The 144,179-nt window shown below is 40.9% G+C and overlaps 1 protein-coding gene and 1 long non-coding RNA gene across 3 annotated transcripts; one reads left to right on the forward strand and one right to left on the reverse strand.

The window, feature by feature from the left end:
- Positions 1-1,908: 1,908 nt before the first annotated feature.
- Positions 1,909-98,832, reverse strand: MINDY3 (MINDY lysine 48 deubiquitinase 3). 2 transcript variants are annotated; one of them, XM_048838035.2, is made up of 15 exons: positions 98,498-98,832; positions 89,140-89,219; positions 86,452-86,509; positions 85,845-86,018; positions 81,521-81,572; positions 79,154-79,268; positions 74,149-74,222; positions 73,536-73,615; positions 62,570-62,640; positions 60,081-60,161; positions 17,669-17,741; positions 16,494-16,566; positions 9,658-9,745; positions 6,042-6,113; positions 1,909-2,979 (listed from the first exon to the last, which is right to left on the reverse strand). In XM_048838035.2, exons 1-15 carry the CDS (start codon positions 98,592-98,594, stop codon positions 2,830-2,832), a joined length of 1,338 nt encoding a protein of 445 aa, XP_048693992.1. In that variant the 5' UTR covers positions 98,595-98,832; the 3' UTR covers positions 1,909-2,829. The 2 variants fall into 2 exon arrangements, with proteins under 2 accessions (XP_048693992.1, XP_048693993.1); XM_048838036.2 differs by lacking the exon at positions 98,498-98,832 and having other exon boundaries at positions 85,845-86,034; positions 89,140-89,179.
- Positions 54,165-70,645, forward strand: LOC142071204 (uncharacterized). The gene is made up of 3 exons (XR_012667250.1): positions 54,165-54,244; positions 54,826-54,925; positions 70,234-70,645. It is a non-coding gene; the product is annotated as an uncharacterized LOC142071204 (long non-coding RNA).
- Positions 98,833-144,179: the final 45,347 nt, after the last annotated feature.

The raw sequence follows: 144,179 nt of genomic DNA on the forward strand, positions 1-144,179 counted from the left end.
CATGGCAGTGCAGGACGCATTTTATGGCACCCTTCCAGAGGAGGGTGTCTGCTTCCTCTCCAAGACTGCATCGGGAAGGATCCCCAGGGTCCTCATGGGGTGGGCGACAAGGAGAGGAACTCAACTGGTGAACAATATCCAGCACCCAGTGGTGATCTTGCTCCAAATGTGGGCAAACAGGGCAAGACAGCCCCCCAAAACAATCTGAGGTGCTGCAGAAGGGGTGGAGTGAGTTTCTTGGATCTTGGGGGAAGAAACAAAAGGATTACTTGGATGGACATTGAGGTGATTCAGGTGGTAGTGGCAGAGTAGTGCATGGGCATTGGCGAGATGGATCTTGCCGTGTTGAGGGTAGGGCTGGTAGGCAGTGCAAGGGCATGGTCAGGAGGACAAGCACTGCTGCCTGCAAGTTGGGGCAAGGGTGTAGATTCAGAGTGACCAGAGGGTGGCACAGGAGTCCTTAAGAGAGTGGAGAACTTGTCCATTTAATCACTGAAGTTTGTGGCTGTCAAAGGGGAGGCCCTCTAGGGCAGTCTGGATCTCCTTGGGAAAGCTGAAGGGTTGAAGCCAGGAATCCCGGCAGAGCACCATCCTGTGCGCCAGAGAGCATGACGCAGTGTCAACCGTGGCTTGGAGGGCCACTTTGGCAACTAGCTTGCCCTCATCCAGCAGGGCCTGAAAAGCCTGCTGTTGCTCTGGTGGGAGAAAGGCCTGGAACTCCACCAACTTGGAGTAAGAGAGGAAGTCGTACTTCACCAGGATGGTCTGGTAGTTGCCAATGAATAACTGAAGGCCTGAAAAAGAGCAGACCTTGTACCCCAGAAGGTCAAATTTCTTCATCACCTGATCAGGAGGGGTGGCCTTGGGATGTTGCTGGCAGGCTTGGTCAGTCACCATGTGAACCACGAGCGAATTGGGGGGTGGGTGGGTAAACAAGGAGTCCATACCCTTAGATGGCATGAAGTAGTGGCACTCTGCCCGGTTCAGGGTAGGGGCACAGAAAGCTGGGATGTGCCAGACCACTTAAGCTGGTTACAAGACAGTTCCATCGATAGAGAGGGTATGCACTACAGCTATTCCCATTTATGTGATCAGGTTCACATGTGAAAAATATTGATGTTCCAATTTGAATCAGATAAATGGACATTTTAAACTTGGTTCCAGATACATGAAAGGCTATTTTTTAAAAAGTTCTCAAATTGTTACTGACCATGAGAAGATAATTTTTCAGGAAAATATAATTCTGCATTATTTTCTTGGTTTTTGAAACTGAGATATTCTCAGTGCTGTCAATATTGCACTCGGGAGCAGTGTTAATTACAGAGTTAAGTATTTGGAATGAATATGTGGATGTAGCCAGGAGTAGCACTTCACTGCTGACATTTTCCAGATGTAAATCTAGTAGCTGGTTCTATGCTTATACAGAGGATATAACTGAAAATGCCATGCAGGCAAGCTTGTTATTTCTCTCTGCCATTACTACATAACTTACACTGAAAATACTCCAATATACAGGTGTTTTGTTAGATTCTTTGGTTTGACAATTCAAACAGCACAAATCTGCTTAATGGGGAAACAAGCTAACTCATGCTGTTATTTATACATAAAAAGAAAGTATCCCCACCTAAACATTGTGGAGAAAATAAATTTCTAAACATGAATTCTCAGCCCTCTTGATATTAATATACGCTATGCATTTATGGTCTGTGAACAGAAAGTTTAAGTGGGTCAACTGCACTAAAGTGATCCTTTAGTTTCTTTAACTTGTGTTTATATCCACAAGAGATCACTCTACTTCAAAAGTTGTCCATTTTTAGCTCCTCTACTCTCCAGTTATTTTTTCAATACAAAGAAATTGAAGAGGAAGTAAACAGGTCAGATTGAAAAAATAAACTTGAAAGTGCTAGGTCATAGTTCAGGGAAAAGTTTTTATTTAGGGCTAACAACTAGATAATAAATAAAGGCATATACTCATGTAATAACAGATGTTCTCATGCACTTAACACATACAATAAAGCTGGCTTACATTGTTTGGACAAACTGAGAAGAGGTATTTGGCAATACTATATATCTGAACAATTTAAAGATTATAGAACAAATTCTTCCTGCTGTTGATTTTTTACATTTCCTTTATACAACTTTGAATAAATATTAACACACTTATTTTTCCTCATACTGTCTTCACTTTTAACATGCCAGATAGCTAAGCCATAGCAATATACAACTGCCTAGAAACGGCTTTTATGATTTATATTTAGTAGGAGCCTAGAAATTATTCCCAATTTTACCATTTTTGTAAAAGTTGTTTAGTTAGAGCCAAATTTAAAAAAAAACTGCAGAGAGTTTAAGCTCATTTAAACATTCAGTGCAAGGCCAGTCCAGACCACAAATTGATACTGTAACATAAGCCAGTATAATTTAAATAATAAAACGTGCCCAAAAGATTCAAGAGGAAGCAAACAGAGAATGACTTTACTGTTGAAAGATTAATTTGATACCTAACTTGCAGATACTGCAGTTTTAGACATTTTTCAAATCTTTGAGATGGCAAATTCAGATGGTATAAGTAGGCCTTTTTTAAAAGAACAGAACTCACAATACTACCACAATGGCCAAAAAAATGACAAACTATTGTAAAGAGAAATCAATCTGATTAAAAAAAGTAAATATTTCAATTAACACTGAAAAGTGTTTGTAATCATTATTTACAATTTATCAATGATAGCAGTGTACAGTTTCATACAGTCAAGTATACTGCTTTCAGCAAATGCCAATTCTTAATCCCCCAGTAAAGCATTAGACAGTAATATAGTATTTCTTCTAAACACATCAATTTAATGAAGGAGATCGATCCGTGGTCCAGAGTAATTCTATATATGGCCATTTGGTTTGCAAACAGCGCTTTACTGGAGTATCATCAGTCTGTAGCATTGGATCTTCAAAGCCCATAATAACTGCTGTGCCTTCTACATACATGACCTGTCAAAATAAAACGATCTACTTCAGTATATTTCCTGAGATACCTTTAAAGATAGACATAGAATGTTGTTTTCACAGTGTAGGAAGCCACTTGTCACAAAGCATGCTTTTCATAACAAAAGGAAAAACTCAAATCAAATTAAAGTTTTACACAAGTGGTTCACATTTATTGAAATATGAGATCCAGAGTATCTAACTAGTAGGTGTTGATGCCTGAAACTTCTATTCAGGTCACAGATTAGTCATGCTGTTCATATACTGACAAAGGCCAAAGCAGAAAAAAAATAAAATTGAAAACTTAAATGATGCAAAAAGTCTGAGGCAATAGGCCATTCATTGAACAAACTCAATTTGCTTTAGATAAGATGAAAAAGCACAACAGGCAAAACATGTACAAATCTTTCCTCATAGTAGAGCACGAGTCTTACAAGGAAGTCAGAAATCATGTTTTGACCAAATTTTCAGGTGAGTAATAGCATAGTTTTGAAGCACCAAAGTCTGCGTCTCTATATATGGAAACACTATGAAGTTATGCAAAAAGAAAAGGAGTACTACTGGTACCTTAGAGACTAACCAATCTCCTCACTGTACTTTCCATTGAATGCATCCGATGAAGTGAGCTGTAGCTCACGAAAGCTTATGCTCAAAGAAATTGGTTAGTCTAAGGTGCCACTAGTACTCCTTTTCTTTCTGCGAATACAGACTAACACGGCTGCTACTCTGAAACTATGAAGTTAGAGCACTGAAATTTGCTCATATTGGTACATGTTACTATAAACAATCTGATATTTTTCATTCAAATGCAACAGAAAAGAGGGAGGAGTGAATTAACATAACACGTGTCAGTAGACAGAACAAATGAAAAGAAATTGACAACCAATACAAATGTGCACAAGAAAATAAGGGTTAACAATGAGGATGAACAAAATCTTATATTTCGTATTTCATGCTTTCATGAATAAGCACACACAGAATAAAATTTAACCATCCAACTAAGTGGCCTGATTTTCAGAGGTGACCAGCACCCACACCTTGCACTGAATTTGAGCTGCAGGTGCTCAGCACCTCTGAAAGACAGGTCACTTCTTTAGATGCCCAACTTTAGCAAAACATGTTTGAATATTTTGGTCTTAAAGTAAGTAGACAAAAGGTATAGGAAAATAACTTCTACTGCTACAGCCTTACCTGTCCCAAAGTTAAATGTACTCTTATTTTCAAAATATCAGCTAGTCCCCTATTCCCTGGGTTCAAGGCAACTAGAGTTAATTAGATTCATACTATGAAGCCCTTGTTGTAGTCAGTTTAATTCAGCAATATTGTTTAAAGATAATAGCCAGAATTCTCTAGAAGATCATTGTTACAAATATATGGTGGGTAAGGTTAAACTTTAAAAAACATGTATATGTATACAAAATAACCAGGCAACAGAGTGGATAAAAATAGATTAAAAAATCAAATACTTTTCATTTCAATAAAAATATCAGTTTGTTAAAAATTTACAATTAAATTTGAAATTGTCATCCTATGTTAAGGCTCAAACTTATTATAATCCATTAAAATTAAATACTGTAATATAATACTAAGCAGTACACGATTGCTGACAATTTTTAAAGAAAGTCAAACCATTAGCCAGTGACTGCCACCAGTTCAAACACCTGACACCAGAGTCCGCTGGAAATGCAAAATCAGCTTTTGACAGCACTAGTCTCTTTTGCAAGGTGCAGAAAGAATGTTTTCTTCACTTCAGTTTATTCAATTCAGTTCATTCAATAAATTCAGTTCAATGACCTAATTCAAACTTAAGAAGCCAATTATGTATTGAAAAAGCAGGAAAGATAGTTATTATTCATAGATTGGAAAGGAAAACAAAATGTGAAAGAATGAGATCTACTAGTTCTAAAATTTTGAAGGACATGGTAACCAGAAATAATCAGTCAATTCACTAACTACAGAAAATGCTTCCTTTGTTTAATAAATTAGTTTTAATAAAGGTTGGTAACTTCTCTTGTATGTAAGCAGCACATTTAAAATAATTTAATAAAAAAATTAAAATACTATATTTGTGCATTTTAAATTGAATTTCCATTTGAAATTGAAACTTGAAAAAAAGCAAAAGCTTGTCAATTAGTAAATTAGAACTGCCTCGTTCACCATTTTGAAGCATAATAAAAATGTTACAATTAACAATCTGAACAAATGTAACAACCTATAATAATCAACCTATGATTAAAATCAGATTTAAATCAATCCAACCTGCTAGGCAATCATAATAATCTGAGTACCTTTGCCTACATTTGGAATATGAGACTGTTGGAAGTTCCATAGCAATTAATTCTAAAGACTTTATAATCCCAAATTATTCTGATTTCAACCAGCATTAAATGGTGATTGAATCAAAATGCATTTTCTGGAAGGACCTCCTCACTGGTAGTTGTCTCTGTTTATTCATTCCTTGTGATCTCTACTCAGACTGGTAGCAAAAGGTGCTAATTAGAACTGGTTGAAAAATGTTTTTTCCTTTGAAGAATAATCTTTGATTTGACAGAAATTTGAATATCAATTTTTTTGGGCCAAGACCAGAAATTTTGATTTTGAATGCTGCTGTGGTCCCTTATGGGAGTTTAAGTTCATCTGTCTCATAACCCCATTCTCCTCTCTGGGTCCAACTACATCTCCCATGATGCATTGTCTCCTCTCTGCAAAAGAGTGACTGGTGTATCACAGTAAATATGGTTTGACCAGAGAGCATGGTATATAGAAGAGAACTGGAGTATGAGGTAGCATTTCCAAATTGAAATACTTCTGGTTTTGGGAAGGGGGGGGGAGGGGGGAGAGAATCAATTTTCTGTGGAAAGCAGAAAATTTGTGCAAAACAAGTTTCTATCAAATTTTTTACTTGGCTAGCTGTTTAGTGTCAAATGTGGTGGCAGTTCTGCAATATGGACACAAGGAATGGCACTGACAAACTCATTTCACATAAGACAGTGAACTGCTATCACATGGTCATGATTACTGGTTTCTCCTAAGCAGGTCTCAATTCATTTTCTCTCAGATCACCATACCTTTTCATTATAATTGGACTGCTTCAATCCATTGTAGTGATATACAGTGAATGACTCTGGAACCCTGGAGTCCTAGTATAAACAAGACAGTTCATTTTATATCATAAAACCAGTTTAACATGCACCCTTTTTCTCTTTACAATTACTTTGCTTGATGAAAAAGGGGTAAGCAGGTTGGGGAGGAAGTGAGTTAAGATACAAGATACTGAAGATTTTCCAGGCTCCTCATAGGAGAAAAATACAACACCCAGTCAATCAGTTCCACTACCTGTTAATAGATTAGGCAACCCAAAATGTTCAAGAGACTAATGATTCAGTGCCCAACTGGATATCTGGAAGTGGAATTATTAATTATTATTATTTTTTAAAGAGTTGAGCATATACACTCTGAGAATTGGGCCTCCGAAGTGTCTCATGTTCAACACCCAAACATACTAGCCACTTAAAACTGTTAAGTCTGATACAGTTAGAATGCTTAAGTACTCAATAAAAGATTTAATAAATACTTTCCAAAAAAGAATTCCTTCTTCACTTACCAAAAAGTGCAGAAGAATCATGTCTGGAGTTAAAAAGAGTGGTATTTAAATGTAATAAAATAACTAATTCCAATTTGTCAGTGGTGTATTGCTTCCAGACTTGTCAATAATTGCAACATATCAGTTTTCGTATGATATAAAATTTAATTCAGAAGACTGACTAGTGGTTCCACAGCTGTGGAAACTTTCAATCTTAAGAAAATGAACGCTGCAGCCTACATTTTAGAATCACCGTAGTGTTAGCCCTGGTCTACACTATGAGTTTAGGTCGAATTTAGCAGCATTAGATTGATTTAACCCTGCACCCATCCACACGAAGAAGCCATTTTTGTCGATTTAAAGGGCTCTTAAAATTGATTTCTGTACTCCTCCCCAATGAGGGGATTAGTGCTGAAATGGACATCGCTGGGTCGAATTTGGGGTAGTGTGGACGTAATCTGACGGTATTGGCTTCTGGGAGCTATCCCGGAGTGCTCCATTGTGACTGCTCCGGACAGCACTCTGAACTCAGATGCACTAGCCAGGTACACAGGAAAAGCCCCGGGAACTTTTGAATTTCATTTCCTGTTTGGCCAGTGTGGCGAACTCAGCAGCATAGGTGACCATGCAGTCCCCCCAGAATGTTTCTACGCTCTCCCTATCATCTCCATCCCTAAGGTTATCACAGATTAGAAGGCAAAAAACCCGCACTCGCGATTACATGTTTTCCGAGCTCATGCAGTCCTCCCACACTGATAGGGCACAGCTTAATGCATGGAGGCATTCAGTGGCAAAGGACAGGAAAGAATTGCTGTGTTCGCTTAACAGCAAAGTATCATGCCTTGCTAGAGTTCCTGCTCGAGCCAGGTTGCTGTGTCACATGCACATGTGTCAGCCTTGGGCGGGGGCATGACTGCTTTGTGAGCAGGAAGGCCATAGATATAGACATTGTATCAGGTAGCTTCTGTAACTAGAGAAAACATTCCTGTGCATTTGGCAAAGTTTGTGGCAAAAAAAGAGAAGCCCCCTGACATACCAAACTAATAATACACAACCACACGTTACATAAAGTATAATAGGGCCCACGCGAGGGATACGTTCAAGTTGGGTTTCCGTAATGTAGTGGTTATCATGTTTACCTAACGTACGAAAAGTCCCTGGTTCGAACCTGGGCCGAAACAGGTCCCTGTTCCTTTTTCTGACTCCCCTCCTGCATTTTTAGTCTTAGAACAGACCGCGCTGTGAAATGTTACTTTGAATTATATCAATTATAAGTTAAATAATATGGAAGCTCTCTCTAAGTTATAGTCCCGGGTTCCTTACCCTTTCAGCTGCTCTGATAAATTAACATTTTTGTTAGGGGCAGGGGAAAATTTTCATGAAGCCTTCTGTAAGGACTAAATGCTATCTAGGACTCTGAAATAATCGTAACGTGGCCCATAGAGTACAATCCTCGTTCTGGATTTGTCATTCCACAAGTTGAACTGCTCCTTACTACTGTCCAGGCTCCATGAGCCATGGGAGCAAGGGGCAGGCTGGGGTAGATGCGACCATGCAGTGCTGCCCGCTGGGAGAGCAGCCTGAGGCAGAAGCCTCCAGCTCACATGATATTCCAGGCAGGACTGAATCTCCATGAGACAAAACTTAAAGAAGAGAATGACCTGGAGTCACTCTCATTCGGTGCTCTAAGAGGAGGATAGCCATGTCTGTCCAGGCGCCCCAATCGACCTCACCGAGGACTACCAGGAGCACCCAGGAGATGTATGACGGCTATCAATCCTACTGTACCATCTGCTGCGAAGGCAAGGGCTGCTGCTGTTTAGCAATGCAGTACCGCGTCTGCCAGCAGCACCCAGGAGATGTACGGTAATGGTGAGCTGAGCGGGCTCCATGCTTGCCGTGGTATGGCAAGCCTGGCAGCGGGCTGAGCAGGGCCAGCGGCCAGGACTCCGGCTGGCAGGAGCCAGCGGCTGGAGACCCAGACTGGCAGCACTGCCGGTCTGGGGCTCCGTCCCCCAACCCCGCTCAGCCCATGGCCTGCCTGGGGTTCCGATCACCCAGACAGGCAGCGGGCTGAGTGGGGCCGGTGGACAGGACCCTGGAAAAAAGGCACGAAACGATTGTCTGCCGTTGCTTTCACGGAGGGAGGTGGGCCCGACGATATGTACCCAAAACCACCCGCGACAAAGTTTCTGCCCCATCAGGCATTGGGAGCTTAACTCAATATTCCAATGGGCAGCGGAGACTGCGGGAACTGTGGGATAGCAACCCACAGTGCACCGCTCTGTAAGTCTATGCTAGCCACAGTAGTGAGGACGCAGTCCGCCATCTGAATGCGCTTAGTGTTGACATACGCAATTTACTGTATAAAACCGAATTCTATAAAATCAACCTAATTTCGTAGTGTAGACATACCTTAGTGTTACACTTTGCAGTATCGTTTTACTACAGTACATTTTTCTCATCAATATTACATCTTTAAAAGGTGTATTGCCAAGTATACTTTTAAAATAGTTGTGGCTGTTTCACTTTTCCTTAGTAACACTCAGAATCTTTAAAATAAAGTTTCATAACTTTGACAAATGCTGATTTTCCTGTATTTCAAACATGGCTGAAATTAATAAGGCTATTTTGTTTACTAACTATAGCTTCAAGTTATATAGTGAGAGAGAATATGTCTTGGAGTCTCAGCCTGGTCCCCAGTGTAGAGCCCTGCAAATCCACGGATAACTGCGGATATCCACAGATAATTTTTGTGGATATAGATTGGATGCATCCGTACAGGGCTCTACTTATCTGACACTTGGCAGCTTCAGTGGAGATTGCTTTTTGGTGCGAAGGCTACAAATTAGAATAGCTTTTCATTTAAACATTTTGGAATGCTAAATCACATAGGACAGTTATACTTAACTGAACAGTGCTAAGAGTTACCAGCTGACCCGAAGTAATCAAAGAAATGTAACATTTATTAGACTAAATAATTTTGCAAAAATGCACATTCGAGGTATGAATGTTTAATGCATCACTGAAGAATCCTATTTAGTGAAATACAAAATGTTCTATGGCATAAGAAGGAGAAAAAAAAAAAACATCTACGTTACCTGCTCAGGGAAGAATTCTTGCAGAAAGGGACCCAGTAATATGATTCCTAGTCCTTCTGGGTCTAATTTGGTCTTCATGAGATTTACACTAAAACAAGAACATTGGATACAAAAATATGAGTTGCACGTTTTTATTCTTGCATGACTATGTTATGGGGTACTACAACACTTCTGACTGCCAAATATATTGAGGTTTTTTTTATTTAGACTCTTAAAATGACAAATGCACCAGAACGGCACCAGATTTGAGAAAATGCAGTTATTTTTAAACCAAAGTAATCTGTTATTTAAAATGGAAGTAGTTATAATTTTGAAAGATTGCCTTATTAGGTAAAGTCAGTTGAAAGTCATGCAAACTAAAACCTACACTTTAACTCAGAAGACATTTTGCTGTATGCTGCAAGCATTCTTCATCTTAAGCACACAAGCCAGTCATTCTTTGAAGAGTTCTGACCAAACAACCTGCTTTTAAGTGGAGATTTGAAAAGCCACCAATGAATACATTTCAGAGGTTTTTAAAATTAAGTTTGATAAGAATAAATTTCATTGAAATAAGGTCCCATGTTTATCATTGTATATTTACAAAATGCCTTTCATATTAAAGTAGCCCAAACCACTTAACATTTATTTTGATAGTGTATACTCTCATTCTTTCTGTTTTTGTATGTATACTGAGTAGTATAAAAGCTTTATTGGCAGCAGTGTGGGATTTTTGCCAGCTGTTGTAAATGAGTGTCAATAAAACATTTACATTTCTATTTATGCAATATATTTTACAGACTGTTTAGCAGAGCTTTAAAAAGTATTCATATTTTTCCTAGCTCTCAGTCTAGTTCTAAAAGCTTATCAGGATAGGCTTCTGAATGAGAAATTTTAGAATTCACACCGTATCTAAACTAGCTCTCCTGTAAATCAAGCAGAATTTTAACATTAATTTTAAACCTGTCACTGGTCCATGACAGAATATTTACCATTCTGCTAGTAAGCCACATCTTTGGTGTGTTAGACATTTTAATTTTTTTAAAGCAGTCTGAAAACTGCTCAGTTTTGGAACATTAGAACAGGTTCTAGGCATGACGGATTAGTGGACAGAATGCACATAAGGCATATTTAGGGCTTGTTTACAGGGAGCAGCAATGTGCAGTGTGAGGGTGCGATTTCTAACGTGCACTAACATATTGTGCATTAAATTGGCCCATGTAGAGCCTGCTGGTGCACACTACAGTTTCCACAGATCACTTTAACATAGTACTGTTTCAGACAGAGCTATGTTAAAGTGCAGCAGGTTACATGGACTTGTCAACATGCAACACATTAGTGCGCATTAGAAATCACACCCCTGTAAGATGCATTATTCCACTTTGTAGATAAGCCCACAAGTGTATACCACTTTTCAAATGCTCTGCAATTAACTTAATGAATATAGAGAAACCCCTTTACTCAATGAAATACATCTCTAGAAAATAATACAGCAACTGTTTAAAAACCTCTCAGCCACACTAAGTTTGAAGCCTGGTTTTAAGCAGTCATGAGATAAAAGATAGTCCTTTAATGGATCATTAACTGGTTAAAAGATAGGAAACAAAGTATAGGAATAAATGATCCGTTTTCAGAACAGAGAGAGGTAAATAGCATCTCCAAAGGATCAGTACTGGGAGCTGTGCTGTTCAACATATTCATAAATGATCTGCAAAAAGAGGTAAACAGTGAGGTGGCAAAGTTTGCAAATAATACAAAATTACTCAAGATAATTAAGTCCAAAGCTGACTGTAAAGAGTTAGAGGGATCCCACAAAACTGGGTGACTGGGCAAGAAAAAAATGGCAGATGAAATTCAGTGTTGATAAATGCAAATAATACACATTGGAAAACATAATCCCAACTGTACAAACAAAATATTGAGATCTAAATTAGCTGTTATCACTCAAGAAAGATCTTGGAGTCATTGTGGATAGTTCTCTGAAAACATCCACTCAATATGCGAAGAAGTCAAATAAGCTATTAGAATGTTAGGAACGGGATATACAGTAAAATATAAGTATCATAATACCACTATATAAATCCATGGTGTGCCCACACGTCAAATACTGAGGGCAGGTCTGGTCACCCCATTTCAAAAGAGATTTTAGAAATGAAAAAAGGTATAGAGAAGGGCAACAAAAATATTTAGGGGTATGGAACAGCTTCCATATGAGGAGAGATTAAAAAGACTGGGACTATTCAGCTTGGAAAAGAGACTACTACAGGGGGATATTATTGAGGTCTATAAAATCATGAATGATATGGACAATGTGAATGTGTTATTTACCCCTTCACCTAACAAGATCTAGGAGTCACCCAATGAAATCAATAGGCAGCAAGTTTGCAACAAACAAAAGAAAAGTACTTCTTCACATAATGCAGTCAACCCGCGGAACTCATTACTAGGGGACGTTGTGAAGAACAAAACTAACTGGATTAAAAAAAGAATTAGCTAAAATGGTAAGGGATGTGACCCCATGCGCTGGGTGTCCCTAAGCCTCTGACTGCTAGATGCTAGGACTCGATGATAGGGAATGGATCACTTGATAATTGCCCTGTTCTGTTAATTCCTTTTGAAGCATCTGGCATTGGCCACTGTCAGAAGACAGGATACTGGGCTACATGGACCACTGGTCTGACTCCAGTATGGCTGTTCTTATGTAGAAAGTAAACGTTAACTAACTGAAAATATAGATGGAAGTTAGGTAAAATGTAACCATCAAATTCTAAACAGGGCTAAACAACACTGATCTTCTAAAGAGTATCATAGGATCTTTAGTAATCACAAATTAGCAAATTAGGGGAATTAGTTAAATTTGAAAAGATGGGGATCAATATGAAAATTGAAAGGTGCATAAGGAATTGGTTAAAAGGGAGACTACAGCTGGTCATACTGAAAGGTGCACTGTCAGACTGGAGAGAGGTTACCAGTGGAGTTCCTCAGGGATCGGTTTTGGGACCAATCTTATTTAATCTTTTTATTGCTGACCTCAGCACAAAAAGTGGGTGTGCGCCAATAAAGTTTACGGATGATACAAAGCTGGGAGATACTGCCAATTTAGAGAAGGACTGGGATATCATACAGGAGGATCTGGATGACCTTGTAAACTGGAGTAATAGTAATAGGATGGAATTTAATAGTGAGAAGTGTAACGTCATGCATTTAGGGATTAACAACAAGAATTTTAGTTATAAGATGGGGATGCATCAATTAGAAATAACGGAGGAGGGGAAGGACCTTGGAGTATTGGTTGACCACAGGATGACTATGAGCCGCTAATGTGATATGGCTGTGAAAAAAGCTAATGCGATCTTGGGATGCATCAGGCGAGGCATTTCCAGTAGAGATAAGGAAGTGTTATTACCGTTATACAAGGCACTGGTGAGACCTCACCGGGAATACTGTGTGCAGTTCTGGTCTTCCATGTTTAAGAAGGATGAATTCAAACTGGAACAGGTACGGAAAAGGGCTACTAGGATGATCCGAGGAATGGAAAACCAGTCTTATGAAAGGAGACTCAAGGAGCTTGGCTTGTTTAGCCTAACCAAAAGAAGGCTGAGGAGAGATATGATTGTTCTCGATAAATATATCAGAGGGATAAATACCGGAGAGGGAGAGGAATTATTTAAGCTCAGTACCAATGTGGACACAAGAACAAATGGATATAAACTGGCCATCGGGAAGTTTAGACTTGAAATTAGACGAAGGTTTCTAACCATCAGAGGAGTGAAGTTCTGGAACAGCCTTCCAAGGGAAGCAGTGGGGACAAAAGACCTATCTGGCTTCAAGATTAAACTCTAAGTTTATGGAGGAGATGGTTTGATGGGATAACATGATTTTGGCAATTAACCGATCTTTAACTATTCATGGTAAATAGGCCCAATGGCCTGTGATGGGATGTTAGATGGGGTGGGATCTGAGTTACTACAGAAAATTCTTTCCCGGGTATCTGGCTGGTGAGTCTTGCCTACATGCTCAGGGTTCAGCTGATCGCCATATTTGGGGTCAGGAAGGAATATTCCTCCAGGGCCGATTGCAAGAGGCCCTGGGGGTTTTTCGCCTTCCTCTGCAGCGTGGGGCACGGGTCACTTGCTGGAGGATTCTCTGCATCTTGAGGTCTTTAAACCATGATTTGAGGACTTCAATAGCTCAGACATAGGTGAGCGGTATATTGCAGGAGTGGGTGGGCGAGATTCTGCGGCCTGCATTGTGCAGGAGGTCAGACTAGATGATCATAATGGTCCCTTCTGACCTTAATATCTATGAGTTTGAGAATCTCATTTCATCTCTAATTAAAAATGACACCTTCAGCAATAGTGCCCTCAATGCCATGTTGCAGGAATTAGTTCAGAATTGAAATACAATAATTCCATCTACTGAGTCACCAGCATAACTATCTGACCACAAATGGTTTTCCTTGCACACCTCCCAAATACTGAGCAGGTCTGAGGGTGGTTAGGTTTTGAGATCTGAAGAGATCACAGCCTGAGGTAGCAGCTTATAGGAAACTACATGTATACTATACATAATTTAGATGTTATTTGCTTCGAAAAACACCACATTTGCAACCGACATATAAGGAATTAAGAATCCAAATACTCTTTACGTTCTTTAAGTTTGTTCCATATTTCATGGACTGGAAACCCGAAATACAGAGACTTAGATGTCAGCTGAAAAATGTGGTGAACCTACATAAGTCAGAACCTACTCTATTATACTACTTCTTCAACAGAGAGAAAATATTGCAGACTATGGATATGGAGAAATTCCACAGCATTATCCGCAGAAAAGAGTCTTTTCAATATGGTATGCCTTTCTTGTGAATGATTCTTGACCATACAACACCTGATGTTCCATATGCAATAAGAGGTCATGATTATGCCACAAATATCTTAAAACCCAAGCAGCCAATTCTGAAAGAAAGCTGGATTTGGAAGGAAGATTTTTCCCTTTTCTTTGGGAAAGCAAATTTGTTAGAGGCAGTAGAACAAAAGAAGCCTTTCCAAGCTTCCCAAATCAGGCTCTTTCCCTAGAACTTGCAAAATTCTGTTCCCCTCTGGAGGGAGAAAATATGTTTCACACAGAGCTAACATCCCTAATTTGTTTTGGAAGAGTTCACAACTCTTTTGATTAGGATAAAATGGAATTTGGCCTTATAAATGAGCAAAGTTAAAGCCTGGAAGGTGGAAAAACAAGTTCAGACACTGAGATTTGCTCTCTGGATTGGGTATTCAGGAAGCAAAATATGACTACATAAGCAGACCTTGGTGCAGAAGTTATTTGGTACCACCAAGCATTTGGGAAACACTACCGGCAATGCCAGTCCAAATGAGAATTAAATTACCGAGTGAAGAGAGTTTTATCTGAATAGCTACTATTAAAACCTGTACAGTAACTCCTCACTTAATGTTGTAGTTATGTTCCTGAAAAATGCGACTTCAAGCGAAACGACGTTAAGAGAATCCAATTTCCCCATAAGAATTAATGTAGGGGGAGGAGGGGCTGTTAGGTTCCAGGGAATTTTTTTTTGCCAGACAAAAAAGATGTGTATTTTTTTTATATAATATAAACACACAGAGTATAAGTTTTAAACAAACAATTTAATACCGTGAAGCTTGGTTGAGATGGTGAAGTCAGAGGGTGGGATATTTCCCAGGGAATGCCTTACCGCTAAATGATGAACTAGCAAGTGGATGAGGCCTCAAGAGATTAACTCGTTGTTAATCTAGCCTCACACTCTACAAAGCAGCAGGAATGGAGGGAGGGGAGACAGCATGGCAGAGTGTGTGTGTGTGTGTGGGGGGAAGAGATGTGCATTTCCCCTTTAAGTATGCTGACCCACTCTTTAGTATACTGCCTTGTTAAGTTAATCAGCAAGCTGAGACCACAGTTGCTGCCAGGAAGCTTCCTCCATCCTGAGCCCTGTCATGTCCCCCATCTTCTCTATGGAGATGGAGTAAGCGGGGTGCAGTAGCTAGGGGGAGGGGGACACCCTGATATTAGCCCCCCTCCCCACCCAACACACACACCACACACACACACAAGGGAGGAGGCTCGGGGAGCAACTCCAAGGCAGACGGCAGGAGCAGCACATGGCATTGAGGGGAGGGACAGTGAACTGCAGGCAACTGATAGCCTGCTGGGTGGCTGCTTCGCAGGGAACTGATAGGGAGGCTGCTGGTCCATCCTGGTTCCAAGCCCCCACCAGCTAGCTGCAACGGGCTGCTCTTCCTGAAAGCAGTGGACAAAGCAGGCAGCTGCCAAACGACATTATAAGGGAACATTGCACAACTTTAAACAAGCATGTTCCCTAACTGATCAGCAACGAAACAATGTTAACCGGGATGACTAAGTGAGGAGTTACTGTACATATCTGGTATTGATGGAAACAAAGTACAACTATATAAAATGCAACCATACAGAAACACAAAATCTGAAAAGCAGTTTGAACTTTGAGCTCTAGGATGGTATTAAATCTTCTTGTAACATGGTGGTCAGCTGTTGAGAGACCTTGTTTTTTCCAGCACACAGATTCGCCTTGCAGTATTGGGTTGTCATAGGCAAATACATGCACTTACAGAAACGCGAGTCACAAAGCTAGTAACTGGGAGCTAGGAAAGACGCTCTTCTTTCTAAATCAAAAATGATTTTGAATCTTATCTTTAGGCCTTTTTTCTTTCTTTTACAACTGACTCAATATTTTGAGACACTATCCTTAGGACACTACACAGAATTAGATATACTAACAATTCAAGATAAAACCAACCCATAACTAATCTGTTAAATGAAAATTTAGCTACACAAATTATACTTACTATTCAGGATCTGATACAAGGTCCAACGCCTTCATTACATCTTCTAGAAGGGTATCAGGTATAAATCCATTATCTGCAAAAGGAACAAATTTTCTCAGTAGGGGAAAATAAACTGAAAACATTTCAAGTTTATGGATTGTACCCAAAAATACTGGTAATCAAAGCCACATCTTAGAATCTGAGAGTGCACTGTAAAGTTACAAGATGAGGTCTTAGAACACATGATTTCCATACATATTTCCCCCAATTAAAAAATTTCAGGCTTACACATCTTAAAAATGCCATTTTTCTAAAACGTTTGTAAATGCGAACCTTTTAAACTTAAAACGATTTTTTACTAATAGACATATAAATGCCACCTTAAAATGGTGAGAGAATGTTTCTAAACTTGTTTCTAATTAAAATAAAATGTGAATATCAGCCAGCTTTGAGTTCTAAAATGAAACTAAGGAATTTTTCAGTACTTATCAGATCACGATGGATCAGGTATGAAAGTTTTACATTTCTGAAAATGTAAGATTAGGGAAAGTGGTGGGTCACATACAAAGAAAGTCCCCAGCGTTGAAAAGCTTACAATGAGAACCCTACTTCCTACTATCACTATATTTGACTTCCTCATGCTCTGTAGTTTTCAAGGGGCGTGTCCATTTTATTATTAGGTTGATTAACCAACAAATCATGAAGTGTTGCTGTTTTATCAGTAGGTAGCACATTTCCCTATGGATATGTCTGTCTACACAAGAGCTGGAAGATGTGAATTCCAGCCTGAGGAGACATACCTGTAACTAGCTCTGATTGTGCTAGCTCATTAAAAATAGCAGCATAGTCATGGCAGTGCAAGCAATGGGAGGGGCTAGCTGTGCCAAATACATACCTGTGGTCTTGAATGAGATCATACACAGGGCAGCCATGTATGATTTATAGCACACTACCTCACTAAATCAGAGCTAGTGCTGATGTATGTCTCCCCAAGTTGGAATTTGCACCCTCCAGCAGTAGTGTACACATACCCTGTGATCAGTATTAAGCCTCATCATGAGCAATGTGCCTTATAATGCAGGGGACTGTACTATTGGAGGTGCAGTGTTTTGCATATATTTTTCAAGAGAGATTCTTCACACTCAAAACCAGTCAATATAAAGATTTCAACCCAAAGCTAAACAATGCAGCCTTACCTTCTGGGTCATAGGTTTGAAAAACTCTTCTGGCTTGTTCCGAAGGAGCTTCAGGAGCAACAAGGGCCAAATCCTAAACAAGAAAGTTCCACAAGATTCATTATTTCAGACCACTACATATTGTTTCACGATGGAAATATATGACCATACTGAAACATTTCAAACCTTAAATTAATGAAGAATAATGGCAGAGGTGAGCATTAGCTTCAAGTTAATTCCACACATTGGTGGTATTCTTCAAGGTTGCGTTAACAACGTGTTACGGTTTATTTACATGGCTTTCCACACAACTATCCTGGTATGGATATAGCTTGTCATGCAGATGTCCTAGCATAGAAATAGCAGATTCCAAGAGCGAAGAGTGCTATAATTGGGATGCTTATATTGGCAACTAAATCTTTTTGAACCTAAAAAGGTATACACCTTTAAATCAAAGTTAAATACTCTTCAAAATAAATTTTAAAGACAAGAATAACTAAAGACATGGGAAAAAAAACAGAAAAGTTGGTAAAATGCAGATGGGTATATCAGAGATAGATCATGCCAGACTAACCCAATAACTTTCTTTGAAAAAATAACTGAGCTTTTTAGACAAGGGAAATGCAATGGGTCTAATCTGGACTTTAGTAAAGAATTTGATACAGAGATTAGTTAAAATGGAAAAAAAAGGAATAATTCCTAGAGCAGATCTTTTAGAAAAACATCCAATCTTGATTTAAAAGTTGCCAATGATGGAGAATCATCATGACCCTTGGTAAATTATTCTAATGATTAATTACCTTCATTTAAAAATGTATACCTTATTTCCTGTCTGAATTTGTCTAGCTTCACCTTCCAGCCATTAGATTGTTATACGTTTCTCTGCTAGACTGAAGAGCCCATTATCAAACACTTGTTCCCCATGTAGGTACTTAGACTAATCAAGTCTTTGTTAAACTAAACTGAGTATCATGTTTTATAATCCTTCCATCGTTTTCATGGCTGTCCTCTGAACTCTCTCCAGTTAATGGACTTCTTGAACTGTGGAAGCAAGTACTGGACACAGTATTCCAGTAGCAGTCACATCAGTGCCAAACACAGATAAAAATATCTCTACTCTTACTCAAGATTACTGTTTATACACCCAAGGATCATATCAGCCCTTTTGGCCAAAGCATGCTGGAAGCTCATGTTCAGGGGATTATCCACCCCCAAATCTTTTTCAGAATCACTAATTACCAGAATAGAGTCCTCCACCTTGAAAGTATGGACTATATTCCTTATTCCTAGACATATAAGAATTTCTGCCACGAAAGCTTATGCTCAAATAAATCTGTTAGTCTTTAAGGTGCCACCGGATTCCTAGTTGTTTTTGTGGATAGAGACTAACACAGCTACCCCCTGATACCTGCGATAAGCTGGAGTTTATCAGTTGGAAATGACAGAGGAGAAAGACAGACCTAGGTGCATTTGCTGATTACAGGATGACTGAGCCACCAATGTGATGTGGCTGTAAAAAGGCAAATATAATCCTAGGATGTATCTGGTGAGGTATTTCCAGTAGAGCTAGAGAAGTATTAATATCATCGCACAAGGCACTGATAAGACCTCATCTGGAATACTGTGTATAATTCTGGTTACCCATGTAACCAGAAAGATGAATTCAAACTGAAACAGATGCAGAGAAGGGATATTAGGACAACCAGAGGACTGAAGAGCCTATCCTACTAGAGAAAAGATCTTGGCTTATTTAGCCTAGCAAAATGAAGGATGCGGGGGGATAAGATTGCTCTCTATAAATGCACTGGGGGGCAAGGGGGTAAAACATTAGGGAGGGAGAAGACCTATTAAAAATAAAGGACAATGTTGGCACAAGAACAAATGGGCATAAATTGGCCATGAATACATTTAGGTTGAAAATTAGAAGATTTCTAATCATAAGAAGAGAGAGGTTCTGGAACAGCCTTCCAGCAGGTATAGTGGGGGCAAACAAACTAACTATAGTTTTAAGATTGATCTGAATAAATTTATCAATTGGATTATATGACAGGGTTGACGGCAACAGCAAGAGACTGGACTCAGTGACCTAGGAGGTCCTTTCCAGTCTAATGTTTACATTGCATTAAACCTAAATAATTTGTTACAAGTAAAAAAAAAAAAAAAAAAAAAGTTACCCTACCCAGTTAAAATGACCCACAGAGTACAAAACATTTTTTTTCTTTTTCTTAAAGCAGAAACTCAAAGACAACACTTTCAGTCAGCAGATTTCAGTATGTGACAAATGGTTTTAGTCTGGATTGTGCAGGCCTGTATTACTGTTCAATTTAACTAAGTAGACATAAATAGAAGCCATGCATCTACATAAAGATAATAAAGTATGTTATTTCAGTACAGTGACCCACATCTTAGACTAAGGAAAGAAAAAGCTAGCTCAGGGAAAAACAGAAGTGAAATGCATTCAACCAGAATTTCATTCTTATATTATGTCTCAATTGCAAATGCTCCAAAAGCACAAGATATTTAAAAATATGCTTAACTTTTAAGGTTGGCATATGCTTAAATACCTCCCTGAATGGAAAGGATTTACTTCTTTATTGGCATACAATGACATATTAGGAATCCCCATATGTGAAACAATTTGTACAATTTAAAATAAATGGCATTCCTATTTAAGGAAAACTAATAAAAAGGCACTGTAATAAGTCTGATAACTAGAACAATGTTATAGAATCTCAGTACTTTTAGCAGTACATTCTCATGTTTATTTACTTTATCTGAGTCCCTTTCCCAACTGTACATTTTGCAAAAACCAAATGTTACACTACCAAACGATAGGATTAAAAAAAAAAGAATTCTTCCAATCAAAGACTGTAACAGAAATTTAATGGAGGGAACAAGATTAGCTCTTTATATTGCACCACCATTACAGCAACGTCCTTAACATAAGAAAGGCCACACTGGGTCAGACCAAAGGTCATTCTAACCCAGTATCCCGTCTTCCAACAGTGGCCCGTGCCAGGTGCTTCGGAGGGAATAAACAGAACAGATATTCCTCGAGTCATCCATCCCGTCATCCATTCCCAGCTTCTGGAAAACAGAGGCTAGGGACACCATCTCTCCCCATCCTGGCTAATAGCCATTGATCAACCTATCCTCCATGAATTTATCTAGTTCTTTTTTGAACCCTGTTATAGCCTTGACCTTCACAACATCCTTTGACAAAGAGTTCCACAGACTGACTGAGCAGTGCATGAAGAAATACTTCCTTCTGTTTATTTTAAACCTGTTGCCTATTAATTTCACATTTGGTGACCCCTAGTTCTTGTGTTATGAGAAGGAGGAGTAAATAACACTTCCTTATTTACTTTATCCACCCCTTCTCTCTAGCCTTGACAAATGCAATCTTGCCCCACTCATATCCAGGCAAAATACTATTGCAAATATCATTTTCCTAGGGCATCACTTTGATCGCATTATCCCACTTTGAATCCCTCTACTTGATCCCCATTTATACATCAAACAAGCTGCTCATATTCACTTCCAAGGCCCTTCAGCCAATCCCCACCCTATCATTTTTCATTCACTATTTTGCTGTTGACACTCATCTCCTGTTGACCTGTGATGCCTGCCTCCACTGCCCACTTGTTCAATTTTCTAACACACCTTCATTGCTTTCTCCCATGCTGACCCATAGGCTTGGAAGGCACTCCCCATAAATGTATACAAAGCTATGTACTTGATTACCCACCTTCAAATCCCTCCTTTGCCACAATGCCTACAAAAAACTTTACAATAGTTAGGCTGCTCATGTGCCTATCATGACCAATACTATTTCAATGTTTACTTGTACGCCCTTGTCTGTCTATATCCATCTGTCGTTTCGTGTCAGGTTATAAGTCCCTTGAGGCAGGGGCTGTCTTTTTGTTCTGTATTTGTAAAGTACCTAGTACCTGGTCTATGACTATGGCCCCTAGGCTCTACAGTATAGAAATAAATAATATTGAAAAAGTTGAAAAAACCCAGTCTTAAGAACATCAGGTACGAAGAAGATGAAACATTGCAGCAATAATGAAGATCCAGAATGCTCTGATTAAGTTTAACAGAACTGTATTTGGGGGTGGAGGACACAACACAAAGACACTCAGGCTGGAACCTTTCAAACACAACTCCTTCCTAACTTTATACAGGGCTTGAAAGACTCTTCACTCGGTTTAACAGAAACTTTTGTCAAGGCAAGTGGGCTGAGGAGCTGCTGGGTTCTTTCCTGGCGAATGATAGACTCAGGATTGGAGAGGCTATTTTTAGGTTGCTTAAACCTTGTTTCATATCAGGGCATGTCCAAACACAAGACCATCTTAATGTCTTCATTTCTTTAGTGAAGAGCACACAGATTCCCTTTCTTGTGACTGGCCAAGTCTCCATTCCGTACAGTAAGAGGAGTCAAATTTCAGTTTTATACATGCTACCTTTTAACTTTATCATTATCTTTTATTCACAGAGAACTTCAATCCGCACTGGCCATTTACTTCATACAGCTCTGGTATGATGCCAGGCATCAGTCAGGAAGGCACTATTGTCAGCAACCACTGGCCTTTAAAATTTAAATTCTTTCACTCTTGGCTCTCTCCCTGCTATATCCTTTAATGGGGAGTTCTCCTTCCTCAGTTATCAGAGTCTTGGTCTTACCAACAGTCACCCTAAGCCCAGCCTGCTCAAAACTATGTTGCCACTGTTTAAAGTTAGCTTGCAGGATCTCACAATCTTTCACACATCACTAAATCATCAGCAAACAGCATGTTCCAAGGCAGCTCCCTTTGTATATTCTCACTTGTATCCAGGACAATTGCAAACAAAATGAGGCTTGACACTGAGCCCTGATGTAGGCTAGCTTTTACTAAAAGTTCTCTACTGTAGCTTCATTTAGTTTTGGCTGTGGTAGTCACTGCAGCATGCGTATCCTGGAAAAGACTGACACATCATTCTTGCTCACCTCTCCACTGAAAACTCCACCAACTAGTTCTTGTTGCACACAATTGTACACCTTCTCCAGGTCCACAAAGACAATACCCAGTTGTGGTTTCTTTTCTATGAATTACCCCATGAGGATTCATAGTGCAAGTATGGTATCAACTGTGCTCCTTCCTAGCATGAACCCATACTGACTCTTCCAAATTACAAACATTCCACACAGAAGCTTTTCAGTAATCTTCTCCCCTACTTTTATAACATGTGATGTCAGCTTAATTGGGCAATAATAAAGGAGATGTTAACCCTGTGTTAAAGTTTAAAAATGGGCAACAGAGCTTTTATGCCATTCATTTGGCATTTTCCCTTTTTTAAGAATATCACTGAACAAACTTGTAAGATACTTGATGCCTTTCCTTCCCGATGATTTCACTGCATCCACTTGTACTTCTTTTTTCATATTCCTAAATGCCTCTGCAACCACTTTGTCCTGGAGGTAATCTATTGCGTTCCAGTTTGGCTCACATATTCTTAATTCCCCCCTTAGGTTCTCATGCATCACTCTTTCAAAATAATCACTCCAAATTTTGATTGACCCTTTGTTTGCAATATACTATATTCATTTCTAACATAAGCAAACTTGTTCAAATCTCTCATCATTTTCTCTCTTGCCTTGAGTCCATAAATAGTCTTCTCTCCCTCCTGTAATCCTAGTTAGTTATATATGCATCACAGTCCATACTTCTTGCTGTCACATTTCTTTTGGCCTCCTATTTTGCCCCCATGTATGCAATCTTATCACTCCTCAAACCCCTGGCCTGCTATTTTTTGAAGGTTACTTTTTCCCCTAATGGATTCTTTAACATGAGTATTCCACCCCCAAGTCTCCCTTCTTATCCCTTTCAACAGTGGATTCACTTGTTTCCAGCAAAGGTGACTTAAGTTTGAACCAATTGTCCTCCATGCATCAGCTGCGACCAAATCTCATCACGTGCATCCCCCAGGTCTTGAACAGGGGAACTCCCTGCAGATATGCAGGGCAGCTGGGAATATTCAATAAGAAGTTTTAGACCAATTGACGACATCTCTCAGTGGGGCACTGTGCGGTAAGCTGGTGGTACAGCTACCACTATAAATGCTGGTCAGATGAGGATGTCAAGACAAATAAAGACTGCCTTAAAATAAGTCTTGCCAGGGCTGGTGGGGATCATAAGCCTTGGTAGGAAGCTCCCCTAGTAGAAGAAAAGCTATTTCAAACCAAAGGTGTTAGACTTAGTCACCTGTAAATCTCATCCAGTTCATATATACATATAGACACACACACACACACACGATAAATGACTACCCAATATAACCAACCCTAAAGCAACTGTTTGAAACCCATACATGAATGAAGGTTTTTTGTTTCTTGTTTTTTTTAAATTGCAGTATTGAAGAGGTATAACTAGTTCTCTCGGTACACGATTGTATGCCTTCTCCAAGTCTATAAAGACAATACCCTGTTGCTATCTCTTTTCTCTGAACTACTCCATAAGGATTAATAGTGCAAATATGGCATCAACTATGCTCCTTCCTGGTATGAATCCATATAGACCCTTCCAAATTTCAACCATTCCACACAAATGCTTTTAATCGATCTTCTCTCATACTTTCACAGCGTGTGACGTCAACTTAATTATGGAATTAATTTGTGGAATTAGTTATGATGGCAAGTTATGGGAGACTGTAGCTAGTGTCACTTTAAGGTAGAACTCATGGCACACCCCCTTTTAAGATAATTTAAAGATCTTTTCTATTTATACATTATAAACATTCATTTTACTTTAAAACTTGATGTAAACTGTGGCTGTGGATAAAGCCATGCCCCACTCTCTCCCCCAAAGTTACATTGTATGTGTGACTTTGTACTCCATATGCTTTATGAAAATATGCTTGGAATGTGAATAAGGTAACTGGAATATGCTTTATGCAAAAGGTCTCATCAGGTATCATTACAAAGCTTATAATCTACTGAGTTTCAGAGTAGCAGCCGTGTTAGTCTGTATTCGCAAAAAGAAAAGGAGTACTTGTGGCACCTCAGAGACTAACCAATTTATTTGAGCATAAGCTTTCGTGAGCTACATGCATCCGATGAAGTGAGCTGTAGCTCACGAAAGCTTATGCTCAAATAAATTGGTTAGTCTCTAAGGTGCCACAAGTACTCCTTTTCTTTTTGCAATCTACTGAGTGTTCATCCTATTTGTATTTCCATTCTTATATCTAAAACTAGAAATATGAAGTTGTCTGAGTCCTATTGTAATTATGCAAAGCGTGGGCCACTAATGGTGGTTTAGAATCTTGATGGCTCCCATTGACCAGGAAAATTGGTTGTAAATGGCTCTGTTTACTTGTAAGCCGTCCTGTATTGCTGAGAGTTAGGCTGGAAAGAATGAAGGCTTGGGGTCTCACAGGACATGTCACCAGGTAATGGAATCCATCTTAAACCTGGTGCTTTTCCATTTAGAAGGAGGGATGGAGACCCAGAGAGACAAAAGATTCTTGCCTTGTGCCAAAGCCATAAAAGGGGGTGGAACAGAACAATGGGGGCTACAGTCATGAGAAATCCCCTAGTTACCACCTGAGCTGGAACTAATAAGAATGGTACCAGGGAAAAGGATTGGGCCCAGACTAGGAAGGAGTCTAGTCTGTGAAAGAAGCTTATTGGAACATCTGAGGGTGAGATTTACCTGTATTCAGTTTCCTATGTGTATTCGGCTTAGACTTGCATGTTTGTTTTATTTTGCTTGGTAAATTACTTTGTTCTGTCTGTGATTACTTAACACTACTTAAATCCTACTTTTTATACTTAATAAAATCACTTTAGTTTATTAATTAACCCAGAGTAAGTGATTAATACCTGGGGGAGCAAACAGCTGTGCATAGCTCTCTATCAATGTTATAGCAGGTGGACAATTTATGAGTTTACCCTGTATAAGCTTTACACAGAGTAAAACAGATTTATTTGGGGTTTGCATCCCATTGGGAGCTGGATGTCTGGGTGCTGGAGATAGGTGACTTGCTGAGCAGTTTTTGATTAAAGTCTGCAGCTTTGGGGGCACGGTGCAGACCTGGGTCTGTGTTGCAGCAGACGTAGCATGTCTGGCTCAATAAGGAAGGTTTCTGGAGTCCCAAGCTGGCAGGGAAAACGGGCTCAGAGATTGTCAAGGTTTCCTCCCCACTCTAAACTTTAGGGTACAGATGTGGGGACCCGCATGAAAGACCCCCTAAACTTATTTTTACCACCTTAGGTTAAAAACTTTCCCAAGGCACAAATCCTTTTTTGTTCTTGGAAGGGTACTGATGCCACCCCCAAGTGAGTTAGACAAAGATTTAGGAAAAGGACCACTTGGAGTTTCCGTTTCCCTAAAATATCCCCCCAAACCCTTTCACCCCCTTTCCTGGGAGGCTTGAAAATAATATACCAACCAAACAGGTTAGGTTAACAAGGTAAGCACAGACCAGCCCCTTGGGTTTTTAGGACACTAAAACCCAATCAGGTTCTTAAAAACAGATCTTTATTATAAAAACAAAATAAAAGCAGCACCTTTATAAAATCAGGATGGAAGGTAATTTTACAGGGTAATCAGATTCAAAACAGAGGATTTTCCTCTAGGAAAACTTTAAAGATACAAAAAAAAAAAAAAAAAAGGAATAAATCTCCCTCTTAGCACAGGGAAAATTCACAAGCTAAAACAAAAGATAATCTAATGCATTTCCTTCCTATTACTTACAATTTGTAATCTTAGATGCTTAGTTCAGATATGGCTTTAGGGGATGTATATTCCCTGCTCTAATTCCTCGCTGACCCGGAGAGAACACACAGAAAAAACAAAACAAAAACCTTCCCCCGCAGATTTGAAAGCATCTTCTCCCCTTATTGGTCCTTTTGGTCAGGTGCCAACCAGGTTATTTGAGCTTCTTAACCCTTTACAGGTAAAGGAGGGAATTTATGCTACCCTTAGCTGTATGTTTATGACCGAGGTAATTTCAGCACATCACGTGACAGTCCCAAGGGGGTCTCTGTGACTGAACCCATCACAATATGATCTTATACTTGTTTAACGTTTTCCAATTGCACGGGATACGGAAGAGTCCCCATTCCCAAAATATCTCCCTGCAAATTCCCACATATATTACTTGATTACTTGTTTAATGGTTTTCCTTTGGTAACAAAACTGCAATAATGTAAATATTCACAATTTGTGTTGGGCATGTACGTACATAATTTGTGTTGGGCATGTACGTACATAATTTGTGTTGGGCATGTACGTACATAATTTGTGTTGGGCATGTACATGTCTGTCTTCTCGTTTCAATGTGTGACCATGGAAGAACACAAGGAATGAGTCTTTCCATTCATTAATTGGCATCTGAAATAAATTGTATGCTTGTACAGTAAATGGCTACAATTTTAAGCCAAATGGTAAACTGGAATAAAGACAGCTATTTGTTATGCATTACATTTTTAAAGTATGGAATTTGATGTTCTATGTAAGTCATTCAAAAAGAAATTACATAATTTGCTTTACATGAAGCTTTAATTCTACACTACAGTTTTCACTGTTTAAAATAGCAAGATCAGAAAAGTACCAATAGCTACCACAGAGAAGTGTCAAGAAAATAAACTTGTACTTTTTTTAGAAGTGCGAAAAAACCCTAAACTTCATAGTAACTTTGGACTTCAGATGGAATATTGTGCGATGATAGCAGGTAAAAACAAATTAAAACAACTTCATATGTATATGATATGCATTCCCTATGGCAGGGATAGTCAATAGGTGGAATGTGGGCCAAATCCGGACCGCCAGACACTTTTGAACGGACCTCAATCTTTTTATTTACTTATTGTTTGTTTTTTATTATTATTTTCTCTGGAGGCTGGCCCTTGACTATACATTTGACCAAGAAATCTGGACCTTGATAAAAAAATAAACTAACTACCCCTCTCCTATGTTTTTGTAATGAAAATAAATGGAAAATATGAACTTCAGTCAGTAAAGCTTAAAAATGTGACAAACAAAAATGTACTTTAACTGCCCAAATTGAAATTCCATCATTTCTGCCAAAATATGAAAAACAAAGCTCCAACCTTGTGAACTGCATTTGATACATTCCACACATTGAAACTTCCATACAAGGAAATCTCATCAACAGTTTATCATAACAATTATTCAACACTTTTAAAGTATCCCATGTCCCAAGAGGCAAGAAAATCATGTTTCACCCTTGCATAATGACAGGTTTCAGAGTAACAGCCGTGTTAGTCTGTATTCGCAAAAAGAAAAGGAGTACTTGTGGCACTTTAGAGACTAACCAATTTATTTGAGCATGAGCTTTCGTGAGCTACAGCTCACTTCATCGGATGCATACCGTGGAAACTGCAGAAGACATTGTATACACACAGAGACCATGAAACAATACCTCCTCCCACCCCACTGTCCTGCTGGTAATACCTTATCTAAAGTGATCATCAAGTTGGGCCATTTCCAGCACAAATCCAGGTTTTCTCACCCTGCGCCCCCCCCCCCCCCCCACACACACAAACTCACTCTCCTGCTGGTAATAGCTCATCCAAAGTGACCACTCTCCCTACAACGTGCATGGTAATCAAGGCGGGCCATTTCCAGCACAAATCCAGGCTCTCTCACCCCCCCACCCCACCCCCTGGGAACACACACACACACACACAAACTCACTCTCCTGCTGGCAATAGCTCATCCAAACTGACCACTCTCCAAGTTTAAATCCAAGTTTAACCAGAACGTCGGGGGGGGGGGGGGGGGGGGAAAGAGAGGAAAAAACAAGGGGAAATAGGCTACCTTGCATAATGACTTAGCCACTCCCAGTCTCTATTTAAGCCTAAATTAATAGTATCCAATTTGCAAATGAATTCCAATTCAGCAGTTTCTCGCTGGAGTCTGGATTTGAAGTTTTTTTGTTTTAAGATAGCGACCTTCATGTCTGTGATTGCGTGACCAGAGAGATTGAAGTGTTCTCCGACTGGTTTATGAATGTTATAATTCTTGACATCTGATTTGTGTCCATTTATTCTTTTACGTAGAGACTGTCCAGTTTGACCAATGTACATGGCAGAGGGGCATTGCTGGCACATGATGGCATATATCACATTGGTGGATGTGCAGGTGAACGAGCCTCTGATAGTGTGGCTGATGTTATTAGGCCCTGTGATGGTGTCCCCTGAATAGATATGTGGGCACAGTTGGCAACGGGCTTTGTTGCAAGAATAGGTTCCTGGGTTAGTGGTTCTGTTGTGTGGTATGTGGTTGTTGGTGAGTATTTGCTTCAGGTTGCGGGGCTGTCTGTAGGCAAGGACTGGCCTGTCTCCCAAGATTTGTGAGAGTGTTGGGTCATCCTTCAGGATAGGTTGTAGATCCTTAATAATGCGTTGGAGGGGTTTTAGTTGGGGGCTGAAGTTGACGGCTAGTGGTGTTCTGTTGTTTCTTTTGTTGGGCCTGTCCTGTAGTAGGTGACTTCTGGGAACTCTTCTGGCTCTAGCAATCTGTTTCTTCACTTCTGCAGGTGGGTATTGTAGTTGTAAGAAAGCTTGACAGAGATCTTGTAGGTGTTTGTCTCTGTCTGAGGGGTTGGAGCAAATGCGGTTGTATTGCAGAGCTTGGCTGTAGACGATGGATCGTGTGGTGTGGTTAGGGTGAAAGCTGGAGGCATGTAGGTAGGAATAGCGGTCAGTAGGTTTCCGGTATAGGGTGGTGTTTATGTGACCATTGTTTATTAGCACTGTAGTGTCCAGGAAGTGGATCTCTTGTGTGGACTGGACCAGGCTAAGGTTGATGGTGGGATAGAAATTGTTGAAAGCATGGTGGAATTCCTCAAGGGCTTCTTTTCCATGGGTCCAGATGATGAAGATGTCATCAATATAGCATGAGTAGGGCCTTTAGGGGACGAGAGCTGAGGAAGCATTGTTCTAAATCAGCCATAAAAATGTTGGCATATTGTGGGGCCATGCGGGTACCCATAGCAGTGCCGCTGATCTGAAGGTATACATTGTCCCCAAATGTAAAATAGTTATGGGTAAGGACAAAGTCTCGTCCCCTAAAGCCCCTACTCTACTTGCGCTATATTGATGACATCTTCATGGTCTCTGTGTGTATATAATGTCTTCTGCAGTTTCCACGGTATGCATCCGATGAAGTGAGCTGTAGCTCACGAAAGCTCATGCTCAAATAAATTGGTTAGTCTCTAAGGTGCCACAAGTACTCCTTTTCTTTTTATGTTTCACCCTGTGGCTCTGGTGATATACAAATAGCCATTTTTACAACTTTCAAAAAGTTCTCTTCAATAATACCAGTTATTTTAAGATCTCATGTTTATTCTTAAAGGCAAAATATATTCTTAGTAAGTTCTAATGAAAACATTCCAGAAGTTTGTCCTGCAAATCCAAAACAGCTCATAAGAATTGCTATAAATGACTAAGCTGCGCTGACATGCCTGTTTTTACAACACACTTCATTGAAGGACCTATTACCCTTTCAGTTCAAACCCACTTGGATATGAAATATTTAGAAGTTCTAAACATACTACAGTAAGTATGGTGTCAAGTATCAGGGGGTAGCCGTGTTAGTCTGTATCCACAAAAACAACAAGTGAAGTGAGGTTTTTACACATGAAAGCTTATGCTCAAATAAATCTGTTAGTCTTTAAGGTGCCACCGGACTCCTTGTTACAATAAGTATATGACTTACATTAATATTTTATTCCTATTAAAATATCTTGTAAAATATTTTTCTACATTGTTTGCCTAATTTCAAATTAAAATATCAATACATGTAAGAAGTGCCTAAATTTGATAGATTATGTAATTTTTTTTATAACTATTCCAAGCTAATATGTAGATTTACATCATTCCTAAAGTATTACAAAGGCCATCTTTTGTGTAGCTCACACCAACTTTCATCTCACTACACTCAAATAAATAGATAGTAGTTAGTTCTAAGATACAATACAGCAAGTCTTCTCACTCGAAGGACACAGATGCGAAGGTTGTTTTAAAAAAATGGATTCCAAAAAGTTAGGCTCCTGAGCAGCCTAATTTTCAAGAGTGCTAAATACCCAGCAAACCACGATGACATCAAGAACAATACGCAAAGCACATTCAGTGCAAGCTTACACACAAAATTCTGTCAATTCAGCACAATACTGACCAGTGACACCATGCTACTCCAGCTCGGGGCAACATCATAGTATATATAGAATACCAAGTGTGATAAAAGCATGCAGTGCTTTTGCAATACGGACAAACTAGACTGAGACTAAAAGTGATCATCATGTGTAACCAAAAGGATGATTTTAATTAGATGCACTAGACCTTTCACCTCTAAAGATATAACTCATTGCATCACAGAAAATCTAGATCTTGTGTTTAAGTTTTTGTTTAGTGTCCTTTTATACATCAAGGTATAAATACAAAGTAAATGACATGAAATATTGGTATGCTATACAAAGTATATTTTAGTAGAAACAGTGTTTTAACACCAAACAGAAATACCTGGTTGATCTGCGAGCCCACAAAGCTTGCAGAGATAAGTCTAAACTTAAAGATCGTATTAAAAATTGGCAGTTGAAACTACTACAAGTTAAAGGTCGAAGGTGGCTTTGAGGGAGGATTTCCCACCATGCTTGCATTTTCCTTAAAGGACTTTAGCCAGGCAGACTTGCTTTACAACTATTCAAGAAAGAGTGATTTGTTTTTCAGTATAGTATAGAAGGAAATAGAGTGTGTTTTTTCTAGATTGTTCTCATTTCAAGAATTTCTTTCCTTCTCCCAAATCCTTACGGTCTTTCAGCAACTTGCTATAAACCTATATTAAAATGATTGGCTGGGAAATAAGACAATACCCAGTGAAGCCTATCAAGCCGCTACCGAATGGGCTGGATGGATTGCTGTTAATCCCTGCTGGTGCTTCACTGTCTTTCAGTGCAGTATGAAGCTCAAAAAGAACAGAAGTACTCGTGGCACCTTAGAGAGACTAACAAATTTATTAGAGCATAAAGCTTTTGTGGGCTACAGCCCACTTCATCGGATGCATAGAATGGAACATATAGTAAGACAGACACACACACACAGATAAGTTGAAAGTTACCATAGAAACTGTGAGAGGCTAATTAGTTAAGATGAGCTATTATCAGCAGGAGAAAAAAAACTTTAGTAGTGATAATCAAGATGGCCCATTTAGACAGCTGACAAGAAGGTGTGAGGATACTTAAGAAAATAGATTCAATATGTGTAATGACCCAGCCACTCCCCGTCTCTGTTCAAACCCAAGTTAATGGTATCTAGTTTGCGTATTAATTCAAGCTCAGCAGTTTCTCCTTGGAGTCTGTTTTTGAAGCTTTTCTGTTGCAAAATTGCCACCCTTAAATCTTTTACTGAGTGGCCACAGAGGTTGAAGTGTTTTCCTACTGGTTTTTGAATGTTATGATTCCTGATGTCAGATTTGTGTCCATTTATTCTTTTGCGTAGAGACTGTCGGGTTTGGCCAATGTACATGGCAGAGGGACATTGCTGGCACATATCACATTGGTAGATGTGCAGGTGAACGAGCCCCATAACTGCAGGGGCTGAAATTGTGGAAAAGCAACATCACTTGCCCCATAACCTCAGCTGTGCTGAACACAACACCATCAACAGCCTCAGCAACAACTCTGACATAATCAAAAAGGCTGACAAAGGAGGTGCTGTCATCATCATGAATAAGTTGGAATATGAACAAGAGGCTGCTAGGCAGCTCTCTAACTCCACATTCTACAGGCCATTATTCTCTGATTCCACTGAGGATTACCAAAAGAAACTACACCATCTGCTTAAGAAACTCCCTGAAAAAGCACAGGAACAGATCTGTGCAGATACATGCCTAGAACCCCGACCAGGGGTATTCTATCTGCTTCCCAAGATCCATAAACCTGGGAATCCTAGATGCCTCATCATCTCAGGCATTGGCACCCTGACAGCAGGATTGTCTGGCTATGTGGACTCTCTCCTCAGGCCCTACGCTACCAGCACTCCCAGCTATCTTCAAGACACCACTGACTTCCTGAGGAAACTACAATCCATCGGTGACCTTCCAGAAAACACCCTCCTGGCCACTATGGATGTAGAAGCCCTCTACACCAACATTCCACACAAAGATGGACTACAAGCTATCAGGAACAGTATCGCCAATAATGTCATGGCAAACCTGGTGGCTGACCTTTGTGACTTTGTCCTCACGCACAACTATTTCACATTTGGGGACAATGTATACCTTCAAGTCAGCGCCACTGCTATGGGTACCCGCATGGCCTCACAGGATGCCAACATTTTTATGGCTGACTTAAAACAACGCTTCCTTAGCTCTCGTCCCCTAACACCCCCACTCTACTTGCACTACACTGATGACATCATCATCTTCTGGACCCATGGAAAAGAAGCCCTTGAGGAATTCCACCATGATTTCAACAATTTCCATCCTACCATCAACCTCAGCCCAGATCAATCCACACAAGCGGTTCATTTCTGGACACTACGGTGCTAATAAGCAATGGTCACATAAACACCACCCTATACCGGAAACCTTACCTATGCTATACTTACCTACATGCCTCCAGCTTCCATCCAGGACACACCACACAATCCATTGTCTACAGCCAAGCTCTAAGATACAACTGCATTTGCTCCAATCCCTCAGACAGAGGCAAAACACCTACAAGATCTCTATCAAGCATTCTTAAAACTACAATACCCACCTGCTGAAGTGAAAAAACAGATTGACAGAGGCAGAAGAGTACCCAGAACTCACCTACTACAGGACAGGCCCAACAAAAGAAACAACAGAACACCACTAGCTGCAACCTTCAGCCCCCAACTAAAACCTCTCCAGCTCATCATCAAAGATTTACAGCCTATTCTGAAAATGGTCCCTCACTCTCACAGATCTTGGGAGACAGACCAGTCCTTGCTCACAGACAGCCCCCCAACCTGAAGCAAGTACTCACGAGCAACCACACACCAAAAACACTAACCCAGGAACCTATCCTTGCAACAAAGCGTGATGCCAACTCTGTCCACATATTTATTCAAGTGACACCATCATAGGACCTAATCACATTAGCCACGCCATCAGGGGCTCGTTCACCTGCACATCTACCGATGGGATATGTGCCATCATGTGCCAGCAATGTCTCTCTGCCATGTACATTGGCCAAACCCGACAGTCTCTACACAAAAGAATAAATGGACACAAATCTGATATCAGGAATCATAACATTCAAAAACCAGTAGGAGAACACTTCAACCTCTGTGGCCACTCAGTAAAAGATTTAAGGGTGGCAATTTTGCAACAGAAAAGCTTCAAAAACAGACTCCAAGGAGAAACTGCTGAGCTTGAACTAATATGCAAACTAGATACCATTAACTTGGGTTTGAATAGAGACTGGGAGTGGCTGGGTCATTACACAACTTAAGGAAATAGATTCAGTATAAGTATCCTCACACCTTCTTGTAAATTGTCTAAATGGGCCACCTTGATTATCACTACTAAAGTTTTTTTCTCCTGCTGATAATAGCTCATCTTAACTAATTAGCCTCTCACAGTTTGTATGGTAACTTCCAACTTATCTTACTATATGTTCCATTCTATGCATCCGATGAAGTGGGCTGTAGCCCACTAAAGCTTATGCTCTAATAAATTTGTTAGTCTCTAAGGTGCCACAAGTACTCCTGTTCTTTTTGCGGATACAGAGTAACACGGCTTCGACTCTGAAACCCTTGAAGCTCAAACTGATCACCTTACCTGGTAGCAAGTTACCCTACCATTAAAAGACTGGGTCAGCCAGAAAAGCTTACATGTAATCAGTTCAGTTATAGCACTAATTGCCAATACACAGGAAGTTAAGGCCAATTCCTGTCTACTAGCTGTAGTTCAGTTGTACCTATAAGAGTTAACGTTATTTTTATGTGGTTAATTTGCATTACATATAGAAGTGTGTTCATCAGTAACAAATCAGTAGCATTCGTCAAATAAGGTGTTCGTTTGAAGAGAAGCATGTAGTTCAAACATATTTTATATGTTTTTCACTTTCAAAAGAAAGTGTGTATAGCCAATATTATTGTTTGTTTAACTAAAGCTCTGAGCCCATTTCTATTTGACCTTAGTGTCAATGCTGAATCAATGTCAGCACAATTGTTTCCATAGCAACAGACCAGTGTTAAGAACAGGACTGTGATTTCACAGAAGGATAAAACAGGAGAAGCTGGACTATGAGAGGAAAAATGTTTATTAAAACACAAAAGTTTAGTAGCATAAAATGCAACACAAACAAGGAGGATTTTTGGTTAAATAATCCTGTTTTCAATTTTGCTTTGGTGTGAAATTCTCCCATTAAAAATAAAGAAAGTAATCTCCATGCAGTGCTATGGCAGTTTTTTAGAGGTTTATTTTTCCAATAATATTGGTGGTTTGTTTGCAACTCACTGTAAATGCCAACAGGAGCTACAGAAACCCTTATTAGTGAAAAAAGGCGATACTAGCTTGTGAAAGTGTGTACACAGTAAATCTATGTTTTATTTCCGGTAATGAGATCTTGAAACTCAAATGCAACACTCAGTTCCATAATGACAGGTTTCAGAGTAGCAGCCGTGTTAGTCTGTATCCACAAAAAGAAAAGGAGTACTTATGGAACCTTAGAGACTAACAAATTTATTTGAGCATAAGCTTTCATGAGCTATAGCTCACTTCATCGGATGCATTCAGTGGAAAATACAGTGGGGAGATTTATAAGTTCTATAAGATACTGTTTTAACTTGTTGGCAGAATACTTTAACAACTGCTCAAGATTTTAAAAAGTAATGTAATGATTAAATATGCTTAATTATACGATTTTTATTTAAAAGCCTGCCTTTTTAAATCTTTAGTGTAAGGCCACCAGGAAGTGATTGATTGTCTCCAAGTCTTAAACCTTTTTGATAAAACAATTTAAGTAGAGAAGTTTCTTACTGACTGAGGAACTTTTTAGACTAACCATGTCATTTCAAATTTGCTTTGGTAAAATTCAAATAAAGACTAATTCACACATTTAAACTAAAACCAGATGAATTAATTTCCTGTAATCCTAAAACTTCTGAAATAAAAACCTCTTCAATGCCCAAGACTTGTAGCTCCATCATCAGTATAAAAGTTTAAAAGCTACCTACACTACACCTTTTTATAAAGTAGCAACATTAGCTGCTCTTAAATAACTACTGAAAATACTAGCCTTCAATTTACTGGCTAGATAGATAAGCAATTCACTACCCACGATCTTTCTGCTATACCTTTTATTGCAGATATTCTGCAGTTTATGTGCATCAATACACAATAAAAAACAAAGCAGCTTTTTTACACCAGCACAGTAGCCAGTATTTTACGATACTACTGTCACACAAAAAAGCAGGCAGAAAAAATATGGATTCTAGACATTTTAAAAACAGGTAAGCTGAAACAACAGTGTTCTTTATTCTTCAGAAACGTCTGGTAATTTTACTCAATATCTCCACCTTGGGCCATGTCACAGCTGATCCCAGTTTCAACTACATCTCCATGACCAATAAAGTTGAATGATCACATTTGATCAATCTTAATACTGAATTCAAAGTTGCTCCATATTGTTGCCCATGAACACGAGTTTTGCTTAAGGGTGGAAGTTGAGTAACTTGATCAAGGTCTGACACAAGGGTATGCTACTAAAAGAGCTCTAAAGGGGAATCGCAGGGAGCCTGCATTTTACTCACTACTTTCTACTAGGTTAACAATCTGTAAAGCAACAAAATCTCTTGCTCTACAATACACAATTGCACTTTCCCAGATATGCCACAGCACAGTTTGAGTGCACAGGCCTGTGATACCGGTTTCAAAATGTTGCTGATGTCACTGGAAAACATACCATGTAGGAGCAGAGGCACTATTACAGAGATGTTGCATTTTCCAGTGAGAAAGTTGCACTCTGGAGGGGACAGAAGAGAGATTCAGAAACATAATCTAGAGATCAGTCTTTGGAAAAAAAGCTGTACCATACTGTGAAATATTCGCCTATTTTGGGGGTCCTTATTTGAAAAAGATAAGGAAGGGGGGAGCCCATCTGCCACAAAGGAAATATAGTAGAACCTCAGAGTTACAAACACAAGAGTTACGATCTGACCAGTCAATACACCTCATTTGGAACAGGAAGTACATAATCAGGCAGCAGCAGAGACCCTCCCCACAAAAAGGCAAATATAGTACAGTACTGTGTTAAATGTAAACTACTACTAAAAACAAAAGGAAAGCATCATTATTCTTCTTCGTAGAAAAGTTTCAAAGCTGTATTAAGTCAATGTTCAGCTGTAAACTTTTGAAAGAACCACCATAACATTTTGTTCAAAGTTACCAACATTTCAGAGATACAAACAACCTCCATGCCTGAGGTGTTTGTAACTTTGAGGTTCTACTGTTAAGCACAGTACACACAGGAGAACCAATTTATAAGCAAAACGTAATGTGACAGGGTCGGGCCAGATGGCTACAGGAGAGTGATAGAAGGCAGATATATTAGCCCCGGGTTGAGTAGGTCTCTTTTCTCTGGGTAAGGTAACAGGGAAGGTTCCAGAACAATCAGGAACCTTCTGGAAACAATTAAGACAGACAGGCTGATTAGAACACCTGCAGCCAATCAAGAAGCTGCTAGAATCAATTAAGGCAGGTTAATCAGGGCACCTGGGTTTAAATAGGAGCTCACTTCAGTTTGTGGTGCATATGTGACGAGCTGAGAGTGAGAACGTGTACTATTGGAGGACTGAGGAGTACAAGCATTATCAGACACCAGGAGGAAGGTCCAATGGTGAGGATAAAAAAGGTGTTGGGAGGAGGCCATGGGGAAATAGCCCAGGGAGTTGTAAGAGGCGCTCCAGACAGCTGCATTCCACAGGGCCCTGGGCTGGAACCCGGAGTAGAGGGCAGGCCCAAGTTCCCACCAAACCTCCCAACTCCTGGTTAGACACAGGAGGAGCTGACCTGGGCTGTGGGTTCAAGAAAACGGCCACACTGAGGGCTGCTGTGAATTTCCGAGGTGAGCAAATCCACCAATAAGCCAAGACCCACCAAGGTAGAGGAGGAACTTTGTCACATTAAGAAATAAGAAAACATAAGAACCTACCAGGGAAACTAAAGAGAGTGTTAAGAGCAGTTGAGTGCATTCATATAATTCATTTAATTTGTGTGCGTTCCCCTTTTACATGCAGTTCTACTCAGAAGTTGCTAAGGTGGCATCCTGGGATTCTACATCTGTTCAGACTTCCACAAGTCTACTTCAATATGGCAAAACATGCTAATATCCATATCCGATAGTCATATCAAGATGTAAGTGTTCATGCTTTGTACAAACGGATCAGAAACATACACAGGGTTGGCTTTAGTACTTCCTCCTAGCAAAGTCAAAGGCTTCCTAGCCAATTCATTAGTTTTCATCTTTCTTACCTTCACTGAACACGAACATAAGTTACATTTGTAACGATAAAATAATCTGTTCTGTAACCAATAAGTGAAACAATGCAAACACCAAACAAGTAAACCAATCCAGTATCACTGTATTTGACAGTGGGGGGGGTGGGGATTTCCAAATCTCCCCTGCTCCATGTATGAAATGGATCTCTTGAAGCCTCATGAAGGCTCTCCTGCTAAGTTCTGTTGTAATAATTGGGCCTAAAATGAGCTCAACGGTGAAGAGTGAGTGAAAGTTAACAAAATTTCACAATAACCTATAACAACTATTGGTGAGAAAGGTGAAAAAAAAAAAAAAAAGGAAGACTGGATTAGCCCAAACAAGAAGGCCTACTGATATAATTCAAGGACTGTATTAAGATCATGCCTAGTAAACAGAACAGTGGGAGACTAGAAATCAATTAACCAAAATTGGTGCGTTGGAAATTAAGCCTAATTGAGTGAACAAGCTATTCCATATATCACTTCCCTTTTGGGGTCTTCACAGATTTTGGGAGGAAAAGGTTGCTACCATGAAGCTGGCTGACTGAAAAACAAGAGATGGGGAAAGTGTCCGTTTCACCATCATGGCTGCCACCGCCACCATCTCCTCGGACACTGGACATTCATCATCTTGATCCAGAGAAATGTACTGACCAGACCAGGCCATAGAGAGGGACCCAGTGACATCACCACCTCTAATGGCTCTGGCTGAATCCCAAACACTGAGATGTGAGACTGTCACTCCCACTCCTTTTTCTTCCTCACATTATTTCTTCTCTTCACTATCTTTCTCCCCTATTACCTTCCATTTAGTAAGGGTCTGGAATAGACAGTCAAGAATCTATATTTTGCAACACTGCTGTATGGCTCTGACCAAAAGAGGCAGCTAAAAGCAATGTCCTAAACAGCCCAATACTAGTACAAGTTCGCCAGGTCTCAGACTGGCTAAGATTGCGTGCTGTGCCAGCCATAAAGCTGCAAAGGAAAGTCAACATCAGAGACAGAAGCTGCATTTTCTAATCTTTGCTGTTCTTTTCTCTTCCTTCTTGTGCACGTCTTGTTTTGTCTTCTAGGAAATGGAATCTGACTTTAGCAGCAGCAAGAACAGCTCCATCCCATTTCAACTACCTTCTTCTCTTCCCCCCAAATCAGATAGTTATTACACCATCTAAGAGACTGTCACAATATCTAAGAGACTGTCACAATATCTAAGAGACTGTCACAATATCTAAGAGACTGTCAAATGGCATTTCTTCCTAAAAAATCCTTTCAACTAAAGGGAAAGGAAATGGGAACAAGCTATGTTGCTAAAATGAAAGCTTTACTTAATACTTTACATTACAAATGCTTTAATTGTTTTCCTTCTTTTTTGTATCTTTAATAAAAGGTTAAAAGGATTTTGAATGATGTGTTTGCTATGGTACTAAGCTGAAGTCTCTGTAAACCAAACCACAAACCTTGTTTAAACTATTTAATGTTGGACAGCGACCAGGTTATGTTAATAATTGACTTCAGGTCCATATATGCCATCTAAATTAACACTACTGTCCGCTCCTATGGGTTCTTCAGAGGAGAGGCTAACATGGGTCTTTAGAGACTAAAGCAAGCAGTCAGGACTCGATGGAAACATGGAACAGATCCATTGAGTAAAATACTGTTTGTTTTACATACATAATTTTCAGAATAAAGTACCATTTAAAATGCGAGCATGTTTAAAACTGCTCCCACCAAGGTACTATACCCTCCTCCCCTTCATACTGGGATTTATTGTACAAAAAGACATTCCTACAGTTCTTTAGTCCTAATAAAGGAAGGACAGAAGTAGTAGCCAGAATCCATTACAACCTACATCTCCGGCCCAAGGAGGAGATGCATGATCCAAAAGGGGGGGTGGGGGGAGGGAAAAAAAAAAGAGCAAGACTTCGTAACAAAGTAATCTGCAGTGAATAATATGCCTGAGTATCCATCTGGGAAGTAATGTTCTTAACAGACACTCTACACAATTACAGAAACCACAATACATCTGCTATTCCAGAGGGATGGTTTAACTAGAGAGCCAACAAAACATCCACTGGATTGCACAACTTTTGAAGAGACCTAAACTACAATGAATACATCATCAACATTTAACATATGTGGCCATGTTAAAGTAGTCTAATATTTTATATCCAACCAATACCAAAGGCAACAATTCATTCCCTGGACTGTCAAAAGGATGGCTTTTCATTTCCATATTTCTTTCTTTGGAGGACAGATTACAAAAAGACTTTTAGAAAGTGGGGTAGGGGACGGGTATTGTATTGTTTTAGATTTTGTTTGCCAGCTAAGTAGATGATCTTTATCCACATAGGGAAAGCCTTTGACTTTGAAAGCAAATTTTTGCAAACGAAGAGCTGGAATTGCAGAAGAGGGGCAAGCCTGGTAGTCTCATTTACCTGATAAATTCAGCATCCCCCTCTGCCTAAAATTTGACCTGAGAGGACACTGTTTTTCCATGTGTTTGTAATCTGCCACACATACAGAATCACTTTTATTTCATGGTATCATAAGTCTTAGTCCTAAGAGCCAAACTGAAAGAGTGTTGGGCAGATTTTTTGGTCCCCAGGTTGCAGATACTTGAGGGATACTTCACTCAGAATAAACAGTGGCTTTGATGCCGCAGAAGTGCCTTCACATGGTTTGAAGATGTAAAGAGTAACAGGATATTAATACCATTTCAACCTATAAAATTGATTACACGACCACACACTATCAAATACACAGTACATGCTGGGTAGGATATGTTCATTATTTTGTGAGCCTGCATTAAGCAGGAGGGGGTGGAACAAATGTGACAGGAACACGTCATGTGTGAGCAGAGTTCAAAGTAAATGAAAATATATGGCAGAAATCAAAGCCATTTTGAATCCAGCTGTGCCTATGTTACATTACAACTTTCATGGTAATGAAAGTTATATTTAAGGTTGCAACTCAACTTCCAGCATAACCCAATTTTCCACTTGCTCGTAATTTACAATTCATCTTTTTGAATTAAAAACTCTGCTTTGGTTTCAATCCAGAAAGATGAAATTTTTTTTGGAAAAAGGACCAAATCTTTTTTGACAGGGTTACTGGCCTATTGCATGGGGGGAAGCAGTAGGTGTGATATAATTATCAAAAACCTCACTAAAATAAGAAGTTCCACATGACAGTCTCATAAGCAAAGTAGGGAAATGTGATCTAGATGAAATTATTATAAGGCGATTGCACAACTGGTTAAGAGACCATACTCAGAGTAGTTATCAATTGTTCGTGTCAAACTGGGAGGGCCTATCTAGTGGGGTCTCATAGGGGTCAGTCCTGTGTCTGGTACTATTCAATATTTTCATTAATGACTTGGATAATGGAGTGCAGAGTATGCTTATAAAATATGCAGATGACTCCAAGCAGAGAGGGGTTGCAAGTACTTTGGAAGGCAGGATTAGGATTCAACACGACCTTGACAAATTGGTCTGAATTCAACAATATGAAGTGCAATAAGGACAAGTGCAAAATACTTGATTTAGGAAGGAAAAATCAAATGCACAACTAAAAAATGGGAAATAACTTTGCGAGGTGGTGCTACTGCTGAAAAAGATCTGGGGGGTTATAGTGGATCATAAATTGAATGAGAGTCAACAATGGGATGGAGTTGCAAAAAAAGCTAATATCCTTCTGGGGTATATTAACAGGAGTATGTTAACTGTCTCACTTGGCAGTCCTGGACCATGAAGTGTATTTAGCTCATCCATATCTTACACTCATGATCTTAACTACACAAAGTATTCAGAGTATGTGTTTTGTAAATTAGCCAATACATATGCTTGCAGAGTTTAGGGACTCTTTCTACTAACAATTTTTTCTGTATTGATAGAATGCATGGTATCAAAATGTCATTGATAAAACTTTTTACTGAACAGTTTGCGGATTTCATGTATAACATGCAAAATAAATCCATATTTACCATTTAAAATTTTTAAAAAGCTATTTTAATTCAGGAATATAATCTTAGATATGCAGGCACACAAAAATGTTATCCAGGTGTTTGATTAAATGTGACTTCTAATGTTACTCGGAAGGAAGAAATAAAGGCATCTGCCATGTAAGGCATCAATACCAATCTGGTCTCAGTAACAGACACCACTGCGTACACTGCCAATTTACCCAGGGAGGGTTAAGAGCTTCCTGCAGCACTAAAGACTGTTTTCTTTACAATTTTTAAAAAAAGCTCAGGCTTTCAATGTGTTCCCTCATGTGCCCTCACCTGAAAGTGAAACTGCTTAATCAGAAGAGGTCAAAGGTGTTATTCTGTACACATGAACGTCCCTATCACCATGAAAGGGGACAACGAAGGGAATGTAAAACTCATTTCCCACCACTTCAAAAGAGTCTGAAATGGATTTCCAAGGGTATTAGTCACTGCACTTGTAAAGGATGAAATTGGATGCTGTATACAGGTTTTTGCTAATGTTTCTGTGGATTTAACAGCTGTCACATGCATTACGGTTTTCATGATCAAACAACAGCCAAAAGACAAATTGATTTCTGTCAGGTTCTTGCTATGCATATAATTGCACTAATGTCCATAGAGTTTCTGCATTTCCATTGGATACATGTTTAGGAGTTTATAACTAGGAGAGGATTTGGGACAGAGCATGGCATAAAGTTTCAGCCCAAACCTACCTTTGTTACGATTTTTAAAAAAGATTTTCCACTGAATTGTATACTGCCATGTTGGGGGTCAAAGTTAGTTTTCTGAGCTTATTCTCTTGCTTCTAGTCCAGAAATGTTTGAGTAATGCAGATATAGCAGGCTTAGCCTCAGAGAGGGCAGTCTCGGAACAAGGACTGTCACCTCACACTATGTCCTACAGCTAACCAAGGAGAAACATTGACCTGCTCAGGAAAAAGTCTATTGCCCTCCTTTGCCAGAAGGAAAGATCAAGAAGAGAAAGGACAAAGTAAGGCAATAGGCTAGATATAAAATATATCAGAACTGTACACAGGCATTTGAAAAAGTTCACAGGCACAGTAAGTGGTCATAAGGGCATGTTTACACTGCAAAAAAAAAAAGACCTGCAGCATAGCCACAGCTGGCCTGAGTCAGCTTACTTCGGCTTGCAGGGCTTGGTCTGTGGTGCTAAAAATTGCAGTGTAGATATTCAGGCTCAGACTGGAGTTTGGACTCAGACACTTGCAACAGGTGGGAGGGTTACTAAGCCTGGGTTACAGCCCAAGCCCAAATGTTTGCACTGCAATTTTTAGCCCTGCAGCCTGAACTCCATAAGCCCAAGTCTGCTGACATAGGCTCTGAAACTTGGTGCAACCGCGTTTTTTATTGCAGTGTAGACAGACCCTAAAGATTAACGCTTTTTATTCTGAAAACCAATAAATTCTCACTTCAAATTATTACTCATGGACATTCAGTAATTATATTCCAAAGGCTTTTATTTTTGGAACTATACACTACATTTATGACTTGCAGCTAAGTGGAGTGAAGACACCTTTGATGGAGGTGTCCCATTTCATTTTATAATCAAAAAAAGAAAAATAATCTCGGACAACCTTCTACTGATAGTCAGCACTTTCCAACTGAGACTCATTAGCCAACACTCATTTTCTAAATGAAAAGACAATAAAGAGAGGTTGTGCCATCAGTTCTCAAAGTAGTCCAGGCAGAGTTAGCGGGTCACACTGTGTTGGTTCTCTTCATTTCCAACTGTTAAATAACTTTAAGAGACTGGTAAAAAGCCTCCTAATAACACTATCATGTAAACAACTGCTGTGGCCATAGGGATCGCAAATAAGAGGGGAGGTGGTGTATGCGATTGGGAATGGAAGGGGTGTCCCCCACACTAGGACAGTTTGAGAACCCATAGTGTATGCATTTTACTTTATATTAAATATGGGAAATGAAAAGAAGTGACATTGTAGTCTATCACACCCTAGGCATCTCATTGTCTCCTGTTAGCAGCAGCAAATATTAAAAACAGTATTTTGGAGTACAGTGACTTATACTTCTAAAATTTCTTGAAAAGAGAGGGAATGTTTGAATAATTCTTACTCTTCTAAAATGTGTTTTTGCTAATTTGAAATAATCTAACGAACACAACCAATCACTATACATATAGCAGCATGAGTACTCTCAGTCTAGATGAAGTTTACAGACTACTGATAGTTCAAAAGCTTGTTGAAAGACCATGCATGATAAATAGAGAAAAGATTAGCAATGGTTGCTGAGATAGCCTTTTCATTGAAACAGATTAACACAGCTTCTCTTTTCTCCCTCTTATCTTTTCACAAGTACGAGGACATTCATTTAGACCTGCCTATCTCTGAAAGATGGAATGTTGCATTGCTCAAATTTAGAAGGTAAAGATGTGATTGTTACATTGTCTTCTTAAAACTTCCTTGCCTTCCACTCACTTAAAACTAGATTAATATTTACAAGAACTAAGGCCTTATCTATGCTTGGTATACAGTAATCTGCAATCAGTGTTGCTGCATTTGTGCACTGAAATTAGGTAAACTCAACTGGTGCAAGTCATGGCTTTTGTACCTTTTCTTGTGGGGGGGTTTGCAGTGATGCTAGCTGCTGCCCACAGATGGAGGCTAATCTCAAGTATAGAAAAAAAATACTGAAGATTAACCGGATTACAGTGACATCATGTTGGCATAATCTATTGATTGTATATGAATTATACTGATTATCTCATCAATCGTCATCTTCCACATCACCAGTGATTGACACCCTGGCTTCTCCCAAGGTACACAGACTGGGATACAGCTTTTATAATGTCTTACATTAACATCATTATGCCTAATGAATATTCTGTAGGCGTTTCATCCCCTTTTCTCAATTTTATTTGCTCACCCTACGAATGCTGGAGTGTCCTTCCATCCCCTAGGAAACTAATCTGTTTACTTAAAGTTTATTAGCTTATATGTCAATTAGTTACTACGTTATTCTTGTGGTTGGACATCTGCTGATGTTCCTAACTTAAAATATCCCAAGCTGGTATAAACTAGCATCTTGTGTTTACCTGTGAGCAGTTTAGTCATTACAGCATCCTATCTTGTGATACGTTATGATCTATGGTTACTCCTGGTTAGCTGCTTACACTAAGGCTTTGGCCTTATGCCTTGATTAGCTTAGCTAAGCTATGTACAGTAGGTCTTGAGGATTGTAAGCTCATTGTGTTACTCCTTTAATTTATATGTATGCCTTGCCTAGCTAATACCTATACCTATAGGCTACAATGAAACTGAAGCAGGCAACAGTTGAGCTAAAGGATTTTGTAGTCTCCCATGAGATCTTAGCTGCCATTTTAGATTTGCATCTCTGAAGACAGTCATCAAAGCGGCTTTCAAAGACTGAGTTTTCATTTTGCCTTTAAAAAAAAATCATTTTATCCCTATGCACAAGAAAGCTTTTAGGAGTGGAGAAAGCCGTTAACAGAGCTAAGGAGAACCACAAAAAAAAAAAAAGTATTAAAAACAGAATGCTAAATGAACCCTCAAAGTCAAATTTAAAAAAAATCAGATTTTTCTTTAAAATACCATTTTTCTTAGTCATGCACAGAGAAAAACTGAAATGGTAGCTAGAGTAACGAGATGGAGTTTTGTAAAATATTCAGAAAGACCCACAAGTCCATAGCACTTAAACTGAAAGTACCACACTGATAATCAAGACTCAGACATACCATTGGGGAAAGGACCCTTGCAGAAGAGTGGCTTTGCTTTTCCACTTGTGGGGCACAAATTTGCAGAAACAATTGATTTACATTTGTGTGCTGGGTTTCTATAGATATCAATTTTAAGCTAGAACCATCAATTTTCAGTCAACTGGGATGTCTATTCTTTCAACTTTGAAAAGCAAAATATCTACCCGTCATGTGATGAGTCAGGCCCAATATCTTCTATTGTACCAAACATGGCTGGAACCAACATTGGTTTGACACCTAAAAAAGGATACAGAATGATACAATGATGTTCACGGCCTTCTCTTCTATGTGGTAGGCTAATATACTGTACACAGTGACTTACAAGTAAGAAAGGTATATTTAGCAGCGCATTTGATGTGTTCAGTACTTGCAAGCCATTCTGTGTATTCTACAAAAAGAAGTGAGAACGCTGAAATGTTTGTTTTTATAACTCAACATCTCAGATGTCAGGTATATAGAGGTATTGTATGCTGTTCACCCACTAAAAGAGGGCCATGCCAAATACTTCAAATTACATTGGACTCATTCATAAATCATCTTACCTCATTCTCTGCCAAAAAAACCTCAGTTGTCTTATTAAATTTACATTAAAATTAATTACTAAGACAACTGACTACTTCTGATGTCTTTTGCACAGAATGAGATATGACTTATGAATGAGTCCAATGTAGTAAATCCAAAGATTAATATAAATATTCAATACTGCTTTGCTTACAAATGTGCAGAAACTTCCATTAAAAATTTGGCATCAATGATTTTTATTCAAATATTCCATTTTATATGATGGCTAAATTTTTCATGACAAAGTAGTTTTACATATTTCTTATTACTACAACCTATTGAACTTAAAAATTACACCAAACCATAAAATGAGAACAGAATGTGCCAATTAATCTTTTAGTTCTAGTCAGAGAAGACCATAAATTACATTGTGGCGTTCCATTATTTATTCTCAATGTACTTCAATATCAGATTTGCCCATTTCACAAGTCAGAAGATGTATTTTTAACTGGCTACACTGCTAACTGATCTGAAATTAAACTATGCTCTCCTTCATATATCACCACTAAAAACTCAAACTGAAAATGACTATTTTGTTGCTTTAGAAAATTCAGAACATATTTTTGATTCACACTTGTATAGACCTTGTAATGACAACAGTTAAGTAGAGAATATAATTTGAAGACAGCACCCATACTGGAAAAAAAAAAAAATTGTAATCACTTTTCCAGCCACATTTTAAATAGACTAAAAATGTTTAAGAAACCTCTCAAGCAAATGATTAAATAGTAGGTTACATTTCAGCAAACACTTAATTACATTTTTCCTATAACTTTGGCAAATTTTTGAAGTGCCTCTTAATTATATTTACTTGACTGTTTAGCAGCTCATGGGAAATTATCTTGTTTCATCTATAAAGGGTGTTTTATTTGTTTGTTTATTTTGGAAAGGGCCTTGTGAAATACAAACTGGAGCAAGAGTTTTAATTAGAATTTTTAGAATGAACTTTGTTCCTGTGAAGATCAAATGGGAACAGCTGTGGAAAAAAAATCTGGGATATTTTGACTCTTGATTTACAAGACTTTCATCTGGGCTTGGAAAGGCTGTGGGAAGATACAGTAAAAGCGATATTCCATCTCTATTCTAGCTAAGTGTGACTGTACTAAGATGTACAGCTTTGGAGAGGGAATCCAAGTTGAAAACCAAAAAGCTTATTCTTTAAAGGCATCTTGAACTTGCACACATGCATGACAAGTGATTTAATCAAAGTAATACTCTCCCATCCCCCAAAGTAAATTAATGTAATTCATTTCATTTGTAATTAACCACTTCAAGTCATCAAATCAACACAGTCTACTGAGGACTTTTGTGCCAACCAGAGTGACCATAGTTGATGGTATCATAGCAGGGTAGTGAAATCCCCAGATCTGGCTCAATCCATCAAATCAACAAATCTGAGGCAGCCCCACAGGTGGCACCAGGTAGGGACAATGCATGCACCTCTTCAAGCATCAGTGGAGAGTTTGAGAAGTATGTATTGGGGTGTGTTTTGTCCATCCTGGCAACAAAGCTGAAATGCATGCAACCACCACTTTTGACCATAATGAGTGATAGAAGAACAGTCAGATCTCTGAGATGATGACATTCTGCACAAAATCAACCCATTTTATGCACCGGATTTGGTGCTGACAGCAGACATGGAACGTTTCTAGCTGCCAAGTCTGCTTGTAAGAGTGTGTCCAGGTTTCTGATGCCTATTAGCAATACAGGAAGCACACAGGTTTGATAGGTCCTAAATTTTGTCTCAATGTAAAGACATGAACTTAGCACAGGAGGCGGTGAGAACTATTTCTCAAAGAATGTCTAATTTGCTGAGGCTGTTTGAACTCTGCTTGCAGAGTAGATAGATGAATTTGTCAATAGTCCATGGTACCTGAACCCATACCTGAGCCAATCTGCACTGGGGTTCTGGTGGCCCAGCAACAAGGTTCTGGACATTGACTTCTGCCATGAGATGTTCAACCTGATAGCGTGGGCAGACTCTGGAGACCCTGGTTGGCAGGGCTGAAATTCTATAACCTCTCCATAAGCAGGTTAGTGTCGTTGGCATAATCTTGGTCAGTGAACACTTCTTGTGCAACCTGGATTCGGACACGTGGAGTCGCAAACCCTAATATCTAGCTGATACCTTGACAAAATAATGCTGAGGTGAGAATGCATCCCTGCCACACACCTGAAGTTGTGTAGAAACACAATGTACCAATGCAAACTCTTGTGTTGGTACTGGTGTGAAGATGGCATTCCAGATGTGCACAAAGTCGGCTCTGCATGAGACAAAGTGCTAACCTGTAGACTGATTCAAATACCACTTTGATGTTGCTATATGCCACAGGAAGTGTGTGGTTAAATTCTCAGTGCAGCTCAGCAAGAAGCCAAAGGGTAAGGACAGCTTCACTGTCGACTGCTTATCAATGAAATCAGATTGCTGTGGATAATATTTGTTAAGGAGCAGCTGCATCCTACCAAGCAGAACATGAGCAAAAACCTTTCCAGGAACTGATAACAATGAGATCAGCCTGCAGTTGCTACATTCGGTGCAAGATTTTTCCTTCGTACACGGACACCGTAATGCCGTCTTTCCATTCTGCTGGTATTTTGGCTCATGCCCACAAATTAAAAGCAGCCGATGCAGGCGATGCGCACTGATTCCAAGGCATCTTTGAACAGCTTGTATGGAATATCATCAGGTCCAGTAGCACATCTATTCCATAACTTTTGGATAGCCTACTTCAGGTTATGGAGTATTAGCGTTTGTCCCAAGTCTGCAGCCACACTGTTTGCTAGATCACATAGCTCTGGACAGTTGTGAGCAGGTGTGTGGGTCAGCACACTTTCATAATGTGTTTTCCCTCTGTCCAGGGCCTTGTCCATCAATGAGCAGGGAGAGCCATCTGGTTTTGGGATGGGTATGTCAGAAGGCTATTTATGGCTGCCAGCTATGTGCAACGGCTCTGCAAGCAGGAGGCAGATTGTTGTACTTTAAGCTGTCCTCTGCTTCATCAGCCAGGTAGTTGATGTAGATCTCATGGTCATATGTGGCTGTGGCCCAGAAAATGCCTTTCGGTCTTTTACTTTCTTGGACATCATCTTGCTTGCATGCTCCCATCTTCTTTGCTAATATATCAGAGGTCTCTTCAGAAAGCCAAGGTTTCTTGCGCAAGCGTCTGCCAATTTTTCCAGCCTTGGCATGTAATATAGCATTATGTAAACCAATTCCAGGTGATCTCCACATCATCTGATAGGGTACTGAGGTTACATCCTCGATGGCCTTGTGTATTTCGCTGCTTCAACAGGATCCTTGGATAGATGCTGGATATTGTACTGTTGGTGGACACCTGGCTTGTGAGGAGTTGGAAAACACAGTGAGCTGCACAACTAGTCTATGGTCTGAGTTTGCTGGTGCTTCTGTGCCACCAAAAATCTAGGGAGATTTCCCTATGGAGTGGTTTCTGATGAGGATGTGATTAATTTCCTTCATTGTACATCCATTGTTTGAAAACCAAGGCCAGTGATGGTTAAGGTACCTAAACCAGAAACCCGTGATAGACAAGCCCTCATGGGCACACAATGTCAAAAGGTGGATGGTATTGTTATTTGGGGAACCTGAACTGAAGGGAGCTGGCACAGTTTCATACCCATTTAATTTGCAGCCAGTCACAGCACTGAAGTCTCCTAGCACTAGCAGAGTTGACTGGCTTTGCTGCCAGCTGGTGGCAGAATGCATCCTTTTCCGCAGGTAATTGATCTTCTGATGGTATGAAGGCCATAATGACTGATAAGTGTCTATGACGATGTTGGAGACAAGCATAGAGTAAGTGTGGAGAGATGGGGTTTTGTGTGCTTAGAGTGGTCAGACCACCTCTAACAAAACGCCACACCCTGAATTCAGTGTTGACCGCTGGAGTGGAGAAAGGTTGATCCTTCCACAGTAACTTAATCACTTTGTGACAGATGGTCCTGTGATGTCAGCGATTTTGATCTCGAAATGGGCGAGTTCTTTGACAAGTGCTGCGTTGTATCCAGCGCCATTCAGTGTTAATGTGTTCCATGTGGCAATATGTAACACACCTCTTCAGTCAGGTCTGGACTTCCAGGAAGGTGGATCTTTAAATGTAACAGCTAAAATCCATCTTCAAAAGAAAATAGATGGATAAGAAATTTTTGCAAAAAGAAATAATTTGCTTATTCTCCTGAGGGTATATACAGTTACATTTTCATGGTCTACATCAACAGTTTTCAACCAGGGCTCTATGGCTCCCCCCACAGGGCTGACACCCCGAGCCCTGGCAGGACTGAAGCCCCAGCATCCTGAGCTCCCCAGCCCTGTGGAGCCCCAAGGCCCACCTCCCTGGTGGGCCTTGGAGTTTCTACAGCATGTTAGGGGGGGCCTCAAAGAAAAAGGTTGAGAATCCCGGTCTACATCACCCAACCATGAACAATGACCTTAGACATTTATACTTAGAGTGTGCACATTGTGATAAGGTTAGTTAGCAACCTTAGAAAACACACATATATTCACAACAGCTTTGTTTTTGATTTCTGAAACCAGTTAGAAATGTTTTCACCATGCTGACTTGATTCTCTAACTGCAAATGCCACAAAGATTGTTTAATAAAATATGCAGTACCTGTTCAGTTTAATGACCTCTGTGTTGAAGTTTGTAAATCTTGATTCTTAAGAATGCTAGAGACTGTATTTCCTCTTCATATACCTAGACAGTGATCCCTCATGAAGCCATGTCTACTTCTGATCCAAACAGGGGACCTGTAAAGTTTGCAAGAGGCAGCAAGTGCCCCAGCAGTCTGATCCAATTCAAACTTGGTAGTAATCAGAACTTCTGCTAACAGCTAAACCTCCTCATGATCTTTCTCCAAAACTCCCATGATTCTCTGCCAGTGCTCAACATACCTGTTTGTCACTCAGGCCTAGGATTTCAAGAATCAGCCAATTTTTGTCTCTTCTCTCATATCCACTCAGCATCTTAATCCTAAGACTTTCACCAGATCTTTTCCTTCTGTCCCTCTCATCTAGACCCTAGATCCTCCTTTCCAGCCTCCTAGACATACATATATCACCCACTTCAGCCCATACAAAATGAAACTGTGATAGTCGTTTTTGCCTATGGTTCTGTTCCCATCTACCTGGTCTATAAATCCTTCCAATGACTCCTTTTTCTACTGCTTCAGGTTCAAGATTCTTTTTCTTACTTTCAAGGCTCTTCATAAATGTGCATAGGGACTTGGATCACACTACTCTTCTGCTTGTGGTTTCAAGAGTCAAAAAACCTTAAGAGCTACTCAAGTTTTCCTAGTCTCATACCAAGGAGTCAAGACCCCAGTACTGCTAAACCCCAGAGTTCAAAAGTCATCCATCAGACCTCCCAAAAAATCATGGGGTTTTTTTTGGTTTGTTTAAGAGATGTTTGGGTTTGGTCTATCTTGATTTAACTCCCGTGTCAACCCCCAGTGTGCATGCAGCAGTAAGCGGTGCCAGCTCTGCCAAATTTATAGAATAATGTGATTTTGGTCCCCACTGCAGATGCTCTCACTGGCTGCCTGATGGAGTAAAGCTTCTCCCCAAATTCCAAAATAGTTATGTCTCCTTCTGTGCTCACATCTGCCTATCTTAAAGCTCATCAATTAATCATGCACCCTCCACCCCCACATCAAGTCTGCCCTATGCCACAAAGTGAAACTCTGCTCCTCCTGCAGCTCCAGGGGATCATCACCTTCACCCCCTTAAGCCTAGGGAGCAGCTACAGCAGGGTTCTCATCTCCTTCTCCAAGGAGTATGACAACAGGAATGAATCCTTGAAGCTGAGAACACCCTTATCCTTCATTACCCAACCCACTCCCAATCCAGGGGGTCTTCACCACCTTTTCCCTTTTCCACACCAAGTGTTACAGGGATGAAGGGGGTGGGAAGGGAAGGAGCCCAGAGAAGCAGACTCATTTGTCACAAGAGTGGTGAGGGCAGGAAGGTGTAGAGCCAACCTGGTCCTGCTCCCCCGCACCATAAACTCATCTCAGTCATGGGCAGGGGAAAGAGAGGGACTGCTTGCTTCTTGATTGGCTGCTTTCTCCTCAGGAAACAGAAAAGTGGGGGAAGGCAATCAGTTGTTTTACCACTGGCGGGGCTGAAATTCACATGAAAGCTGAAGTGTCTAGTCTCAACACAGGAATGGCTCCAGCAGGGGCCAAAATTACATTATGATGAAATCACAAGGGCTAGCAACAGACCCCATGAGTGAGAATCCTACACATATATTTTTAGAATAAGTATAACACCTACATTTGCTATGGAAGGTCAACAGGGAAAAAAGGGAGGAGGAGTTGCCTCATATAGCAAAGATTTATAAACTTGCACTGAGGTTGAGACAGAAGTGGGAGGCAGATGTGTTGAAAGGGGTAAAAAACAGGAATGATGCCATGGTAGGAGGTCTACTATAGACAACTTAACTAGGAAGAAGAGGTGAATGAGACTTTTTTTAAACAACTAACAAAATCATTCAAAACACAGGACTTGGTGGTGACCAGGGACTTCAATTACCCAGACATCTGTTGGGAAAATAAAACAGCAGGGCACAGATTATCCAACCAGTTCTTGGAATGCACTGGGGAGACAGCTTTTAATTACAGAAGGTGGAGAAAGCAACTAGAGAAAAGGCTATTCTGGATTTGATCCTGACAAACATGTGGAAACTAGTTAGAATCTGAAGGTGCAAAGCAGTTTCAGTGAAACTGATCATGAAATGATGAGTTCATGATTCTAAGGAACAGTAGGAGTGAAAACAGCAGAATTAAGCCAAAGGACTTTAAGAAGGCAGACTTAAGCAAACTGAATGAATTGGTAAGTAAAATCCTGTGGGAAACAAGTCAAAGGAAAAAAGTTTCAAGAGACCTGGCAGTTTTTTAGAGAGATATTATTAGGGGAACCAGAGAAAACTATACCAATGTATAGGAAAGATAGAAGAGAAGTTACTCACCTTGTGCAGTAACTGAGGTTCTTTGAGGTGGTTGACTCCTAAAGTGGAGCACCCACCGGGACATGATGCCCTGCGCTTGTAATCGGAGATTTGTGGTAGAAGTGTCTGATTGGGCCGCGCATGTGTCGTAGCCATCTCGCACTGCACCGAGTGGTTACATAGCAGTGTGCAGCCAACCAACCCCCTGTTCCTTCTCAACCTCAGAGAATTGACCTGAAACTCCAAAGTAGAGGGGAGGAGGTAGGGTGGTGGAGCACCCACAAGGACAACCATCTCGAAGAACCTCAGTTACTGCACAAGGTGAGTAACCTTCTTTTTCAAGTGTCACCTTGGATGCTCCACTTGAGGTGACTGTTGAGCAGTGCCCCTTAGTGGAGGGGAGGGGCTTCGGAGTTGGTCTATTGACTGTGGATAACACCGTAACTCCAAAGTGATCATTTGATGCGGATTGTTTTTCTAACGCACAATGTTTAGTGAAAGTATGCTCAGGTAGCTGCTCTGCAAAGGTCAGTGATAGGTCACAGATGCTGCCAGTGCTCTTGTGGAACGCATGTGAATTCCTGATGGAGGTTATAGATTGGTGTTTTGCTAGCACAAATGGATACATCCAGATATCCATTTGGATAGTCTGTTTTGAGATGGTTTGACCCATCGAGCATTCTGTTATGGAAACAAATAGTCTAGGTGATTTTCTAAATGATTTTTTTCTTTCAAAGTAGAAAACTAATGCTCTATGAACAACGAACATGTGAGTGAGGCCTCCCTCCTGTCCATATGTGGCTTCGGAAAACATACAGGTAAGTAAATAGGTTGATTTAAATGGAAGGGGGAGGCAACCTTGGGTATGAATTTAGGAAGCAATTGCAGGATTACTTTATCTTTAAAGAATGTTGCATAAGGTGAGTGTGCCATTAGGGCACTTAATCTCCCACTCATCTTGAGGACATGATGGCACTGAGGAAGGCCACCTTCGTCAATAAATGCAACAATGAACAAGTTGTAAGGGGTTCAAATGGTTTTCCCATGAGTCCGCGTAGAACAAGGTTGAGGTCCCCCAGGGGTGTAGGGTTTCTTAGTGTGGGATAAGTGTTTTCAATGCCTTAAAGGAAGCGTTTAATTGTCAGGTGAGCAAATATAGTGACCCCATCCACCTTGTCGTGGAAGGAGGTAATAGCAGCCAAGTGTACTCTGATTGAGCTTGTGGATTGCCCCGATATTTTAAGTCCTAATAAACAGTTGAGGTTCCTCCATAGGAGGGACAACTGTGCTAAGATGTGTTTATCTTGGCACCAGGTACAGAATCGCTTCCATTTATGGATAGATGTCTTTCTTGTGCTTAGTCTCTGACTATTCAATAATATATCTTTTACTTCCTCAGAACAGGCCCTCTTGACCCCAGTCAGCCATGGAGAAACCAGGCCTTGAAGTGGAGTACTCCAAGGCTGGAGTGACAGACAGGTCCTGCATCTTGTGATAAGGTGAGGTACTAAGGGAAGGGTTCAAGGCAGTTTTGGTAGGTATGAGAACCATGTTTGTCTGGGCCATGTGGGCGCAATGAGAATGACCCTAGACTTGTCCTGCCTCATCTTGTGAATGACTCTGCTTAGGAGCGGAGTTGGAGGAAATGGATACATCAGTGGCGCCTCCCATTTTATGAGGAGAGCGTCGCCTAGGTGTCCCAAGCCTGCTCTGGAGCAATATTGTGGGCGTCTGACATTCTGAGCTGTTGCAAATAGATCTATGATGGGGGAATTCCCATAGTATGAATATAGATTTGAAAATTCCAGGATCCATCTTCCATTTTTGGGTTTGTGAAAAATCCCTGCTTAGTAGATCCACTGTTGAATTCTGACATCCCGGCAGATAGGATGCTGATATCTCTGTGTTGTTGGTGATGCACCAATTCCAAAGGGGAATTGCCTCCATACATATGGAGTATCATCGTGCTCCCCCTTGGCAGTTTATATAAAATTTGCCTGCTATATTGTCTGTGAGGATCTTGATGGCGCTGTTCTTGATGAGAGGGAGAAAGTAGTTGCATGCATTTCGGACTGCCCTTAGCTCCAGTAAGTTTATGTGCAGGTTGGACTACGCTGGGGACCAGCGGCTTTGGATCGTATTGTTGAGCCCAAAAGAAAGCTATCTCCTACTGAAAAATCTGCCCCAGTACGACTTTTTTGTAGCCTTTCTATGAGTAGGCTCCTTGACAGCTGTTGTTGGAGGAGAGCCCATGTCAGAGGCTGCTGCTGCTGACAACTGCTGACCAGGGGGTGGCCTGGACTTGGAGAAATCTCTCAGGCCAGCTTCCAACCCCATCTCTGGTTGAAGATCCCTGGCTTTTCTTGTCCTGGCTGTCAGCTTTCTGCAGTGTGGGCACTTTTGAGTAAAGTGTGTCTCGCTGAGGCAGCAGACACACTGAGCATGGCTGTCAGAAACTGGTATGGAGAGTCTGCAAGTCAGGCATGCCTGAGAGTGTTGGTTTCTTAGAGGAAAAAACAGGGGTAAACCCTGTTTGAGGCTAAAGGTGTATGCCTGCCAGAGAAACAGGGGAGGTAGAAGGAAAAAAATATATATTTTTTGATTAAATTAAACAAATTAGAGTAGGGCAAGTGGATAGGGAAGCTAACTACAACTAAGCTAACACTATCACTATGAATTATCTACTATAAATATTATCTGAAGTAAGAGAGGGTGCTGCTGATCGCTCTGACTCAAGCCAAAAGGTGGTAGAGAAGGAACTGGGAGACGGTTAGTTGTGCACTGCTATGTAACCACTTGGTGCAGCACAAGACAGCTACGGCGTGTGTGTGGCCCAACTGGGCACGGCTACCACAAATCTCTGATTACAAGCACAGGGTGTCAAGAAACCTAAAGTGGAACACCCACAGGGACACTCCTGAAAGGAGAAAGTATGGTAACAGGCCACCCTGGCTTAACCAAGAGATTTTCAATCACCTGAAACTCAAAAAAAGTGTCATACAAGAAGTGAAAATTAGGCCAAATGACAAAGGATGAATATAAAAAACACCATAAGCATATAGGGACAAAATCAGAAAGGCCAAGGCACAAAATGAGATTAAAATAGCTAGGGACATAATGGCTAACAAGAAAGCATTTTACAAATACAAGGGAAGCAAGAGGAAGACAAGGGACATGGTAAGCCCATTACTCAATGAGGAAGAAAAAACAGAAAACGCAGCAATGCCCAAAGTGTTAAATGCCTTTGGTTGCAGTTTTCACCAGAAAAGTTAGCATTGATCAGACAACTAACAGAAAAACAGTGTAAAATGGGTAGAATCTGAAGCTCAAATAGGAAAACAACATGTTAAGAATTACTCAGACAAGTTAGATGTCTTCAAGTCAGCAGGGCCTGAAGGAACTGACTGAAGAGATCTCTGAGCCATTAGCAATCATCTTTGAGAACTTGTGGAGGATGGGAGAGATACCTGAGGAAAGGTACTGGAAAAGGGCAAATATAGTATCTATAAGAAGGGAAATAAGGACAACCGAGGGAATTATAGACCAGCTAGCTTAACTTCAGTTAACCTTAACTCCAGGAAGATAATGGAGCAAATAATCAAAAGATCAATTTGCAAGCACCTAGAAGACAATAAGGTGATAGGCAACAGTCAACATGGATTTGTCAAGACGAATCATGTGAAACCAACAGACTCTTCTTTGACAGGGAAACAAGCCTTGTGGATAGGGGGAAGGAGCAGAGGTCATATATCTCGACTTTAGTAAGGCTTTGGATACTTTTTCACATGGCCTTCTCATAAACTAGAGAAATATAGCAGACAAACCTACTATAAGTTGGGTGTACAACTGGCTGGAAAGCCACACTCAAAGTAGTTATCAATGGCTCATAATTGAGCTGGAAGGGTATAGTGAGTGAGATCCAACAGGTATCTATCCTGAGTTTGGTTCTATTCAATATCTTCATAAATTATTTGGATAATGGCCTGGAGAGTACACTTCAAGTCAGTGTGAGATACCAAACTGGGAGAAGATGCAAGCACTCTGGAGGCCAGGATTAAAATTCAAAATGATCCTGACAAACTGGAGAAATGGTCTGAATTACACAAGATAAAATTCAGTAAGGAGAAATGCAAAGTATTACACTTAGGAAAGAATAATCAATGCACCAATACAAAATGGGAAAGGACTACTTTGGAGGGAGTACAGCAGAAGAGGCTTTACAGAAGAGTGTTACAGCAGATCACAAACTAAATATGGGTCAACAATGTAATACTGTTACATTCCAGAATGATGTTTTCTTTTTTGTATTAGCAGGAGTGTTTGAGCAAGACACCAGAAGTAATTCTTCCATTCTACTCAGCTCTGATAACGCCCTCAGCTAGAGTACTGTGTCCGGTTCTGGGCACCACACTTCAGGAAAGATGCGAAAATTGGAGAAAATCCAGAGAAGAGCAACAAAAATGATTAAAGGTCTAGAAACTATGAGGGAAGATTGAAAAATTGGGTTTGGAGACGAGAAAATGGGGGCAGGACAAGTAGTCATGGGCTTAAATTGCTGCATGGGAGATTTAGATTAGACATTAGGAAAAACTTCTTAACTACAAGGGTAGTTAAGCACTGAAACATTACCTAGAGAGGTTGTAGAATCTCTGTCATTGGAGGTTTTTAAGAACAGGTTAGACCAGTGGTTCCCAAACTTGTTCCATCGCTTGTGCAGGGAAAGCCCCGGCGGGCCGGGCCAGACCAGTTTGTTTACCTGCCGTATCCGCAGGTTCGGCCAATCATGGCTCCCAGTGGCCACGGTTTGCTGCTCTAGGCCAATGGGAGCTGCTGGAAGCAGCGCGGGCCGAGGGACCTACTGGCTGCCACTTCCAGCAGCTCCCATTGGCCTGGGCAGCAAACCACGGCCACTAGGAGCAGCGATCGGCCGAACCTGCGGACACGGCAGGTAAACAAACTGGCCCGGCCCGCCAGGGGCTTTCCCAGCGCAAGCGGCGGAACAAGTTTGGGAACCACCGGGTTAGACAAACACCTTTCAGGGATGGTCTAGATCAGTGGTTCTCAAACTGTGGGTTGAAACCCCAAAGTGGGTTGCAACCCCATTTTAATGGGGTTGCCAGGGCTGGTTTAGACTTCCAAGGGCTCGGGGCCAAAGCCGGAGCCCCACTGCCCAGGGGCTCAGGTTACAGGGCCCCTGGCTGAAGATTTTGGGCTTTGGCTTTGACGCCTTCTCCACCTGGGACAGTGGGTCTCAGGCTTTGGCTTTGTCTCTGTCTCGCCCCCCCCGGGGCAGTGGGACTCAGGGTGGGCTCAGGCTTCAGTCCTCCCTCCTGGGGTCATGTAATAATTTTTTGTTGTCAGAAGGGGGTCGCAGTGAAATGAAGTTTGAGAACCCCTGGTCTAGATAATACTTAGTTCTGCCTCAGTGCAGGGGACTGGAGTAGATGACCTACTGAGGTCCCTTCCAGTCCTGTTTTTATTATTCTAATTTAGGAAAATTTATGGCATTTTAACAGAAGTAGTACTTTTCTGAATGCCCAACAACATGAGACTCCTCATACAAGCAAAGAGTCCCTGTTTCTACGCTCACAAAAATCACTTGTGTAATGACAAGTGAGGGTCAAATAGGGAGCAGATAAAGAGGGAGACCAAAGGCAAGATGGCAAAAAGATCATTTAACTGGTTAGAATGGCATTTCTACATATCTTGATAAACCAGCTTCTTATTTATTGACAAGTTAGCTATTCTGCCCTTCACTTCATGCAGGCTTCATATCACAATTGAGTTTTTAGGAGGATTTGAACACAAAGATTGAACAGAGAGCAGGCAGAAGTCTCCCGGAAACTATAATACAGAGACCATTTTTAATAGCTAAAGAATTCCGCACTTAAACTTTGCCCCTTGTTTCAGAATTACGATCTAAAAGAAGACTTCATTGTAAAATGTTGAATTAGGAATGGGCAAAACTGCAAAAAAGCTTTCCACAAATTAAAAGCCATTTCCTAAAATCAAAGATTCACTTATGCAGAAAGCATTTTTTCAGAGAAGGAGGTAAAAAGCTAAACTTACAAGGGACAATGTCTCCACCACAACTATGGAAACACAACGTGTCAAGAGAAAATTCAACTTACGATTTACGAGTTCATTAGGAACGGTTAACTCAAATGTTTTATACTTTAAGTGTAATGGTTTGTAGTTAAAACTTAAATCCTAAAAGTTAAAGTGTTTCCTGATGTACTAATTCTAAACATTTAGTATGTATCCTTGAGCTTACAGTACAGATTTCTGTAGCTCATATGGTTTAAAAATGGGTAAAAGCATTCTCAAACAGGTGGAGTCGCAAAAAGACCCCATACATTTTATTCAAACAAACAATCCTTCCCACAACAGCAGCAATTTAAGATCTCAGACGTAACATCTATAGTACTGTAAAGCCTAAAATATATTAGTAGCTGAAACAACCTCTTTTTTTAAAATGCAAGCTTAAGCTTAAAGACACTTTAAAGATATCACTGAAACTGTTAAACTTATTTTAAATGTTCAATGATTCAGTTTTTGTATTAAAGGCAGCTGAAAATCACACTGTAGCAAGATCTGAACTTGTATGGTATTTATCTGCCTGGAGTTGTATAACAAAAAACAAAGCGATCATACCTTGGCAAAAAAGACCGTGAGATGTGTTTCACTGCCAAGTATCCAAATAGGGAACTTTGGAGATTTCAAGTAGGAGCCAACCTAGAAGAGATGCAGTAAAAACAAATAAACTAGCTTACAGCTATAGTGAAGCCCCAATACCCTCCCCACCCCCAAAATTTGTAATATTAAAAATTAATATTCAGTCACAATTTGAAGGTAGTATTTAAAAACTTTACTAAATCTGTTTTTGATTACCATATCCCCTATTTAATAATTGGTGATCTGCGATTTAGCCATGTAAATCCAACCATCAGCGGAAACTAAATGGCACTAGGCCCAATACTGTGAAGTGCCAAGTGCCTTCAATCACCACCAAAGTCAAGAGCTGGTGGTATACTGTAACTCTGAGGCCTAAGTCACTGTTTATGCTTGTAGTAAAAAGAGGGAGGAGGGATTTGGGGGTTAAAGCAACTGAATAGAGCGCCTTACAACATGAATGCTGTTTATTTATATTGAAAAGATCCTATTTAGCAGGACTGTTTTTTTTTATTTATTTTTTTTTAAAAAGCTACAATTACCAACTTGTTTGGAAAAAGGTGGATTAAATGACAAGAAAGGGTTAGGTGTTTAATTTGATTAATGCAAAAGTAATTTGTTTGTAGACATCATAAGTCTACATTTTAGGTGGCATATTTAATAAGTTTTTAAACCTTGTCCCCTGAAAGAATGTGTCACATATCACATAATTTGGCCCAATTTAATAGATGTGGCAGTTTCACCTCCAGAGATTGTACTGCTCAAACACCCTACTCCAAACTGTCCAGGAAAAAGTAGTATCGGATACTCAGGATGTTAAAACTCCTGTGTAATTTGGAAAACAATATAGCTGCTACTGGCACATCGGGAGATTTCAATAAGGGAAAGTGTCAGTCGGAGAAGGCAGCAATATCTCATCTTACAATCTTCGAGCCTAATCCTTCACATGTTCATGCAAGTAACTGTACTCTTGTGTTTGTTTGTATATTCAGGCCCTTAAGGTAGAAGTCCATTTGGTTTATGCACTGGGCTATGGATCCTGTGATTATAAATTCATTTATGTTACCTGACAAAAATAAAACAGACCAATCAAGTGCATTTCTTCATCCTTATTAAGCCAACCTAACATGACGGTCCCTCACTTCAGAAGTGAAAGCTCTCCATACAAAGCCAAGGGGGTATTGATGAGTTTAAGGCATCATACCACCACATGCAATATGTGGGGTGCACTTATGCTTACCTTAGTCTACCACTGCATCTTTTTAATCTATTTTTATTTGAGTGATTAAACTTTGAAGAGACGTTCATGGTTTGTAGTCAATATTCTTTTAAATATATGCAAATTCTACATAATCCTCTATACAGCATTAATCAAAACAAAAGGATTCAATGTAGTATGAAAACACGCCAGCCTTTGACAAATGTTACCATAATAAGAGTGCATGCTAAATAGACAGAAAACATTAACAAAGCATCCAAAATATTACAAGTGTAGTGAAAAGCATACTAATGCCCCTTAAATAAAATCTTAGTGTTGAAGACTTATATTCTGCATCACCACATATCAAAACAGCCAGAGTTTGCATTTAAGTAGATTTTGATATACGCAGTGACACAAACATGAAGTAAGCATCCAGCCCTTTGATGTCAATATTTTGGCATAGAGACATAGTAAGTAAATATCCAAGTAATTAAAAAAAAAAAAATCTAGAAGTCACAGCATAGACTGGAACAAGAAAGTTACCATACACAAAGTCATAAGTCACCTTGGATTTAACTTTAAATATAAAACAGTGCCAGCTTCTACTTAAATTAAATTTGCTGCAAAGCAAATTTGTAAAAAAGCAAATCTAAGAGCTTTCTACCAATGCACGAATAATGAACCACTCCAGTGTAGCTTTAAAATAAATCACTACTAAAAATGCTACACCTGACAAAGTTACACATTTTAGCTATTACATTTTTGTCTTTACTTTCCATATGACTGAAGGTATGGATTTTTTTTAATTTAACAAATGGGGTAGCTAGTATCTACTTTTTATTTTTTTAATTCTGGTACAAACTAAAGCATTCAAGACTTCATAAAATGCATGGTATTTTTGAGCAAGGTTGGAATCTCACATTTAAACATTCTTTTGGCTGAGAAAAGGGCAAAACATACATAAATTAGTTATTCTATTAATGGAGAATAAACTATTCATTCTTAATGTTTACTCATCACAAGACATGTATTTAACACTCTCTTTATTGTTAGACATGTATTTTATTACAGACTTTTAGCCTTGGTTTCATTTTGAGGCTAGAAATACTACAAACCTAATAACTCTTAGACTGTACTCTTCAACAGTTTAGGATGAAGTGCCTACATGCAATATTTTCAGAAGAGGATGATGCCTTAGTGGAATACTGCTAAGGAGCAACTCGCATGAGAAATATCATTTTAAAAATTATGGGGGAAAAAGGCAGCTTACCTTACAGTATCTTAGAGATTCCATTAATGTCAAAAAACCTACAGTTGCCTGCTTACGTATACCAAGTAATTCTGTTTAAAAACAAAACAAACATTTTATTGGATAAATTTTCTATTTTTTCAAAAATGATGTGGCATAAGATACCTTATTTTACAAAGACATACAACTTAAACAAGCGTTGAAAAAGCAATGAGGTCAGGTCAACTGGAAGCTTTAAAAAAAAAAAAATTCCAGGATGACTTTAGCCAAATCCCAAATTGTTTATTCCATAAATGAATACAAGTAAAATGAATTATTCATTTTACTAGAAGTCTGCTGTTGACAGTCCTTTTAAAAAAATGTTTAGATTTACAACGCTAAAGCAAATTCTTGTGAAGTATTCTAGTACGCTCTAGAAAAAGAAAAAAACACCCTACATCCTGAAACTGCCATTTTAGAAAATGAAACGAGCAAAACTTTCCATACTTTTCTTTAATCATATTGACACTGTGGACAATGTAAAATCAACTGGTTTTGAAATGTTTTATTAATAAATGTCTATTTCTCATCATTTCATTTTTCTCTGGAGAACTTCACTGCGAGCAACCACCAGTACCAGCACTCAAGTATCAGCACTACTTCAGCTGATTAGTACCATTTTTAAAGAAAGCCTCACAATAAGAATGAAAAATACTTTGAAGCCGATGAATCTTTGAAAAGTATAATCTACGTAGAACTAAAACTTGGACTTCAGCATCTTTAGAAATGTAGTTCAACTCTGAAAAGGACTAAAAATGGCTCTGGACTCCCATGTTTATTGTCTCAATGAACCACACTACATGTGCAAAATTTACAAATAGGAAACTATTTGCCTGAGTTGGACATTCTCTTGGATCTGAAAGTCAAGCGGAGTTCTTTTCTACTCAAGAATAACTACCAGTTATAAACATTCTGCAGCCAAAAATACAGCACTCTTAGGTTTACACAGGTCTATCGGATTAAAATTTAGTAGACAAATTTATCGATCAAAAGGAGTAGAATCCAGCTTTCACTCTAAAATGAACAAAAGCAATAAACATTTGTGACACTAAAGCAAGCATACGTCTGAACATACAGTGAGCAGATCTCTTTGGTAAAGTCTTTACGGTAACATCTACACAGAAAACAAACAGCCGCAGCTGAACTGATTCAGCTGGCTTGGGCGGCTCAGGCTGCAAGGCTCTAAAATTGTGGTGTATGCATTTGGGGTCAGGTTGGAGCCAAACTCTGGAACCCTGCAAGGGGAGAGGGTCTCAAAGCCCAGGCTCCCGTCTAGCCCATACATCTGCACTACAATTTTACAGCCCCACAAGGCTGAGTCAGAGGCCAGTTTTTAACTGCTGTGTAGACATTTATCCAAAGTCACTTTTCAGAGAATTACACTGAAGCTACTTTGATTTTGGGAAACTGTAGCTCTTAAATATATATTTGTTAGTAATAGTAACTCATGATTACAAACTGTGATGCATTTACCTACGGGCCAAGTTCTGGGATAATACTGGGAAATATTCTGAATGAAAAAAAAAGTTCATTTTCTTTCTCATGTTTCAATTAGACTCAATCCTGCATTTTGTGACAGCACTGTATGCTCTCTTATTTACTTGGGACAGCATGTGCAATGCATTTTCAAGAACTTGAATTCAACACCTGTGCAGTAAATTTACTACAGGAATTGCATGAAAGAAGTGTTAGTTTTTCCATGCATTTCCTTTATCTATCCATTCCAATAAGTCAAAAAGAAGATATTGGGTAAGTTTGGCATGATGTGTGTTTCATTTATATAATCTGGTTATTATGCATGATCTCCCTTTCCCAATGTTGCCCACAGACAGACTTCTTTGCTCCGAGCTGCCCAAGAAATGTATTCTGAAGATTCTACACCTTGTAGAATCAAAAGCTTATCACTAAAGGATCTTCCTGATTAACCTTTATTTTGGAGATACCTTTGGACCACAGGCTGTTAAAATTCTTTCCAGGCTGTCATTCAGCCAGACAGGAAAGAAGTTGCTCATGCATTGGTACATTTTGGAGTTCAGACAACATACTTCTTCACTTACAGTCTCATTGCTATATATGGCAATATACTGAGCAGAATCACACTTTCCTTGGGAAGAAGGTAAAGTGGCAAGTCCAATTCACAATCTAATAGAAGGTGTGTAGCCTCTGTTTAGAGCTAGAGCGCTTCCATCAAGTAATTTTAGCTTAATTAGACCTTAAAACAAACAGAGGTGAATATCTAGCCTATCAAAAGGTCATATCAATACAGTAATCCCAGTTAATACCATATATCAAATTCCCTTTGTGAAAAAAAATCTAATTTACACTGAGATCAGTCTTAAAACAGTCCATCAGATGAGGTCTTTTTCAAATGCAATATAGTATAGTATCTTGCTTCTCTACTAGTGAGTGATTAAGGGTAACTACATTTTTCAGGCAGAGATTCTTTCCCTTCCAGCTTCAATATAGTATCTAAATAAGCTGATTTTATAAAGTGAATGTCTGAAACCAGCATTGAGTGAAAGGTCCAGTGCAGGACAGAGAACTGCCTATTATTTTGAGACATTATGTCAGACAGGAAACAGAAGAGATCCTGTGATAGTTGAGGGCTTTCTCATAACCTGCTATGCTGTCTGGGGCTTCTTGTCAGAAAATTAGTCCTTTTCTAAAAGAATTTTTGCAATTACTTTATTGGGTAACTAGTTTTTAGTGCCTTTATATAAAAGAGCACTTTTTTCTGGCCTTTATTGTATTACACCTAGTGATACTACTTCAAGCTTAATGTAACTTAAATGCCACCTTGTGTTGATATGAAATAATGCAGAAATTCTGACATTACACAGATTGTTTTTGAAAAGGCACAAAATTGTATATACGAATAAAATGTATTCTGTTTAGAGCTGTTTCATTCAGATGAAAAAGAAGGTTACCCACCTTGTGCGCTAACTGAGGTTCTTCAAGATGTGTCCCCTTATGGGTGCTCCACTTTAGGTGTTGGTGCGTCCTGGCACTGCTGATTGGAGACTTTTGGTAGCAGTGCCTGGTCGGGAAGTGCATGCGCAGTAGCCGCCTTGTGGTACCATTGGCACTCATGCATCCCGACCCCTCAATTCCTTCTCTATCATGAAGCTCATATAGCGAATGCCATAGAGGGGAGAAGGGTGGATAGTGGAGCACTCACAGGAACACACATCTTGAAGAATCTCAGTTACTGCACAAGGTGAGTAAGCTTCTCTTCTTAGAGTGCTGTCCCTGTGGGTGCTCCACTTTAGGTGACTGTAGAACAGTACCCAGTTATGGAAAGTTGGGTTCCGGAGTACGTTGCACAGTTGATGATAATACCATAAGGCTGAGTATTGCATCATTCTCAGAGCTTTCTGTTATTGCACAGTTGTTTGTGAACATGTGTATTGAAGCCCAAGTGGCAGCCTGGCATATTTCTTTGATTGGGACATTATGTAGAAAAGCAGTCGAAGTAGAAACTGCTCTTGTTGAATGGGCTCTGATCCCCTGTTGGGTGTTCTATCTTTTGTTGCTGATAACACAGGTGGATGTAAGTCGAAATCCATTTTGATAGTCTGTTTCAAAATGGCAATGCCTTTCGTTCATCCAGTTGTGGTGGAGATGAAGAGTCTCAGTGACTTACGGAAAGGTTTTGTTCTCTCTAGGTAGAATGCTAGTGTCTTCTAACATCTAGTGTGTGGAGAACAGATTCCTGGGTAGACCCATGTGGCTTTAGGCAGAACGCAGAGAGATGTGTAAGTTGACTGATATGGAATGACGAGGGTACCTTTGGTACGAATTTAGGGTGTGGTTGCATAGTCACTTTAAAGACAAAGAATATAGTGTAAGGCAGATGGGCCATGAGGGTCCCGATCACACCCACTCTATGTGCTGAGGTGATCGTAATTAGGAATGCTACCTTCATCGATAGGTGTAGTAGTGAACAGATAGCAAGGGGTTAGAAGGTGGCTCTGGTTAGTCCTCTGAGGACTGAGTCTAGATCCCATGCTGTTGTAGGGTTGCAGACTTCAGGGTACATGTTCTGAATTCCTGCAAGAAAGCGCTTTGTAATTGGATGCATAAAGGCTGTGGAAACAGTCATTCTTATGGCAGAAGGTGGTTATGGCTGCGAGGTGTACCTTGAGTGAACTAATGGACAGCCCTGAGTGTTTCAAGTATAGCAAGTACTCCAGGATCTCATGGATTGGTGTTGTAAGTGCAGGTATGTGTTTGTCATGACACCACCAAGTGAACCTCTTCCATTTATGCAGGTAAGTAGTGCGTGTGGTGATTTTCCTGCTGTTTAGGAATACATTTTTAACCTCTTCTGAACAGGCTAGTTTGTTGCATTGGAGCCATCAAAGAGCTAGGCCATCAGGTGGAGTTTTGGTAGATTCAGATGAAAGATTCGACCCTCGTCCTGAGACAGGAGATCCCGTTGAATGGGAAAATTGTACGGTGGGCACCATGTTAGGTGGTTCAGGTGTGGGAACCATGTTGGGGCAATCAGTATGATCCTGGCTCCATTGGTCTGTATCTTGGGTATTACTTTGGATAATAGCTGGATTGGTGGGAATGCATACAGAAGGGAAGCATTCCATTGGATGAGGAAGGCATCTTCTAGAGTGTGTGGTCCCAGTCCTACTCGCGAGCAAAAGCTTCGGCATTTGCCGTTTGTGTTGTTGCAAACAGGTCTATGACTGGTAGTCCCCACTGTGGGACACGTGGAATGTGTGTTGTGCTACTTTGTTGTTCAGCTCCCATTCGTATTCCTGGGAAAACAGTCTGCTCAATGTGTCTGCCATCGTGTTCTGTTGTTCTGGGAGGCAAGACACTGCAATAGTAATATTGTGGGTAAGGCACTAGTTCCATAGTTTCATGGCTTCTGTGCCTAGGGAATGAGAATGCGCTCCTCCCAGTCTGCTTATGTAGAACATAACAGGCTATGTTGTCTGTTATTATTCTTACCAATTTGTTTCTCATCATCGGTAGGAAATGTTTGCATACATTTTGAACTGCTCGTAGTTCAAGTAGACTGATGTATAATATTGACTCGGGAGACCATTTCCCTTGGATTTTGTGGGGGTTGTAGTGTGCACCCCATCCTATCAGTGAGGACTCTGTGGTGATTAGGATGGATGCAGGGACTTGTTGGACAATTGCTCAGGATTGTCCACCCTTGTAGGGACTGTGTGACTTTCAGGGGTAGCGATAGGATTTTGTTTAGGTTATATCTGCCTTGTATGTATACCATGCTTAGCCACCCCTGGAGAGATACATGACTACACATGCGCTGTCTGACTACAAAAGTAGAGGCAACCATGTGTCATAATAGTTGCAGGCAGATGTGTGCAGAGATCGTCTGACTGCTTGTGATCATAGATATGAGACGGGTCATTGTGTAAAATCTGGACGTTGGTAGGGAAGCTTTTTTCTTGTATTGAGTATGTAAGCTCCAATGAATTCTAGAAGTTGCACCGGAAGTAGCGTTGATTTCTTCTCATTTATCTGTAGGCCAAGAGTATGGAAGAGCATTATAGTTCTCTGTGTAAAGTTAGTTGCTTCTGTTCGAGTGCAACCCTTTAAACAGGCAGTCATCCAAGCATGGGAATATCACAATTCCCTGTCTGCATAAGTATACTGCTACTACTGCCAGGGTCAAATGGGAGATCCTTTACTTTGGTTTGCAGTTCCCATGGGATTCCTGAGGCTTGTAGCCAGGAGGCTCTCCTCATGACTATGGCAGTAGCTGTTGTATGGGTTGCTGTGTGTGTTGTATCAAGGGAAGCTTGTAGTGCTGTTCGGGCTGCTAGTTGTCCCTCTGTCAAGAGGGCTTGGAACGGCTTCTTTCTTTTCCTCCGGAATATTTGGTAGGAACTCGTTGAGTTTCTGGCAGCTGACGTGGTTGTACTTCACCAATAGGGTGGTACAGTTTGCCGTGCAGAGTCTTACAGACGAGTATACTTTTTGGCCAAAAAGATCTAATCTCTTGGCGTCTTTGTCTTGAGGTGTGTTCTTAAATTTATCCCCCTGATTTATGGCGTCCACCACCAATTAATTTGGTTGTGGGTAGGAAAATAAAAAGTCCATGCCTTTGTTGAGGACATAATATTTTCTGTCAGTTATTTTGTTCATAGGTGGTATGGTGGCTGGCGTTTGCCATATCGTTTCCGCGGGTTCCATCGATGCGTCATTCACCAGTACTGCTATTTTTGTTGTGAATGCTGGATGCAGAATCTTTAATAGTTGGTGTTGATTCTTAGTTACCTCTTCGTGTGTGATGTTTTGGGTCTGTGCCACCCTTCTAAACAATTCTTGGAATTGTTTTGAGTCATCTGCTACTGTGGGTGGGGGAAGGGAGGGAGCAGGGGAAAGAGACTCATCTCGTGATGAAGAGGAGTTATGTTCTGATGAGAGGTCCTGTGTGGTGTCTTCCAACTCCTTTATTGTGTCCTCAGGTGCCTCCGAGGGTTCTGTGGCCATCTCCGTAGGGGGTCGTATCTGCTTTCTTTTAGATATGTGAATTCTTTGTAACTGTGATCTGTATGCCGACCATGGGTCCCAGTGTGCCCATTGCATCGGGAATGGAAAGGGTGGGCACATCCATTGGTTAGCCAGTCATGGGGGTATGTCTCTGTGAGGATGGTCCGTGGTACCTGTGTGGGATGGCTGGGGTTCAGTACCAGAAGGGGAAGAGTGTCTGCAGTAGAATACTCCCTCCTCCATGTCGTCCTCATTGCTTGAGAAGTGCGGCACGGACATCGAGTCCTGGTTTTTCGATGTCAGCAGCATTGGGGAGCCATTGGTGCAGAGAATCAGAGACCCTGGTGTGGAGGTCATCGGCATGTGTGGAGCCGAGCTGCATCGGTGCCGCTCTCTAGTGAGTGGCTTTGGTCAGTGCCGATGTTGGCAGTTTACGTCTTGGGGGTGGCATTGTCATTTTCAGTTCTGTGGGCACCATGTCCTTCCTGGGAGTGGCAGGTGCCATGGAGGAGGAGGCTGTCTTATGCCTGCCACTCAACTCCTTGCCTTTACCATTCATACTCCCGGTGCAGGCGGTGCCAGAGGTGCCCGGAGCATTGAACATGATCACCCTGCTGGCCATCGGCACTGAGGGTAGTGATCTCGCTGGAGACCATTTTCTGTTTAACAGTTCTCTCTACATTGGTGATGCTTCTCTTTTCCTCTATTTTTTTTGGAGGAAAGGGTACTTGCTCTATCCAGGGAGGAGGTGCCTGAAGAGTACCTTCCTGGGGGCTTTCTAGCATCCGACGGAGAAGTAAGGGATTTTTCTGTCAGGATAATTTTTAGTCTTAAGATCCCTGTCTCTCCTTGCTCTGGCTTTGAGGTTGTTGCAGTGGGTGCATTTGTGGGGAATGTGCGCTTCCCCTAAGCAACGGATGCACTGCGAGTGGCTGTCTGAGACAGGCATCGCATCCTTGCAAAAAGTGCATCTTTTGAATCCAGGAGAGCCTGGCACTATCTTTATCTAATTTTCTAATTAAACAGAAATTAAGAAGGAGAGGGATCTCTCAAGAAGTTTTTTTTTTGGAAGTCGAAATAGTTTTAAACTGAAGTTTAAGACTATTTCTACACTGACTATAACCAACTAAACTCTAATTGCTATCTAAATTGTTTTATTTCAGTCGTTTTAAGACACCGCTGTTGGAGCTCCGTCTGCAGCCCAGGATGGCTCAGAAGGAACTGAGGGGGTTGGGACGCATAAGCGCCAATGGTACAAGGAGGCTACTGCGCACATGCATCCCAACCAGGCACTGCTACCAAAAGTCTCCAATCAGTGGTGCCGGGACGCACCAACACCTAAAGTGGAGCACCCACAGGAACAGCACTCGAAGAATTACTACTTTCTATATCACAGCATTTGAGCCAACAAAAAGGAACCGGTATGAAAACTGGTAAAGTCTACCACTAAAATGCTTCATAAAGAAATCAAGCAAGTTAAGATAGTTTATTTTGTAACTACTCTGTGAATCTGAAACTTAGTACTCACAACTGAAAGGCATCTTCCAACTGTGCAGGAATATAGGATGGAAGAGAGAAGAATTGAGGAACAGAGCAAGCGTGGGAAGTAAGCGGATAGGAAGTCAAAGAGGTAAAGTGGAACTGGTTCAAACAATTTTAAAACAAAGGGCAATCTGAACTGGCGAGTGATGGGCAGGAAAACAATTACTTAATATTCCCATATGGCACGTGGATGCTTATGGAATTTCACAAGTCAGTACTGTATACCATCTGCAGAACAGTTTTGAATATTGTTATTTGATCTTTTTCAATAACTAAGCAAAAGCATGAATTTGATTAAAATAACGAATCTCTAGTGTTAAGATTTAGGACCTCCGCCTGTTCCCACTGAAACTAATCAATATACTAGGTGTCAAAAACAGGTTAACAGAAACCAAATCACAATTATATCAACTGTTAAGATATTTATTTTGTCTGATTTTATACACAGTAAATGTGTACAATAAACTAATATTAAACAACATCAGAACACAACCACCTTAGGTTTTTGAATCTTTAAAAGAAGCACACCTTGACAGTATTGCATACAAAAAAAATTATTTAGGAGCAGTGGATAGCTTTTATTATCCAGGCTCAACGATATGTTAGAACATAAATACAGGAGGCAGAATCAATGGAAGAGTTCAGAAGAGCTGAGCATTAGAAATGCTATAAAGTTTAAGTTTCTCTGATATTTGAGAGGCTGAAGAGACAGAATCAGTCTACTGGAATAAATTTAACATGTGCATTGTTTGCATCTGCTTCATCTTACATACTTAAGACCTGTGAGTAGATAATTCTGGTACAAGAGACATTATTTCTAGAGATAAAAAAAATGTACTTTGGTCTTGCCTTTAACGTGTACTCTGGGGTTACAAATTTTAAAATATAGTAGTAGCAGTCTGTGGCCAGGCAGCTCCTTTTAAAAATTATACCAAACAACTGAACCGGAGATCATTAAAATGTCTGCAAAACGTAAATGTGCACTTTTATTCAGAAGCTAATGCAAGTATCTAATTTAAACAGTATGTGCTTTCAATATTTAATTTATCATATCTTAGGTAGTCCTTCCACTGATTAATCTCACCACGTGTAGCCCACAGGGCTGGCTTGCCTTTATTATATAAAGATTCCTGTAAGGAATCTACGGGTCTGTATCCTGTAAGACATTAGCTTAAACAAGTTAACATAAGCGTGGTTAAGGAGGCCTGTAACCTTTGGCATAGATAAATGGCCTAATGGTTACCTTCAGATTTTGGGAACTGAGGAAAGCTTGCTCAATGGCAGAAGTTGGAACTTAACAGTAAATGGTAACTGCAAGGAACTTGGAAGTAACAGCTGCAACTCTGCTTAAGCAAGAAGTGATGGGTATGACAATGAGCTAAAATGGTATTAACACATCAATATATGTTAACCTACAGAATAAGCACACCTTAACACTATGTGGGTAAGGAAGTTAGATTTAGCCATACTGGGTTGGATATTAGCTTAGGCCCTATAACAGGGCAAGCCACCATGTGGCATTAGTTCTTTCTTCTAGGCTTTTCTGCTTTTCCCCATTTGAGCCTTCAACTCATTCAGGAACCTGGACCATTGGACTCATTGTCATGCCAGAGACAGGGCTGATCCTTTGTCTCTTACCACCAGGTCCTCAAAGAAGGGTGTGCGTATGCAAATTTAAGAGCTTATGCAAAGAATACCACCACAGATATCCCTAATACTGTATTATCTCTACCTTTTTATGTGGCTTGAATCTTTTCCGGCTTTATTCGTTATTTTAATAAAGGTCTCTAAGGTTTTAATTTGCTCTCAGTGTGAATGTCCTTGCCATTCACCCTGAGGCTCCCAACAAGATATTGGACTCACTGGTATTAGTTCTGTGTAGCCTGATTTTGGGAGAAGAACCTTATCACAGTCATATCAATTGTCAATCATCACAATGATTATTAACCTATTAAAAGGGTCAGGCAACAAACACATGCAACTGGTAAACAGAACTGTTGAAATAACCAGTATTCCTCAACTACTGTGCAAATGCATAGGATGTCCAAAAGGCATTGGATATCAGCTATACGTGGAGCACCCTGTCCAGCTCTCTCACTGGTAGCTGCTGCTAGGCAACTGGCTAGTAATCACAGTAGGAAAATACCTATGGAGTCAACTTCAAAAAAAGTCACGTTCGACCATACAAAGTCCTTGTATTTTACTTGTGCAGGCCTTCTACATGAGGAAGCTACCACTTTACGGTTGCCAACCCTGAGGAGACTGACTAAAGAAGAAATGTGATGAGATAGCAGAGGAAGACAGTGAACAGACCAAAGGAGGGAAAAAAAAGGTGTACTGCAAGAAGGAGAGAGGACAAAGAAAGCGAGGTAGAAGGGAAAAACATAGTTGTTTTCCCAATGCTGTAACTCCGCTTTCTTTACTAAGGCTGTGGAATGTAACCAATCAAAATATGTTTACTACACAATTACAAGCAACTATCCACCCCATATAATCTGAAGAGTTTTGGGATACATGCAAGCACTCCCTTTACTTCCTCCTATACACTTAGGACTTTAGATGATATTTTCTTCCCCAGGAATAGTTGGGTGCAGAGATGTATCATAGAAAATATAATTGAAGAGAGTTAGACAAGTGATTTTTTTAAAAAATTATAAAGGTATAGCCTTTCATCTCTGAGTGCTGTATAAATATTGGCTGATTAAACACCAGCCTCACAAGGATTTTGAGGATTAATCAATACCAGCCTCAAAGATTCTAGGGAGGATTAAATATTACTTTCCCTTGATGCCTACACTGAACCTAAGGACAGTGAAATAGCATCTCACCTAGTGAACCAGGAACACTGCACAACTCAAGTTTCTAACACCGAACAGTTATGCTGTGTAAAAACAGATAAAATTATAAATTGGAAGTAACTTACTCATTCCTGAGCATTCTCTGTCTCCGTCCCACACATTAGAAACTGCATGCCCCGTCAACAAGAGGTTAATTAAGCTTTGGCTATGTAATGGAAAGATATACCTTATTAAAAAGTGACATGCAATTTATTTCTGCAAATCTAATTATTCCTGAACAAAGGAGAAAACTCATATCTTAGCAAGCATTTGCTGTCTGAACACTTTGAATTCAGTTTAAATATATATCTCAGTGACACCCAAAACAGTTTAAAACTAACATTTTTAACACAAGATTGCCAATTTATCTCCATCTTAAGAGACTGAATACTTCCTCTGGAAGTTCAGTATTAAAAGGGTTTGTTCCAAATTGCAGCGAACTGTGTGAACAAAGGGGTTCCAAAAATTCAAGTAGAAAGTTACTGCAATAGTTGTTGCTTTTATTTACTGTAGAATAGCAACTGAATTCTTTTCAGACTAATCATGCTCAGCAACTATTTCTAAAAGAATAATCACTTGTAGAAACACGGGAAAGTGTGTCAGTCCATTCTACAGAGACCATTGAATAATCTGGCTATTCTAGTGAAAATATAAAAAGGTTGCAAACACATCTCACTAAAATGACTATTTATAACTTACCTGCCATGGCCATAAACAGGATCTATCAATGGCTCTGTGGAATCTTCAATTTCATTTTTTATGTTTTCGATACCCTAGAGAAAAAGCAGAAGCCCTCACTGGAGTATTTATAAAAAAAATGCTGTTAAGGAATGAAGACAAGCTTAAAGCTAGCAGATACAAAACAAAACAGACAATAAAACATCAAGGTTGACTGCCCTAGCAGCCTCGCAGCAGAGTGGCATAACTGACAGAAGAGACAATAAGGGCTGTGTATGCTGGTGTTTAAGAGCCAGGGCAAAAGCTCAGGGCCTCCACATGGATTGTGCTGGTGTCTTGGAAGCCCCATGACTCATTCCACAGATTTGAAATTGACCTGGGCTGTCAAGCGATTAAAAAAATTAATTGTAATTAATCGCACTGTTAAATAATAATAGAATACCATTTATTTAAATATTTTTGGGTTTCTCTACATTTTCAAAAATATTTATTTCAATTACAAAACAGAATACAAAGTATACAGTGCTTAATTTATTTTTGATTACAAGTATTTGCACTGTAAAGAAAAAGAAATAGGTGAACTGAAAAATACTAATACAAGTACTGTAGTGTAATCTCTTTATCATGAAAGTTGAACCTAGAAATGTAGAATTATGTAAAAAACCCTACATTCAAAAATAAAACATTGTAAAACTTTAGAGCCTACAAGTCTACTCAGGCCTACTTCTTGTTAAGCCAATGTCTCAGACAAACAAGTCTGTTTACATTTGCAGGAGATAATGCTGCCCGGTTTTTGTTTACAATGTTACCTGAAAGTGAGAACAGGCAGTCTCATGGCACTGTTGTAGCTGGCGTCACAAGATATTTACATGCCAGATGAGCTAAAGATTCATATGTCCTTTCATGCCATTCGAGGGAACATGCATCCATGCTGATGACGGGTTCTGTTTGATAATCCAAAGCAGTGCAGACCAACACATGTTCATTTTCATCCTCTGAGTCAGATGCCACCAGCAGATTTTCTTTTTTGGTGGTTCAGGTTCCGTAGTTTCCGCATCTGAGTGTTGCTCTTTTAAGACTTCTGAAAGCATGCTCCCCACCCCGTCCCTCTCAGATTTTGGAAGGCACTTCAGACTTTTAAACCTTGGGTCAAGTGCCGTAGCTATTTTTAGAAATTTCACATTGGTACCTTCTTTGCGTTTTGTCAAATCTGCAGTGAAAGTGTTCTTAAAATGAACAACATGTGCTGGGACATCATCCAAGACTGCTATAACATGAAATATGGCAGAACGTGGGTAAAACAGAGCAGGGGACATTGAATTCCTTGGGGGGAGAATTATGTCACAAATGTAATTAACGTATTATTTTTTTTAATGAGTGTCATCAGCATGGAAGCGTGTCCTCTGGAATGGTGGCTGAAGCACGAAGATCCATACAAATGTTTACCAGATCTGGCACATAAATACACTGCAATGTCAGCTACAAAAGTGCCATGCAAAATGCCTGTTCTCACTTTCTGGTGACATTGTTAATAAGAAGAGGACAGCATTATCTCCTATAAATGTAAACAAACTTGTTTGTCTTAGCGATTGGCTGTTCAAGAAGTAGGACTGAGTGGACTTGTAGGCACTGAGGGTCTACATTGTTTTGTTTTTGAGTGAAGATATGTAACAAAAAAATTCTACATTTGTAAGTTGCGCTTTCACGACAAAGATTGTACTATAGTATTTGTATGAGGTGAATTGAAAACTACTATTTCTTTTATCATTTTTACAGTGCAAATATTTGTAATCAAAAATATATATTTTGATTTCAATTACAACACAGAATACCATATATATGAAAATGTAGAAGAACATCCAAAATATTAAATAAATTTAAATTGGTATTCTATAGTTTAACAGTGCAATTAATACTGCGATTACTCACAATTAATTTTTTGAGTTAAATCGCATGAGTTAACTGCGATTAATCGACAGCCCTAATATTGATACATAGCGAGGACCAAATAAAAGAGGTGGTTACAGTGGACAACCTTAGTTCAAGTGACCATGAGCTAATTCAATATAACTAATGGAAGGATATATAAAAATAGATCTGCAACTAGGGTCCTTGATTTCAAAATGGTTAACTTAAAAAAATTAAGGGAAATTAGTTAGGAAAGTGAACTAGACTGAAGAACTCAAAAATCTGAATGTGGAAGAGGCTTGGAATTACTTTAAGTCAAAGTTTTAGAAACTATTTGAAGCCTGCATCCCAAGCAAGGGGAAAAAATTCATAAGGAAGGGCTGCAGACTAAGCTGGATAGAAAGCATCTTAAGCAGGTGATTAAGAGAAAGCAGACAGCCTACAAGGAATGGAAGAAGGGAGGGATCAGCAAGGGAAGCTACCTGTTGGAGGTCAGAAAGCGTAGGGATAAAATGAGAACTTCCAAAGGCCAAGCAGAGTTGAACCTTGCAAAGGGAATTAAAACCAACAGTAAAAGGTTCTATAGCCATATAAATAAGAAAACAAGAAAAAAAAGTGGGATCACTAAGCACTGAGGATGGGTGGAGGTTAGATTATTTAGGCATGGCCCAACATCTAAACAAATACTTTGCCTCAGTTTTTAATAAGGCTAATGAAAAGCTTGGGGTAGTGACAGGTTGAATAATGGGAATTAGGATATGGATGTAGAAATGACCACATCCAAGGTGAAGTCAGACACAAACAGCTTAATGGGACTAAAAGTGGCCCAGGTAATCTCCATCCAAGAATATTAAAGGAACTGGCACATGAAATTGTAAAACCACTAGCAAGGCTTTTTAATGCCTCTGTAAACTTGGGGGTCATACCCTATGACTGGAGATTTGCTAATACAGTTCCTATTTTTAACAAAGGGGGAAAAAAGTAATCTTGAAAACTAAAGGCTTGTTAGTTTGACTTCAATTGCACGCAAGGTCTTAGAACAAATTTTGAAAGAGAAAGTAGTTAAGGACCTAGAGGTTAACAATTGGGATAAAATATAACATGGTTTTACAAAAGGTATATTGTGCCAGACCAACTTAATCTTAATTGAGAAGGTAACTGATTTCTTTAGTCAAGAAAATGCAGTAGAGATCTAATCTACCTGAATTTCAATAAAGCATTTCATACAGTTCCACATGGGAAATTATTAATTAAATTAGTGAAAATGGGGATTAATATGAGAATTGCAAGATGGATAAGGAACCGATTAAAGGAGAGACTACAACAGGCCATACTAAAAAGGTGAAATCTAAGGCTGGAGGGAGGTTACTCGTGGAGGGAGTACTTCAGGGATTAGTCTTGGCACCAATGTTATTTAACATTTTTGTTATTGACATTGGCAAAAAAAAGGGTGTGCGGGCTACTAAAATTTGTGGCTGACACAACGTTGGGAGGTATTGCCAATATGGAGGACCACCAGACAAGATCTGGATGACCTTATAAACTGGAATAGAAAAAATGGAATGAAATTTAATACTGCAAAGTCATGCATTTAGGGACTAACAAGAATTTTTGCTATAAGCTGGGGACATGTTAGTTGGAAGCGACAGAGGAGGGGAAAGACTAGGACGTATTCGTTGATCACAGGATGACTATGAGCTGCCAATGGGATGCAGCTGTGAAAAAAAGGCTAATGCAGTCCTAGCATTCATAAGGCATAGTATTTCCAGCAGAGAGAGGGAAGTGTTAGTACTGTTACACAAGGCATTGGTGAGACCTCATCTGGAATACTGGGCACAATTCTGGTCTCCATGTTTAAGAAAGATTAAACTATACTGGAACACGTGCAGAGACGAGCTCCTAGGATGATGTGAGGAATGAAAAACTTACCTTATGAGAGGAGATTCAAAGAGATTGGCTTGTTTAGCCTAACCAAAATAAGGCTGAGGGGAGATGTGATTGCTCTCTATATATCACTAGGGGATAACTTAAATTAAATAAATACCAGGAGGGAGAGAAGTTAAGTGCTGATGTGGACAGAAGAACAAATAGACAAACAGGCCATTAACAAGTCTAGGCTTGAAATCAGGCAAAGGTTTCTAACCATCAGAGGAGTGAAGTTCTGGAACAGCCTGCCAAGAGGAGTTGTGGGGAGGAGGGATGGACAAAAAAACATAACTGGCTGGGTAAGTTTATGGAAGGGGTGGTATGATGAGACTGCCTACAATGGCATGTAGCTAATCTGCGACTGCTAGCAGTAAATATCACCAATGGTTGCTGATGGAACACTAGATGGGGATGGTTCTGAGTTACTACAGAGAATTCTTTCCCAGGTGTCTGGTTAGTAGGTCTTGCCCACATGCTCTGCTCAGGGTTTAACTGACCCTAGATATAGCAGAGACTCTGGGGTTTTCTCAGCTTTCTCTGCATCATGGGGCATGGGTCACTTGCAGGTTTAAACTAGTGTACATGGTGAATTCTCTGTAACTTGAAGTCTTTTAACCATGATTTGAGGACTTTACTCAGCCAGAGGTTAGGGTCTATTATAGGAGTGGATGAGTGAGGTTCTGTGGCCTGCAATGTGCAGGAGGGCAGACTAGATGATTATGATGGTCACTTCTGACCTTAAAGTCTATGCGATAAGGAACAATCACTACACTCACAGTTAATCAGTGGGGGAACGCTGCAAGGAGATCCTCTGACTTTCCCCCTTCCTCAGGATTTTACTGCTACCAGCTGAACTGAAGACTAAAATGAAAATGGAGCTACAGATTTATGGGACTAATGTCCCTACTAAACAGGCAGGAATGGGATAGCAGTCAACACAGAAATACATTTTAACTCTATAAAAAGATTCTTTTCCACCTACTCCCCTGTAAAATACCTTGTGACGTTCAGAAAGGAATTTTCTTAAAAATAATTTACAAGTTTATTTCTGTGCTGGATGCCCCACTACAACATTAATGAGGAGCCCATCCTACCCATAAATCTGGAATTAACTCAAATTTTAAATTCTGAGCTTGCTGCTCATCTTTAAGTAAAAGGGGTAATAATCAAATCTTTTATTTTAAAAACAAACCTTTGTCAATATCACAGAATACAGAAAGAGCAATACTCCAAATTTATTTGTCCACACTGAATACTGATCCCATAGTGCATCCTTTAGTTCTGGAAAGCTTTGGAATGATTGCTTGCTGAAGACAGAAAAAAGGAGAAATAATTTAGATGTAGCATTAGAATAGTGTAAAAAGTAAAAAGGATATTAGGTACTAAATTTAAGTTGTTTAAGTAAAAAGAGTAACATCCGTGTTACTGCACACTGAGACAGTTACACAGCAATCTCTGCAGTTAATACACCTGCGACATAACTATTAGTATTTACTTATCAGAAGAGCAAATAAATGGTTTCTTTAGAGAAGCTGGTTACAGTATTATATTTTTACTGATATGCAAATATTTTAGTATAAAGTATGTACACCTGAAATAGTGCAAAGTGGCTAGAATAAATAATTAGTAAGTTTTTCAAATCTGAAGTTGCAGTGGACTGAATAGGTCTGTCGGTACAGTAATTAATAATGAAAGGAAGGGAGAGGGGAAGAGTTATATCTAAAGAAAAACTCTACCCAACCAGGTGAAACTATTTCCCTTCAATGAACAATGTGTAGGACCTACTATAAACCACTTTCTTTGAGGGGCAAGCTGGTCTTTAGAATGAAGCCTCAGAGGAAACATTAAGCCTTTGAAAGGCTGCTGTTAAAAGGTCATATCCTCAGTGGGCCACCTCTTAGACAAAGCCTTAGCGAAGCAAAAAGTCCTCAACTTGTGTGTGAGTGAGTGTAATGGGAAAAACTGGTATGGAGAATAAGGTGGCTAATCTAAATGATGGGAAGCATATCTGGACGTGCAGGCAGATCTTAAATGAAAGTCAGAGGTAGAAGAAATCTCTGAATGCAGATAAGGGAGGTGATTGCTTTCTCTTGGGACAGCATGGAATCACAATCATAGATTTCTTTTAACACATATGCATTGTTTCTTTTCTGTCACTTAAGCTGAGAAAGCATAACATACATTAGAGGTTAGGCTAAGTGTAAATCTAAATATACTAAACAAGCCATTGTTTTTACTCCACTATTTTCTGTTTTTAATAAATCTTATTTATTGTTAAGAAATGTATATTGCAATGGTGCAAATTTGCTTGTGAGGGGAAGGTTCACCCAAGCCATTCCTGGTAACAAAAGGCATCCTGCAACCTTGAAAAAGAGGTACAGGAGGCACAGAAAGTTCAGAAACCTAACCCACCAAATCAACTTGGTCAACAGGGCATGGGAAAGGATGTCCACTCCCAGTGGGGTGTTTTGTGAGAAACTGTGTTAGGTAAACATCTGGGGACCTAGGATAGGACCAAGGAAGAGACAAGAGTTGATTATGAGGTCGGGCAACATGTTATATTTTTTCCTCCTCTCTCCTCCATCACACAAAAGGATGTTTTAAAAACTTCTTGGCATAGACTATTGTAAGCACTCTTGAAGGTGATAAAAACTTGTAGTGACCTTTAGATTATTACATTAGTGACTTTTATTTTATCCAAAATATTCTTAAACTTCTATTACTGTTCTTGTTTTGTTCCTTACATTTTATTCCTGTAAAGATATAACTTTTTATTTATTTATTTATTTATCTATCTTCAGAGACACATTCAACAGCATTTCATCCTTCAACCCGGCATTTAGACAAAAACTAGAAAGGACAGTGCTAAAGCTAAAATAGATATATATGTTCCTCTATTTTAGCTCTACCCCTATCCTTTCTAGTTTTTGTCTAAATGCCGGGTTGAAGGATGAAATGCTGTTGAATGTGTCTCTGAAGATAGATAAATAAATAAATAAAAAGTTATATCTTTACAGGAATAAAATGTAAGGAACAAAACAAGAACAGTAATAGAAGTTTAAGAATATTTTGGATAAAATAAAAGTCACTAATATAATAATCTAAAGGTCACTACAAATTTTATATTTATATATAAGACAAAACATTTCTTTTAAAAATTTCCTGGCCTGTCTAAGTTATGGAAAGATACCAGGTGAGGCAAACTGTTTCTTGCAGTACAAGTCAAACAAGCATTTTTTAAAAATCATCATAATCTGTGAAGACCATATCACAACAAATTGAATTATTCATATCCTTTTTAATCAAAATTTATTAAATATGCTTTTTAATTAACTGCAAAGAGATGCCCATAATCATGTGCAAAGTGTGCTAATCAGATATTTTAGATAAAATCTGGAACAAATTATTGCTTCCTTTTTGAATTATAAATACACAGATAAAAACAAAGTTTTAAACTCCAAATTTGACCTACCCTTACAACACTTTGCCATATATCTGATTTTGAATATTAGTGAGACTGTAAAATAGTGCATTTTAAATGTTCCAACATGTTACTTACTGAATTAATGCATGAAATCGCTCAAAGCCAAGCTCTTCGGCAGCCAAGGCAGCTATACACAAGAGACACTTTTCAGCACTACACATGGCAAAAAATGACACAAGATACACACAGCAAGCTAGTATACTTTCAAGCTTCAGTTATATTTTTAATTTCCCCTCCTTTGGAAATTTTCAATTTTATTTTCAATTTTTGTATCTACATGATGTAATCTACTTCACTGTAACAATATGGGTCCTTCACCATACAAATCAGTGAATACACCACTATTAAGATTACAGAAAAGTATCTTAAATTTAAAAAAAAAAAAAAAAAAAATCAAGAGCCCCTAGTTTGTAGTCTTGAAATTTTGTGAAAATATAAACTGTTGATTTTGCAAAAGTGATGATGGTTAGTCACCAAGCAGAAGCATGCTACAAATAATTTTGCAAGTCAACTGCAAGTATTATTTTCTAGAGGAAAGCAAGCATAATTATTTGAATAGTTTTAGAGCAGTGTCAATGTAAGAAAGCTGTACTTTTTTTTCAAATGTTTAAGTAACAGTTGTTTTTGTAAACAAATTAAAATGGTTCCAGACAGTTTTAGGCACACTGTTCCTGCAACAAGATTTCATAGCTCTAAACTAACTAGCCTCAGACATTCCTCAAATATATCTACAGCTAGAGGGAAAAAAAAAAATACAGCATGCAGTGTCGTCCCAGGTTCAGTGTAGACCTTTGGTCCCTCGTAAAAGCTTTTGAAACGGAGATGAAATGAGCTTTTCTTGACTTTCACTTGCTTTTAAATAAGTAGGTTCTAAAATCTATTTTGATACCTGTAAAATGTGTAAAACAAGTATTTAAAATTACAAGAGACGCTCAAAAAGCAGCATCATTAACAGGCTTTGACTCCACCAATATTCCTAAATGTTTTATCTTATTCCTTGTGTATAATAGATATAACAGATGCTTCCCACTTTCAATTAAAACTGAATATCTATTTGATCCTGAAGGCACAGAAGTCAGTAGCAGTGCTTCCATTTGCTTCAATGGATGCATGATTGAGCCTTGTATCAGTTACATGTGTACCTGTCATAAGCAACACTACTAATCCAGTATGAAGGTTCACAAAGCATTAAGCATTCCTCAAAGTATCTCATTTATCTGTAGAGGAATAGCTTAATTGAATATCAAACTCTTATTTTGAAGGGTCTTTTTAGTTTGCCTGCAATACACAGTATGCTTCTCTCTCTCTAGTCAAGAGGTGACTTTTGCAATGACTAGTGTCAGATTTATGAACTACAGGAGTTTGGGGACCATGATTTCAGTATCCTCAGCACTGTCACCTACATATTAATGGTTTTAAAAATCACAAGTAGTCAGGAATTGCAAGTTATAAGAAGAATGTGACCTTTTCGTAAGTCTCATGTCCTACTATATCATTTTGAAGAAGTATGAAGTCAAATACTTGAACTAGAACAGAAGATACTACAAATGTGCAATGTGGACGGATAATAGTTGGAACCTTAAAATCAATCCTGAAATGGCTAAGTTACCTGTGGATCCTTGTCTTAATAGATTTCCTTTTTAATATAAGTAAAAAAATTCAGAGCTATTTGTTTTATGACGTACAAGCTTTTTTCTCTAGTCAGTGGACCACTCACATACCAAGATAGATATCCCCATAAAAAGTGACTTGCCCAGAATATTTTTTTAAAAAGGAAAATGATCATTTAATCCTTCCAACTTAATGGCTAAAAAGCTTTACATAGTCTAAAAAAAATTGGGGTGGGAGGGCAGAAATCATGCATGTTACATTCCTGCACAAAAACATATTTTGGAAAACACATGAACAGTAGTTCATAATGAAAATTATTGTAACTTTAAAGAAGTCGTCATAACTGCTATTGTAGCTAAAGAGACTAAGTTTTTTAAAAACCAAAAAAAGGAAAAGAAAAAAGTTAGAGAGAATAAATATACAAATCAACATTTGAACCAGAGAGCTTGCACTATTATAATAAAGTGAAAACTCAACAAGTCATTAGTGTACACCACAAAAACAGATTCAACAAATGTGACCATTCTATATGTGCGTCCACTTTGTTGGCAGTTCTAAGAATAGTATTTTAGACCATTTCACTCTGCAATACTTGGAGTGGAATAGCAGAAACTTAACATTTGGAACAAAAGCAGGAAACAGGCAGATAACAGATGAGAGGCCTGGAAGAGAAGAGGTAGTGCTAAAAAAATAGTGGAGACACGCATAACTCAGATGAGATCACACTGAAACAACATTCAGTTGTGAGAAAAAGAGGAGAGGAAAGAACAGATGAAATACAAAAAATCCATATAAGAAAAAAGGTGATTAGAGAAAACCTGAGTTTAAAAAAAATACTATATATTTACAATATTTGGAATTATTTTATAGTATTAATGTATTAAGCCAGAAGTAGAAATGTTTACAACATTATGAATATACTTCAGTTTTTATTCCATTGGAAGTATGTAATTAGACTCCCAAAAGCAGCAGCCTGTCTGTCAAGCTGACTGCCATCTGTGAAACCATCCTGTCCTCTGCAACATCGAAAGTCTTGAAAAATGAAAAGGCAAAGTTTGAACGTTCATTTGGTGAAAGCAGCAAAGGCAGAAAATTTCAATTTATGTCTTAACCCTGCCAGTGGTGAAACTTTCCACTGCCATCAGTTCCTTGGAACCCATCTCTTTGTCCACAGTCTGGCCAGATAAGGACTGGGAAGCCCGCTATAGCTAAAATAGGAGAAAATGAGGACAGGAGAAAAAAAAATCTTGAGACCAGGAGGGAAGTAAAAATCAAAATACTTCTTAAATTCCAGAGTACAAGTAAGAGATGAGCTGTTCAGCGCCTAAGAGTGGAGAGAGAGGTTCACCATTAAAGATTCCTGTTCTTCATAACAGAGGGAAATTTTGACTAGTGCTGGGATGTGAAATCACATTCCATTTATAAAGGACAAAGTCAACCACAACTTCCAAACTGGTACAGCAACATAAAAAAAAAATAAATTATATATAGGAATACATTGGGACAGATTAGTTCACTACAACAGTTAGCTCATATGTTCCAACTAGCCTAGCTGTAGTGAGAGTGACCACACTACTGAACATTTTGAACGAGAATGATTGGATCACCAGCTGATTAGTTGTAAGTGGAATTGCTGCATCCCCTCTCCATAACTAGCTCCAGCTTTAGCAGCACTCAGCTCCAAACCACCCTCCTTTATGGACTAGCTCGGTGGAGCTTAAAGTACCACTGAACTTGAGCTAGAGATTTGTGTGTAAGGACAGGTTGTGGTTGGGGCAAAACTTGAGCCTAAGTTGACAGTGCAGTGAAGAGAAACCTAAGTGGCCGGCCTGCCTTTATCAAGCTTGCTGCAGGGGAAAGGAGAGGACTTTTTGTGGCGAGCAAGCCCACTTTCCATGTTTCCATCGTCCTCAGTACAGGTCAGTATTTTAACAAGGAGAGTAAGTTTGGAAAAGCCTTGTGGCAACCAGAATCTGCTCCAATCTCTTACAAGAGAAATTTCACAGCACAAAGAAGATGTTCATGACAAACCGGAAACCATACAGAAAATATTTTACTCAGATATTACTATGCCCTGGGTACAATAATCTTTCAAAGAAAGAATTTACCAATCCCTAGAAATAAGTTGCCAATACAACTTTATGAACATTACGTCTTAAGTGGAAAAACATGTTTGTTGACAAAAATGGGCAGAAATTTCATAAGTGATCCTGTCTGATAGACTTATAATCTTTCTAATAACCACTAAATGGTGAGGTTGAACTTTGTTGATTAAGCAGCTTCTAGGAACAAGTATGTTTAACTACTATTATCTGATCATTCAAAAGCATCCGAGGCACTTAGTAGAAGCTAATAAAGACAACCCTTACCAAAACGAGCTTATGATCCAAACTGTATTCAATACTGTCACCTGACTTATCTGTTCTTAAAAGCTCTCTCTTGCAATATTGCCTACAAAAAACAAGTACATGCATGTGCAACAAAAACTGGAATAAATAATGTATGACTATTACCTTGATGGTGCACCCTTCCTCACACCATATGTCTTTTAAGACTAAGGCTATGTCTACACTAGCTTTTAATGCGATATAACTTACATCGCTCAGGGAGTAAAAAAGTCACCCCCTTGAGTGATGTAAGTTACATTGACCTAAGCGCCAGTGTAGACAACACTATGTTGGCAGGAGAGCTTTTTCCACCCCCCCCCCCTTTTTTTTTAGGGTCCTCTAAAAGAATGAACTATTGCTCAGGAGTTAACACAATAAATTTAGAGAGAAATACATCTTACAGGGTTGTTCCTCTTGATGACTTGACTCGACCGGACTCTCAGAAATACTAGCAGTCTCTTCAGTTGTTTTTCCTCTTATCCATGTTGCCAAAGAGTAGGATTCAGAATTATCAGAGCAAGCCATCTCTAAAATGTCACATAACGTATGACAAAGGAGGTTCTTCTGTTCTTCCTCTGAAAGATCAGAATCCTGCATGAATTCAATTACTATTTATCACTGTCTTAAGTATGCTATTAGCACTGGATGTATGCACCCACTTATTAACGTTGGCAGTTGTCTTAAAGCACAGAAATTTAAAACCAGCCCTCCAAAGATACATCTCAATAAGATTTGTGTTCCTCACTTTCAGTTTCATTTATAAGAATTTAAACTAATCCAAGATGAATGTTTCAATCAGTGATGTCCACCAATGTGATCAATAATATTGCAGACTGGCATCAAAGTATGAAAATTAACAAACTAGTGCCACGTGAAGTATAAGTATAGTTTTTCCCCCACTATGAAGATAGCATGGCAGCACAGTTAACAGGCAAATGTACAAATATTTAACCCCTTTGTAATGCAAATTACTACAATAAAAAAAATATGAAAACAGATCCTAATTACCTTGACACTCTCTCCAAGCAGACTTCTCACAGGTGAAGAGCTTCTTCAAAAGGAATGCCTTTATGTAATTAAAGCAACAAGCATTAGACTACAAGAGGAAGTAATCAATTCAATTCTACATTTCACATTATATTTATATTAAAAAGACAGCATTAATATACAGTTGAAATGTCAGATGTTTGAGATCAAACTATGAAAGCATACCAGAACTTCATTTGTTCTCTGGTTTCCCTACTCAATCCTATTACATCAGTGACTTCAGAATAAGTTTCTCTAGTTTTAAGTACAAACCTCAAGTGTGAAGTATAACCATACTGCCTACCAGAGTGCATACCTGTATGCCAAACTGTATACCGAACTAAGGACTACTACCCAATGGGACTCTTGCTTAAGTGAAGGTACACCACCATATCATAATTCTACATCCTAAGTTATATAGAAAACTACCCTAACCTCCTTCCATGCAGAGACCAAACTTAACATTTTCAGCAATTAACCAGCTCAGCAGCTTGCAAGCTACATTTTTTTCTTTAAAAGGGTGCCTGGGCAATGTTTCCCCATATCAGTCTGAAAACGTATTGCAGTTCTACATATCTGCTAGGTTTTTCTATAAATCCTTGTGATAAGAAAAAAAATCAAATATCAAAACTACCAACTTCAAAAGCAAATATGCAAAATGTTCTTTTTGCCACTTACAAAGCAAAAGTAAATATAGATTTATATGCTCCTGCTCTAATTAATATTCATACCATATAGTATTTCAGAGTGTTACAGCACTCCCATAGTCTCCCTTTCCTTGCATCAGGCTCACTTACCCAAGAGATTCTCCTATTGGGGCTCTTTAGCCATCCAGTGCTAGCAGCAGCTACTCCAGGTTCTCTCCTTACTCCTCATGTTTGATCCCTTCCTTCCAGCTTCCCCAGTTGAAACCCATTTAACTCACCCATACATTTTTTTTAAACACAAATTCAGGGACAAGGGGATTGAACCTATATACACTGAAATGAGAACAGTCTCACAGATTTCGAACCATTGGTACACCCCTTCCATTTATTTAGATTTATAGGCAGCTGACTGACCTGAGTTCTTTTCTCCCAAATTAGGAGGACTTAATTGTATTATAATTCCTGTGTCATGGACCCGTGGCTCCCAAACTGTGGACCACAGACTGCAATGGAAGCTACATTAGAAAGAGCTAAAAAAAAATAGACTAAATACTTTCCTATTACTACTTTGCCATTTAAACAATTGCTTAAATTATCACAGGTATGTTAATTCACATTGGGATTGGCTACAAGATACTAACATGTAACCCACACTATGAAAGTTTGAAAACCATCATCACAGGCAATCAAGAGTACTGCAATTCATATAAAGTCTCCAGTATAAAAGTCCCAAGAATGGCAATTATCAATTTTAATGTCTTAATTATATTGACTTCACAGATTTGAGTCCCAATAATTTGGGAATATGAAAGTTTATTATTTCCACTTGTTTATTCAGTAAGCACTTGAAACTCCAACGCTCTACATTTTTTGAGCAGAATTACCTATTGCAGTGGTGCCTGTGACTGCCGTGGTGAAAGCAATACTTTTAAGAAAAGCATTGGTGAACTGGAGGTAAAAAGGATTATGAAATTTCAATTTCATAGCAGTCTTGCTTACATCCTCATCTGTGCTCTCTTTTCCACTTGCTACATTAATTGCTCTCTTATCCCGCTCAGCCTCTGCTCAATACCTTCTTTTAAGCTACCTACGCTTGAATTTCGTCTCTCTTACTTGCCAGAAGGAAATCACCACTTTTGCAAAGTCTCTATGTTGATAAACTATTTTTGACCCTTCTTGTTCCTAGACCAGAAGTGGACAAACTACAGCCTGCAGGACTGTCCTGCCCGGCCCTTGAGCTCCCAGCCGGGGAGGCTAGCCCTGGGCCCCTCCCCTACTTTTTCCCCTCCCCCACAGCTTCAGCTCCCCATGCCGCCCGCGCTCTGGGTGGCGGGACTGCGAGCTCCTGCCAGGCAGGACAGCGGCGTGGCTGGGTCCAACTGGGCAGCACAGCTGCCAGTCCTGGTGCTCTGAGCGGCATGGTAAGGGGTCGGGAAGCAGGGATGATGGATAAGGGGCAGAGGATCCCAGGGGGCAGTCAAGGGACAGGAGGACTAGATAGGTGTGGGAGTCCTGGGGGGCCTGTCGGAGGCAGGGATGAGGATAGGGGTCGGAGCAGTCAGGGACAGGGAGCAGGGGTGGTTGGATGGGGAGTACGGGCCCGGGGGGGCAGTTAGGGGCGTGCGACCCCAGGAGGGTGCAGTCAGGGGACAAGGAGCGGGGTGGTGGGGGTTGGATGGTTCTAAGGGGGGCAGTCAGGGGGCGGGAAGTGGGAGGAGACAGATGGGGGTGGGGGCCAGGCTGTTTGGTGAGGCACAGCCTTCCCTACCCAGCCCTCCATAGTTTTGGAACCCCGATGTGGCACTCATGCCAAAAAGTTTGCCCACCCCTGTCCTAGACTGTTGTTTCATGTGTTGTAGTTATCAGATGTTGTAAATTCAACTGGCTGGAGATCCCTCTCTATCTTTGGCTTGTTTTTGTTTTTTGTTTTTAATTCAGCTATGGTACCATATAAATTATGTAAAAGCTGGTGAAATGTTGTGCCTGTTAAGTTTGAACCATTTCTGTAACCAGTGCACATTACCTGAACGGGTGCAATCACCGCACAAGGGCCACCTTCAAATTGTTCTAATGCAGTGGATTCAGATTCACTATATACAAACCCTGACAATGAAAAAGACCATGGTTAATGATGTACTTAAACATGCACACGTATTACATATATTCTCCTTGACAGCAATGCCACTCCACTCACCTTATTCATCAAGATCAAGTTAGTTTTGTAGACCAGAAAACACCATTTTTACAGAGCAATCAAGTCTAATTTATGACACATGAAAATCAAAAAATGTATGGAGTACAAGGGGACAGATTACATTCCACAATATTACCTATATCAGCAATGACACATGGCCAAAAAGGGCTAGTCCCTAGAGTTTTAACATAGTAACATGTAAAGCAGCGAACATAATAAAGATGTCTCATCAGAATGTGATTTCCAACACTCTACCATTTAAATTAGGGTGGACTAGCGTATTCCAAGCACCGAACCATATTCAGCTAATAATCTTTTAGACAATGGACTAAATTTATAGGCCAGTCTAAAAGTATGTAATTTGTGACACCCTTCACTGTGTAAATTAGACCCTTCCTTCACTAGAAATTAAAATCACATCTTACTTAGTCTGTCAGCCAAACCCAGAGGTGGATGTATAATAGTGTGTAACTGACATGTTAGTAACTGAGTGTTAGTTCAAGATGATCTGAGTCTACATTGATATAATTTATATACCAAGAGCCAGTATACGCAAGTTATACCTACTTAGACTCCCTTAATTTGACCCAAAATCTCTATTACTCTGTCCCGCTGCCAAATGTTTCATTGGTGTCATTTCATTCATCTGGTGTAAATGAGACTGATGATATAGATTGTCACCAATGCTATGAGCTAGGAACACCCCATAGCCTACTAGCATTCATATGTACAATCTGAGATAGCTTCTGACCTGGTTGAGCCAATATAGACTACAATTTTCCTTTAACTTTAAAATAAAAAAAAAAAAAAACGAATTATTGCAATGTGCTCAAAAGTACAGGGTAGTATTCAGCTGCGTTGATGATTCAGTAATTGCAACGAAAAAAAAAAGTATGGGGTATCATCCCACCATACACAAGAAACCTTGCATTTGTTTTACATTCTTCAGGGGTTTGCTAGAGAGCTTGAATCTTTTTTGTTTACTATTATACCATTTGTCAACCGTGTGACCTAAAAATGTCAGGTCAGATTTGCACAAACTAGTTTGGTCTGCCCTAAGAAGACATACTATACTAAAGGAATATTTGGCAAATGTTTATTTAAGTTGGTAGAGTACAATTATATCATTTTAATTAAAGCCATTGCTGCCATTTAGTTCTGTTGTTGTTGTTATTATTAATTATTATTATTGCCTTGCTGGCAATCTTGAGTGTTAACAGCATCATGGTGAACGGATACTGAATCAATACTGTACATGTAATGACATGAAAGTTATTTAACTCCTAGGAGAATTCGGCGACAACAACCACCACCACCACCACAAATTTTGCACACAATATTTTAAAATTCTGCACATTTGTCAAAACAACACAATATATTCACACCAGTTTCAATTATTTTTGGTAATTTATTTCAAAATACCTGTCACCAAGTATGTCTGTAACAATACAGACAACAAAAAAGATTCAGAAAATGTTTTGACACAAATAGATTCCTTACTAGGTATATTAATACATAACTCTGAGTAGTTTAAATGAATTATTACAATACCGAAATCTTATTTCCTACACCCCTCAGAAGCAGTGCAAAGGTTTGGGGGAGTTGGGGTAACGGAGGAGCTGAGCAAGAGGGAAGTCATTTCTGGAAAGGAGCCTAGGTGTGAACTTTGGGAGGGTTGTTGGGTTTGGGTGGGAAAAGTATGGAACAGTTTTGTTTTGTTTTTTGTTTGGTTTTGGTGGGGGGGGGGGCAGGGGGGAGAATTGTTAGGGAGCTTCCCCCATGCAGACCCTGACTGACCCCTAGACTCTCTCATTCAGTCCGGCACATCTGCCCCTGGATCCATGTGTCCCAGCACCCCCTCCCCTGGTCCCATATGTCTCTGTGCCCCTACTCAACCACCCCTTTCCCCAATACAGCCTTGCACCCCCCCTCCCTGCTGTGGCCCTGCGCCTCCACTCCCATTCAGCTCCTGCTGCAGTCTGTCCTCCCTCACTAGCCCTTATGAGCCAGTCTGTGATCCCCCCGCAGCCCATGCTGCTGTCTCCTGACCTGGCCAAACAGGCACTGTGAAGAAGGCAGGCTCTTTGATTTCCCAAGCTTTCCAGAAGCTGCTGCTCTGCTCTATTGCCACAGCACCCTTTGGTGGGCAAAAGGCAGAAATGCAGCAACTTTCAAGCAGAAAGTGTTTTCTGTGCAAAAAATTAAAAATATACACAGCACATTATGCGTGTGTGCAGTGGTGCAGAATCACCAACGCTTTCCCACCTTTCCTCACCTAGTTCTATGACCATCCTCCCAATCCAATTCCATTCCTCATTAATCATTTCCCTTCTGCATTCTCCTTTGTTTCCAGTTATCTGAAAAAAACACTCAGATCTATTTAACTACAATTCAATTCCTTTATAGCAGCAAAATTCCATTCTTCCAAGTTCTCTCCTTTGAGTCTTTTATATCTGGATTCTGCTCAGTCTAATACCACCACCCTCATCAAAACCCCTGCTTTTAGTAGTGAAAAATTATTCTATACTCCTGCTGATTTAGCTGTCTGATGCTTTTCAAAGTTCAGTTCTATACATGCACCCCCCCCAATTTATGAGCACATTCCTGTAAATCTGCCTATTTGAGAGATTAGCATTTCTCTTTGTCATATCAGTCATCAAGCCAAATAAATGTTTCAACTTCTTCTCATTCCTTATTCATTATTTTCACCAAATAAATATCTGGGTCCAACATTACAATTTTAGTTCCCAGATAAGATTCTCTATACAAAATTATTAACAAGAACTTGCACAAAATCTGCATCTTATTTAATATACTATAGATCTCAGATTCCACGGTTATCGTTACTTGTTTTCCTATGAAGAAGCACCAGTCCTGTACAGATGTTTAGACCCAATTAAGTCTACCTGATTAACGAAGGGGCTTTAGAGCCTGCAGCCCAGGGTCCCAGGCTAAGGGGGGGCCCGCGGGGCACAGCAGGGCTCAGGGAGGCTCCCTTCATACCGTGGCCCCATGCCAATCCCGGAAATAGCTGGCTGCTGGCACACCTCTGCGGCTCCTGGTGGGAGAGATGTGGGAGGCGGCTCCACGCACTGCCACCACCATACATATTTTTCTGGAGCCCTCTCCCGCACCCAAACTCCCTCCCAGGACTGGTCTACACTACGAGTTTATGTGGGATTTAGCAGCGTTAAATCGAATTAACCCTGCACCCGTCCACACAACAAAGCCATTTTTTCAACATAAAGGGCTCTTAAAACCGATTTCTGTACTCCTCCCCAACGAGGGGATTAGCACTGAAATTGACATTGCCATTTCGAATCAGGGTTAGTGTGGACACAATTCGAAGGTATTGGGCTCCAGGAGCTATCCCACAGTGCACTATTGTGACCGCTCTGGACAGCGCTCTGAACTCAGATGCACTGGCCAGGTGCACAGGAAAAGCCCCGGGAACTTTTGAATCTCATTTCCTGTTTGGCCAGGCGAGCTCTCAGCACAGGTAACCATGCAGTCCCAGAATCGAAAAAGAGCTCCAGCATGGACCGAACGGGAGGTACTGGATCTGATAGCACGGATTCCTCTCCCCATACAGCGATCACAACTACGTTCCAAAAGACAAAATGCCAAAACATTTCAAAAAATCTCAGAGGCCATGAGGGACAGAGGCTACAGCAGGGATGCAACACAGTACCCCGTGAAACTTAAGGAGCTCAGACAAGCGTACCAGAAACCCAAAGAATCAAACGGACGCTCCGGGACAGAGCCCCAGACATGCCGCTTCTACGCCGAGCTGCATAGAAGCTGCCGCCAGTACCCCACCCGTCCGTGGACTCCAATGATGGGGTACTCTCCGCCATGGCTGAGGATTTTGCGGATGGGGAAGATGAGGACGACGAAGACGAGCTTGAGGAGAGCACACAGCACACTGTTCTCCCCGACAGCCAGGATCTTTTTATTGCCCTGACTGAAATACCCTCCCAACCCAACCAAGCCAGAGAAGGGACCTCTGGTGAGTGTAACTTTTTAAATATAATACATGTTATAAAAGCAAGTGTTTTTTAATGATTAAGTAGCCCTGAGGACTTGGGATGCATTCGTGGCCAATACTGCTCCTGGAAAACTCTGTTAACGTGTCTGGGGATGGAGCGGAAATCCTCCAGGGACATCTCCATGAAGCTCTCCTGGAGGGACTCTAAAAGCCTTTGCAGAAGGTTTCTGGGGAGAGCAGCCTTATTCCATCCTCCATGGTAGGACACTACCACGCCATGCTAGTAGCAAGTAATCTGCTATCAATGCATGACAAAACCTGGCAGCGTATGGTCCCAGTGTTTGCTGGCATCCATTCTTTATCTCTCTGTGTTATCCTCAGGAGAGTGATATCGCTCACAGTAACCTGGCTGAAATAGGGGAATTTAATTAAGGGGACATTCAGAGGTGGCCATTCCTACTAGGCTGTTTGCCTGCGGCTGAAAAGAAATCCTCCCTGCAGTTAGCCACGCGGTGGCGGGGGTGCACTGGCACTGAGCTCTTCGCGTTTGGCTAGCAGGGATCTTCCCTGATAACAGCCACGCGGTGGGGTGAGGGGTAAAGCAATCATCCCAGAGAATTGGATGCGGGGGGTTAGTTTGGTTTCTGCTGCTGCACGTTAACAGGAAAACTGCAGCACTAAATGGCCAACTCAACGGGCTTTGCTTGGTATGGGAAAGGAGGGGGCTGCTGTTATGAAGGTTGCAGAAGCCGAAAAACTATGGCCTCCTGCAAGCTGAATTCTGTTGCCCGGCCCTGCGTGTGTGATCTCTAACACCAAAGCCGCAGGCACTCAATATAAGATGCAAAATGCAACTTTGTAGCACATGAGATTTTGGTATGTAATGTGGATAGCGTTGTTCACCGTAAAAGAGTATAGCCATTGTTCTGTAAAATGTATCTTTTTAAAATACTTCACTCCCTTTTTTTTCCCTCCAGCAGCTGCAAATGTTTCAAGCCTTTCTTCTCCGTCCCATAGGCGATCTCAGATAAGGCAGCGAAAAAAAACGCACGCGCGATGACATGTTCCTGAGCTCATGCAGTCGACTGGCACTGACAGAGCTGTGTGGAGGGACACAATAGCAGAGTACAGGATGGTGGCAGATGAACGTGAGGACAGGTGGCGGCAGGAAGATCTGAGGAGGCATGAGAAAACGCTGGGGCTACTGCAGGATCAAACAGACATGCTCCGGCATCTGGTGGAGGTTCATGAACAGGAGCAGGATCACAGACTGCTGTTGCAGCCCCTATTTAACCACCCTCCCTCCTCCCCAAGTTCCATAGCCTCCTCACCCAGACGCCCAAGAATGCGGGGTGGGAGGCTCTGGGCACCCAACCACTCCACCCCAGTGGACAGCCCAAGCAAAGGAAGGCTGGCATTCAACAAGTGGCCTTTTCCTTCCCTCCTACCACACCCCACCCGACCTAACTCACAAGGTATCTCCCTATTTTTATAATCAATTAATAAAGAATACATGCTTTTTAAACGATAGTGACTTTATTTCCTTTGCAAGCAAGCTGTGATCGAAGGGGGGAGGGAGGGTGGCTTAGAGGAAATTAGAGGCAACGAAGGGGGCGGCTTTTCATCAAGGAGAAACAAACAGAAGTGTCACACAGTACCCTGGCCAGTCATGAAATTGGTTTTCAAAGCTTCTCTGATGTGCAGCACTTCCTGCTGTGCTCTTCTAACCACTCTGGTGTCTGGCTGCATGTATTCAGTGGCCAGGTGATTTGCTTCAACCTCCCACCCCACCATAAACATCTCCCCCTTACTCTCACAGAGATTGTGGAGCAGACAGCAAGCAGCAATAACAATGGGAATATTGGTTTCGCTGAGGTCTGAGCGAGTCAGTAAACTGCGCCAGCGACCCTTTAAACGTCCAAATGCACACCCTACCACCATTCTGCATTTGCTCAGCCTATAGTTGAACAGCTCCTTACTACCGTCCAGGGTGCCTGTGTATGGCTTCATGAGCCAAGGCATTAAGGGGTTGGCTGGGTCCCCAAGGATAACTATAGGCATTTCAACATCCCCAACAGTTATTTTCTGGTCTGGGAAGTAAATCCCTTCCTGCAGCCATTTAAACAGACCAGGGTTCCTGAAGACGAGAGTGTCATGAACCTTTCCCGGCCATCCCACGTTTGATGTTGGTGAAATGTCCCTTGTGATCCACCAGTGCTTGCAGCACCATTGAAAAGTACCCCTTGCGGTTTATGTACTGGCTGCTCTGGTGGTCCGGTCCCAAGATAGGGATATGTGTTCCATCTATAGCCCCACCACAATTAGGGAATCCCATTGCAACAAAGCCATCTACTATGATCTGCACATTTCTCAGAGTCACTACCTTTGATAGCAGCAGCTCAATGATTGCATTGGCTACTTGCATCACAGCAACCCCCACAGTAGATTTGCCCACTCCAAATTGATTACCGACTGACTGGTAGCTGTCTGGTGTTGCAAGCTTCCACAGGGCTATTGCCACTCTCTTGTGAACTGTGAGGGCTGCTCTCAACTTGGTATTCTTGCGCTTCAGGGCAGGGGAAAGCAAGTCACAAAGTTCCATGAAAGTGCCCTTACGCATGTGAAAGTTTCGGAGCCACTGGGAATCATCCCAGACCTGCAACACTATGCAGTCCCACCACTCTCTGCTTGTTTCCCAGGCCCAGAATCGGCGTTCCATGGCATGAGTCTGCCCCATTAACACCATGATCTCCAAATTGCGGAGGAACGTGGTTTTAGAGAAAAGTGTGTTCATGTCCTCATTGCCATGCTGCTGTCGCCTCCTCGCCTGGTTTTTCAGGTGTTGGTTCTGCATACACTGCACGATAATGCGCGAGGTGTTTACAATGGTCATAACTGCTGTGGTGAGGTGAACAGGCTCCATGCTTGCTGTGCTATGGCGTCTGCTCCTGATCGGGCAATCCAGGGAAAAGGGTGCAAACGATTGTTTGCCGTTGCTCTGGTGGAGGGAGGAGCAACTGACAACATGGCTTTACAGGGAATTAAAATCAACGAAGGGGGTGGCTTTGCGAGAAACAGAATGGCCCCCTCAAGTATAGAACTCAAAACTGGGTTTAGCTGGCCGTTGATTTCACGGAGGAAGGGAGGAGAAAATGAATACAAAATAAATCTGGTCTATTTCTTGTTTTGATCCACTTCATCTATCTTTATAGATCTTGCTGCCAGCAGACTGTGCACTACGAACGCTAGCCATTGTCATCTCCTGGGTGCTCGGCAGAAGACGGTGCAGTACGACTGCTGGCCCTTTTCTTCTGCTGGTTGCCGGTAGGACTGAATCGCCATGAGACGAAACTTAAAAGGGAAATGACCTGGCTGAGTCACTCCCATGTTTTCCCAGGCACCCCGACCTCATTGAGGTCAGTTAAAAAAGCACCCTGGACTAGGCTGATGACGGCTACCAGTCATACTGCACTGTCTGCTGCCAAAAGGCAATAAACTGCTGCTGTGTAGCAATGCAGTACCTCGTCTGCCAGCACCCAGGAGACATATGGTGACGGTGAGCTGAGCGGGCTCCATGCTTGCCGTCTGCACGGGTAACCCAGGAAAAAAGGCGCGAAACGATTGTCTGACATTGCTTTAACGGAGGGAAGGAAGGGGGGCCTGATGATATGTACCCAGAACCACCCGCGACAATGTTTTAGCCCCATCAGGCATTGGGATTTCTACCCAGAATTCAAATGGGCAGTGGAGACTGTGGGAACTGTGGGATAGCTACCCACAGTGCAACGCTCCAGCAGTCGATGGTTGCCTCGGTACTGTGGACACACTCCGCCGACTACATGCACTCGGAGCATTTGTGTGGGGACACACACAATCGACTGTATAAAAATGCTTTCTACAAAACCAACTTCTATAAATTCGACCTAATTTCATAGTGTAGACAAGGCCCCAAAACTAATAATAGATGTTATAAGGTAAGAAGTAGGCTATTCTGAATTAACTTAACTATATTCTACATGTTTTAAGACTGAAATGAAATCACGGAATGGCTTTATGTTAATTAAAAGGCAAGTTTAGTAGTGTTAATAGCCTCAATGCCATAATTGTGATCATTTTGTTTTAAAATTAGAAAAGAGAGTTGTATACAGGGCCTCACAAAATCTAATAGCCCTGGGCCCACAGGAGAGTTAATCCAGCCCTGTTCGCATAAGAGTTTGAAACTGAGCTAGTGCAAAAGTCTACACAAGATTGGGTCCGAGTCCATACCCAGTTTCGGTAAGACTACTTATGATCCCAGTGCTTCTCTGTAGTCACATAAGAATAAACATCAAACACTGGAAAATTGATTGTGGAAACAAAAGCCTAGACCATGTAAAACGTTTATATACTGCTGTATGGATGTAGTTTGGTAGGTAAATTTCCTCCACTTCTCTTGTAATTCCCTTTCAGTATCTTAAAAAGAGATTGCCAGACAACACAAAAAATATTTTAGCTGTGAAATTGCTTCATCATGTATTCATAGGCCACAAATGATCTAGTAGCAACATAAATACCATTACTGTATATATTGGTTTCATCGGACCCCCAAGCATGCTGTTTCCCAATTTATTCCCCCCCCCCCTTTTAGGAGCAACAAAACCCCATGGACTGGTACTGACAAGACAACAAAAGATAAAATAGAGAGTTGATAAAGGGAAGATTTAGCTTTGGGTAAAACTAACCAGGAGGCTGAATTGGGAAGAAGTAAATCAGGGACAGAAGACTAAAGAGAAAAGAACTCATTCAGAAGGAGACAAGTTCCTGATAGGAGGAGGAGAAGGCAAGTGAGGGCGTGGACTTGGCAGAAGGGGTACACAGAGCAAGGAGGTAAGTGAGGCACAGGAGAAGAGAGCAAGGAGAAGTAAAGTGCAGGGGGTGGGGAGGAGGGCAGGAACGGGCAAATGAATAAGGAGAAGAAGAATGTGGAGCGAGAGGGTGGGGAAGAAGAGGAAGGCACGGGGGGGGAGAAGAGGAGGGGCACAGAAGAGTAAGGGGCAGCTGAGAGAGGCAAGGAGTGGGGAGGGGCAAAGTGAAGGGTAGCGAGGAGGAAGAGGGGGAGGTGAGAGAAGAGTAAGAGGCAGAGGGATGTGGACGAGGGAGGGAGGGGGAAATGATGGGGGCGGAGGAATCAGGGCAGAGCGCGGGGAGAGGGGCAGGTACCTTGCGCCCAGCGGCAGAAGATGGTATCAGCGAGCCCGCCGGGCCCGGCTTTCTTGCCCCACACCAGGTGGACGAGCTCCTGGCTCAGCTCAGACATGACGGGGCGGCGGCTCTCGGGCCGGGCGGAGGCGGCAGCTCCTGGCGCTAGAACGAGACGGGGCTGCTACCAACCCGCTTTCCCTGAACATAGGAAGGGGCCGGAGCAGAAGCGGCTGCCGGGACCGGGGGAAGGGTCCAGCAAACGGCCGCTCACACAGGAGGGGTGAGGAACCGCCGCAGCCGGCTCTGCTAGGTTTCACTCAGCGGACTCGCCTCCACAAGAAGCTTCCGGTTCCTCTCCCTGGTGAACCGGAAGGGGAAGCGCCGCTCAGCCCGTGACGCTGCCCAGTCACAGCCCTTCAGTGGGTTTTGTCTCTCGCTGGGCGGTGGCCCCAGCTCGCGCCCTGGATGCCGCAGGCTGCGAGAGCGCGAGGCTGGGAGCAGCCGTTGGGAGTGTTGTGTTGGCCCACGCGGCGCCTCGTTCCCCGCGGGGCGGGGCGGGGCGGGGCGGAGCTGCTGGTGCGGAGTCTATAGTCCGAGGGCCCCGGCGAAGCTGAAGATACACCTGAAACCCTTCCCCGCGCCTGTGGGCCCTGGCGGCTCGGGCTGTGTGGGCCGAGGGAGGGGTTGTGATGCAGCGGATCTAGGTCCCGGGGCAGAGCCCCTCTCCTGGCCAGCCTGAGGCAGCCCAGGCATAACCCCTTGTGGGGCCACTTGCCCAGCACGGGCATCACCCTGCCTCTACCCCTTCCCTGGGTAATCTTCACCACAGATTCTTCACAGGTCTACCTGTGTGTGCCAGACCTGCCTCCTCAGCCTGTCTCTTTGAGAGCTCCTTGTGGATGTCTAGCTACCAGCTCAAGATCAATGCGGCTGGAACAGCGTTCTTCATCTACCCCACCACCACCACCCAAAAAAACCAAAAACAAAACATCTTGCCTCCTCCATTGATCACTGTAGAGTTCACCACCATCCTGCCGGGCGCTCAAGTCCGCAGCGTGGGCATTATCTTTGAGTTGACCCTCTCTCCAGGTCCTCATATCCAGGCTATGTCTATCTGAAGAAGTGGGTTTTTTACCCACATCGGAAAGGCTGTATCTCAACAGATGCTATGCAGAAAGCATCTGCAAGATTTAGACCTAGCCTGGATATGAGGACCTAGAGAGAGGGTCAAGTCAGAGATGATGTCCACGCTGTGGACTTGAGTACCTGGCAGGATGGATGCATCTGAAGAAGTGGGTTTTTTACCCACGAAAAAGTATGCCCAAATAAATCAGTTAGTCTTTAAGGTGTCACCGGATGCCTCGTTTTTGTGGATACAGACTAACACGGCTACACATGACAGCCTTTCCTATGCATCCACACTGCTAAAAGTTTGCCAGGCTCTCATCACCTCTTGCCTTGGTTACTACAACATCTTTCTCTTCGGCCTTGACAAAAACAATCATGACCCCCACCCCATGTCCATTCTGAATGCCGTTGCAAAGATCATTGTCCTAGCTTGTCACTTTGGCCACGTCACCCCACTCTTTGCATCCTTTCATGGGCTCCCTCTTCTGTATCATGTCAAACAAGCTATTTGTCTTCATGTTCAAGGCTCTTCACAGACCTGATATCTTTCATTTAGTGTCAAAAAGTCAGTTCCTGCCACCTCCATTGCTCACTTGTTAAATTTCAAACAAACACCTACTATATTGCCCCTCACACTTGGAAGGAGTTCCCCATAAGTGTCCACAAAACTAACTCATAATCCTCCTTTAAACCCCTTCTTAAAATTATCCTTTGCTGTGATGCTTCTGAAAAATTTGACAACGATATGGCTTGTGGTATACTGAGACCACAGCCTAGCTTGCTGAATAATATTGCCCTATTTCCTTGTACTCCCCTATCTGTCTGTATCAATCCATTGTCTCATACTTAAATTGTCTCATACTTAGCTTTCAGAGTAACAGCTGTGTTAGTCTGTATTCGCAAAAAGAAAAGGAGTACTTGTGGCACCTTAGAGACTAACCAATTTATTTGAGCATGAGCTTTCGTGAGCTACAGCTCACTTCATCGGATGCATACCGTGGAAACTGCAGCAGACTTTATATACACACAGAGATCATGAAACAATACCTCCTCCCACCCCAGTGTCCTGCTGGTAATAGCTTATCTAAAGTGATCATCAAGTTGGGCCATTTCCAGCACAAATCCAGGTTTTCTCACCCTCCACCCCCCCACACACAAACTCACTCTCCTGCTGGTAATAGCCCATCCAAAGTGACAACTCTCTACACTTGTTATCTTAGCTTGTTATCTGTTTGGGGCAGGTGCTGTCTTTTCTGAGTTTGTATAGCACCTAGTGTCCTAGTCCATGACTGGGGATCCTGGACACTACAATAATAATAAAAACAGTAGTTACTGGGCAGGCTGGGGCCTTGTTCCTCCCGGTACCCAGGTCCCTGCCTGCCCAGGCCTTAGGAGGCAGGACTTACTCCCCAACCATCGGAGCAGAGGGCTCCTGCCAGCGCAGAAGAGCCATGATTGGGAGACAGTATGCCTTGAAAAGGGCTTGGTTAACAACCCCAGAGATGAGTAGGAGCAGCTTCCATATCACAGAGCTATTGATGCAGGTCGTGTTGCTGTGGCGACTTGTGGCCTACTAGTCTATGTACTCTGGGCCAAAGGAGGGAAGAGATGGTAATCTGCCCTTGCTTGTCCCACACCTCACCCCCCAAAAGCGGGACATTTCTACTAAAATAATCAGCAGTGCTATAGTTAATACAGCAGTTCCAGTTGTGATAATTGGGCTTCTGTGCTAACTGTGGTATGATAAAAGTGAAAAGCAGACATGGCCTAGACTTGGAGACCTGTCTTGGAGGGATTATGGGAAAGAGCATGGGAGGAGTTGGGCAGCTGTGGATGGAGAAAGATAAAAGGCTGCCCATTGCTTTCTCTTAGGGTTTGTGTACATTCAAAAGTTATTCCAGAGTAAGATAGGGTGTGAATTTAAAGCAGAGTATTCTGGAATACTTCCCTGTGTGAACACTATTATTCCACAATAAGAGTGCCTTTTTCTGGTTTATCTTGAGGCACTTTCAAAGTGGAGTAAACTAATTTGGAACAAGACAGCAAAGAGTCCTGTGGCACCTTATAGACTAACAGACGTAATGGAGCATAAGCTTTCATGGGTGAATACCCACTTCGTCGGATGCATGTAGTGGAAATTTCCAGAGGCAGGTATAAGTATGCAAGCAAGAATCAGGCTAGGGATAACGAGGTTAGTTCAATCAGGGAGGATGGGGCCCTCTTCTAGCAGTTGAGGTATGAACACCAAGGAAGGGGAAACTGCTTTTGTAGTTGGCTAGCCGTTCACAGTCTATGTTTAATCCTGAGCTGACGGTAATTAACGTCCACCAATGTAATATACGCCATCATGTGCCAGCAATGCCCTTCTGCTATGTACATCGGCCAAACTGGACAGTCCCTACATAAAAGGATAAATGGACACAAATCACATATTAGGAATGGCAATATACAAAAACCTGTAGGAGAACACTTCAATCTCCCTGGACACACAATAGTAGATTTAAAGGTAGCTATTCTGCAGCAAAAAAACTTCAGGACCAGACTTCAAAGAGAAACTGCTGAGCTTCAGTTCATTTGCAAATTTGACACCATCAGCTCAGGATTAAACAAAGACTGGGAATGGCTAGCCAACTACAAAAGCAGTTTCTCCTCCCTTGGTGTTCATACCTCAACTGCTAGAAGAGGGCCCCATCCTCCCTGATTGAACTAACCTCGTTATCCCTAGCCTGATTCTTGCTTACATACTTATACCTGCCTCTGGAAATTTCCACTACATGCATCCAACGAAGTGGGTATTCACCCAAGAAAGCTTATGCTCCAATATGTCTGTTAGTCTGTAAGGTGCCACAGGACTCTTTGCCGCTTTTACAGATCCAGACTAACACGGCTACCCCTCTGATAATTTGGAACAAGGCACTCTTATTCCAGATTAAGAGTGTCCCCATCTGGATTTATTCTGGAATAGTTTTCCAAAGAGTGAAGATGACCGTCTTTCCCAATGTGTGGATGAGATTGGGACAAGACTGCGAGTAAACTGGTTGAGACGCAATTCACCCAAAACTGACATAATGATACTTGGTTGAAGGAAGCAACCAGTGATAAGGTACAGATTATAGTATACCAACCACTGTCTGAGGGAATGTACCCACCATTTGTTATCTGAGTGTGTAATTTGCTGGTAGAGCCCAAGATGCTTTTGCAGAATCAAATAAAAGCTGTGGCTAGGAAAGTTTTTTAACATTTACATCTAGTCACAAGGTATCGCAAACATGTCCTCTTCATTATTTACCACTCACCCAATCTTTGAGTCATTTAGCAACTTTATCCGGGATGGTATGATGTTTTGTTCCCTATTATTGAAAAAACTGTTAAATAGAATAAGGCCATGACCTGATGCAGGACCCCACTAGAAACAAACTTGCTTTATGATGCTGATTCTCCATTTACAATGACATTTTGAGACCAGTTAGCCAGTTTTTAATCCATTTAATGTGTGCCATATTAATCTTGTACTGTTCTAGTTTTTTAATCTAAATGTTGTGTGGTACCAAGTCAAATGCCTTACACAAGTCCAAGTAAAGACATCAACACTATTATTTTTATCAACTAAATTTGGAATCTTATCAAGAAAAGATAGGTTACTTTCACAGAATCTATTTTCCATAAACCCATGTTAATTGACATTAATTATATTACTCTCCTTGAATTCTTTATTAATAAAATCCCATATCAACTACTCCATTATTTTGTCTGGTATCAATGAGAGACTAACAGGTCTATAATTATCTGGATCATTCCCATTGACCCTTTTAAAGTATTGGCACAACATTAGCTTTCTTCTGGTAATCTGGAACTTCCCCAGTGTTTCAAAATTTACTGAAAATGAACATTTATGGTCCAGCCATCTCTTTTCAATGCAAGTTTTCTGGACCTGCTGATTTAAAATAACCTAACTTTAATAGCTGCTGCTTAACATCATCTAGAGATACTAGTGGAATGGAAAGGGTGTCATTATTATATAATAGCACTACATCATCTGTTTTTTCACCCAACGACAGAACAGAAATATTTATTAAATACTTTTACCTATTCTGCATTATTATAGATAATTCTTCCATTTCCGTCTAGTAGTATATCAATACCATTGTTAGGATTCTTTTTGTTCCTAATATACTTTTAAAACACCTTCTTATTAGCTTTACCTCTTTTGGCCATATTTCTTTGTGTCCCTTGTTTCCCTCATCAATTTTCTACAGTTCTTAACTTTTGATTTATATTCATGACTATCAACACCTCTTTCTTCCATTTGTTATATATTATTTTTTTATAGCTGCCCTCACTTCTCCTCTAAACCAGGTCAGTTTTTTAACCAGTATGGCTTTGAGGCTGGACTGGATGACCTTTCAAGGTCCCTTCCAGCCTTAGGTTTCTATGGTTCTTATAGTGTTTCCATATTCCCTTAGGGCAGAGGTACAGGAACATCTGGGGGGCGTGGCGAGGCCCAGGCTAGCCCCCATGGGGGCTGTGGAGGGAGCGCCATCCAGCCCTTCGCCGCTCTCAGATCTGCTCCCGTACCACCCCCAGCCACATTCCTGGCCCCATGCCTTGCCCCGCCTCGGCCACTGGCAGCAGCTCCGTTCCTGGCCCGGAGTTGAGCCTGGGGCCAAGGCTGGGAGTGGAGCTGTACCTGGTCACGGCCCCAGCTGCTGGCCCCCACCACAGCCCGGCTGTGGCTCCGCTCCCACCCCCTGCCTCAGCTCCTGGCCGTGGCCCCATTCCAAGACCCAGACCGACCCCAGCTGTAGCTGCAGCCTTGGCACCCTTATCCCTGTCCATCCCTGAGCCCTGGCTCTGAAGAGGGGCGGGGGGGGGGCGCAGATAGGGGCAAGGGGGGCACAACCCTTAAAAGTTTGGGGACCTCTGCCTTAGGGCTTTAAGGCCTGATCAAAAGCCCACTGAAATCAATGAAAAAACTCCTATTGACTTCAGTGGACTTTGGATCAGACCTTTAGTCCCCAGCCATGCCTTGTTTATGCTATATATCTCTGTGAGGGGTAAGCAGGGAGTGGACTCTCTGCTTGCTGGAAGACAGCAGGGCCTAGACCCTGTCACAGACCCTTTGTCAGAAACCTACCATTCCACAGAAATTGTGGAGCAATTGCTTTAATTTGGGGATAATGTTGTGACTCAGAAAAGCAGTCTTTCATGATAGCTATACTTCTAAAGAGAGGGTTCTCTCCAACAATTTTCAGTCCACTATTACAAGGATCTGTGATGGAATAAAAAAGTGGTATTGATCCAAGTATGCCCACAAAGAATGCACAAAGCTTGGTTGAAGGTACAGGAGGTGCAGCTACGCAGCAGTTAATACAAAGTAGGAAACGAAGAATGTTACGAATTTTAGACCTGCAAATACCAGAAAACTAATTGCAAAATAAGGAAAAAGTTAACACTCTAATAATCTTGAGAATACTCTTTATATATACTGTATTAGCTGATCAGAAAATTTCAAAAAGCCTTCCTAACTACTAGAACCTTAAAGGGCTCAAGCACCAGAATTTCAAAGTGGAATGCTTCTTAACCTGTCTGTGCAGCAGATATTTTAGGGACTGTTAGCGAAATATTTTGGTCTTTCTTAGGTTATTCATATAAACTGTTGAAAATATTTCCAGAACTACTCTTTTGCTGGGAAGCACCCATTTTTGTACTATTATGGGTGCATGAAAAGGAAAAGACCTACATGGATTTTATTGAAATTAATAACAGTGTCTCTTCTGTCTGAGACACGTTTTTAATTGTCTAAATATACCAATATGCTGATTGATTTTATTAAAGAATAGAACTATCTAGTTTTAAACTAGTTTTGTGGTTGAGTCTCCATCACTGGAAATTTTTTAATCAAGACAGATTTTTTTTTCAATAAATGTTCTACGTCAAACAAGAATTAATTCAGGGAAAACCAATGGCCTGTGTCATGTAGAAGATAATGCTATCTTCTGTCTTTATAGTCTGTTAATCTAAATCATTTATATTCCTAGGTAATAATCATCATCACTAACAAAACTGTTCTGATAACGCTGTCTTCCTTCTATAAAAGCTAAAACTAAAGGGACTAGTTTTCTAACCATTCTGTGGGTGGACCTACCACAGAAACTTTATGAAAGTTCTGCTTATAGATGACAGAAAAAATGGGGTTGTAATATTTTACTTGTCTAATTTGTCATCACCCAGTACTACTTCTGAATGTTTTATTGATAGTCTAAGTGTGCTTAGCCTATGTGTCTTTTGCAAGCCTGCCAATATTCTGGTTCAGCAGATACCAGTACAGCAGCCGCTTGCTGGAATTGTTAATCTCTTTTGGGTGCAAGTACTGAGGATTGATCAGCACGTGGCACTGTTGTACTTCTTTCTGCTATAGTAAGAAGTGTCAGAGTTTTCCAGTACAGTGCCATTTCCACATTCCCATTGACTTCTGATACTGGTTTGGGTACATTAATAAGATATTTCATCAGTGTCTTTCTACACAGAATAACTGCATAAGGTGCTTAACTGAAGCATATTCCCTGTCTGCAATGGCATTGTGCGTCTTGAAAGTATTGGCCTAATTTTGCGCTTATACTAACGTAAATCAGGAGTAACTCCAGGGAGCTTAATGGAATTAAACTGTTGTAAGATCAGTATAAGAACAGAATCAGACCCCATATTTCGTACAATAATTCGTCTTTTCCTTCTTGTTCTGCAGTTTTTTTCCATTTTGAATCAATGATGCATAGTGTATAAGGTGCTTTACAATGTTACACAAAATGGTTAATTCCCTGCAATTGTAATGCACTTTCCTTACAATTTTCAAGTGCCTATGGTCATGGAATAACAAATATAACAGACTGTAGGATTAAAAACAGTTCATGGAGGAGGGGGCAAAGAGTAGGCATAGAGGGAAATGTTTCAAGCTGGACATAAGGGTGAGAGAAGGATGATCACAGGAGCGCTCCCCAGTTTGTCTGATTTAGTGCATGGAATGCTGAGCTAGAAGCCGGTATATGGCAAATAGAGTTCAATGTAGACAAATACAAAATAATTAGTCTGGGAGCAAGAAACCAATCTAGGGAATATGTGCCAAATAGAACAATCAACCAGTACACTGGCCAGGGAAAGCATCAGGGAATTATTGTGGAAACATCATCAGGCCAGTGCACAGTATCAGTAACAACAATGAAAAAAGGCAATCAGTATAGTAGTTGTATTAACAGCAGCACAGAATACAAAATAAAAGAGGTGAGGCCTTGGCTGTCTAAGTCATTTGAGTTAGCCTGCCTAAGGATTACTGATTCATATCTTAAAAAGTGTGCACTCACAAATTCCAGTGCCATCATAAATGTTATGGGACTGTGTGCACACTTGGTAATGTGTTTGTATAGTCACACGGGGCTAAAATGACACATGCATTTGAGAAGATTTATGCCACTTTATGCAATACAGGTCAAGATACTCAGAAAATGTATTGTTGCCTTTAATAGAGTGGGGCAATAAAGTTGATACCAAGTTCAAAGAATTCAAATATATGCTAAGTGAATGATGTCTTGGTTGTTCATTGACATTTACAACTTAGATGGAGGAGTGGGGGGGGGGTGCGTGCATGCACATTTACTGGAGGGGGTGAGGTTGGACTTGGTGGACAAAGGGATTAAGAGGTGAGTAGGGATCTATTACTCTGTTTTGGAGTTAAGAATGTACCAGTACTTTTATTTTTCCTGTTTGAATACTGATTGGCACTTCTGAAGTCCAGTGGGGAAGCTAATAATTCACTTAATTTTAATATGCCAACTGATCTGCATGTTATAATGATAACTGTGTACTGCTTCACACAAGTAGAACATTCCTGTATATAGTATGAATCTGACCTCTGCTCTGTGTAAAAGGTGTGACTCAGCATGGAAAATATAATTTAAGAAGAGGACAGTTACGTGTGGAAATAAATGCCATTTTGTTACTCTGCAGCATTGCTTGAATATCTCCAAATTAACATGCACATTTAGTCTTCTTAACAAAGGATGGATCTTTATAGTGATAATCTGAGTTGTTTTTGCCTGTTTTTTATATTAAATGCATAGGAGCTCTTTCCCATTTTTTATTCTATGCTGCCATCATGTGGCTGTTTGCCTTGTTAATTTACAATGTACCTACTGCTTTTCAATACACACAATTTTTCTATTTTCCTTTCTATTGAATACACAAAATTCTATTCAACTTATTTTTTCTTTGCCAGTAAGATACAGTTAATTGCTTTTTAATTCTGTTTTGTTTTCTTAGGACACAGAAACAACCACTCTCCCCCTTCAAATCTCTACTTCAAACTCGCTTTGTTCAGTCTGCTTTTCCCCCATTAACCTCTCTGTACTACTTTATATTCCTGCATTCACCTCTGATCATTTAAAAACCAAAATTTACCTCACAGCAAACAAGAAATGGATGAAAAATATAAACAATTTATACTTTCTGAATGTGTACAAGTGCCCTTGTTCATTCTCCTTTCCTCTTCCCCCCTCTTCCCTTTGCTTTTTCTGACTAATTAAAAGCCTAATCCTGAAAAGTGCTTGCATTATCTAATGGCCCAGTCCTGTGAACTGCTGAGGGCTGTCAACTCCCATTTTTTGGATCCCAATTCTCTTTTGGACTGCAAGTAATTATCTGATCACTTCTCTTGGTTCCCTGGCTGCAAGATAGACCTTATCTCTCCATCCTCTTAAATTTAAGTAATTTACATTTAAGAAAAAATAGTATTTCAGGTAAACGACAAGCTCTTTCTAGATGGATTGCGCTTTTGGAAGCTGGAAGAAAAACAAGATAAGAGTGCTCAATATAATGGCAAAGATCTTTTTGTGCTACACATAGATCAGCAATTCTCACACTTGAAAACTTAGTGTACCATATCTAAAACCTAAAAAGTACCTGAAGTATCACCTTCATAATTTTAATCAGTGTAATTACAATGGATTCTTACATTGATAAATCCACTAATTTTTCACTGGATTGCACCATTATACGTGTATCATGATTTGATAACTGCTGGTCTAGCGGAAACCAAAGGAGCACAACAGGCAATCTTTTTTTGTGAAAATAATTGTTTTTAATATAGGAAATAGTATAAAATTAGCCATACACCAGCAGTTTAATTATAATTGTGTTACCTATCAAGGAGATAAAACAACCTATTGATTTCCCTTGATGCATGTGTATATTGGCTATTAGCATTAGTGGTAGTCATCCTTCTCACAGAGGGGGGGAAGTACTACTAAATGTTGACATATGATTCATAGCTCAGTTTCTATTAAAGTTAATAATTTTAATTTCAAACCAAGCAGGAATGCCACCTTTTTTTGCATATTTTCACAACATTGGTTTCGTTTAAACTACAGCACCACTGATTGAAATTGATTCCTACCGAGCTATAGTTTTATCATTTGCGGAAACATTGACAAGAATTAATATCCCTATTTGTACAGTAGCAGTTACATGAAAATCTAGCAGGTATGCTGAGGATTACCAGAGGGAATGATACAAATTGTCTAGCTAGAAAGGGCAAAACATATCGCACTGAAAACAAGAAATTGGACAAACTTCCTTATACATTTTTTTTTCAGTTATCAAGCATGGAGTTTTCAGTTCCTTGATTGCTTATGGTTTGTTTCTTAGTGCTGCTTCATCTAGTTTTAAAGTCATAAAATAAAATTATATTGTAGAGTCAGTTTTTATTATACATTCACATGGTTACTCCGGATGTGACCTGTGGCATGTTGCTTTGGGTTATGGACTGCAATTCTTGTGAATGGTAAGAGAAAGAAACTGGCAATATAACTGCCAAAAAAGTAAAGATTTTGATTGTTAAGAATGTCAAGAATTAAATGCATGTATGAGCAATAATATTAATATTGTGTGTTCAGCTTCTTTGACTACAGGTGGCTCAAACAAAGTTTTAGCTCTAGGAGACGTTGAATCAACTAATAACTTCATGTGCATGCAATACTCTTCAGCAAATTGCACCAATTACCTGTAGTAACTCTGCAGTGAAGAAAAAATAAAAAGAACAAGCAATCATGCCAAATTCTCTTGTAAGAAATGAATTATGGATCTTCCAGTTCTATGTATCTTAATGTTACTAGTACTATATAGAGTATTTTATTTGATTTTAATTTTAAAATGAATGTCTATGTAGCATGAAGTTGAATATCTAAGTGATAACTGATGTTCAGCAGGTTTCTCCCAAGATTACTGTTGCTTCACTATACAAATAGAACCAGAGACTTCCTGAAATATAGTTTAACTCATTAAAAATTTCTTGGGGTTCTGGTATTGTTTTCTTCTGAAGCTAAGTGAGAAGTGAATATTTTTGTAATCAAAGTTTTACTTTCCCTTCTTTTTGTGGGATCTAGAAGTCTAGAGGACAGGTAGGAGAACATGGGAACTTATTGAGGATGTGTCATAGGAATGTGTGAAAATCATAGAGGGAGTATTACAGGGGCCTGAGATCATTTGGGGGCACTTATAGGGAGGGAGGACAAGTTGTGGGAACAATGCAGGGAGGCCATGTGAAGTGCTACAGGACCTTGGAGGTTTTTGGGGAGCCTGTTGGAGGCGTTTGTCAGAAAGATCAAGAGGAGTGGGAAGTCTGCAAAAGGGGAAAAAAAGCAGGCATGAATAGCCAGGACTCAGGAGCCTATAACTTTAAGGTAGCTCATGTAGTGCTGGAATTCTAACTGTGAAGGTAACAGGGGACTGTATCATGCGGTGCTCGGACTCTTTCAGGGAAGTTCATCAAGAGGGAGGATAACGTGGAAACAGGAGCTTGCCAGGAGGGTGAGAGCAAAGTTATTGGAGTGCCAGAGCATGTGAGCTATGAAAAACTAGAACTCTGTCAAGGAGAATCAAAGGTGTAGAATGGGGCTCTGGAGAGACAGAGGCCTCTGTTAGTGTTTGGAGTGCAGGGAATCTATTGATTATAGCTGTGCAGGAGTGAGAATTTCTGTATCATGGGAAATTCTGTGATTTCCGCATTTGTTTTAATTACACATCAGCTCTTGTTTTCCCCGACACTTCCTGCACCCCATGTGCTTTATATTCTGTGCAATTCTCTCTTCAGGACAATTTTTTTGTCTCCTTCATCACTGTCAATTTGTACCTATGTCACACTGTTCGCTAACCTTGGAATAGCCTCTGAAATAGTCTTCCTATATGATGGACATCCTACCTTTCCTCCTTCAAATCTATCCTAAAACCCATTTCATTCATCTAACCTTCCCAATGACACCTAAAATGTAAAATAATAATTTATGGGGGAGAAGTCCAGAGGGTGGATTATGATTAGGCCCTACCAAATTCACAGCCATGAAAAACGCGTCACGGAACATGAAATCTGGTCTCCCCCCTGTAAAATCTGGTATTTTGTGTGCTTTTACTTTATACTATACAGATTTTACAGAGGAGACCAGTGTTTCTCAAATTGGGGGTCCTAACCCAAAAGGGAGTTCCAGGGGGGTCACAAGGTTATTTTAGAGGGGTCATAGTATTGCCACCCTTACTTCTGCAGTGCCTTTAGAGCTAGGCAGACAGAGAGCAGTGGCTGTTGGCCGGGCGCCCAGCTCTGAAAGCAACACCCTGCCAGCAGCAGCGTAGAAGTAAGGGTGGCAATACCATACCATGCCACCCGTACTTCTGCGCTGCTACCTTCAGAGCTGTGCAGCCAGAGAGCAGCAGCTGCTGACTGAGGGCCCAGCTCTGCAGGCATCAGCTCAGAAATAAGGGTGGCAATACTATACCATGCCATCCTTACTCCTGTGCTGCTGCTGGCGGTGGTTCTGCCTTTAGAGCTGGGCTCCCAGCCAGCAGCCGCTGCTCTCCAGCTGCCCAGCTCTGAAGGCAGCACTGCCGTCAGCAGCAGCACAGAAGTAAGGGTAACAGTACCACAATCCCCTCCCACAATAACCTTGCGATCCCCCCACAACTCATTTTTGGGTCAGGACCCCCTACAATTACAACACTGTGAAATTTCAGATTTAAATAGCTGAAATCATGAAATTTATTATTTTAAAAATCCCATGACTGTGAAATTGACCAAAATGGACCATGAATTTGGTAGGGCCCTAATTATGATGAGCCAGTTAGAGTGGGTTCACAGGAAGCCTCTGTGCAACATTGGGAAAAGGAATCATAAAGTGAGAACCTGTTGTGGAGATGGAGATGATAGCTAAGGGACTGCCACGCAAAAAAGGTTCAGTTTTGGCCATTTTTCAGTCAGAACATTTTGATCTTTATCCATCCTGAGCTGAATCACCAAGGGGACTATCATCACCCCACATGAAAAATAAACTCACTCACAGTATTTTATGAAGATGCATTATCATAGTTTATATGACAGTAATTTTGCCTGTCTCACCTTAAAACTTGACATTTTGAAAACAGTGCAATTAGCAGTAACTTCAGATCATCCAAATTAGCTGAATTTTTTCCCCTTCATGTCAGAATTTTCTGCCCAGTAGAGGGAGTTGTAGTTCTTAGTATAGGTGTGCTTAACAATACTATTTAATTTAGTTCAGGGCAAAAGTCTCTCTTAACACAATCTGGTGGCTAAGAAATTAAGGATCGGGAAGCTACGTCAATTTATAGCATCTAAGCATCTGATTTGAAATGTACAAATTAAAGAATTTCAAAGTTCTGATTTCCCACAGCAGCTGTGACTTTGTTTCTTTGCATATACTGTTTGCATATATGCTGATAAGTTTTATCCTTCAATATACGTAGCACTGCATGGAAAATGTGACTGCGCTACAGTGGCTTTGAATGTCCTCACTTTGGTACTTTTAAATTCCCCAACTATAACGTTATACTTATATGGTTTTTTTTGTCTTTAGTTTTCTTTCTTTAAAAAACCCCATAAAAACCTCCTTCCCTCCTGTGCTCTGCATTAGCTACCTGTCTGCTTGTGGGCATCAAGGTACTGGTTATGATCTATAAAGCCCTGACTAGACAGGGAGTCACCTTTATTCCTAGGTTGCATTGTGATAGTTAAGATAAAATAAGGAGTCCTGGAGATAAGATAAGGAGTTCTTCTGCCAGCATAGCTACCCCACCACCCCAATGACATTAGCTAAGCCAACAAAAGTGCTCTTTTGTTGGCATCAATGCATCTCCACCAGGGGTTTTGCTGACATAGCTATGTTGGCTGGGTGTGTGTGATTTTTTCATACTCCTAACCAACATAACTATGCCGGCAAAACTTGATAGCATAGACTAAGTCAAAGGCCATGTCTGCACTATGAAAGTACTCCAATTTTACAGAAGTCGATTTTTGGGAACAGATTGTATAAAGTTGAGTGCATGCATCCTCACTAAGCACATTAATTCGGCGGTGTGCATCCATCCACAGGACCGTGGCAAGCGTCGACATTCCGAGCGGTGCACTGTGGGTAACTATTCCACAGTTCCCGCAGTCCCTGCTGCCCATTGGAATATTGGGCTGAGCTTCCAATGCCTGATGGGGCCAAAAATTTGTCACGGGTAGTTATGGGTAAATGTCGTCAGTCAACCCTCCCTCCCTTCGTGAAAGCAAAGGCAGACAATCATTTCACTCCCTTTTCCCTGGATTTCCCGAGCAGGCTCCATAGCACGGCAAGCATGGAGCCCGTTCAGCTCACTGCAGCAGTTATGACCATTGTAAGCACCTCGCGCATTATAGTGCAGTTTATGCAGAACCAGCACCTGAAAAACCAGGCGAGGAGGCGACGGCAGCGCAGTGATGAGGACATGAACACAGATTTCTCGAAAACTGCGGTCCCCGGCAATTTGGAGATCATGGTGTTACTGGGGCAGGCTCATGCAGTGGAATGCCGATTCTGGGCCTGGGAAACAAGCAGAGAGTGGTGGGACCGCATAATGTTGCGGGTTTGGGACGATTCCCAGAAACTTTTGGCTCTGAAACTTTTGCATGTGTAAGGGCACTTTCATGGAACTTTGTGACTTACTTTCCCCTGCCCTGAACTGCAAGAATACCAAGCTGAGAGCAGCCCTCACAGTTCACAAGCAAGTTTCAGAGTAGCAGCCATGTTAGTCTGTATTCGCAAAAAGAAAAGGAGTACTTGTGGCACCTTAGAGACTAACAAATTTATTTGAGCATAAGCTTTCGTGAGCTACAGTTCACTTCATTGGATGCATTCAGTGGAAAATACAGTGGGGAGATTTATATACACAGAGAACATGAAACAATGGGTGTTACCATACACACTGTAACAAGAATGATCAGGTAAGGTGAGCTATTACCAGCAGGAGCGCGGGGTGGGGGGGTGAACTTTTTGTAGTGATAATCAAGGTGGGCCATTTCCAGCAGTTGACAACAACGTCTGAGGAACAATGGGGTGGGAGGGAATAAACATGGGGAAATAGTTTTACTTTGTGTAATGACCCATCCACTACCAGTCTTTATTCAAGCCTAAGTTAATTGTATCCAGTTTGCAAATTTATTCCAATTCAGCAGTCTCTTGTTGAAGTCTGTTTTTGAAGTTTTTTTGTTGAAGAATTGCAACTTTTAGGTCTGTAATCGAGTGACCAAAGAGATTGAAGTGTTCTCTGACTGGTTTTTGAATGTTATAATTCTTGATGTCTGATTTGTGTCCATTTATTCTTTTACGTAGAGACTGTCCAGTTTGACCAACGTACATGGCAGAGGGGCATTGCTGGCACATGGTGGCATATATCACATTGGTAGATGTGCAGGTGAACGAGCCTCTGATAGTGTGGCTGATGTGATTAGGCCCTATGATGGTGTCCCCTGAATAGATATGTGGACACAGTTGGCAATGGGCTTTGTTGCAAGGATAGGTTCCTGGGTTAGTGGTTCTGTTGTGTGGTGTGTGGTTGCTGGTGAGTATTTCCTTCAGGTTGGGGAGCTGTCTGTAGGCAAGGACTGGCCTGTCTCCCAAGATTTGTGAGAGTGATGGGTCGTCCTTCAGGATAGGTTGTAGATCCTTGATGATGCGTTGGAGAGGTTTTAGTTGGGGGCTGAAGGTGATGGCTAGTGGTGTTCTGTTATTATCTTTGTTGGGCCTGCACTGTAGTAGGTGACTTCTGGGTACTTTTCTGGCTCTGTCAATTTGTTTCTTCACTTCAGCAGGTGGGTATTGTAGTTGTAAGAATGCTTGATAGAGATCTTGTAGGTGTTTGTCTCTGTCTGAGGGGTTGGAGCAAATGGCAATAGCCCTGTGGAAGCTTGCAACGCCAGACAGCTACCGGTCAGTCGGTAATCAATTTGGAGTGGGCAAATCTACTGTGGGGGTTGCTGTGATACAAGTAGCCAACACAGTCATTGAGCTGCTGCTATCAAAGGTAGTGACTCTGAGAAATGTGCAGATAATAGTGGATGGCTTTGCTGCAATGGGATTCCCTAACTGTGGTGCGGTTATAGATGGAACACATATCCCTATCTTGGGACCGGACCACCAGGGCAGCCAGTACATAAACCACAAGGGGTACTTTTCAATGGTGCTGCAAGCACTGGTGGATCACAAGGGACATTTCACCAACATCAACGTGGGATGGCTGGGAAAGGTTCATGACACTCTCGTCTTCAGGAACCCTGGTCTGTTTAAATGGCTGCAGGAAGGGATTTACTTCCCAGACCAGAAAATAACTGTTGGGGATGTTGAAATGCCTATAGTTATCCTTGGGGACCCAGCCAACCCCTTAATGCCTTGGCTCATGAAGCCATACACAGGCACCCTGGAAAGTAGTAAGGAGATGTTCAACTATAGGCTGAGCAAATGCAGAATGGTGGTAGAATGTGCATTTGGACGTTTAAAGGGTTGCTGGAGCAGTTTACCGACTCGCTCAGACCTCAGCGAAACCAATATTCCCATTGTTATTGCTGCTTGCTGTCTGCTCCACAATCTCTGTGAGAGTAAGGGGGAGATGTTTATGGTGGGGTGGGAGGTTGAAGCAAATCACCTGGCCACTGAATACATGCAGCCAGACATCAGAGTGGTTAGAAGAGCACAGCAGGAAGTGCTGCACATCAGAGAAGCTTTGAAAACCAGTTTCATGACTGGCCAGGGTACTGTGTGACACTTCTGTTTGTTTCTCCTTGATGAAAACCCATCCCCTTCATTGCCTCTAAGTTCCATCTAAGCCACCTTCCCTCCCCCCTTCGATCACAGCTTGCTTGCAAAGGAAATAAAGTCACTATCATTTAAAAAACATGTATTCTTTATTAATTGATTATAAAAATAGGGAGATAACTCACAAGGTAGCCCAGGTGGAGTGTGGGAGGAGGGTAGGAGGGAAGGAAAAGGCCACTTCAAAACTTGTTGAATGACAGCCTTCTGTTGCTTGGGCTGTCCACTGGGGTGGAGTGGTTGGGTGCCCGGAGCTTCCCCCACCCCACCCTGTGTTCTTGGGCTTTTGGGTGAAGAGGCTATGGAACTTGGGAAGGAGGGAGGGCGGTTAAACAAGGGCTGCAGTGGCAGTCTGTGATCCTGCTGTCGTTTATGAACGTCCACCAGATGCTGGAGCATGTCCTTTTGATCCTGCAGTAGCCTCAGTGTTGCATCCTGCCTCCTCTGATCTTCCTGCCGCCACCTCTCCTCACGTTCATCAGCCGCTTTCCTGTACTCTGCTATTGTGTCCCTCCACACATTCTGCTGAGCTCTGTCAGTGCCAGATGACTGCATGAGCTCAGAGAACACTTCATCATGCGTGCATTTTTTTACCGCCTTATCTGAGATAGCCTTTGGGACGGAGGAGGGAGGCTTGAAACATTTGCAGCTGCTGGAGGAAAAAAAGGGAGTGAAGTATTTAAAAAGATACATTTTACAGAACAATGGCTATACTATTTCACGGTGAACAATTACATAGCACATGTGATTTTGGTACAAGGTCGCATTTTGCATCTTATATTGAGTGCCTGAGGCTTTGGTGTTAGAGATCACACACGCAGGGCCGGGCAACAGAATTCAGCTTGCAGGAGGCCATAGTCTTTCGGCTTCTGCAACCTTCATAACAGCAGCCCCCTCCTTTCCTATACCAAGCAAAGCCCGTTGAGTTGGCCATTTAGTGCTGCAGTTTTCCTGTTAACGTGCAGCAGCAGAAACCAAACTAACCCCCCCGCATCCAATTCTCTGGGATGATTGCTTTACCCCTCACCCCACCGCGTGGCTGTTATCAGGGAAGATCCCTGCTAGCCAAACGCGAAGAGCTCAGCGCCAGTGCACCCCCGCCACCGCGTGGCTAACTGCAGGGAGGATTTCTTTTCAGCCGCAGGCAAACAGCCTAGTAGGAATGGCCACCTCTGAATGTCCCCTTAATTAAATTCCCCTATTTCAGCCAGGTTACTGTGAGCGATATCACTCTCCTGAGGATAACACAGAGAGATAAAGAACGGATGTTGCTTGAATGCCAGCAAACACTGGGACCATATGCTGCCAGGTTTTGTCATGCAATGATAGCAGATTACTTGCTACTAGCATGGCGTGGTAGTGTCCTACCATGGAGGATGGAATAAGGCTGCTCTCCCCAGAAACCTTCTGCAAAGGCTTTTAGAGTCCCTCCAGGAGAGCTTCATGGAGATATCCCTGGAGGATTTCCGCTCCATCCCCAGACACGTTAACAGAGTTTTCCAGGAGCAGTATTGGCCACGAATGCATCCCAAGTCCTCAGGGCTACTTAATCATTAAAAAACACTTGCTTTTATAACATGTATTATATTTAAAAAGTTACACTCACCAGAGGTCCCTTCTCTGGCTTGGTTGGGTTGGGAGGGTATTTCAGTCAGGGCAATAAAAAGATCCTGGCTGTCGGGGAGAACAGTGTGCTGTGTGCTCTCCTCAAGCTCGTCGTCGTCGTCCTCATCTTCCCCATCTGCAAAGTCCTCAGCCATGGCGGAGAGTACCCCATCATTGGAGTCCACGGACGGGTGGGGTACTGGCGGCAGCTTCTATGCAGCTCGGCGTAGAAGCGGCATGTCTGGGGCTCTGTCCCGGAGCATCCGTTTGATTCTTTGGGTTTCTGGTATGCTTCTCTGAGCTCCTTAAGTTTCACGGGGCACTGTGTTGCGTCTCTGCTGTAGCCTCTGTCCCTCATGGCCTCTGAGATTTTTTGAAATGTTTTGGCATTTTGTCTTTTGGAACGTAGTTGTGATAGCACGGATTCCTCTCCCCATACAGTGATCAGATCCAGTACCTCCCGTTCGGTCCATGCTGGAGCTCTTTTTCGATTCTGGGACTGCATGGTTACCTGTGCTGAGAGCTCGCCTGGCCAAACAGGAAATGAGATTCAAAAGTTTCCGGGGCTTTTCCTGTACACCTGGCCAGTGCATCCGAGTTCAGAGTGCTGTCCAGAGCGGTCACAATGGTGTACTGTGGGATAGCTCCCGGAGCCCAATACCTTCGAATTGCATCCACACTAATCCTAATTCAAAATGGCGATGTCGATTTCAGCTCTAATCCCCTCATTGGGGAAGAGTACAGAAATCAGTTTTAAGAGCCCTTTATGTTGAAAAAAATGGCTTTGTTGTGTGGACGGGTGCAGGGTTAATTCGATTTAATGCTGCTAAATCTGACAAACTTGTAGTGTAGACCAGGCCAAAGACTAGCATCAGGCCTTGTTAGTGGGGCCCCTCACAGGATGTACTGGAGAGGGGTCTCTTGAGGGGAACATTGTTAAAATTCTGCCATCAGACCAAAAGGAGTGTGATGGTGTCCTTCAATAGAGTTCACGTCTTTGAATACAGAAAAATCATCCCTGCTAGAGATGGCATAGCCATGGGCCTCATGAAAATGCTTCTGAAAGAGATTTTCTTTCTCCCCACTGCTCTCCTGCCATTTGAAATACACTGGCCTTCACAGAGCATCAGGTATTCTTGGGAAAAAGCTTTTCAGGGGAGGATACCTTGGAGTGAAAGGGGGACACACTTCAATTTACAACCTGAACATTGCTATCCTACTTATATTACTCCTTTATCTACTCTCTGGCCCTAAGCTCTGCCCAGACCTAGCTGCTTAGTACCCTATACCATTTTCCACTAGACTCCTAGACTTTTTCTCATGATGCCCACTATGCATGGAACAACTTCTCTTTCAAATGAGTCAACTAGCTCATGTTTTTGCCTAGTTTTCTATACCTATTGACTATAATTCTGCTACTTTCTATTGTCATGCCTCTTCTTTTAGTTGTCTGTATTGTATCTGTCTATCTACAATCTATGTAGATTGTACATTTCTTATGCACTAAGGATACCCAGACTCCTGAAACTACAGTTTCCTCATTTGTATCCAGTGTGTTTTCTATTGCCAAATCCATCTTTCAAATGAGACAAAGCTAATCACTTGTGATCATTCAGGCAGAAACTTTCAAAAACTGCATGCAATTTTATGTCTGATTTAGACATGTAGTCACAGCCATCACAATTACTCTGACTGTGTGAGTAAGGACAGTAATACTCTGCCAATTAGACACACAAATGCAAGTTCATTTCTCTGAAAATTTATATAAAAAAATCATATGGCTCTTTTAATACAACTAGGGGTCTTGTGTAAAATTCCATTGTATGGAAAAATAGTCTACCTGCATTTCTCCTGAAGTTTCAACTGAATATGTTGCTCTTCACCTCCTGTTCCAGACTGCTGCTCATTGTTGTTGTGTTATTGTGTTGCTATTAAATAACTATCAGGTTCCACCCTAGTGGCAAGTACATTTCACCTATGGGTGAAATGATCCACAGACATCTCGCTTTCTACTGAACTCTGGTGTTTTATGAGGCTTAATTGATGTTTGAAAAACATTCTGACATCTTCAAATAAAGGACACTGTATAAAAGCAAATTCCAGAATACTTCACTCTTAATCAGGATAAAAGTCTGTCCCCCAACCAGTTTCTACTATTCTATTATTAATTATTAAAAGGTGAAAAGAATTTATTGAAACATTTCAACTATTTTAAAGAATCAAAGTGATCTTCCAATGTGAAACACCATGTGTCACAACCAAGCAGAGTTTTACCAGACATTCCAAATGAAATCATCATTGGTTTGAGAGCAAGCATGAGAAATTTCAGCCCAAAGGGTAATTTTTTTTCAGAACTGTTGAAGCACCTGGAAACTGAGGCTAATAAGGAAAGCATCTATTCAACTGTAACTACAGAGCTACCACTGCAAACACTATTCTAAAAGAAAAAGAGTGAAAAGACAAACCTCAGACATTATGGCAATCTTTCCCCGAGATAGCTGTCCTTTGGAGACCAGATGAGAAAGAGCCTGACATTCAGACACTCCGTTGGGTGACTGGAAATAGCTGGAGCTGAAATACCTTCTATTGAATAGTATGAGACTGAGTGGCAGTGAACTGCATCAGAGATTGTATTGCATTTTGACCTATGCATCCTAGAATAGTATTCTACAACACTTAGTATAGAATGGGGAGTTTAGGGATGAATTTCAAACTCCATCTATCTCTCCCTCTTAACCCTTAACTCTAACAAAAACAGAGACGAGGGTGTCGCCCTGATTTCCATTAACATACTTTCAGTGGCATCAGCCTTTTACAAAGTGCCTAGGGTCGGTTCACTGTTGGGCCGCAAAATCTATAAGAAATTCAGCTTCCAGCGACGTCCTCCTTCTTTCCTCTCTCCCCACTACACAATTTCATTCTGAACAAGGCTAGTTGTAGGGGTAAAACAAGTGCCTGCCAATAGCTGCTTGTGGGCATGATTTTGTGTTACAATATCACTCACTTATGCATGCTCTCTCCATAGCTCCTTCCTCATGTAGTGCTATAAAAAGAATATCTGTTTATAAATTTTGGACATACCAGGTTTACTGCATCATACAAGCCTGATCCTTCTTATTGTAATTAGTTATAATATTCACCCTAAGTTTTGCATCTTTAAGGTGCTGTGTTTGTAGTAGCTACATAAATGACATACTGACAAAACAAATTAATCTTTTGAGTCTCCTTTGCAGTTCAGCAATATGTCTGCACTGTGTAGCATCTTTTGGAACATGCGCTCCCCTGCCTTCCCCCCAAAAAACAGGGCATGTGCGTGGGAATAAATACTCAGGGCCAGATTCTCTGCTGTGCTCAGCAGACAGTAGCGTCCATCAAGGAACTGGTTACGGCTTCCCAGATCTCTGCCCTGGGGACTGCTCAAATTTGCACTACCTGGCAACAATCCCCAAGAGACTATTTGCTAGCTGAGTACGGACAGAGTGCAGTGTGCTCCAGCAACTCCCGCTCACTCTTGACATGCCCTCTTCTTGCCATCAACACATCTCCTGCATTGCAGGTTGTGGGGAGGGGGAGTGTAGGAGCCAACTCTTCCCCAGCTAGGGACTGCCATGTGCTGTGAGTATCCCCAGCAGGAGACATCTAGGTCTAAATACTGCCCCCTTTGCACTTCTGAAGCTGTACAAAAGGGAAAGAGCAGGTCAGAGAATCTGGCCCTCAAAGCCTACAATATAAAGGTCATGGCATCTAGAGAAATGGAGGAGACTGAGAGGAAATGGATATTATCAGAGCTGTGCAGAGAATGGAAGTTCCAGTTCATGAAGAATTTTGAGATTTTGAAATTTGACTTCGTTCCATCTCAGAGTGAAAACTGAAAATTTTGAAATTCTCTGTGAAGGAAAATTAAAAAAAAAAATAGTTTGTTTCAGGCCATTCAAGACAGTTTCACAAATTTGAAATGTTTTGTTTTGATTTTGACTTAGAATACAAAGTAAAATTCAAAATGAAAAGTCATTTCAAAATAAAAAATCAAAACATTTCATTCCAAAAATATCAAAATAGGATGTTTTGACATCATTGGAACTCTCCCCCCACCCCACTCCCCACTGTTTTTTTTTTTCTAAATGAAATTCTGGCAAAATTGACCCAGTTCTGTGCAGTGTTTTGATTTTGAGAGAACTGCATATTCCAGTGGAATATGGTTCCATTGACGTTTCTCTGACCAGCTCTAGATAGTCTCTCAGAACACAGACTTGTCAGCACATGGACAATACATGGTCTCTCAAAATAAGAAAATGTTTTGTTCAGCTCCTTCCTCATGTTCACCCCTCTTCCTCCTCATTATCTGCTGGACATTTCTTTTGACCCTTATTCTGTTTTGTACCTTCCAATACAGATAAATGTGGAATCCTTCCTGTTGTCTCACCTGCTCTTGGGTCACTCCAACTATATGTTAATCTCAAGCCTCTTATCTCATTTGGACAATCTAAGCAGAATCATTCAACTGACGCATATGTCTGTAGGCCAGTGTGTGAAAAAGTTATGGATTATGTCAATCATTCTCATTTAATGTTTGGCCTTGCTGGGGCAATATTTAGAACTTACGTCAATCCTGTTATTGGTGCCTAGACTGTCTTCCTATACTACTAAGCATATTACCCTACATTCAGCTGTCTCTGTTATCTAATTATTCCCATTACTGAAGAAAGTTTGGTGTCAGGGTTTTTTGAGAGTTTGTCTTCTTTGCAGCATTTAGTTTGAGTTATTCTACTTGAACTAGCCTAGCTCAAATGAGAGTGACCACCCCATGAAATAACACGGGAGCTACACCACGGGATTTGAACAGCAGCACAGAGTAAGTGGGGTAGCAGCTGATGAGTGGTGCTAACTCAAGCCTGTAGCTTCATCCCCACTGCATTACTACTAGCTAGCGTGTCAGCAGCACTTGAGATCCAACCCATACTCCCTGACAGGCTAGCTAGCTCAAGTTTAAAGCACCACTTCACTTCAATTTGAAATAGAGATGTGTATGTGTGGACAGGAGCCTCGTTAGGGGCAACACTCGAGTTATAGTTTGAGCTAACACTACAGTGAAGGCAAGCCCTGAGACAGAAATTTCAGTATGTATCCTCCATGTTAAAGTCTGATTCCAGACAGGATTATTGCCTCCATAGATAGCAGAGAAGCATTTTAACTTTCTTGTTTTGCCGTTTGGGGAGTTCTCTTTTTCGAGGTTATATATTTCTTTTTTTCATATAATTTTATTCAGAAAGAAATGATAGTTATAAAAAACATTATAGTCTCGCAAGGGGACTACACTCACAAGCATAGTCCCGAGTGAAGATCTATAAATCACAGTAATATACTCCATCAACTTCCATTTATTTTGCCCATAAGATAAGGCATTAAGTAAAATTTTTACCTTGTAAACTAAGAAAAGAGAAAGGATAAGAATTTATTGCAATGAATAAACAAATAGAAAGAAAGGAGAAAAGAATTTCAGAAATAGTATACCATTTCAAAAAAATAAATCAAGAAATGAATATTTTATATAATATATATATAGACAGATAGATTAGATTAGATAGATATTTAAATCATAACATCTAAATTGGTTTCCACTTCCACTTTTGTGTGGTATGAAATCAAAGCAAGCTATTATTTTTATAAGGAATCGTGGTGCCTATCTATAATAAGAGACTTAGGGTTGGGGTAGAATCTGTTTGAGGCATTAAAGAAAGGAGGTTACTTGGCAATAAAAGTACTGAAATTTAGCTTGTAGCATCAAAGGTTACAGATGTCATGAAATAAATTGATTTTTTCTTTTGCACAGTTTTCTATTTTGAGCTTCATTTTTGATTTAGGTTCTAAGGCCCCAATTCAGCAGAGCACATGCATGATTCCATCTCTATTCAATAAAGCACTTAAGAACATGCTTAAGTTTAATATGCTTAAGTTCCATTGACTTTGGTGGGACATAAACACAGGCTTACGTGCTTTGCTGAAGAAAGATGGACCGAAGCACATGCTTAAGTTCTGACATCATCCCAGTTACAAACAAATGTTCTAGACTTCCAAACAGAATTAGAGTCTGATGTAAATTTTTGACTTTGACGGAAACAGGAGCAGGCCAGTAGTAAACTGGAATCATCATCTAATTTAGAAATGATGTACATAGGTGTGACACACTTGGGTACAATCCAGACCAGTGGAGGGCATGGGGGGGCGGGGAGGGCTGGGTCACCCTTGCCCTATAATGTAGGATGCCTTGCAATGCCTTGCTGCTGTAGCCTCCAAACTGGACTACTCACAGATAGCCATGAGCATGCAGGTCACTCCCAGAGGTGTTTGTGTAACTGCAGTCTGCCCGTCACACCCTGATTCTCACAAGCATCAGTTATCCTGCAGGGTGACCACAACACACTCCCAGTCCTGGATTTCCCCCCAGAAATGTATGTCCTGTACCTCCATGTCTTCTCCTGGATAGAACATATATAAATACAAATATATTAAGTCCATTATTCCTTTAAGGGAATAATATACTCTCTTTATTACCTAAAATGGAGTTATCTAGACACTTCAATTTAAACATACTGGATTAGATAAAACAAGTTTATTTACTACAAAGATAATAATATACATTTTAAATGAGTACAAATAATGAGGCATAAAAGTCAGAAATAGCTACAAGAAAAATAAAGATAAAATGCTTTCTAGTGCTTAACTTAACAAACTATATTAGATTCAAGCAAAGTTTCTCACCACATGCTCCAGCAGATTACTGACTAAACTTTCAAGTCAGTACCCCTCCCCCAGAGTCCAACAGCTGTTTCCTTTTGCCTTCTCAGGTGCAGAGAATGAGGTGGGCAGGGAGCAAGACAGGGGTACTTTGGGGTGTTTGCTCCTCTTTTGTATAGTTTTAGTCTCCCTCTTGAAAAACATTTCCTGCTGAGAACCATGAGACAAAGCGTGTATGTGGAAAGATATACCCTACTGTTTTTTTCCACCTGATGGAGCTTCTTTTGTTTTCCCTTCCTGCTTGATGACTCTGTTTACTACTTAAATGCAAATTAAGGCAAGCACACATTCCTTTGTTTGGGACAGAGCTGTTTCCTGACTTCTACTTGGGCAGGGTTGTGGGGTTTGGAACGTGTTAATAACATCATAACATATTATAACTTCACATTCAATGTTGCCACACATATTTTAATCAGACAATACTGACCAGCAAATTATGAGTTTTCAAATGATGCCTTAGAAGGCATACCTTGTGCAAAGATTATTACACTAGCATGTAGGGTGTGACCACAGAGGTGTATTCCAGCACACTAGGCTATAGCTCAGAAATGGGTGTGAGCAAACCTGGCCCTTTTCCCTGCATCTGGATTCTTTCCAGCCATGTGCATGTGTGTTTTTGAGCATTTTTCAACTAAAACACTGCTGCTTTTTTTTTTAAACATTTCCAATAGACATTTCATTAGCTCTTACTTGCCAGTATGGTTCTCATTAATAAGTAAAATATCTTCCTCTCCTGTATTTAACACTGGATGGTAGGACATGTGCCAAATACAAATAATAAATAGTCATGAGTCAGGTTAAGCCCAAAGCCTAAGGTTTAAATGGTTTACAATAGCCATTTTAAAGATGTTTTTTCTTATTTACATAGCCCAGCACCTGCCAACAAAACACTGTATTGTGAAATGGTTTTCAAGAACCAATTGCAAAACATATTTGAGGACTGGGAACTTTTAAATAGTGCACATGGGGTTTTATATATCATTTGCAAATGGTGTCTCAGACAGATATTGGCAGTCTCTCCCTTGTCTGATGAAGAAGGGCTGCTCACTGGATCACTTTAAACTGGTGAGGAGGTGGGAAGCTTGGATTGGACTGAGGAAGGCGCTGCAGACTCTGTGGAGCAAACAGAGAGTGCAATAGTGCTGCTATGCCACCCCCTGACCTGCCCTCAGGTTGGGACTGTAAATCCTGTTCTCCCCAACACCCAGATTGTTGCCTTCCCTTGTAGGTTTTGTGTTTGAATGTTACCTTCTATTTGTTTTTTTAACACACTTTAATATTCACCTGGTCCCAGTGTAAAAGGTTTACGATCACAGTTGGAAACACCTGAATAATAAGGATCATGAATAAATTCCTTGTTTTAATGTTATATTTAAAATATATATTACAATAATACACATACTTTGGAATTAGGTCTTGCTGTTTTGTACTTCTTTTTCTAAAGTTAAGATTCACAAAGAGGACCTGCAGGTATCATACAGGCCTACCCAAACAATTTTAATCATATAGGAGGACTGGAGACAGTTTCTATTGTTCATAAATCACTTGAGTCCTGAGAAATAAGCCCTTATGAAAACCAGATGCCTTTTAAAAGGATAATTTTTTGTGTGAGAAGATTACCATTGTAATTAATAGTACACTATTGCATATCAGATCACAGTGTTCTGTACGTTTTGTGTAATGATAATTTGGAAAGAACCCAACCCATTAAACTAGGAGAAAATGCATAAATTATTTATTCCTTTTATAGGTTTCAAAACTATAAATCATTTTGCATTGCATTCTGGAATTTTGGTACACATTGCAGTATGAATTTGTATGCTCTGTTTGCCAAATGTATTTGTCTTCAATGAAGTTAAACCACAAATAAATTAGCCCAGTTATATTTAGGAGAAGCATTCTCCAAATTAAAAAAAGAGAGAGATTGTTTGTTTGTTTCTTTGTTTGTTATTTAAGTGATTGTTAAGTAATCTACACTACAAAAGTTCAGTTTTAAACCTTAAAACCCCAAAACAAATAATTGTTTTTCAACACTTGGAGAATACATACAGCTCCTGGGTTAATTCCGTTTTGATGAAACCTGTCATTGACAAAAGAGAGTTCAAGCTTCACTAAACCAATTAAAATGTTTTTGCCTCAGGAGGTAAATAAAAGCACATGATAGAACTAAAGCAGAGTGGGAGAGTGGTAATCAGTACAATAGTTCAGTATTGAACAATATTGAACACTGTAACAATAACACATAATAAATCATTTTGAAAGGTACATTGGATATATTTTTTCAAGGACAAATAAAGTATACTCATGAGGATCAAAAGGAGGTCTATGTTATTTTTATGGTCTATTTTAGAAAGTATTGACAATTCCTTTTAAAGAAACTTTATCCTCAACTGCACAAAATATTCCTGAAAATAATTTCAACTATGACTTTGCATGTGTAAATTTGTCATAGTTAGAGATTTTTTTCATAGAAGTGTTTACACCCCTTCATCTTTCAAAGTCTGAAATGTATTTCAGTGATTTGTGTTAAACAGTTTATATCTTGATCTTATTTACAGAAAAAGTGAGAAGTAGTCCACACTTGTCTAATTAAACAATCTAAACTGGGGGTAGATTTCACTAATGCTTGCATTCCTAGTTCTTTATTTCCAGCACACAATTTAAACAGTTCAACAAATTTAGATATTTCAGAAGTGCTGGCTCCATTGAAATCAATGGCCAAACTCCTGTTGACTTCAGTGGAGCCCAGATTTCACCAATTGTTTTTAAATGGGAATTGAAAAGATGATGTGGAATACTGACTACAGTAAGACAAACAATCCTTTCACTTACTTCAGTAGAAGTTGTTCTTGCATGCTGTCTGCTAGATCAGTCCACCATAGCTAATCCACCTGCCCAATTAAACAGGAGAGCTAATGAAAGGAATTCTCCAGTTCTAAGAAACTGATTTAATACTACTAAACAGAGAGGTGTACACTGAGGCAGCAGGTTAAATTTACAGTTTGGGTTTTGTGCTTTTATGCCTTCAGATTGCACTTTGTTATTTCGATTCATCTTTTTTCACCAAAAATATGAATGTTTGCATGTTTGAAAAAGTAAGACGCATCTTTTCTTAAAGAATGGACCTCCTCGCTTTTAAAATGACCTAATTTTGGCTTGAAAAATTGAGTGGAAAATGACCTATTTCCGATTGAAAACATTTGCATGCCTTAGTGAAAGGGTTTTCTTAGAAAAGGTTCTGTATTGATTGCAGTTAATAAAATGCAAAAGCCCTTGAGTTGCCTGTATTTTGCAGTTTAGTACAAATATGCTGCATACCTCTAGGTCTAGTACTACAGCCCTTACTCAGTGGTTGATCTCTAAAATTAAAATTGAAATCCCTATCAACTCTAGCATCTAACCCCTATCTAACCACTATCAGCTGCTTAGGATCTGGCACTTTTATCACTGTGAGGCAGATAGGACTGCATATAAAAACTGAACCCCAAAATTGTGATATCAGGAGGAAAATATTTTTTACTGTGACTGAATTTAAGTCTTAACCTTTCTCCCAGATTGTGTGTGTCAAAAGATACTGTTCAAAGTTGAGCTGCTGAGTACCCAAATATAAAGGGGAAATTATAAGCCTACGTCTCTAAAACAGGCACTGTCCCTTTCTGGGCATAGCTGAGTGAATGTCAGATTGGGGTTTTCTTAAGATTTCAATTCCAGCTTTTTGCTAGCTGTGCATTTTTAATATTATTTTTGAATCTGGACTTTTTAGGGGGTTGGAATAATGCCGGAAAAGTGATCCATGACCGCAAATGTCTCCAAATACTTATGGACCTGCTGATTGGGTATATTGTTGGATCCATGGAATTTCTGAGCCCAAAGTTACCAGGATGGCGAAGTTCTTCATTTGCATAAAGGTGACCTAATCGGACCCCAGTTGGTGATGCCAGTGACCTCAGAAGAGGAGAGCCCCATTCTGATTTCACAAGAAGATCACAAGAGGCATTCCAAAGGGGAGGAACTAACCAAGCTCCTATCTTCAAAAACTGAAAGGAAGAAGCTTGCTTCTGGCTTCTTTGCCTGCAGTGGCTGCTCCTATGGCCCTTGGCTGCTGGTCTCTGGCTATGCAATGCCAGCATGCCTGACAAAGAAGCCTATGCTTCCTGTACCCTCCTGCTTGGCCACTGAGGTATAGGAATCCAACAACGTGTGTCTCTACTTTGATATCTATAAGGAAGTAACCTCTAGCCACTTAGCAAATCTGCAATGTTAAACAGAGCCAATATGTGTTAAACATCAGAGCCAATCACTGGCTTATCTTTTCAACGACATACCAGCTTCCTGAAGCTGAATGAAGCCACAAGCATCACAATAACTATCCTGCATAAGTGTCAACCTTTAGGGTTTTGTTTTCCAATCTCTGTTAGTACAGGGATACCTCTACCTCAGCATTCTTGCACTTATTTTTAACATTTAACAGATGGCTGGTAGTGAGAGCATGCACGTCTGTGTTTGGCTAAAATCCACAGAATTTATCTTAGTATGGCACCTATAGAATTAACAAATTTATTTGGGCATAAGCTTTCGTGGGCTATAACCCACTTCATCAGATGCATGGAGTGAAAAATAAAGTAGGCAGGTATAAATATACAGCACATGAAAAAATGAGTTGAGAATGGGCCACATCCACCCTGATTGAACTGGCCTCGTTAGCACTGACCCCCCCACTTGGTAAGGCAACTCCCATCTTTTCTTGCTGTATATTTATACCTGCCTACTGTATTTTTCACTCCATGCATCTGATGAAGTGGGTTCTAGCCCACGAAAGCTTGTGCCCAAACAAATTTGTTTGTCTCTAAGGTGCCACAAGGACTCCTCGTTGTTTTTGCTGATACAGACTAACATGGCTACCACTCTGAAACCTATAGAATTGTTTCCCAAATACATAAGACAGCCATAGGTTAAACAAACTTGCTGTCTAAAACATCATATGCATATATCTGATGGGTTAGGAGTTGTACGTTTGATCCTGAGATTGGAGATCCTATTATTTTCACTTAACTTTGTCATTTCAATATGAAGTGTAAGAAGCCCCATCATCTAGAGCTGTAATGAAATGTTTCATTGTAACCCTATGTTTGGAGAGAAGAGCTTCACTGTCACCAGCAGTTTGGACAGGTTACCTTTCTTAGCATCAGAGCTGCAGTCTCAACATTGGCTTCAACCTGGAAGTGATTTGACCCTCCCTCTATCAGCTGTTTGGCCCTGAACCTAAATATAGGGGTTAGCATTGAGACTTGAGGCTGATAGCTAAACAAGACTGCTGCCTTCTCAGATTATTACATAGAGTTTATAAGGGACTGTTGGTTTATTTGATAAGATTTAGTCAACCAGCTAATTGTATAGTTTTGCTTAATTTTTAGTTAGTTAATAAAATATAGAAAATTGAAAGCCTATCGTTTGGATGTTTCCTCATCAGGAAACAGGGTTCCAAACCGGTTAGAACTCAACTTCATGTCCTTGATGACAGTCTAGAAGTCTGTAAGATTAATTAAAAATACAGTATCTGGAACTGAAGAGGGAAGCTCAACAAGCAACTATTATAATAGCAGAGTAACAGTGGAGTGGATTGTAATTATTTGATTTCCACCAGGGAGAAAACAAGGTATCCTTGGTCATAATCACCACCAGCAGCCAATCTTTGGCAATCTCCCTGGCATCTCTAAATAATTTAAGAGACCTCCAGAAAATTGTGTGTTGAAATCAGGCCCAAACTTGTCTTGATGCAAGTAAATGGGAGCAAACACTGGGAGTTTTGCTGACAAAAGAACTGTAGGGCTTTCCCCCCTCCTTTTTACACAATGGAAAGAACATAAAAATCATTCTTATGCAATAAACAATATCTCTGTTTAAATAGATACTAGGACCATTTAAAAAAATCTTTCCTATTATGGTTGGAAAATTTCCCATTCTGGCAAGTAAGTTGACTTGAATCACTTTGCAACTGAAAAGGTATAATATAATATCAGGCTGTTCAGATTGAAATGTGACTGCGTTTCTTTGCAGATCTGGAGGACCACAGATCAGCTAAAAATTATTTGACATGGACTTCCGCTGGAGCTGAGATTTCAGCACCATCAGAAATTCTATAGGAAATATCCTCGATTTAAATTAAGCTCCCAGTGGACAGCGGACCTCATCATAAGGCAACACACACACTATAACATAAAGTAACAGTGAGTTTGATTAGACTTTGCTGCTGTTTAGAAAAGCTAAAAACAGAATTCTCTCTCTCTTCCCTAAGGGAATGTGGAGGTCAAGGACAGTGAATGTACTTTGGCTAGCAAGTTTGAAGATGTTCTCAATGCAGCCGTATGTACTTGAGTTTTACAGGTGTGGCAGATTCCATTTCTATTTTGCCAGTCATTGACCTCCAAAGATATAAATATTTACACTGCAACTTGAAAAAAAAAACCCAAACAGAGAAATGATCTTAAATGGAATCATCTGCAGCTGTAAAAAGCTTTTCATGCCACTGCAAAATAATAATAGTACATTTTATTTCTTTTACGGTAGTGCCTAGAAACCCTAATCAAAGATCAGAGTCCCACTAAACAAGTAAAGAAGACATCCTTTGTACCAGAGAGCTGAAAATTTAGGTGTCAGGCTGGATGTAAGAGACAAAACAGGCAAACAGAGTTGTTATTATTTGGCGATTGGGGTAAGTTAACAATAAATGAGCAGAGTTTAACATAAAAGCAGAAGTCTCATCTCATCACATCAGTTTGAATCTATATGAGCATTTCACATTCAGTTCTTTTGCAGCTGACTTATAGAGGTATTGTTTTATACATCTGTAACATTATCCAGGGTACAATCTAGAGAGATGGACAGCTGTGTCCCCTCAAATCTCCAACCTAGTGTGCCTTTTACACTGCTTCACTGTAACAGCAACCAATCCTGGTCCTGCTCTCACACAGCCTCTAACATGTAAAATCACTCCCAGATGAATTACATGAATACTTTGGCCAGTCATTCATGAATTAATATACAGGTGACACCAGCAATCTCCCAGTCACCGACTTATCCCCAGAAATATGTGTCTTTTACTGCCCAGCACCCTCCTGGACAATGCAAGTTCATAGAAAGGTCACCATTTTATCAATGGAAAATGATATGCATAAATCCTGTTATCTTAGGTGGAGGTTCTCAAACACTTCAAATCAAACACACTGGTTTAGGTAAAACAATAAAACAAAATTATAGACAGAGAGATTAGATTTTGGGGGGAGGGATAGCTCAGTGGTTTGAGCATTGGCCTGCTAAACCCAGGGTTGTGAGTTCAATCCTTGAGGGGACCATTTAGGGATCTGGGGCAAAAATTGGGGATTTGTCCTGCTTTGAGCAAGGGGGTTGGACTAGATGATCTTCTGAGGTCCCTGATATTCTATGATTTTAAGTGATTACAAGCAATGAGCATAAAAGTCAGAACTGGTTACAAAGAAAAATAAAAAGATAAAAAGCAAATGAATACCCAATTAGCCAGCAAAGGGTTTTCTTACCACATGCTCTTTACTGTGTTTATTGGTTGGAAGCCTCCAGGCCAGGACCACTCCCCACATTCAATGTGTCTTCAGGTGTCATTGCTGCTGTGAGCAGAGAGGATTGGAGGAGAGAAGGGTAATTTGTCTTGTGTGTCTATTATTATACCATTCTTCCCTCTTTGAAGATTATCTCCAGATGCGTTTCAGGTGACAGCGAGTCTGTTTACACCTCAATACGTAAAGTTCTCTCTTACACCCTTCTTCCTGCCAAAGAATGGCAACCCAAGCTCAACGGGGTGTTATAAGTGCATCTCAGTGGGTACACTGTAGGCAGATACAGAGCACCAAGCAATGCTCAGCACGTCCAAATCTCTCTGCATGTTGCTCAGATATATGTAGTCCTTTTGAATTTTTCCTCATCAGTTCCTCCAGAGCTTTAATTATTTTGGTTGCTGAGCAGCTCCCAGCTGCCAGGTAGTGGGGGCCCCTGGAGTTCCAAGCTCCAAGTTGCTGCAGGCATCGGGAGGACTCTGCAACTCCAGGCTACCATGGGTGGGTGGGGGACCCCACAGTTGAGCTCCCCATTTTGTCATGGATATTTTTAGTAACAGTCTCCAATAGGTCACAGACTTCTGTTAATTTTTCTTTATTGCCCAAGACCTGTCGGTGACTGTTACTAAAAATATCCATGACAAAATCTTAACCTTAATAATAATACATTGCATTTGAACAGCTCCTTTTGTCTATGGATCACAAAGTGGGTGTTATCCTGAGTTTACTGCGTTAGAAACTGAGGCACAGAGAAGTTAAGTGGTCACAAGCTCACACAGTAAATCTGTTTGGCTTCACTGCAGAGTTAACTTGAGTTGTAACTTGAGTGCCATCCACACACACAAACCCATCACTCAAGTTGGGGGGGGGGGGGCTTTTACCTTGAGCTGGCTGGCCTGAGAGTGGGTACAGGCTAAAACTCAAGTCAGCACAATGCATCAGCTGCAAAGAAACCCGCTCCATAATGTGGGTGCAGACTAGAGTGCTACTAGTCCTCCAGTGTGCTTCCCACAACTCACATCATGTGTCCAGAAAGGACAGTTAAGTTCTCCAACAATTCACTGGGAAGAATTCAGAGAATAGCTCAACTTACTGTAGTGCTAAGAACCCTGGGATGTGTCCCAGGACGTTTAGCATTATAGACAAATCATTGCAATACCAATGTGGCTACAGCAGCTCAAGTGTTATTTCGCCATTTGGCTGCTCTCACTTGAGCTCGGCTAACTGAAGAGAAGTAACTTGAATTAACTTTGTAAAGAAGACTTCCCCTGTAGCAGAGTCAGGAATAGAACCCATTACTCCTGACTCCGTTTCCAGAATTGTAGCCCCTAGACTACATTGCCACCCTTTCTAGGGCAGGGAAGGTTAACATTGTTTTTCAGGGAGTGATAAGAAAGGGTGAAAAAGAAAGGGTATAAAATAGAAATGGAAAGTTTTCCCCATCCATTTTTCATACAATTCTCTACATAGTAGTAGAACAATAGCTGTTCCTCCATGGCTATATTTAATACATTTCTAAACTAAATCCTGCTAAATAAGCACAATGCATCAGTGAGAAGAATAATGAGCAACTTCAGCATCCCTGAACCCAAGTACTACTTGCAAGCCCAGGTCAGAAATTCTTGCACAGAAGAAAGACTACAGATACATGGCATTTTGTAATGCTCCAACATTAATAAAAATTGCCTTTTTATCACATGCTAATTTAATCTTTAGAATGATAGAAATATTAGATGTCACAACATTGTAGGAACGAAGAGAATGGATGAAACTCTGGTGTACCTTTTCATAGTGGTTGTAACATATGGTTACACTACTTCCAATTAGTGGTGGAGAAATATTGATATAAACTGTATTAGTACAAAAGGTAAAGGTGCTCCACCACTAATCATAATAAATTGCAGCATTCAACCCAGAAATGTTATAGGTCTTTAAATTGCTTTTGCCTTGCTATATGAATATAGCTGAACATAGTTTAATACATTTTTTACAAGAGGTAATTTTATCTAGCCCATACAATGTCAGGATAATAATAATGATATTCTAATATGAATGCAAGCACAAAATATACATATTGATGAGTAATGGTCCTATGGTTTTGGATCTCCTTGCCAAGTCACATTAAAATGACAAATAATTGCCACTGCTTCACAGACATGGTATAGGCTCTGTAGTCAAAAAGCACATTAGGGACCAACAGTGTCCATTTGTTATCCTTTGTCAGGAAAGCATGGTTCTTAATGAAAGGACACTGATTGAGGACAGTGACACCTTTTTCTCAACAAGAGCCATGACATGGGTATTAATAAGCAGATTGAAAGGTTAAGACTCAGCTTTGGAACTATAGAATCACAAAAGAATCTGAAATAAAAACCCCTCATAATTTGGCAAAACTACAGTGTAAAATAGATTGAGTAAGCTGGCAAGCCACACGAGGTTACAATGGACAGAAAGCAGTCTGCAGCAGCCACTGCAAGGAAAGCATTTAAAATCTGTACCCAAATACTTTTTTTTAAAAGTCTTGTTTCCATTTCTCTGTCTGTCTTGGTAAATTCTCTCTTTCCCTCTCCACCGAGGACAGTGCTCACCACCTCAGCCAGGGCATTTTCTGAGTGTTACGAGTGTCTTGGAGAGCAGATGGCCTAATTTGTAGCGTGAGTAAATGCAATACAATACATACTGGAACCCGATCTTCAGCTGGTGTAAATTGGTACAGTTCAATTGAGGTCCATGGAGCTATGCCAGTTTACACCAACTGAGGATCTGGACCACTGTTTTCATTGAGAATTCAAGGAAAGCATGTGCTGATTATTTGGGGGAATAAAGAAATACCTTAGCGTATGAAAAACGTTCCTGAATGCACACGTTAGGGGGCTTGTTAGGGGGCTTATTCCTTCACCCACTTACTTCCCTGGTCCTTCTCGCATGAACAGGGAGCAACATTACCCGAAGTCCAAAGGTGCAAACAATTCAATGTTTATTGGGGTGAACTTCCAGTTTCCTTCCCTAGCGTCCCCCTTCCCAGCTCTGACACCACAGAGCCTTACCTGTGTCCCTGTTCCCATTCCCCCCACCTCAGCAAAACATTATTCCAATTTCCCCACCCCAATTCCCTGTTCCCATTTCCCCCCATCCACTCACTTCCTGATTGACTGCAGACTATATAGTAAAACTTGAGTTCTGCTTAGCTATACCTTAACGAATCATTTTACTGAAATTTAACTAACCTATCCTAACATATTGTAACATGATTATGTAACCAATTATATCCTTCCACCTTAATTAGTTTACACCCAGCAAAATTAATTATACAGCAGACAGAAACAATCACAGAACCAGACAGAGACCACACAAATAAACAATAGCAAAGTGGGAACTATAATGACAAAACAATACAGAGGATTTCACATCCCAGCTATTGATAAGTGAGTTCTTGCCAGACAGGATGCTATCAAACTAAGATTCCTTTTACATGTTCTAGGCATGTCCCTTTCTCTGGAGGTGCTAGGACAGGACTGTATTCCTAACAGCCCAATAGCACCTTCTTTCAATGTGAGTAGTTTGGAATGTAAGGATGTGACTGTTCGCTTCCCAGCTTATGGCTGCCTTTCCTGCTTAGCCAAAGATCTTAGCCTAAGCGCAGGGCCTCAGACTGTCACAGTAAGAGAAGGCTCTTACACCGGCAGGCAGTGATTTTGATTCTTTCTTTTATGCCTCTATAACTAGCTAAGTGATAAGAATACACCTAAATTCTTAGAGTATAGGCCTTTACAGACAGCACAATGCATTGAAGAGATTATTTACTAATTACTGCAGTGCGTAGCTTCCTGTCAGAATCATGGACGACTTTTGGACTGTAGGGCCCTATCCTGCACAGACTTACATTCTAACCTTTACACAAGAGGAGTGCCATTGGAGTCAGTGGAACTGCTCAGAGTGCATGAAGTTAAATACATGTCCAAGTCTCTGCAGGATGGGGCCTCACTTGCTGTGTCTGCTCTGTTGAGAAGAGGTGGGGACTCTGCATGTTCACAAATGCATTAAGCATATTGAACTAAGTGATCTGACTTCCTTTTCTATTCCTAATATTCAATAGAGAGAAAATATGCATTAGGAATTTGACTTATTTGGCTATCAGTAATTTGACATTTGGAATTAGTGGCATAGGGAAATTATCTTCACTCATTTCCTGGTGCCAGTGGTAGAGATGGACCCAACCCCCAAAACTTTCCCGGAGTTTGAAAGTGCTTGGGTTGAGAGTTTGCTTCTGTCCATCACAGAAATAGGGGTCAGCCACAAAATTCACAACTGAATTTCAACTTTTTCCAAACAAAGGTTTTTAGATCTTGGTCTTTATTTTGGGCCTATCTTTAGCTAAAAGAAAAACATTATAGGCAGAGGCAGCTTCAGACCGAGATATGTAAAGGTCATATCCTAAATTTTCCTTGAACTATTACAGAGCCAAATAATAGCATGCTGAACGAGACATAAGCTGAACACCTGAAAGTTCTCTTTAAGAGCTTAACTCTTAAAGACTAGATTTAATAGAAAACCCTTTGCAAATCCTTGGACACATTAGAGAAACATATTTTCAATGACTGTAATATTCATAAAATGAGTTCGTCAAGTGATTTCACATGTTCATTCCACTTCAGGTGTGTGCATGCGCAGTGCACCAGACTTGGAGATTTTCCTCAGTGGTACCAGTTGGGGTGGCGCTGATGCCCTCTGCTGCCTTGTGCTGCTGCATGATGGTATAAAGTGGGGAACTGCCCCAGACCCTCCTCAGGTGCATCTTATCACCTTTGATCAGTAGTTGTCGCAGGCTGACTTGCTACTACACGTTCTCCCTCTCTTTAAAGAGAAATGATCTTTGTCACTGTAAATAGTTAGTGGTATTTGTTAGTTTGATTAGTATAGGTTTTCTTTGTTATTTTCTTGTTTCTTTTGAAGAGTCAGTCCCTTCTTATTCTGAGGGTGCTGACAGTTGCTACTGGGGTGTGCCTAAGTCTCTGGGCTTCAAGTCTTGTGCCAGCTGCACAAAATCTTTGCCAGTGAGTGACCCTCATTCCATCTGCCTGACGTGCCTCACTGAGGGTCACATTAGAGACCTTGCCAGATTTGCAGGGACTGCAAGCTCCAGACAAAAAAAGGACAGAGTGGAGAGACTGCACCACAAACTGAAGGAGGACACCCTGTGTCCACTTTCTCAACTTTCCTATTCAGGTCATGTATATATCTAAGAACAAAGAATGTAGGCCATACTTCAAGGATGGGGATTCTATCCTGGAAAGCAGTTATTCTGAAAGAGATTTGGGGATGAGGGTGGATAATCAGTTGAACATGAGCTCCCAGTGTGATGCTATGGCCAAAAGAGGTAATGTGATCCTGGGATGCATAAACAGGGGAATCTCAAGTAGGAATAGATAGGATTATTTTACCTCTATATTTGACACTGGTGCAACCATTGCTGGAATACTGTGTCCAGTTCTGGTGCCACAATTTAAGAAGGATGTTCATAAATTGGAAAGGGTTCAAAGAAGAGCCAAGAGAATGATTAAAGACTAAGAAAACATGCTTTACAGTGATAGACTCAATCTAATTAGCTTAACAAAGAGAAGGTTAAGGGGTGACTTGACTAGTCGATAAGTATCTACATGGAGAACAAATATTTAATACTGGGGTCTTCAGTCTAGAACAGAAAGAATAACAGAATCTAATGGCTTGAAGTTGAAGCTAGACAAATTCAAACTGGAAATAAAGCATACATTTTTAACAGTGAGAGTAATTAACCATTGGAACAGTTTACCAAAGGTCATGGTGGATCCTCCATCACTGAACATTTTAAAATCAAGATTGGATATTTTTCTAAAAGATATGCTCTAGGAATTATTTTGGGGGAGTTCTATGGTCTGTGTTATAGACTACATCCGCTAGATGATCACAGTGGTTCCTTCTGGCCTTGGAATCTATCTATCTATGTAATTGGGTCCTATGGCCCTATTGGAATCCATGGGGCATGCCTCCCACTTCCACAGCTTGCATGGGTCTTCAGCTTTCAGACTTCTGAGCAGGCAATGTGCTAGTGCACATGAGGAGGTACAGGAGGTTATTATCAGTATCAAGCAAAACCCTCAAAGCCTGCCTGTTTAGGAACCTCCACTAAACTGCAAGAGAATGAGCCTCAGCATCCTTTGCATTCTTCCTCATCACCTGATGAGACTATAGTTCCCTGGGATTCCTCATCTGTCCAAGATAACTTCAGGGTTTACCAAGATCTTTTTAAAGAGAGTTGCTACTTCTTTGGATATTGCTGTTGAGGTGGTCCACTAGAGTTCTTGTAGATATTCTGAGTTTGGCAGAAACAATGAGGAGTCCTTGTGGCACCTTAGAAACTAACACATTTATTTGGGCATAAGCTTTCGTGGGCTAGAACCCACTTCATCAGATGCATGGAGTGGAAAATACCTATCAACAATGCCATATTAGAACCTGCAAAATCCTTTTGGCAAACACCACCCTTTCTGCCTCTGACCAGCTAGGAGAATTGAGAGAAGGTACCATGTCCCTTCTCAAGGATACGAACATTTTTATACCCATCCTTCATCAGGTTCTTTACTTGTCTTAGCAGTGAATGAAAGTGTGTGGCAGGGTCAACTCTCTTCTACCGTAAATGACAAGGGTCTAAAGAAACTAGACATTTTTAATAGAAACATTATTTCACATCTGGTTTACAACTTCATATCGCCTTATTGGCCAGATACAACTTCTCCCTCTGGGACAATATGTCAGATAGGAATTCCAATCACTGTTATATGAGGGCAAGTTGGTGGCTTGCATTTCTCAGGAAGCATCCTTGGATGGGGAAGATTCGATGATCAGAGCCATGGCATCTGCAATATCTATGTGCAGGTGTTCGTGGCTTCAATCATCACGGGGGTCTGTTGCAGGAGGTCCACCAGACTTTCTAGGATCTCCCCTTCAAGGTCCTATGCCAGGGATTGGCAACCTTTGGCACACGGCCCATCAGTGTAATCCGCTGGCGGGCCATGAGATATTTTGTTTACATGCAGGCACTGCCCCTCGCAGCTCCCAGTGGCCATGGTTCACAGTTCCCGGACAATGGAAACTGCGGGAAGCAGTGGCCAGGACGTCCCTGTGGGACTTCCCACAGCTCCCATTGGCCAGGAATGGTGAACCGTGGCCACTAGGAGCTGTGGGGGAACGTGCCTGTGGATGGAAAATGTAAACAAAATGTCTCACGGCCTGCCAGCGGATTATCCTGATAGGCCACATACCAAAGGCCGACCCCTGTCCTATGCTCTTCTCACAGAAGACAAATGAGAAGCTCCACAATCTTAAAGATTCAAGGGCCAAGTTGAAATAGTTGGGAATTTTTTGCCTTTCCCTAAAAGAAAGCAATTCTGCCTGTAACAGGGTGGCTTGCCCCATGGGCTGGGGAGCCTGGGGCTAAGGCAGCCCTGATTACAGGATAAGCCCCACCTCAGAGGAATCCAATGATTCCAGTACAAAAAGGAGTAGGGATTTTCAGTGAGGGGTGGGGCAGGGAAATCACAGGAAACTGCAGATAAGTCTGTAGACGTGGAGAGAGCAAGAAGGTCCTTCAGGGCCTTGAGTCAGCAGAGGAAAAGCGCAAGAGGCAGGAGAGAGTGAATAAAGCTCTCCAGGCAGGGAGGCTTGGGAGAGACCTTGTCCAAGGGGAAAGACTGCAAAGGCCCAGCTGGAAAGGCCTATGGAGAAGGACATACTCCAGGCAGGAGATGCTGGGATGCAGAAAGACATCCCTCAGGGAGGTGGAGCTGTGCCCAGATGAAACTAGGAAGAAGACTGTGTGAGCTTGTGTTCCATTTTTGAAAGGCTTTTTTGGTATTTTGGATGATCAGGAAAGAAATACTGAAGTGGGGTTAGGGTCTAGCTGTCCACTATGCGTATGAGGACTCATTAAATTAGACCCCAGGAGTGGGTACCTTTGAACTGAGCGCGTTCTTAAAGGGCCAGCAAGGGTGGAAAACAGACAGAGTGCTGCAGAGCTACCCCTTTTTTGCCATTAGAGGGCTCTCAGAAGCCAATGTCCTGTGTTATATAGCCCTCAGTCTCTATAAATACCTGCCTTTCCCACTGAGACAGTCTAGGAAATGAGGGAAAGGCACAGGAGGAGACCACCTCCTCCTCAGTTTTCTTCTTTGGTGGATTCTTCCAAGATTGTTTGAGTGCCCTGTCTAGGACAGAGGACCAGTTCATGACATATCAGTTTCTCCCTCCCTGTTTTTTAAAATCAGGTTATCCAACGCCCTATGTGCTTGGTCCCATATTAGCATAGACTCATGGGTCTTAAGTACTGTGGAACAGGGATACACCCTACAGTTTATTTCTATTGTCCCTCCCCTCCTGACCAACTCCCCCATTCTCTTCAGGGACCACTCTCACAAGGATGTCCTCCTCAGAGAAGTGCAGTCTCTTCTCCATTTGGGAACAATAGAAGAGCCCTTTCCACTAATGCAAAAGGTTTTATTCATGTTACTTCCTGATTCCAAAGGCAAAAGGAGGTCCATCCCAGACTTGCAAAATTTGAACAAATATATAAAGAAAAAAACTTTTTACATGGTCGCACAGGCCTCCATCATCCCCTCCCTGGATCCTGGTGACGGATACTCTGCCCTCAACTTGAAAGATGCATATTTCCACATAGTTATCTAGCAAATCCATAGGAAATCCCTAAGATTTCTGGTCAACAGAACCCATTATCAGTTAACAGTCCTGCCCCTCAGCCTATCTGCAGTCCTGAGAGTATTTACAAAATGCATGGTGGTGGTAGCTGCATTCCTAAGGAAAGTCGGGGTGCAAGTATTTCATATCTGAACAACTGGATAGCACAAAGTCAATGCAAGCTCTAAGTACAAGTTAGGCTATCCATGATCCAATCCCTCTTCAGTGTTCTGGGTCAGATGAGGACAAGTCAGCAGTATTGTCCCCACATCAGAGAAAAGACTTTATGTGGGTGCTTCCAGATTCTATAGTAGCCAGGGTGTTCCTGCCTCAAGCCAGATTCCAGACAGTGTTAAACATTTCCATAGATCTCAAAGCCCACCCAGCAACAGTGACAAACTGCACATGGCCTCCTGCACACATGTGGTTCAGTATGCCAGAGTTAATCTCAGAGTTGCAGGGCTGGTTGAAGTCAGTAGACTCCTTGGCTTGTCACCCTTTGGGCATGCTGAGTCAAATTCCTGCAGCAGTACTTAGCTCCTTGGACAGGTGGATAGATCTGGCAAATGCGTGTATGACAGTTCCCTTCACCCCATCCCTTGCCTACATTGACTCTGGTTACTGACACTTTTTCTCTAAGTTGGAAAGCACATCTAGGAAACCTACAAACTCATGGTCTGTGGTTTCAGCAAGATTTGGCTCTCCACATAAACATGTGGAAGTTGCGAGCTATTATCTGACCTGTTTGGCTTTTCTCCCTTTCATCAAGGGAGAGAATCTACAAGTCCTCATGGACAACACCAGGGCAATATTCTACATGAACAGTCAGGGAGGGGCCAGATCAGATTGTCTCTGTCAAGAGTCGATATATATATATATATATATATATATATATATATATAGGAGTTTTGTATCACCCAGTGCAACACATCTCAAAACTTCCCATCTTCCTGGTGTTCAGAAAAACTTGGCAGATCACCTGAGCAGATCATTCAGCAGAGATTACAAATGCCCTCTCAGGCTGGATACCATGGTACATTTTTCAAAACTAGGGAGTGCCTACATAGCCCTGTTTGCTACTTCTCTCAACAGAAAGTGCAAACTCTTTTGTTCTGGGGCAGGTCACAATCTGATGGATGCTTTCTTGCTATCTTGGTAGGACAAACGGCTGTTTGCCTACCTTTCCATTCCACTTGTTCACTGGGTGTTACTCAACCACAAGCAGGATCAGGCTTACTTAATCCTCATAGTGCTGGTGTGGGCTCGCTAGCGTTGGTTCTCCACTCTGCTTACCCTCTAGGCCTGGGCTCCTTTGACACTACCTTCAGAATCTGACAATGGTTGCCTTCTGCATCCCAACCCAGCCACTCTCCATCTTACGTGGATGCTCCCTGGTTAATGCCTCAGAAGGCAGAGCATTCAGGGTATGTTCTCCTGAATACCAGGAAGCCATCTACTAAATATACTTCCCCATTGACGTGGATTTGCCTTATGGTAAAAAAAGAAAAGGTGTTTCACCAGTCTAGGCCTCTATCCAGCATGTTTTTGGCTACTTGTTCCACCTGACACAACAAGTCCCATGGATCAGCTGTCAGAGTTCACCTGGCAGCCATCTCCATTTCCACCCATCAATCACAGGTCACTCAGTATTTTCTAATTCGATGTCAGTCAAATTCCTAAATGGTCTGGGCAGATTACATCCCCATGCAATGGATCCCATTCCTCCATGGGACTTAAACCTGATGATGGTAAGATTGATGGGTTTGCCCTTTGAACTGATGGCCATCTTCTCTTTGCTGCAGCTCTCTATGAAACTTTCGTTTTTGGTAGCTATTACCTGGGGAAGAAGGGTGGTGGACAGTAGCGTTGGAAGAATTTTTACAGGGAGGTGCTGAAAGCCATTGAAAAAAACTGAAAACGCTGTAGATCAGTGTTTCCCAAACTTGGGACGTACTGGCCGCCACTTCCCGCAGCCCCCATTGGCCTGCAGTGGCGAACCACGACCAGTGGGAGCTGCGATCGGCCAAACCTGCAGACGCAGCAGGTAAACAAACCGGTTTCCTGAACAAGCAGTGTCCCAAGTTTGGGAAACACTGCTGTAGATGATGGAAACCACTTCAAGCCAGGGGGTGCTGCCACACCCTCAGCACCCCTAGTTTCAGCATCCTTGGTGGCGGAGTTTGGAGCATCAGTAGCTGACCCTCCTTACACAGATTTTTACAAGGACAAGGTATATTTACATCTGCCCCCAAGCTTCCTGACTAAAGTAGAATTGGAATTCCACCTCAATCAAGCCACATTCTTTCGTAAACCCCATTCTCACAAGAATGAGGAGAGGCTCCATACCTTGAATGTTAAAAGGGCACTTTGTTTTGTACTGGAAGTCTTTTAGGTCATCAGCACAGCTGCTTCTCAGTTGCAGACAGGATGGAAGACCTTTCAATCTGGAAGCAGAGGATTTCGTTCTGGATTTCATCGTGCATAATTTTGTGCTATAACATTGCCCATGTACCTCCTCTAGCCAGAGTGGTAGTACACTCCATTCAATCTCAGTTAAAAGATATGCTCTCGCTTTTTTGGTGTAAGTATCTATCGTAGACATTTGTAATCTTCAAGTTGGTCGTCGGTACCTACTTTTACTACTCATTATGCTACATCTCAGCATTCCAGATATGATGCCAAGTTTGGACAAGAAGTTCTTCAGTCCTTGTTCAGGTAGACTATAAAACTCACCTCCAGTTTGAACCGCTTGTGAATCACCTGAAGCTGAATGAACATGTGCAGTCACTTGCTGAAGAAAAAATGGTTATGAACTTGTTCAGTAACTGTTGCTCTTCAAGATGTGTTCAACAGGCCCATTCCCAGATCCATGCCCCTTCTCCAGTATAAATATGAATCAACAACCCTATTAACACATATGCATGAAAAGATAGTTTAAAGCATATCAACTCTCTACATTTTGGGGGTCTGATCCAGCGTCCACTGAAGTCAATGGGTGTCTTTCCATTGACTTCAGTGTGCTTTGAATTAGGCCCTTTATGCATTGCTCAAAAAACACGTTTTCGTGTTTCAGTTACCTTGTCAATATTATTAATTTAGATACCAATAATACCCAAAATGTATTAGGTACTGCCCACATACCCATGAAGATGCAGTTCCTCTGCCAAAGAGCTTCCCATTTAAGAAACATGAAATGATAGTCTATTTTATCCATACATTGTACAAATCCTGCTTGTACCATGTGCTATGACATGACATTTTAAAATACCAATGTAACCCTTCTGCCCGTCAGAGTTGGCAGCAACAAGGGCCGGGTTCAATATCTAGGGGTTCCATTCCAATAACACAATGCAAACCGGCTCGAGCCCCCACCCAGTGACCTGGGACAAATATATACCACCCCCGCTGGGCGCCTCCAAGAGGCAATACTTCCCCTCTCGCAAGCACATAGTCTGAGTGTAGCAAAAGCCTTTTAATAACAGAGAGAAACAATGTGGCATTATGTTGGGGAAACACCACCAACAGGATTCATAACACAACCCATGAGCAAAAAAAGAACCCACCCCAGGCAAATTGGGGCATGCCCTTTTCCCTTTGGTTCTTGAGTCCAGCAACCCCAAATCACCCAAAGTCCCAAAAGTCCAATGCCCCAAAAGTCTCTGTCCCTGGTCAGGGCAGCCCCAGAGTTCGAAAGTTTATCTG

Source organism: Caretta caretta, chromosome 2 (genome assembly GCF_965140235.1).
Source record: "Caretta caretta isolate rCarCar2 chromosome 2, rCarCar1.hap1, whole genome shotgun sequence".
Taxonomy (NCBI): domain Eukaryota; kingdom Metazoa; phylum Chordata; order Testudines; family Cheloniidae; genus Caretta; species Caretta caretta.

Bases quoted from the DNA above. Each gene is read 5' to 3' on its own strand.
- MINDY3 (XM_048838035.2), bottom strand. From the start codon at position 98,594: ATGTCTGAGCTGAGCCAGGAGCTCGTCCACCTGGTGTGGGGCAAGAAA. The intron at 86,510-89,139 runs GTAATGTGCACT...AATTACATAAAG, and splicing joins CGGTGATTGCACCCGTTCAG to GCATTCCTTTTGAAGAAGCT. The intron at 73,616-74,148 runs GTAAGTTATAAA...TCCATTACATAG, and splicing joins CCTGTTTATGGCCATGGCAG to CCAAAGCTTAATTAACCTCT.